The 131,599-nt window shown below is 31.9% G+C and overlaps 10 protein-coding genes across 12 annotated transcripts; 3 read left to right on the top strand and 7 right to left on the bottom strand.

Annotated features, from left to right (window-relative positions):
- The first annotated feature begins 23,964 nt into the window (after positions 1-23,964).
- On the top strand, positions 23,965-24,687 carry LOC133033273 (uncharacterized). The gene has a single exon (XM_061107972.1). It carries the CDS (start codon positions 23,965-23,967, stop codon positions 24,685-24,687), a length of 723 nt encoding a protein of 240 aa, XP_060963955.1.
- Positions 24,688-25,418: 731 nt separating this feature from the next.
- Positions 25,419-27,615, bottom strand: LOC115707131 (cytochrome c oxidase subunit 5C-2). The gene is made up of 2 exons (XM_030635024.2): positions 27,455-27,615; positions 25,419-25,810 (listed from the first exon to the last, which is right to left on the bottom strand). The coding sequence occupies exon 2, from the start codon at positions 25,798-25,800 to the stop codon at positions 25,606-25,608; it is 195 nt and encodes a 64-aa protein (XP_030490884.1). The 5' UTR covers positions 25,801-25,810; positions 27,455-27,615; the 3' UTR covers positions 25,419-25,605.
- Positions 27,616-34,608: 6,993 nt separating this feature from the next.
- Positions 34,609-36,657, top strand: LOC133033088 (uncharacterized). The gene is made up of 2 exons (XM_061107668.1): positions 34,609-35,317; positions 35,946-36,657. The coding sequence occupies exons 1-2, from the start codon at positions 34,873-34,875 to the stop codon at positions 36,485-36,487; spliced, it is 987 nt and encodes a 328-aa protein (XP_060963651.1). The 5' UTR covers positions 34,609-34,872; the 3' UTR covers positions 36,488-36,657.
- A 7,269-nt stretch (positions 36,658-43,926) lies between these two features.
- LOC115707296 (protein trichome birefringence-like 6) lies at positions 43,927-46,888 on the top strand. Its single transcript, XM_030635242.2, has 5 exons — positions 43,927-45,057; positions 45,157-45,349; positions 45,477-45,667; positions 45,985-46,143; positions 46,241-46,888. Exons 1-5 carry the CDS (start codon positions 44,198-44,200, stop codon positions 46,551-46,553), a joined length of 1,716 nt encoding a protein of 571 aa, XP_030491102.2. The 5' UTR covers positions 43,927-44,197; the 3' UTR covers positions 46,554-46,888.
- Positions 46,889-51,712: 4,824 nt separating this feature from the next.
- LOC115707433 (histone-lysine N-methyltransferase EZA1) lies at positions 51,713-57,476 on the bottom strand. Of its 2 annotated transcripts, XM_030635432.2 has the most exons (16): positions 57,319-57,476; positions 57,072-57,168; positions 56,714-56,994; positions 56,465-56,629; positions 55,858-55,942; positions 55,503-55,697; positions 55,352-55,423; positions 54,571-55,199; positions 54,294-54,447; positions 53,743-53,963; positions 53,179-53,310; positions 52,886-52,973; positions 52,751-52,798; positions 52,545-52,673; positions 52,244-52,321; positions 51,713-52,146 (listed from the first exon to the last, which is right to left on the bottom strand). In XM_030635432.2, exons 2-16 carry the CDS (start codon positions 57,135-57,137, stop codon positions 51,955-51,957), a joined length of 2,535 nt encoding a protein of 844 aa, XP_030491292.2. In that variant the 5' UTR covers positions 57,138-57,168; positions 57,319-57,476; the 3' UTR covers positions 51,713-51,954. The 2 variants fall into 2 exon arrangements, with proteins under 2 accessions (XP_030491292.2, XP_030491370.2); XM_030635510.2 differs by lacking the exons at positions 57,072-57,168; positions 57,319-57,476 and having other exon boundaries at positions 56,465-56,634; positions 56,714-56,855.
- A 16,183-nt stretch (positions 57,477-73,659) lies between these two features.
- LOC133029057 (DELLA protein RGL2-like) lies at positions 73,660-76,093 on the bottom strand. The gene has a single exon (XM_061107891.1). The coding sequence runs from the start codon at positions 75,879-75,881 to the stop codon at positions 74,007-74,009; it is 1,875 nt and encodes a 624-aa protein (XP_060963874.1). The 5' UTR covers positions 75,882-76,093; the 3' UTR covers positions 73,660-74,006.
- A 949-nt stretch (positions 76,094-77,042) lies between these two features.
- On the bottom strand, positions 77,043-78,299 carry LOC115703825 (uncharacterized). Its single transcript, XM_030631058.2, has one exon. It carries the CDS (start codon positions 78,072-78,074, stop codon positions 77,172-77,174), a length of 903 nt encoding a protein of 300 aa, XP_030486918.1. The 5' UTR covers positions 78,075-78,299; the 3' UTR covers positions 77,043-77,171.
- Positions 78,300-92,753: 14,454 nt separating this feature from the next.
- On the bottom strand, positions 92,754-95,648 carry LOC115707753 (ATP-dependent Clp protease proteolytic subunit 5, chloroplastic). The gene is made up of 9 exons (XM_030635845.2): positions 95,252-95,648; positions 94,672-94,791; positions 94,352-94,466; positions 94,167-94,259; positions 93,989-94,034; positions 93,829-93,901; positions 93,690-93,724; positions 93,514-93,602; positions 92,754-93,219 (listed from the first exon to the last, which is right to left on the bottom strand). The coding sequence occupies exons 1-9, from the start codon at positions 95,377-95,379 to the stop codon at positions 92,974-92,976; spliced, it is 945 nt and encodes a 314-aa protein (XP_030491705.1). The 5' UTR covers positions 95,380-95,648; the 3' UTR covers positions 92,754-92,973.
- Positions 95,649-99,318: 3,670 nt separating this feature from the next.
- Positions 99,319-101,606, bottom strand: LOC115715819 (uncharacterized). The gene is made up of 5 exons (XM_061107971.1): positions 101,008-101,606; positions 100,839-100,945; positions 100,108-100,789; positions 99,977-100,046; positions 99,319-99,894 (listed from the first exon to the last, which is right to left on the bottom strand). Exons 1-5 carry the CDS (start codon positions 101,604-101,606, stop codon positions 99,319-99,321), a joined length of 2,034 nt encoding a protein of 677 aa, XP_060963954.1.
- A 4,431-nt stretch (positions 101,607-106,037) lies between these two features.
- LOC115707839 (proline-rich receptor-like protein kinase PERK3) lies at positions 106,038-111,730 on the bottom strand. 2 transcript variants are annotated; one of them, XM_030635960.2, is made up of 9 exons: positions 111,496-111,730; positions 111,169-111,219; positions 110,172-110,570; positions 109,535-109,906; positions 108,363-108,581; positions 107,602-107,973; positions 107,170-107,413; positions 106,949-107,096; positions 106,038-106,801 (listed from the first exon to the last, which is right to left on the bottom strand). In XM_030635960.2, exons 2-9 carry the CDS (start codon positions 111,182-111,184, stop codon positions 106,427-106,429), a joined length of 2,145 nt encoding a protein of 714 aa, XP_030491820.1. In that variant the 5' UTR covers positions 111,185-111,219; positions 111,496-111,730; the 3' UTR covers positions 106,038-106,426. The 2 variants fall into 2 exon arrangements, with proteins under 2 accessions (XP_030491820.1, XP_060963997.1); XM_061108014.1 differs by having other exon boundaries at positions 111,169-111,730.
- Positions 111,731-131,599: the final 19,869 nt, after the last annotated feature.

Raw genomic sequence — 131,599 nt, 5'->3', positions numbered from 1 at the left:
ATATGAACCATAAGCCCAAAGATCTCAACCTATCATATATAAATTAAATCCAGACTAATGAAATAAAGACAATATCTCTTGAGGCCTATTAGGGTATCCTTATTTCTATTAGTACAATTAACGATTATCTAATCAAAAAACTTATGTTGAAGTATCCATACCTTAATCTTTTAAGCCAGCCTCAACACTCAGGAATAGAGTGGGCTATTAGATCTTATAGGATAAATCAATTTAGGCATTACAGTGTGTACTCAACTCATGAGATACTGTAATTGAGACAAGATTATTTAATCTCACACACACCTTTTATGGTGTAGGCATGTGAGACCTAGAGAAAGAGAGAGAGTAGGCGTGAGAGAGAGAGAGAGAGAGAGAGAGAGAGAGAGAGAGAGAGAGAGAGAGAGAGAGAGAGAATAGGGATGAAAAATAGTTCCTATTTTCTTTTCAACTGACACATGGTTTTCTCTTATTTTTTCAGGTTGTTGATTTTGTTATATTATTTGATATAATATAATATAGATTAAAATATTTAAATGTGACAAATTATATATTAATAGGAGATTAATATATATTATGTGTTAGAGGTTATATTATATCATATATAGTATAATAATACACATGAAATTATAACATATGAGGAGTTACAAATCTGAAAATAGATTGTAACTTAAGGATCACAATTGATAAATATGTAATTATGTGAGTTGTTACATATGGGAGTTATGGAATTAATGGGATAAGTTTCTAGCTGTTAGAAACTAGGGCTGAACATCGGGCGGGTTTACCAGGTTTCGGGTTGGCGGGTTTCGGGTTCACGGGTTTCGGGTTCAAAAAATTGAAACCGAACCCGGACCCGAATAGGGCATGGGTTGGCGGGTTGGCGGGTTGGCGGGTCACGGGTTGGCGGGTTTCTGTTGGTCGGATTTAGCGGGTTGGCGGGTTGACCCGGTCAACTCAGTGAACTCGGTCAACTCTTTAAAAAAAATTAATTTTTTATTCAAATAATTATTTTTTTATTTATTAAATTAAGCATATATAATATAACAATTTGTTCATAGTATCTATTATTGAAGAAAAAAATACATAATCAATCCAACCAACAAACAAACAACCTATTTATCAAAGATTCAAATCAAACTTCATATTCATGTTCATGAATCATGATAAAAGTGAAAACTAAAATATTTCAAAATACATCCATATCCAATATCCATAGTCATAAAAATCTAAAGTCCATATTATATATATATATATATATAAAAAGAGTAATAAAAGAAATATATATAATATATTTATAAACCGGGTTGGCGGGCGGGTTCGCGGGTTCAACCCGAAACCCGGTACCCCTAAAATCTCAACCCGCCAACCCACCCGAAGGGTACCGGGTTGAACCCAACCCGCCCGAAACTTTTTTAAAAAAAATTTTTTGCGGGTTCACTAGTTCGGGTTCGGGCGGGTTGCTCGGGTTCGGGTCAAACCCGTTCAAAATGTTCAGCCCTATTAGAAACTGTTACAATACTCAATTATATCATTTAAATGGGTATTGGGACGTTGGGAAATGATTTAACTCGGAGAGGAGTTACATTTTGAGTTCTCAGGAAATAGTTGTTTAATGGTTGTTTGTATGTTGTTTTATGGTTGTTTTCGAACATCTGGAATCAGATTTTTGAAAACGTTCATAAACATACATAAATTAATTGAGCATGTTTCCAGCTCTCTTGTCCAACGTTTTTATCCCATTAAACACAAATTAATGTGTTGGTAACAGCCATGTGATGAAAGAGTTTGATTTTCAAATGTGATTCTCAAAACACTATAAATAAAAGGTCTTGAGTTTACTTTGGGAGAAGAAGTTTCTATCAAAAGAGCACATTGCTAGAAACATTATAGGCTTGATAAATTCAGAAAGCTATTTCCATTCTTTTCTCTTCCCTAAGTGCTTGTGGTAGGGGGAAATAAGCTTTTGGACAAAGGTGTAAGACCTTGTTCAAGTTTTGTGATTCCCCTATTATACACTTGTGGTGTGTGGTGTTGAGATTGCTCTCACATCTCTTTTGTATATATAATATAATATATATTGTGATTCATGTGTAACATTATTTAATTTATATTTTTGTCCTTTGTATTATTTGTCATTGAGTTGTAACCTTGTTGGTTTGATATTTCTATTGGAGCACAACAATTTTCCAACAGTCAAAAGCTTATTTCTTCCTACCTTGCTTTAATAGAAGGTAAGAAATCAACATGTGATAATGCAATGGTAAGAATTGTGATATTTTGTGATTTACTATTTTTTAATAGTAAAATTTGTATTAACATATATTTTCCTATGTTGAGATATGGATTTTTATGTTATTATATGTGAGATATATATATGAGTTATATATGTATAAGTGTATATGCTATATTAATATAGTGATATATAATATGATATTTGAATATGTTACATGTTAATGTGTATATGTGAGATATGCATAATATATAACATGTATATGAATTATATATTATATATGTTGAGCATATGATAATATATATTTTATGATGAGAATATTTATGTATGTGATATATATATAATATATATTATGTGGAGATGATATATATTATGATGAGTATATGTTATATATATGCGAGATATGTAATATGTATAGTTGTGATGTATATTAATATTATGTGTATGTTATATGATATGATAGTAACATACATAATATATTAATTAGCATAAAATTTGAGAGTTATAATTTTATGCATGAGAGTTATATATATTATTGGTATATGATAATATATGAGTAACTAATCATATTTAGTGTATATGATAATGATGGAAAAGATGTATTCATCATTTTTGAGAATAAAGAGTTTTGGAATTAATTTTCCATAAGTGATAATTATCTCATTTTATGAGATGAGAAAGTGAACTGTGAGAGTTGCACTTATGAGATTTGTCTTGTCATAACAAGAACAAATGGATCAAAAGTGGATCCAAACTTATAAAATGAGTCATAATTGGAAGAGCAATTTTAGACTCAAATCAAAGTGAATCATGGTGGATTCAAAAATTGTGAAAAGATAACAAAATTGGAGAAGCAATTTTGAATCTTAAATAATCAAAGTAGTGAACAAAATTGATGAGAATTTTGTCAACTTTGGTATAATTTTGGGCTAATCTCAATGAGGAGATAACCTTAAAATTATGGGTAAAAACAAACACCTTATTTTTTTTTTAAAATGGTAATGAGAGTTTGATATTTTAGTTTTGTTGAGAAAACTAAAGATGTCAAATAGTATTTTTTTAAAGTGACCTTAGAAAGTCATTTCAAGAGAAAAATACATAAAAGTGATATTTTATAATATACACTTTATGGTAGAAATGTGGGGGTGAGCCACAAACTTAATCAAAATGTGATGAGACATTGTTGATTAGTTATTAATTTGATTTTGAACTCAAATTCTAAATCAATTTTGGCTATGTGCCTATGCGAAAGTTTTGACATATTTTGGTGTCAAAATTTTAGTGAAGATAATTTCAAGAAGGAAATTAAAGAGAAATTATAAAGACAAAGAGGTCTTCTATATTTTAAAATCAAGATATTATCTTGATAGTGAAATGTGAAAAAATGTGGGGGTGATATATCCAATATTTATCAAGCAATTTGGTAAAAGAATGGATGATATGTGAAATTTAGGCATGCTTGGTGCCTAAGACTTGAGTATAACTTAGACATGTGTGGTGTCTAAAGTTAGTGTATATATTTTGATATGCTTGGTATTAAAATTTGTGAGAAATTGAGAAAGTGTGAAAATTAATCTTCTATGATTAAATTTTCAAAGCTTAAGTATACTTAAGGAGAAAAGTGACCATGTAATAATGGACACTAATTTTGGCTAGCAAGATTCGCTTGGAATCGAAAAGTGTGTGGTTATAACAAATCACTTAATCTCCGTACAAGATTAAAGCATGAAATTTCAAGGGATGGGACTAAAACTCCCTAAATCGGTTCACAATTGAGGGTAACCTATCTTAATACTAGTAACTTTACTAGTGTTAGGTTCAATAGGTTAGAACAAATCAATGTGTGAACAAATGTGATAAGTACTATATGTCCCATCTTACAAATTTATGAAAGTGCTTAGTGAGTTACCAATTTGAGGGTTAGACTTTTAAAGTCTTTAATAGAATTCAGTTTGGAAAACAAGTATTTTGGTAACAAATACTGTAAGAATTCTACCTATATTGACCTAAGGGTGGTGCCGCCCTAAATGAGAAGTAAGGAGTATATTTTCTCAAAAGGTCAATGAATGGATGTTGCACATGGCCATTAACGGTGCACAAGCGAGATCTAATGAGGTCTCAAGTGAACTCTAGCAAAGATGTGTGTGTTATCACCGGTTTGTATTAAAGGAATAGTGGTTCAATGCTTCGGCAACCAAAATTTTAACAAACTTTGTGGTAACTACACTAAGGTAAAATTCAAGTCGAAAGATATTTTACTTTATGCATCTAAGCAAGATCTCTATAAAAGTGTTTGATTTATTCAATCAAAGTGGGGGGGTATATGTAATATTTGATTGATTAAATAATGTTACAATGGTGTGTCACAAATTTTAATCTAGTGGGGGAATGTTATATTATTTGATATAATATAATATAGATTAAAATATTTAAATGTGACAAATTATATATTAATAGGAGATTAATATATATTATGTGTGTAACGCTCTAAATAATTAGGCACGCTACCCAAAAATGCTTATGAAACCCTAACCCCCTAATCGGGACTACTAATTAAAACAGCGCACAATTTAAACTTTTATATTAAACATACTGAAAATAAACTTGTAATATATTTAAACTTTTCAAAATAGTTGGGATCCCAAAAATATTTATAAACTTATTACAAGATCTTTCTTACTAGCAGACCTAAGCGACAAAACAGAATACAAAAGTCAACACTGTTAGACCCATAACCCGCTTGGTCTGAAGTGGCGTGAACATGTACATTCTTTGTCTGCTCCTGAAACTCATGGCTGATCAGCTATTGCCTTACCCTTTCCTGCACAGTAGAGCACCCGTGAGCCAAGCCCAGCAAGACAATATAAATCATAACAAATATAATATGCTCATTCACATATATGTCTGTATAGCACAGACCTCATCACTATATCAACATGCCCATTTATGTCTACGTGGCGTAGACCTATGTGTTGCGCTCACACATCTAATTAAATCTACGTGACATAGACCCACGTGTTGCTCTCACACGTCTAAATACATTAAGGCCTTAGAAGTGGTTCATCTCGGTTATGTGTACCGAGTCCAACCTGATTATGCCTTGTGGGCATAATCCTTAAATTTTATTTCAATTAACATGGCATGACATTTATACATATATTCCACTAGAGTAATAACCCTAAGCTAACAAACCGTTCCTATTAGGGTAATAACCCTAATCCCGGTTACAATAACTCACATATATCAAATTCACATAAGCGCCACTGCGCATACTCTACGTGAAAACTGTTGGGTTTTATGCCCTAAATAAAACTCATTTCAATATAATCAGATTTACTTATTAATATAGATCATAAATAACATTTAATGTTGCATGGTTCACATGATTTATTTCATGATTATATGTACATAATGTATAAATTCATCTGAAACCCTTTTCACATACTTGATCCTTTTTATTGTGCTTTCAACACATTGGAAAGTAAACATGACTATGTGAATAAAGTTTCCTAGGTTTATCAGACACAGGGTTTTACTGATATGATAATCTACAAGAGAGTTTACTTGCATTTGGAGAAGTGCTATGTTCTTTCCAGAGCATTGGTTAAAGTAAAGCTCAGGTTGGATGCATGGAGTATGCATCGGAAGGGACCGATATTGAACTTTGACTTAGATTTAATTAAACTTACCGTAAAATCTATTCAAGTCAATATCGCCTAGTTGATCCTAGATCAAATGATCTTAATCCTGTTATGATTAGGCTCAATCTTGAAAGGCTATTCGTGTTCCTTGAATTGTTAGTTAAGCCTACTTTTAGGTCAGGGTGAAACGTACTTTTTGGGAACACGGTAGTGCAATTGAGTGGGAGCGCTAGCATAAACATGGAATCTATAGCTTCTATCTGGCGAATAGTAAGCAAAGGATTATCTCCTTCGAGCTTGACCAAACGAAAATAAATGGTGGAGATCTCATTTCACATAAGCTGAAATATCATTTATACGGGGTCAAGTGTTTTAAGGATAAAATACATAGTAGGGTGTTATGGTAATTATAATCCCTTTACTATGTAGATCATTCATATAGAGGATAATTGATCAAATTAGGATTATAACAATGGATAACTAATGATGTGTCTATATGGTGGAACATATAGAGCATTCTATATACTGAGAGTGCAATTCTAAGTTCTATGCGTGGATTCAACGAAGAATTAATAAGTTAGTGAATTTTAGTGCTAAATTCTTGATCTACTTATTGGAAGCTCGGTTATATAGACCTATGGTCCCCCCACTAGTTGAGATAATATTGCTTGTAAGACTCATGTAATTGGTTTTGATTAATCAATTATAATTCACAAATTAGACTATGTCTATTTGTGAAATTTTCACTAAGTAAGGGCGAAATTGTAAAGAAAGAGTTTATAGGGGCATATTTGTTAATTATGATACTTTGTATGGTTCAATTAATAAATATGATAAATGACAATATTATTTAATAATTATTTATAGTTATTAAATAGTTAGAATTGGCATTTAAATGGTTGAATTAGGAAATTGGCATTTTTGAGAAAATCAGATACAAAAGGTGTTAAAATTGCAAAATTGCAAAAAGCAAGGCCCAAGCCACTAAGTGTATGGCCGGCCACCTATTGTAGGTTTTTAAGTTGATTTTTTCATTATTTTAATGCCATATAATTCAAATCTAACCCTAGTGGAATGCTATAAATAGATAGTGAAGGCTTCAGGAAAATAACACTTTTCTTCAGACTTTCTGAATCAAAAAAAAAAAAAAAACTGAGTCTTCTCTCTCCCTATCTGGCTGACCACTCCCTCTCTTTTCTTCTTCAATATTTCGAAATTCTTAGTGATTAGAGTAGTGCCCACACACATCAAGTGATACCCCAATCATAGTGAGGAAGATCGTGAAGAAAGATCATCAGCAAAGGAGTTTCAGCATCAAAGATTCAGAGAAAGAGATCTAGGTTCAGATATTGATAATGCTCTGCTACAGAAAGGAATCAAGGGCTAGATATCTGAACGGAAGGAGTCATTATATTCCGTTGCACCCAATGTAAGGTTTCTTAAACTTTATATGTGTTTAATTTATCGTTTTAGAAAGTTCTTATTTAGGATGTTAATAAACATACTTGTGAGTAGATCTAAGATCCTGGTAAAATAATTTCCAACAACTGGTATCAGAGCCATGGTAATTGATTTGCTTGCAAGAAATTTGGACTTTAAAACGATTGTTTGTATGTTCTTTGGATGGTATCATGTTGTATTGAGTGTTATTTGATGATTGATTGATGTTTGTAAATTTTCGTGAAAAATAATTGCGAGTTTGTTTCTGGAATTATTTTTATTGGATAGTATGGGAAAAATTAAGCAAGTTAGCCTTTTACAGAACTCAATTTCGATTTTATTTGAATTAGTTATGAATTTTTGAAGATTTGAAAAAATCGTGGCTGTGCTGAAATTTTTCTGCGATCGCAAATCTGTCCGTACAGTTCACAATTTTTTTGTTTACTTCGATTTTTCATGCTTTTTCATGGAATTAACTTCCGATTTTTGGTATAGTTTTGTATTTATACTATTACTATTCCTAATTCAATTCTAATTATCTTTTTGAATTAATTTAATATTTTTTAAATTTAATTCAAGATATTAGTGTAATTTGAATTTGAATAGAATTAGTATCTATCTTCTTGCTTAAAAATCTATCTTATTTTAAAATTTGATTATATCTTATCTTATTTTAAATTTAAAAATAAGATATTTATAATCATGTAATTTTTAAATGATATAAGATATTTTGCTAATTTTTTAAATTTTGTTATTTTATTTATTTAAATTACATTTAAAATTTGAAAAAGATATTTATTTATCTTTTCTAATTTTTTATTTAATTTTTGTTTATAAAATAACATTTAAAATTTAAAAGTAGTTAGCAAATTTTTGAAATGATATTTAGGTTGGTTGAAACCTAATTTTTCAAAAATTGTAGGTTTAATTTTAAATTTAAATTTTTTAAAAATTTCGAATTTTTCAATTTTTTTTTAAATTTTTCGATTTTTTTATTATTATTTAATTAATTATTTTTGAAATTAAATATTTAATTTAAAATTAAATAAATCCTACATCCAACTATCCAACTAACCTTGTTGCAGGAGTATGTGTTTTAGCTTGTTTGTAAGTTTTCAAAACCTATTATTACTTGATTGCAAATAGCCATGGTTACTTTTTGGCAGATCTAATGATCTGATGGCTCCCTTGGTCAAGATAATAATTTGTAACAGGTATATTTACAATCTTCTTTCATCTGTGTATGACCTAGCAACATGATAGGACCCATCCAAAGTGTGCCTGTGTGAGCCTATGTGTTTAATTTGATTATAGATACATATAGGTTGTTGTTGCTAAAATAAATTATCATAGTTCTTGATAGAATTTATTTAGGCCCATTTAGTTTTTGGGCCTATTCAATTAATAACAGTTGTTCTTATTAAGGTTAAATTCCTCTCTTTTGGGCCTTGTGTGAGAGTTGGGAGCCATAGAAGTGGGTACGACATACTGAACCCAGCACCCCCTCACATGAACCACCCCAATTGTGAAGGCCCATTTGCCTGATTTGAACAACTGTACTAGGTTAATTACACTAGTTTAACCTAATAAAATTGATTAGCAACATAATTAGTTTCATTTATTTTGAAATTAATTTAAGAAAATTATAGTTTAAAGAATTCTTTATTCTAAGCTAAACTATATGTATTTTCTTGTATTTAATTAAATATAGAATTATAACCATCTAGATTCTTTCTGGAACTTAATTTAAATTTTTCATTAAATATTCTTATTTAAGTTGATATTTAGTTATCTACAACTAACCAACTTAAATCTGAATATCTTTTGAATTTCAAATTTCAAAATTAAGTTGAGGAATTTTAGGCATTGGTTATTAAGATTCTTTAGATATTTTTTAAGTTAATATCTTTTCAAATATTAACTTAAAATGGAATATTTTCAAATTAAGTGGTTACAACTTAATTTCTGATATTTAATTAAATTTGAATTTGAAAAATATTTAAGTTCTAGATTTTTTCTAATACAACTTAAATTAGATATTTTTTTCAAATTTTGTGGAAAAGATACTTAGTCAAATAAGATATTTTCTAGATAGTTATTTCTAGACTACTTATTATTTCTAATATTAAATAGGAAAATATTATACATTGTGAAATTAATTATTTATATAATTAATTTTGGTACAATTTATTTTAAGTATATTTTTCCTAGTATTAAACTAGAAATTAATAATTAAGCCTTCTCTACACTTAATTATTTATTTCTTGAATTTAATACATTTAATTAATTTGAAAATTGAATATCTAAGTTGATTTTTATCATCATACTTAAATATTTCTTTTTCATGACATTTAATTAAATAGAAAATTATTTTTAGTTGAAATTTATTTTTTCAACTAAATTTAAATAATTTTCAAAATATATTTTTTCTTTATTTTATTAATCAATTTTCGAAATTGCATTTCTTAAATGCTAGAATTTCGAATTTTCTCTTGAAAAATAGATTAAGTTGTAAATTAATTATTTATTTTAATTAATTCTTGGATCAGATTAAATCAATGATTTTTTCATTTATTGATTAATTTAAAATAAATTGAATTAAAGTATATTATTAGAAATTGAATTAATTAGTCAAAGGAAAATCTAGATAGATGATATTTTTGCTTGAAGTATTTTTCTAGTGTATTTAATTAAATAGAAAATTAATATTTAAGTTGATTTTCATCATCATACTTAAATATTTGAAATTTTTCTTATATATTTAATTAAATAGGAAAATTATATTTTTTGTTGTAAATTAATTTTATTAATTAATTTTGGGCCAACATTAAATTAGAATAATTTTTCCAGGATTAATTTTTTATTTTAACATGCATTTTCAAAAATTGTATTCTTAAATACTTTAATTTTTCGAAATGCAATATATATTTATAGAAAATTAAATTTGAGTTGTAAATTAATTTAAATTAATTTTGTAACAACTTAAATTGAATATTTTTCTAAATATTTATTGGAAATTATTACTAAGATGGAAATAATTCATGTTATTTTCATATCCATCTAAGTAAAATTTATAAATATTAAATTAAAATTTATATTTAGAATTTTTCATTCTAAATTGGAAATTTTAATTAAATAAATATATATTTAAAATAAATAGAATAGATAAAGAGAATCAAAGAAAATACAACTCACTTTAAATAATGAGCTTGATTATTATTAAGACATTCGATCTCCATTGTGGGTTTTACACCGCGTTTGTTTTAGTGAGTAATCCTCCCTAATGGAGGAACATTCATTAGCAATTTCACACCGTTTAACCTCGCATGATAAGTAGTTTGTAAGTGTTTTGTATGGTATAGATCACCCTAATGGTGGCGACCATACTTGACTTGCAAATTATGAAACAATGGTGGAAGCTCATAAGATAGAATTGCCTTGACTCTCGCCTAAACGGGACAACGCTGAATTCCAATCTTGATCGAATAAAAGGTTGCTAGAATGGTTATCATTTTAGATGAGCTGACAACTCTATTCAATGGATGATGCTTTGACTCTCGCCTAAACGGGACACTGTATCAGTTTGTTGAAAAACCTTGGAAATTATTTAGGATTGTAAGTTTTAGTATTTTCACTTGTCATTCCTACTTGCTATATGCTTATAATTTCTGAATTGTGTATGAATTTATATTGAACCATGTTATTTTCTGTTATTAAGTTGTAGTTTAATTTCGAATCTTCATTGTTGGTCTAACATGTTTGTTTTTCTAATGAGATAAATCCCTAATGGATTTTCACCATTAGACATACATAATAGTGTTAGATCTCGAAAGATAAATATTGTATATGCGACATCTAGCTGTTCATCAATCGATGACACCTTAGACTAGCATTTTTACGATATGAAACAAGAAGATTGTATAAATAAGATTAATTTGACTTTCGCTAATCGAAGCATCGTTGGATTCTTATTTATAAACGAAATTATCCTAATTCCTCTTAGCTTATTCATTGCGAATTAGCTCAATAACATATCATTGGATGAATGGTCTATAAATCATTTCATGTCATTATATTTTCTCTTAAGAAATTAAATGACGCATATGATTACAATCCCGAAATTCTATTCCCAATTGATATAAATCCTCAATCTTAGAAATCTCCTACTTGTATGGGCAAATCTTACTTAGAGTTTGTATTAGTAGTGTTGGTCCAAGATAGAATTACTCATAATATTTGGTATAAATTTAAGTCTTTGACTTTAATTTTAGATTCCAAATAGAAATTTTCTTATATTTCTAATTCCAGAATACAATACAGTTACACTTTCTCAAGTGTTTAATATCCATCTTCTATTAATGGATTAAAACTGTATGGAATTTGAGTTAGGTATTCTGTGACCAGGATCCACTTGCAGTATTCTAAAAACTCTTTGATGTAACTAAACCTATGTCATCAAAAGACTCTACCACATTTTTTTAATCTATGGCATTTGTATCTTGTTCATAGTGGATTTGACAAGATCAATCTCTGCAAAGAGTTAATATGCCTATATCCACTGAAAGTAGTTCATCTCATTCGCAGATGGATGTACATTCATGGGTGGATATGAGTCTTTCGTTGTATTCTTAAAACGATAACTCTAGATTATACCTTTTAGCAAAGAAATTTGAAATGTTTGAAAAATTTCATTAATTTCTAGCAATGGTTAAAACCATTAAGGTAAGTGGTTAAAGATCTTGCGAACTGATAGGGGTGGAGAAATAGTTAGTAGATATGCAGTTCAAAGATCATTAAATTGATTTTTGAATTATATCCAAACTTACCTCCCCAGAAATTTCGAGTTGCATGTTGATGATTAGTTACTAGTCGTTGCCTAAATCCTTATATGGTAATACAATTTCAGAATGATGTAATGGTTGTATACTTAATGTAAATCATTACTAGATTCATGGATAACCTAATCAAAAATCTTAAGAAAAGCTAGAACTGTTAACCATGGTTTGTTAGCTTTTCTAAGTGATTAGGGGTGGACCATCCCATTGTCAATAGATAAGAAAGTGTTTGTTCAAACAAATACTACTTTTCTAAGATAATGACTAAGTCTGAAAACAAGTAGCAAATAAAGGAGATATTTAATTCTTGATTCCAAAAGTGTTCTATCATCTTATTTGATATATGATGATCCCACTGCCTCTGTTGTCTTGTCACAACCGAAGAGGTCAATACCATTTAGTTTTCTTAGACATAATTCACGGTACCTCGTCGTAGTGGGAGAGTTTCTAGGAACTGACCTTCTTATGACTTGGGAGATACTAGTGATTAAAATCCATTGTGAGTTTAAACAAGTAATGGATTGTCAAGATAAGAAACTAAGAAGAAAGCCAATAGAACCATGGTTTAATCCATTCACATAAAGTAACCTAAAGTTTTCTATTACAATGACATAAAAGGAAATTTTCGTTTATAACTCCATTCAATGGACTTAACAAAACTTCATGTTCCTAGTATTATAGGTTTGAGTTTATCTAAACCTATGGCTTGTGGTATACCTGGTAATTACTTACTCTAATGCAAGCAACTTACTTTAGTAAGATGCTGAAGCATTTTCTTTCTAATGGCAATCTATAGAGGCTTCACAACTTCTTAGGTATAGATTTTATTTTTCTAAGGAAAAGTCTCAACTATTCCAGAAAAGATAAAGCCATGAAAGAATTTCTTATATCAACAGTGAGAGGTCTTAGATATACTTTTGTATGCCTTAGACCAGACACCTGCTGTTGAGTGGGAGTAATGAGTAGGTATCAGATTAATCCAGGAGAAGAACATTGCAAGACAATCAAGTAAATCCTAAGATTAAGAAGAGGAACTATATGTTTGTCTATAAGGGTGTGTTTAAAACTCTTAGACTACACCATATCAGATTTTGAAATTTGCCTATGTGCTAGTAAATATTTCTGATAAGATGGTGGTTACTCTGGGGGTGGAATAGTGATTTTGGAGAAGTGTAAAAACCTATCTGAAGTCTCTAGGTCTACCAGAAAGGGACTGAATGTTAAAGTTACAGGAAAGGTACTTATTCAGTCTAAGGAAAGTTCTACACATCTTTGGCACCATTCCAAATTGCCTTAAACTACTAATGTTAATTTCCTGATTAACCAAAAGTAGTTGCCAAAGATATAGAATCCAGTATCCCAAGAGAGTAGACATATAGAGAGGAATTTCACATTATCAATGATTTTGTGATTAAGGAAGAGTAATGGTGGAGAAAAGGTTGTGGTTAATTCAACCTTTCAGATCCTATTACGAGGAGTTTACTACTACTACACTTGATTTGTATATCAAGGTGTTGAGATTATTTGAAACACACTTTTTGTTTTATATTAGTGCAAGTGGGAGTTTGTTGGGTTTTATGCCCTAAATAAAACTCATTTCAATATAATCAGATTTACTTATTAATATAGATCAGAACTAACATTTAATGTTGCATGGTTCACATGATTTATTTCATGATTATATGTACATAATGTATAAATTCATCTGAAACCCTTTTCACATACTTGATCCTGTTTATTGTGCCGTCAACACATTGGAAAGTAAACATGACTATGTGAATAAAGTTTCCTAGATTTATCAGACACAGGGTTTTACTGATATGATAATCTACAACAGAGTCTACTTGCATTTGGAGAAGTGCTATGTTCTTTCCAGAGCATTGGTTAAAGTAAAGCTCAGGTTGGATGCATGGAGTATGCATCGGAAGGGACCGATATTGAACTTTGACTTAGATTTAATTAAACTTACCGTAAAATCTATTCAAGTCAATATCGCCTAGTTGATCCTAGATCAAATGATCTTAATCCTGTTATGATTAGGCTCAATCTTGAAAGGCTATTCGTGTTCCTTGAATTGTTAGTTAAGCCTACTTTTAGGTCAGGGTGAAACGTACTTTTTGGGAATACGGTAGTGCAATTGAGTGGGAGCGCTAGCATAAACATGGAATCTATAGCTTCTATCTGGCGAATAGTAAGCAAAGGATGATCTCCTTCGAGCTTGACCAAACGAAAATAAATGGTGGAGATCTCATTTCACATAAGCTGAAATATCATTTATACGGGGTCAAGTGTTTTAAGGATAAAATACATAGTAGGGTGTTATGGTAATTATAATCCCTTTACTATGTAGATCATTCATATAGAGGATAATTGATCAAATTAGGATTATAACAATGGATAACTAATGATGTGTCTATATGGTGGAACATATAGAGCATTCTATATACTGAGAGTGCAATTCTAAGTTCTATGCGTGGATTCAACGAAGAATTAATAAGTTAGTGAATTTTAGTGCTAAATTCTTGATCTACTTATTGGAAGCTCGGTTATATAGACCCATGGTCCCCCCACTAGTTGAGATAATATTGCTTGTAAGACTCATGTAATTGGTTTTGATTAATCAATTATAATTCACAAATTAGACTATGTCTATTTGTGAAATTTTCACTAAGTAAGGGCGAAATTGTAAAGAAAGAGTTTATAGGGGCATATTTGTTAATTATGATACTTTGTATGGTTTAATTAATAAATATGATAAATGACAATATTATTTAATAATTATTTATAGTTATTAAATAGTTAGAATTGGCATTTAAATGGTTGAATTAGGAAATTGGCATTTTTGAGAAAATCAGATACAAAAGGTGTTAAAATTGCAAAATTGCAAAAAGCAAGGCCCAAGCCACTAAGTGTATGGCCGGCCACCTATTGTAGGTTTTTAAGTTGATTTTTTCATTATTTTAATGCCATATAATTCAAATCTAACCCTAGTGGAATGCTATAAATAGATAGTGAAGGCTTCAGGAAAATAACACTTTTCTTCAGACTTTCTGAATCAAAAAAAAAAAAAAACTGAGTCTTCTCTCTCCCTATCTGGCTGACCACTCCCTCTCTTTTCTTCTTCAATATTTCGAAATTCTTAGTGATTAGAGTAGTGCCCACACACATCAAGTGATACCTCAATCATAGTGAGGAAGATCGTGAAGAAAGATCATCAGCAAAGGAGTTTCAGCATCAAAGATTCAGAGAAAGAGATCCAGGTTCAGATATTGATAATGCTCTGCTACAGAAAGGAATCAAGGGCTAGATATCTTAACGGAAGGAGTCATTATATTCCGCTGCACCCAATGTAAGGTTTCTTAAACTTTATATGTGTTTAATTTATCGTTTTAGAAAGTTCTTATTTAGGATGTTAATAAACATACTTGTGAGTAGATCTAAGATCCTGGTAAAATAATTTCCAACAAAAACTACTGTCTTACCTATTGTCCAGCAATAGAAGGCGATTCTGAATCCCCAGGTGCTCCTGATCAGGTGCCGGTAATCCTAGTCACACAAATTCGGGATAATTCATACTTAGGGTTAACCCCTGACTTTTAACTCAATAAAATTCAAACATGGCATTTACAATTCAGATAATCATACAGAGCTCGGAACGAGCTTTTCAACGATATAAAGAACTCCCAAATCGGAGTTCGGAATCAAAAGTTACAAACTTTCAAAAATCAACTCAAAACTGCCCAAAAACACGAGGGCGGGCCGCGGCATGACCAGACCATGCCGCGAAACCTGGGACAAAACCCAAGTTCCACCAACAAGGGGCGGGCCGCGGCATGCTCAGAGCATGCCGCGACATCTGGGTGCAGAACCCAGAAACCAGCAAGCAAACTTCGAATTTTCAGCAAGAAATCTCAACCTAATCACTCCAAATTCTCAACCAATTCACAAATTGACCTATAGAATTATTAACACATAATAGATACTCATTTTAACATATTACATGCATTAAAATTCCAGAATTTCAGATTGCAAAAGCCAACTCAAAATCATACATAAACATGGCACATCCAACTCTTTGAACAAGAGCATCACCTTCAACTATTTCTACAATTTTCCAGCCAACACAACATCACAATAACACATGATTCAATACTAGAAAATACCCTAGAATCAAAATACATGCTCAAGAACTTAAATCCAAAGATTAACACACTCAAGTCATCAAGATTATAACCACACTTAAGAACATGCAATCACAAGGGCAAGATACAACTTAAATCATGTTTTTTCCATAACAATTTCAGCAAGAGAAATCACCAATAATCTTTACACAAACTCAGCAAGAAATTACCTAATTCCAAGCTCAAGAATCCACAATTCCAAAGCTTCAATTCACACCCAACTTCAAGCAATTCTCAACAATCAACTTTGAAAATCAAATGGGCTTTAGGGAAAGAGAGGGTTCGGGTGAGAGATAAAACCAGAAAAGTAATTTCCTTTTCTCTCAAAATTCAATAAATTAAATATAACTCACAAATGGTCAAATGACCTTTTTGCCCTTAGGGCTATAAAACATACATATTCATTATCAAGGGCATAAATGCCATTTCACACTCAAATATTGCCAAATAAATTTCAGATTATCACATGTCAAATAAAATGCCAAATAATCAATTCAATTTACATTTCGGGCCCGAACCCGGTTCAGCCCGAAATTCCCGGGTGTGACTATACCGCGCCAACCTGTCAGAACACACCTGAAAAGACAACACAGTCATACTATATAATAATATAGTTCTATTAAGCACGTAATTAAATTAATCTCAACAATTTACCCTTCTCGGGTCGTAATTACCAAAATGCCCCTGGCTCACCAACGGGGTCTTTAACATGTTAAATTTCATATAATTTCACATATATTGAATTATATAATAATACAACTCTTCAATTAACTCATAATTATCTAATTAGGGTTTTGCTAATCCTTTTCTTAATTCCGGGCATTACAATGTGTTAGAGGTTATATTATATCATATATAGTATAATAATACACATAAAATTGTAACATATGAGGAGTTACAAATCTGAAAAATAGATTGTAACTTAAGGATCACAATTGACAAATATGTAATTATGTGAGTTGTTACATATATGAGTTATGGAATTAATGAGATAAGTTTCTAGCTGTTAAAAACTGTTACAATACTCAATTATATCATTTAAATGGGTATTGGGACGTTGAGAAATGATTTAACTCGGAGAGGAGCTACATTTTGAGTTCTCAGGAAACAGTTGTTTAATGGTTGTTTGTATGTTGTTTTATGGTTATTTTCGAACATCTGGAACCAGATTTTTGAAAACGTTCATAAACATACATAAATTAATTGAGCATGTTTCCAGCTCTCTTGTCCAACGTTTTTATCCCATTAAACACAAATTAATGTGTTGGTAACAACCATGTGATGAAAGAGTTTGATTTTCAAATGTGATTCTCAAAACACTATAAATAGAGGTCTTGAGTTTACTTTGGGAGAAGAAGTTTCTATCAAGAGAGCACATTGCTAGAAACACTATAGGCTTGATAAATCCAGAAAGTTATTTCCATTCTTTTATCTTCCCTAAGTGCTTGTGGTAGGGGGAAATAAGCTTTTGGACAAAGGTGTAAGACCTTGTTCAAGTTTTGTGATTCCCCTATTATACACTTGTGGTGTGTGGTGTTGAGATTGCTCTCACATCTCTTTTGTATATATAATATAATATATATATTGTGATTCATGTGTAACATTATTTAATCTATATTTTTGTTCTTTGCATTATTTGTCATTGAGTTGTAATCTTGTTGGTTTGATATTTCTATTGGAGCACAACAATTTTCCAACAGATTTATGCTTATATATCATATATATAGTGATATAAACAAACTCTTTTAATCCTTTATTAAAATAAAAAGAAAATATTTAATTAATAACTGAATAACAAATATTGGTTAGATCTTTTATTTTAATTATTATCTTTTTAATTAAACAATCATCCAATATTTCATTTAATTAATAATTAAAAGATAATTAGATAATTAAATTAATCATGGGTCATTATACCTCAGCCTCATCTTACACGTGTGGATTGGGCGTACATGTGTGGGTCATATTAAGGTCCAAATTTAATTTTTTCGTTTTTTTATAAATAAGATTTATTATTTATTTTACCAATAAATAATAATTGATTAATTCTCATTAATCTCTTATTTCACAAGGATTAAAATAAATATTATTTTCTCTAAAATCATATATTTCTCTCTTTAATAATATTTAAAAATAATATTATATTTAACTAATTAATATAACTTTATCTAATAAAATTAATTAATTAAATACTATTAATTATACAATTCATAGTAATCATAATTAATCAGAACAATAATTTTACAAATTACTATTTTGCCTTTAAGAATTTATTTCCCATAAAAATTAATTCTCACTCAAAATTTATTCATCTAACAAAACCTTCCCTTGTACAGTGTTGTATTGAGATGACTTGGGGACCGTGGACCTATATTTCAAAGCTTCAATAAATATACTTGATTATTATGGATCTCATCAATAGAATAATCTAGTCTATTTATTCTATTATTACTCCACTATAAATATGGAATTGCACTCTTTGATAATATAGAATTATATTTACAGAATTCTTACTTGTAGTCTATTGATATAATCAGTATAAGGAGTTCGTCCTCTAATTATTTGTTCATAATTAGAGTTGGTTAAATTACTGTTTCACTATTCTAATTATCTCTTGATTCCTTATGTACCATTAATTCAATGTGAACAATTAATCTATAACTTATTATAGATTTGGATCTAATTGTTAGCACTCCCAGAATAAATACTACAAGGGAACTAATATTTGATCCGTTCGGAAAGCTTAGATTCTACTATTGTATAACATGTTCCCATCCACTCATGGTATTAAGCTCCCAAAATAGAAGTTATAAGAATCATCTTCTCTGAGAAACTTTAACGAGTGAATCTGTAACGCCCTAATTTATTGAGACGCCGCATGTATGATTTTATAAACTAGTTTAATACTAATTGATTAATTAATTATTAGAAACCGTGATAATATTAAAAACTTAACTAAAATGAAATACAAAAAATAGACATTATAACGGCATAAAAAGCGTGTTCTGGGAATCCCTATTATAAAGAGTTTTATAGAAGAACTATATACGATGACGCCTCAAAAATATAAAACCAAAATACAAAGTAGATACAGCTCAAGATAACTCCTGGAAATCCGGTACACAGGCCGGTGATGTCAATATGTACATTACGGAGAAGATAGTCACCTCACGGACGCTCGAACTTTTCCTTGCCCTTACCTGCATCATATAACACCCGTGAGTCACAAGGACTCAGCAAGAAAAGCAATAATAATAATCATATAGTTTATAATTCGAATATTATCATTTATTCACAATGAGATTCAAACTAACACGCATTGTTCATAAGATGAAATCCAAATCAGAGATTATTCCTTGACCTCGAAGTTTCGTTTCTGTAATTGGTAGAAGTCTTAAAAATCTTTTCAAACACATTCAGAGATGTACGTACCTTAAGTATATTCTCTATTTCATTGAAAATCTCTTGGCATGAACTACTATGCCAACTTATAGTGAGTCCCCCTTTGATGATGCTAATTCATCAATATCTAAGACCCTCGTATACTTTTTCCATCATTACTACTAAGGTTTTACTCTCTAATTCATACACCACCATTGTTCCCTTGCAATTATCACATCATCATACTTGGTTAACCCCTCTAAAACTTATTTTACACTCAATTATATAGTTCGTTGTTTAATAAATAATCTACTTTGTGGTCTAACATTCACCAACCACTTGAATGCATGCCCATTAAATTGCATCCCGGTTTATAAGCTTTTTCCATTCTGGATGAGCATACCTTTTCATCATTACTTACAATCTTTTCTTGTAATTTCAATAGTCACCTCGTATACTAGATTGACCATCCAGTCAAGTATAAAAGCATTCTCCATCATTACCATATCACTATGAATAATTCAAATAATCTTCTTTGCCTTAGTGATACCACTATTCTCCCTAACGTTCTGTTATACGTTACCTTTAATTTGAACTATGTAAATGAGACATTTGTTTCTATTTATATTATTAAGCTTGGCCCCAAATTAGTTTGTTTTAATAGATATTTTCTTTTAATTTCAAGCTCCATATATAAATTACTTCATTATCATTTCTCTATACAACTTTTTTTTTTTTTAAAATATGGATAAAACTTAAAATAAAAAGTTGCATTAATCCACACAATATTCTGTTGGAATATATTTTACCGGGATCTAGATTTACTAACAAGTATGATTTAACATCCTAAACATGAACTTCTAAAACGATATAAAATAAACACATAAAAAGGTATGAGAAACCTTACATTGGTTGGAGCGGAATTAAATGACTCCTTCTGCTCAGATCTTTAACCCTTGTATCCTTTCTGTAGTAGAGTATCACCAAAATCTGAGTCCGACACTCCTTCTGTTGTTTGGATTCTTCACAGTCTTACACACTATGATTGAGGACTAACTTGCTATGTGTGGGCATGCATTCAATCACTAAGGCTCAAATTTGATAGTGAAGAAGGCTATAGGATTTCGAAATTTGAAGAAGAAAATAAGAAGAAGAAGTCTCATAAACCTAGTTGTCAGAATGAAAGAAAACTAGGTTTAAAGCCTTTGAAACATTAGTTGGATAACGAGACCATACTTTTTCTTTTATACTAATTCACATAGGGTTAAGATTGATTTATTTGGAATAAAAAAATGATAAAAATAGAGCAAAAATAGGCACTAGTGGCCGACCATGAAGTGGGCACTATACTAGTTATATTTTTGCCATTTTTCTTAACCATTTATCTATTTTTTACAAATACAACTTTTTACACTTTCAACCCTATAAATGCCAAAACTATTTATTTAATAATTAAAATAATTATCAAATAAAATTGTCATTTATAATATTTATTAATTAGACTCCATAAAATCTCTTAATTAATAAATAAACCCTTAAATCATATTTCTTCACAATCAAGCCATAACTTAGTAAAAATTCATAAAGTAGACATAGTCTAATTTTAGAATTATAATTGATTAATTAAAATCAATTAACTGAGTCTTACAAGCAGTTTGTCTCAACTAGTATGGGGACCATGGGCCTATATAACCGAGCTTCCAATAAGCAGATCTAGAACTTACCAAGTAAATTCTCTAACTTATTAATTCCTTCTTGCACCACTATAGAATTTGGAATTGCACTCTCGATTATATAGAACACTCTATATGTTCCACAATATAGATGCGCTATAAGATTATCCATTTGTTATTATCCCAATAATCAATGATCCTCTATAGATGATTTACATTGAATAGGGATTAATTTACCGTTACACCATTCAATGTATTTTATCCTTAAAAAACTTAGCTACCTATAAATGATATTTCAGTGAACTAATATAATCACTGAAATGAGTACTCAACCATTTATCTCTATTAAGCCAAACTCGAAGGAATGTTCTTAACCTATATGTCACGGGAAGAACCATTTGGTCGACTTTAACGAATAGATTCAAGAACACAAATAATGCAACTGAACTAGAACCTAACCATCTCAGGATTGAGATCATTTGATCTATGATCAACTAGGTGATATTGAATTGAATAGATATTACGGTAAGTTTATCATATCTAGTTCAAGGTCAATATCGGTCCCTTCCAATGCATACTCCATGGATCCAATCCAAGCTTACTTTAACCAATGCCCTAGAAAGGACATAGCTCTTATCCAAGGTGCATGTAAACTACATTGTAGATTATCCTATCAGTTAAACCTTGTGTACTGATAAATTATAGGAGTACATTTAATCACATAATCTTGATTACTTTTCACTGTTTGATGACACAATAAACAAGAATATCGATGTAATAAGGATTTGGACGAATTTATTAATCAAATAAACATATAAATGATCACATGAACCAAATAACATACTAAATAAGTAATAAAAATAAATCTGTTTCTTTATTGATAATTGAATAGAAAATATTACATTGAAATAGAGTTTTATTTAGGGCACAAAGCCCAACATATTCTACTATGATCGCAAAATAAAAAATTGTACAATAATTATGCCCTATGTATAAGTATATTGATTATGGCTGTTAAATATGTTTTCCCATAGTTCAGGTTATTTATCCATATATAACAAGATGTTAGATATTGATCTAGCATCATATCCTAAACGGGAAGGCATTCGTGATTCTCGTCAACTTTTAAAGACAGTAGTGAAATTAGATTGAGAAGATGTTGAGGGCAAAGAGATGAATACACTAGACCAATGGGAATTATTCTACCAAACATATTCAAAGTGGAAAGGATTTAGTGTTTGGATTGAAAAGACAAGATACAGGAAAGACCTTGTTAACATTAGACACTTTGTTTGTTCAAAATAAATTTTTTTTAGACATGCTAGATCGAAAAAAATGCCCAAAGAAAATCACATGCGTAGGCTGCAAAGCTAGAATACGTGTCAATAACCTGGTGGGAATTAATAAGTGGATATGCACCATTTTTATTGCTACTCATAATCACGAACGAGCTACCCTTGATTCAATTTCATTCCTACACTCACACCGTGAGGTCCCTATGATGTGGCTGAACACGTAATGATCATGAACAAATGCGGGGTGAAGACTACATCTATTATAACACATCTTGCCCTCCAAGTAGAAGGCTACAAAAATCTCAATTTTCAAAAGAGAGATGTATACAACAGCTTAAAAATTAAGAAATGAACAAGTTTTGTCAAGTGATGTTGAGGGCGCATTGGGGTACTTGGACTGCCTTTGGACAAAAGATCTCCAATTTTATGGAAACTACAAGATTGGTGACCAAAATCGATTAGCATTGCTTTTTAGGGCTGATGGGAACAATAGAAGAGACTACATGCTTTTGGTGATGTTATGGCTTTTGATTCAACATACATGACAAACAAATATAACAAGCCATTGACAATTCTTGTCGGTGTCAACCACCATTATGAGACTTGTGTTTTTGGCACTACAATTCTCTTGGATGAGACAGGAGATGCATTTTGTGTTAAGAAAATAGATTAGTTAATTACTGTTAATTAATTAGTTAATCCTGTATTTCTAGTTTTTGAGTTTGTTACATTGTTTTTAGTGTTTGCCTTTTTCTGTTTTGAGTTGGTCTCCCTTTTACCAACACTAGGGCCACATGTATTTCTCCTATTAGTGCTTGTAATCCCTCTTTAGAGTATATATAGAAAATGATATCTCAGCCTCCATTTGAGCTGAGAAAACCTTTACCATTTCTGTGTAAAATTCAACTTCGTATCAGAGCCAAGTAAAAGCCTGCCCATGTCGTCGCACTCTCAGACTCCTCAGGCAACCACTACGGCTGCAGCAGGTGCTGCAAGCTCACCCGTACTTATTTCTCAACAGAACTACACCCAACCGTTCAGTAGTCTGAATTAACCATTCCCCTTAAAGCTTGATAGGAAAAACTATGTCCTTAAAACAATGGTGTCCACAGTGATACGTGGTCATCGTCTCGATGGATTTGTAAATGGAACTCGTCCATGTCCACCAGAGTTTATCCCAGCTCCAATCACCACTGAAGGAGAAACAGGGTTTGGTGTAACCATTAACCCAGATTTCGAACACTAGATTGTTAGTGATCAGCTACTAATGGGCTGGTTATATAGTTCAATGACAGAGGGAATTGCTACCGAGGTTATGGGCTGTGAAACAGCTGCAGCACTGTGGAAAGCACTTGAAAATTTGTATGGAGCTCACTCAAAGTCAAGAAATAACATCATTCACAATAAATCCCCTCAACAACCAGCAACTATTTATGCTAAATCTTTAGCATATCTCAACCACTTTCAGCAAGTATCTTCAACTGACAAGGCTCCTCCAATTACTTCCTCTGTTGCAGCTCATCAGCCATGGAGATCTCCTCCTTGTGGACAGCTAAAGATGAACGTGGATGCTGCAGTAGACACAACACAAAATCGAACAGGGATTGGATCAATAGTTCGTGATTCATCTGGTTCAGTTGTGGCTACAATTTCAAAATCAATTGTTGGAAACTTAAAGTCACACGAAATGGAGGCTAAAGCCCTGTGCCATGGTCTTCAATGGGCTCAGAATTTGCAGCTTCAAATCAGTTATGTGGAAACTGACTCTGTCATGGTTGTGAATTCTATTACTGGTTTAGCCTCTAAGAATTTAGCATTTAAGGATTTAATTCATGATGTTAAAAGTCAATTATCCTATTTCCCTAATGTTTGTGTATCTCATGTTCGTCGGGATGCTAATCAAGCCGCCTATGGCTTGGCTAAGCAAGCTTTAGCGTTGGATAATGATTGTAAGTGGTGTGAAAATTTTCCTCCCACCATTCACTTTGTTGTTGTAAATATGACTCTTTGAATTTATAATACCAGATTTTTTCTCAAAAAAAAAAAATATCAAATGTTACTTTAACACTTACCTTTTTCCAAAAATCAAATTATCGCAAAAATGTAAATTTAATCACTACTACCATTTAATAGTTTAAAGATATTAAGTATATTTACTTAAAAAGAAAGAAGAGTGTTAATTAGTATTATAATTACAAAAATATAAATTTTTTCAAAAATTTTAAATAATTTACAATATTAAAAATAAACGCAAACAAAACTATAAACAAAATTTATTTTTTTAAAAAAATATTCCAATATATATTTTTAAACACAAAAACCCTCTTAAAACAAAAATAGATATAAACGTATTATATTTTAATGGGCGTTAAATATCACTTATTTGAGAAAACATGCTTCGGAAAAAAAATAAATAAACATAAAAAACGATGAATTGAAAAACACTTTTTGTTGCACTCCCAAAAATAGATGAAAAGAAGGAACAGATAATCGATCGATCAAAGAGAATTTCTTTAATATCCCTAAGAAGAAGGCAACTCAAGCTGCTCATTTGGTAGCCAATAATTCCATTTGCCTCAAAACATCAATGAATTATCCTTTCTGTTTATCAAAGTGTAAGCTTTAGATGATAATTTTTTTAAAAAAAAAAATTGTAAAGAATTCCAAAACATTCAAGTAAATCTTAATTCTAAGAACTGGTTAGCACATAATATGCAGTTCAAGCAATTCCATAAAACTATGTGGACGCAAAGCAAAGTAAATACCAATTTCTATAAGATGCAATAGTACATCAAATTATATCCACAATTGAATAGGGGAAATTTATTCTCTGAAAATTCGATATCGAAGCTCAAGAGCCAAATGCAGAAAACCCAAAATGATTGCAAACAGCCAAATAAGAAAATCATAAGAGAAAAACAGCTATTATTTACTCTTCTTGCACCACAACACCGATCTCACCCTTCTCGAGCAAGTCATAGAAAGTCCTCACTTTTCTTTGCTCATTCCAGTGATGCATTTTCCAGAGGCTACCTGCAGCCAAAGCAAGAACCGATCCAATGCATAACTCCTTGACAACACTCGGTCCTTTCAGGACAGCATGAGCAACCTTGTGTCCAGCCATTTCGGTTAATCTACAGAAGAAACAACAGACAACTTTGATTCCACTTTCTTCATTAAATACATAAAACACGAGATAGTTCAACCAGTAAACATGATTTACACAGAGTAGTACCACTACCACCTGAAACTCAACACTAAATTTGACACGACTATTTTCGTAAACATACAAGACACTTATTTTTCCTCACAATCTCACAACAGAAAGCAATATTATTATTGAATCGGAAAAATAAACTAATGATAAGCTTTGATAGAGCATCTACACCAACCAATGAAACTTTTAGTAAGAAAAACAAACACAATCAAATTGCTATGTACAATGAGAATGAGGTGTTGAGTGCCAGCCACATAGGCTACATACAAAGAACACATTTTTTTTACCTATACATACAAAGAATATTAATAGAAAAGGATTTACAAAAAGTAACAAAAAAAATTGAATAATCTTTTTGCCAATTTTACCAGAAATAGGGACTCACAAGACTCCTCTCACACTCATGTAAGTATCAACATGAAAGTATGAGCAAGAGAAAATTTCTGCCTTGTTTTTCTAGTCGTTTAATTTTATGAATATCACAAAAATCAGTAAAGATGGCCATTATCACATAAAATATTAAACTAGGTTCCCGCCTAGCCCTACAATACTTACTGTATTAATAGTTTACTTATTCTAATATTACTAAACAATAAGATGGTATTTTTAATAACATATATACATAATATGTATATCACTGAACAAAGTATAATAAACCGGTTATAACTTATGTATGTATGTATACATACATATTCTGAGATCAAAGCTACAGTTCTATCAATTGCTGTGCTATGTAGGCGCTAAGGAAAAACTCGAATATCAAATCTTGTGTGGGAACAAATTATATGTCTACGCCTGCCCAATTGAGCTACCTAACAGAATATAGACTTTAGCAAGTGAATTCCACAAACTTTGTAGAATAAATAATATAAAGTAAAAACTCCACAAACCAATCTGGGCAAGGTTTCTACCCGAAACAGGTATTTCTCAATCCGTAAGCTAAATTAAGCACACTAACTGACTTCCATTTGCCTATTTTCTTTCCTGCTTTTATAAAGAGAAAAGAAAAGGAGATTTTTTTTCAAAAACTAAAGTCCGCAAACACACACAAAAATAAATATATAAATACCCGACGAGAGAGACAGAGAACTCCTATGGAGACCATATCATAAACGCGGACGCAATAATACAATTTGGTGTCATTTAAACGTACATTCAGAGGGTTTTCGTATTATTGTTCTTCGTTTCAAATCCATTCAGGTTTCAAGGGCAACTCAAAGGTGGAAAATTCATAGAATGCACAAATTGAAACAGATGCAAGATCAAAATCATAAAAGATTATCTATTTTGATATTATAATAAAGAGATGATCTTCTTCGTTTAAGTGCAAGGGCATAGATATTCACCGGGATGAACGGAAAGCTTTTCAATTTTAAGAAAGAAATTGAGTTTTGGATTTGGATTCAATTTTCGAAAGTAAGGATTGAAATTTTAATACCAGAAAAAACAAGAAAAACAACACAGAATTTTATTTTAAAAAGAAAGTAATTTCTTGAACGAAAACTTAAATCAACAAATCCAAAATTAAAGAACGCGAGATCGAAATTAGGGTTTTTCTTACCTGAGGCGATTAGCGATGATGAGACGGAGAAAGAGACGGGCGATGACGATACGATATAACTCGACTCGATTGATTATTGAGCTTGTTAAATATCTATTTCACCGCTTGGGCTTGGGCTCGGGCTCAAGACGAAAGGGTTTCGGACTTTCGGTCTGCTAGAGAATTTAGAAAAATTATGGGAATTTTTTATAAATAAGGAATTTCTTAAAAGCATTTTGAAAAATATGGACATTTATAGAAAAAACTTAAAATCTGGAAAATAAATAGAAAACTTAAAACATAGAAAAAAAAAATACCTATAAAAAGATATTTCCATTTATAAAATTCACACCCAAAATATCCAAATTCACCAATTTCTATATCGTGCGATTCCTCTTGCGATTCTCTTACGATTTCTTCCCTTCTCCTCCGATTTCTCTTTGAAATTCTTGGTGCTTTTGTCTCTGTGCAGCTTATATGGTTGATCTCAGGTTTCTTAATATATGAAGGTCAATGGAATTCTCATGTTCGGCATAGCAGCTCAATGGAATTCTCAGGTTTCTTGCGATTCTCATCTGACTTCTTTCCTTCTCCTCTGGTGTGATTATCATTCTTCATCTTATTGTTCATGCTCCTACCGTCGCCGATGAAGAAAATCAATAAAATCTGAAGTCAAAATATACAAAGGTAACAAATTATTGAATTTGATTACATTCTTGACGTAGTTAACATATTAGTTAGGAAAAATGATAAGGAATTTTAATTTTAGGTTTTTATTTTGGTTCTCATAGTAATGTGTTGTGCTGTGATTGTAATTTTTAACAAAAAAACTCTCATATCTTGAAAAAGTCACCTGCTAGTTCAATCTTAGGATTTTTTATTGCCTCTGAATGTAACCTGGAACTTTAAATTTGAATATGGTTGTGTTTGTTGTATTATTGCTGAAATTTATAACAGAAAAATACCATGCCTTGAAAAAAGTCACCTGCCAGTTCAATCTTAGGATTTTTTATTGCCTTTGAATGTAACCTGGAACTTTAAATTTGAATATGGTTATATTTGTGTTGTGGCTGCAATTTATAGCATAAAACTACCATGCCTTGAAAAAGTCACCTGCTAGTTCAATCTTAAGATTTTTTATTGCCTCTGAATGTAACCTGGAACTTTAAATTTGAATATGGTTGTGTTTGTTGTGTTGTTGCTGCAATTTATAGCAGAAAAATACCATGCCTTGAAAAAAGTCACCTGCTAGTTCAATCTTAGGATTTTTTATTGCCTCTGAATGTAACCTGGAACTTTAAATTTGAATATGGTTGTGTTTGTTGTGTTGTGGCTGCAATTTATAGCATAAAAATACCATGCCTTGAAAAAGTCACCTGCTAGTTCAATCTTAGGATTTTTTATTGCCTCTGAATGTAACCTGGAACTTTAAATTTGAATATGGTTGTGTTTGTTGTATTGTGGCTGCAATTTATAGCAGAAAAATACCATGCCTTGAAAAAAGTCACCTGCTAGTTCAATCTTAGGATTTTTTATTGCATTTGAATGTAACCTGGAACTTTAAATTTGAATATGGTTGTGTTTGTTGTGTTGTGGCTGCAATTTATAGCAGAAAAATACCATGCCTTGAAAAAAGTCACCTGCTAGTTCAATCTTAGGATTTTTTATTGCCTTTGAATGTAACCTGAAACTTTAAATTTGAATATGGTTATGTTTGTTGTGTTGTGGCTACAATTTGAATATGGTTGTGTTTCTTATAAAGTAACTTGTTAAGTGAATTTTATTTTTTCTTTTTGCTTCAGGAAGTGACCTGATACTTGTAATTTTCTTGGAGAATGAATTTTATTAAAGCATTAATTCATTATGGAGGATAGTAGAATGAAAGTAACTGCTACTCAAATTATAAAGTGATTGGTGTACATATTCCAGATAATTGTTCATTATTTGATATTGGGAATTTATTTGATCAAAAATGAAATAAACAGTTATTGGGACAATGTTGAGATCTCATACCAAGTAGCTAAAAGTGAGCCACCAATTAAGTAACCATAATTCCAGAAGACTTGCTGACTATACTAATGAAGTTGTTTCATCATTGAAGAAACTACAAGAAACAAAAGAAAAAGGGAGGAAGATAAAACAATCATTGAAACTCACAAGTTGCAAATATTAGTAGAAGGACAATTTTTCAAAGATAAAAAATGTTCAAATCTGGACTTTACTACTTTACGCAAATAATCTACTACCATGCAAACTGAATTTTGTTTAATGTATTGAGTTATGACAGAGTTTTATGAAGAAAGTAATATGTTCATTTACAAAATAAATTATGACATCGGTATTAGTAATATACCTAGTTGAGTAACGTGTTAATTTGAAAAGTAACCTAGTTGTTGAATTTTAAAATTTGTTTTTGCTTTAGGAAGTAACGTGGTACTTTTACTTTTGATTTTGGTATAGTTTGTTGAGTTTTAATTGTATTTTTGCACAAATTACCGTGTTAATTTGAAAAAAAGTAACATAGTTGTTGAATTTTAGATTTTATTTTTGCTTCAAATTGTAACCTGGCACTTTTACCTATGCTTTTTGTATAGTTTGTTAATTTTGATTATATTTTTGCGCAAAGTAATTACATGTTAGTTTGTAAGTAACCTGAGACATGTATCACTAAATATAGTTGAGTGTGTTGAATTGTGACTTTATTTTTTTTAATGAATAACCTTGTAATTTGAAAAGTAACCTAGTAGTTAAATTTTTAGCTTCAATTTTTCTTTAAAAAGTAACATGGTATCCGTAGTGTGTGTTGTGCTATGGTTGCACAAAGTAACGTGTTAATTCGAAAAAGTAACCTGGTTGTTAAATTTTACATATTATTTTTGCTTCAGAGAGTAACTTGGTACTTTTAGTTTTAATTGTAGTAGTAATAATTAATTCAAATAAAGATCTTCATGTATAAATATTTAGAATAAATTTTCAATAATTATTTTTGAGTAAGATTAGTATCAAAAAGTTAACGTAGAATAAAATAATTTAACTAATAAATAAAATATTTATTTTTCTAATCTAAAAAACAAAAATTAACCTGAAACACAAATATATATATATTAAACTATAAATTTAATATTAATAACTAAAATAAAAACAAATTTTTCTAAAAAATAATACAAATCTCTACAAAATAAATTAACAAATAAAATATGGCTTTATTTCATAAAAACTTAAACATATGGAAATATAATTCCACACAACTAACTTAAATTAGAAAAAAGCCATAGATTAAATAAAATCATAATTTCTCCATATTTATCAAACTTGAAGAAAAAAATCCATATTCTACATAATTTCCTCAAAAATTATAGGTGAATTTTAGGGAATTGAGGGTATAGTTAATTTTGTATGACATAAATCAATAATACTATAAGGTTATGATTATTTTTTTATATATATATTTATATGAGTTTTTTTATGTCATATTTTTGTGAAAAAAATAAAAATTTTATATTTGTAAAACAACAATAAGTTTTGCCGGAAAAATCACTGGTATCGGAAAAGTCGTCGGGAAAGTCACCAACACTGGAAAAGTCGCCGGAAAAATCACTGTCACTGGAATAGTCACCATCGCTGGCAGAGTCACTAGAAAAGTCACTAAAATTAAATGTCTCAGATATAACTAAAAATATAACCGGTTCTATTATGTTATAGAACTAGTTATAATTAAATATAAATAACATAAAATAACTCAAACCAGTTATAATTAAAATAGATCAGTTTTATAATAGTATTATAATGAATAAAAATAAATAACACGAAATAACTCAAACCGGTTATAACTAAAATAGAACCGGTTATATAATATAATGAATACAAACAAGTAACACACAATTACTCAAACTGATTACAATTAAAAACAAATAAGAAATCAGTTTCTAAAATACTATAATATAAATTAAAAACAAAACTAGTTTCACAATAAAATACTTCATAACACATAATACCTCATAAAATCGGTTATAATTTTTTGTTTTTTTGTTTTTAAAAAAAAGTGGGGATCAAATGTCTCGGATATAATAAAAATAGAATCGGTTCTATAACATAATGAATAAAAATAAATAACATAAAATAACACAAACCGGTTATAATTAAAATATAATCGGTTCTGTAATATAATGAATAAAAATAAATAACACAAAATAACTTAAACCAGTTATAATTAAAATAGAACCGGTTCTATAACCGTGTTATAATGAATAAAAATCAATAACATGAAATAACTCAAAACCAGTTATAACTAAAATAGAACCAGTTATATAACATAATGAATACAAACAAGTAACACACAATAATTTAAACCAATTACAATTAAAAAATAAATGGAAAATCAGTTCCTAAAAACACTGAAACATAAATTAAAAACAAAACTAGTTCTACAATAAAAAATCTCATAACACATGATACCTCATAAAACCGATTATAATTTAAAAAAAAATGGAGATCAATTTCAAAAAATATTAAGGCATAAATATGAAAAGAACCACTTCCATAACAAAATAAATAAACACAAATAATAACACACAATAACTCAAATATAATATAAAAAAACCGTTTATATTTATCAACTAGTTAAAAATTTAAGACAAAATAAATTAGATGCGTAAAGCAACTATAAAATAAAAACTCACACTCAAAATCCAGTTAAATAAAATAGCTTAAACAAAAACATCCATTCAACATGCTCTAACCCACCAAATAATTACACCTATACCATATTTACCTCAAAAATACTCATTCATTATGTCTATATAATCCAGTTCTATTTTAGTTATAACCAATTTAAGTTATTTCGTGTTATTTATTTTTATTCATTATAACATTGTTATAAAATCGGTTCTAATTTAATTATAATTAGTTTGAGTTATTTTATTTTATTTATTTTTATTCTTTATGTTACAGAACCGGTTATATTTCAATTATAACCGGTTTGAGTTATTTTGTATAATTTATTTTCATTCATTATGTTATAGAACCGGTTCTAATTTAATTATAATTAGTTTGAGTTATTTTGTTTTATTTATTTTTATTCTTTGTGTTACAGAACCGGTTATATTTCAATTATAACCGGTTCTATTTTTGTTTATATTTGAGATGGGAAATTTGAATTTCTATGCTTACATTACCTTAAAAAAAATTTCCTAAACTTATTCTTACCAATATTTCTAATATATGACAATTTTATTATTTTCCCCAAAATACCCTCCCACAATTACATCAACTCCTCTCTTCCCATCTTTTCCCCTAAACGCAAATCGGACCCAAGGCATTGGACCCATCAGGCCCAAAGAATCGGACCCGTCGGGCCCATTGGGCCCAAGGAATCGGGCCCATCGGACCCTCCTATATCGGACCATCGGGCCCATCAGATGGTCATCTTCAACCTCCATCCATGCCCCCATCGGACCCAACCATCGGACGGGCATCGGGCCCCATCGGACCCGATCTATAAATTCCTATTTTCGACAAATCTCTTCCTAATCTTCTTAAATCTAACCTTAACTAACAGATTTCACACAAAATTGCAACCATAATATTCTATTTCATGAATTTAAGCACCAAAAATTAAAGAAAAAAATTGAAAAAAAAAATTATCTTAGACATTTTTGGTGGTCTGGGCGGTCAGCGTGGGTGATGTGGGCTGAGGGGGCGGTTGGCCGTGGGTGGTCTGCCGTGGGTCACGTAGGTCGGTCGGCTGCGTGGGTGGGTGGTCTGCGTGTGTGGGTGCGACACCGAGCGAGAGAGAAAGAGAGAAAGAGCGAAAGAGAGGCGAAAGAGAGAGAGAGAGAGAGAGAGAGAGAGAGAGAGAGAGAGAGAGAGAGAGAGAGAGAGAGAGAGAGAGAGAGAGAGAGAGAGAGAGAGAGAGAGAGAGAGAGAGAGAGAGAGAGAGAGAGAGAGAGAGAGAGAGAGAGAGAGAGAGAGAGAGAGAGAGGGCATGTTTCGAATTGGGGGGGGGGGGGGGTTATGTGGGAATTAAGTAAATGTTATTCTATTTTACCAATACCCCCTATTTTAAGTTTAGGGAAAAAATTATCCCCTAATGCATGCATAGAAATTCAAATTTCCCTTATATATACTTCTGGTGACTTTTTTAGTAATTTTTTTCCGGTGACGGTGACTTTTCCGACGACGATGACTTTACGGCGCCTGTAATTTTTCCGGCAACTTTTGTGCCGATGACTTTCCGGTGACTTTTCTGGGGTCATTGACTATCCCGACGACTTTTCCGGCACCGGTGACTATCCCCGCGACTTTTCCAATAAAATTTATTATTGTTTACAAATATAGGATTTCTATCTTTTTTACAAAAATATGGTATAAAAAAAAATCATATAAATGTTAAAAAAAAAATAAAAAAAATCCATAACCCTTTAACTTTATTTATTTATGGCATAAAAAAGTAAATTCTTATTATTTTCCTATATATAATGTAATTTCTACTATTTAAAATAATTGTTTTAGTACATCTTTATCTATTTCAACATTTACATATTTTTTAACTTATTTTTTTTCTTAGTATATTGTAATTATTTAAGATGGTGTAAATTTTTAAACTTTTTTGTTGAATATTTTATATTATATTATTGAAAATAACATCAAATGTTTTATTGTGTAACTGTTTTTCTTATGTGTAATAAAATTTATTAAGTAATATTAAATAACTACAGTAGAACTCTATTTAAGAATACTCTATTCAAGAATAACCTCTAATTTGTTATAAAAAAATAAGTCCCAATTTGGGCAGTTATAAATAAGAATAACCTCTAAATTGTAATTAGTTATACATTTTTTAAGTCCCGTATTACCAAATATACCTTTATATAAGAATAATTATATCTTAATAAAATATATACATGCATTTTGTAAATTTATTTATGTAAAATTAATAATTTTATTTTAAATTATAATATATGTATGAATATTATATTTACTCTAAAATATTTATATTATGATATAGTATTAATGATTATTTATTGTTATTATTGTTATGTTGATATTTTTTGATTTTTTAATTTTTTTTTTAGTGTAATTCTATTTAGTTATAACCTACTTGATCTCAAGTATATTCTTGTATAGAGGTTCTACTGTACTTAGAAAAATAAATTAAATTAAAGAGTATAGTATTGGTATATGTCAAAAGAAATGGAAGTATATTAGAACAATCTTTTGAAATGTGTACCATATATTTTCATTTAATATTAATTAGTAATCATAAATATTTTAGTATGGGTAGATGAAGACATTGGTGAACTAATATCAAACTTCTAAAAACGATTTTACTTTATTCAATATTTAATTAAAAAGTTTAGTGAAAATTTTTCCCTTAAAAACTACTAAACGATTTGTAATATTTATTTTTGAACGTTACATTTCTCCAAAGAAAAAGAAAAATGGCTTCCTGTTGTTATTCAATCTGCTCACTCAAGTCTCTCTTCATCTTCTTCGTCCTCTCCGCCATACCCATCGCCTACCTCGTCTCCCTTGAACACGCCACCCCAGCCACCCCCGTCTTCTTTTACCGTGGCCCAGGCTGGTTCCGCGAGTGCGCCAAGTGGGACGATCACCACCGTCGATTCCTCATCTCCTCCTTCGCCGGCGCCGTGTCCCAGCTCACTGTCCCCAACGACCACTCTCCGGAGACTGTTCTGAGCGAAGTTCCGTTGATCAAAGATGCTGACGTGGCCGGTAACGCCACCCTCGGACTCGTCATTGACCGCCCTAGGAATCGCCTCCTCGTGGTCGCCGCTGACCTCATGGGAAATCGCTACGCTGCTCTGCTCGCCTATGATTTGACTACGTTGAATCGCCTCTTTCATACCCAGCTCAGTGGTCCAAGTGGGGTTCGACTTTTTTATTTGATTTGTTTTTGCCTCTTTCTTCATTCATTTTTTGCCTCAATCTAACTTTACATGCTCAAACTGGTATGGTTAGGTCATAATTTGTTGCATTAACTGGTTTGGGGAATTGAAAATCTGAAAGCTAGGTTCAAAAGGGTACTAATGAAAGTAGTTATTTTTGGGTCTTGATTTGTTGAAAAGCTATTGTTAGTTAGTATCACAATCATAATGCAAAAGTTTGGTTCTTTAATAAATGCCATGTATATAGGAATAATCAGTTTGGGTTTTAATTTGTTGAAAAGCTAAAGATAATGACACTGTAAATGATTGCAAAAGTAGCTAGTATGGGTTTTAATTTGCTGTATAGGCATTGTAAAAGTTTAGTTCTTCAATAAATGCCCATATATAATAGCATAGTAGGGTATATGAAATTAAATTAGTTGAAATTTAATGAACCCATTTGTTGCACGGAAAATACTTAAGAGGGACCTTAAGTGTGAAACACCATAAAAAATAACATATCATTATTGGTGCGCTCCTGTATTGTTTCATTAGTCATTGTCATATCATCTCTGTTTTGTACATGGGTTTTAATGAAGCTTGTTCCTTTGATTTGATGGATGTAGATGATGAGAAATCCTTGGCGGATGATGTGGCAGTGGATGCAGAGGGGAATGCATACGTTACAGATTGTGTAGGCAATAAAATTTGGAAAGTTGGGGTGGACGGAAAGTTCATTTCCATCATAAGAAACCCTCTCTTCACTACCACACAGTGGTACAAGAACTTGGTTGGGCTGAACGGAATCGTTTACCACCAAGATGGGTTTTTGATTGCCGTTCATACCTTCAGCGGAAACTTGTTAAAGATTGACTTGACAAAAGGAGAGGAAGTGAAGTTGATCAAGGTAGCTGGAGGTCCACTCACTTTTGGAGATGGCCTTGAGCTGCTTTCTCCAACTAAGCTTGTTGTTGCCGGGCGACCTTCTGCTAGACTAGTTGAGAGCTCTGATGGATGGGAAACTGCCTCAGTCGTTGCCACCTTTTCTGGCCCAAAGCGCAGAATGGCATCGGCTGCAACTGTTAAGGACGGGAAAGTGTACCTGAACCACCTTTTTGGTCTGGGGTTCCCTAAGCCTAAGCATGCTATTATTGAAGCAGTTTTCTAAACTTAGGTGGGAGTAACAGAGGAAAACAGCAATATGTGAATTATGATGTGTTCAAATTCAGATGTAACTTTGATGGTGTATTGATTACAGAATTTTTTATATTTATGGCTATTATATCAGCTATAATAACATTGTTATTTCATTGATCAGATTATTTTCTTTTGCTGCAATGGCCTTCTCAAATTATATTTACTTGGTGCTTGAATTTAACTTGTTAATCATTGATGCAGATTTGCTTGATTTCTACAACCCTTCCACATGAAATCCTTAAGATTAGCCAGCTTGATTCATATAGTCTATCTTTCCTCTTGCTTGACTCCATAGTAATAGTTGATTCATATTCTTAGTTATATAACCAGTTGTCTTTTTTTGGGGGGGGAATTTTATAAATGATGCTTAGAATTTTACCTGATATCAAATTTTAGACTCCCAATAATTATATACCAATATATGCCTAATTTTATTTTCTTCTACCCCTTCAATTAAAAATCATAACTCTCCATCTCCCTCCCTTTTCTCTCTCTCTTTCTCTCTGTCTGCTCGAAGCCACTACTGAAAACCTTGCTCCCTTCAATCTCAGTGGCGACAAAACCTTAGAAGCCCCAAAAACCTAGACGAAACCTATGTGTCCTGAACGTAGACCTTCGTAGCACTCAAGCATCCACAAAACCCAGAGACCCCAAACATCTGTCTGTGAGAGTGGCGACGAAACCCAGAGACCCCAAATCCTTCGTTTGCGAGCTTTGCCACCACCGAAAGGTACCATTTGTTTTTCAATTTTTTTTTTTTAAGAACATTGAACAATTTTCTTTTGGACGTGGATTTGTGATTGTTTTAGTGAGATTTTAATTTTAAATTTTTTATTTTTTTTGGATTTTGTATTTGTTTGAGATCTTAGATGGTGGTGGTTATGGTGTTTCTCGACCAAATTTATCAATAGGTTATCGATATGTTTTTGATGGATCTATTTGTGTAACATAGTTTTGTCAATTTGGTGTTTATCAATAGGTTATCGACACAATATTTATGGTTTATCGATGTTTCTTGTTTGTCTCAATTATTTTATCAATTTTGTATTTATCGATGATTTCTATTTGTTTACCACTATTTTGTAAATTTAGTAGTTATCGATAGGTTCTCGATACTTTGCCAATATATTATCGATGATTTCTAATTTGTTACATTTTTTTTGTCAATTTATCGACTGTTTATCGACACAATATTTATGTCTTATTGATGGTTTCTAGTTTGTCTCAATTACTTTGTCAATTTAGTATTTATCAATAGGCTATCAATAGTTTAGCGATGATTTATGTTTCTGTAAGATTGTTCTGTCAATTTGGGAGTTATTGATAGGTTCTCGATACTTTGTCAATATAATATCAATGGTTTGTGCTTTGTATCTTTTCTTTTTTTTTTTTTATCATTTTGGTCTTTATTAATAGGTTATCGCCAGATTGTCTATGGTTTATTGATGGTTTCTAATTTGTCACAATTATATTATCATTTCGGTATCAATAGCTTGTCGATTGCTTATCAATGATTTTTTATTTTGGCTTTTTGTATTTGATAATTTGTTTAATTATCGATGGTTTATCGACGGTTTGTCGATATTTTTACGACAGTTTATGTGCTAATTGTGATTTTTTAATTTGCAAATGTCCCCAAAGCTTATAGTTCCATCCGCAGAGTATTTTATAGGTCGTGTGATATAGAGAGGCAACAATGTATTTAATTAGATAAAAACACAGTTTGATACATGTCGTTTGACTGATAGGGTGAAGGAAAGCCCTTTTGGTCAAACCGTATGTATAAATTCTATGATGGCATAAATTCTGTGTTCGATAATGCTGACCTCATCTCTATGAACACTCTTAGGGGTGTTCATAAAATAGTCGATCCAATCCAATCCAATCTGCAAAGTGCGGATATTCGCACTTGTGCGGATTGGATGTTGTTTGACATGTAAAAGTAACCGATCCAATCCAATCCACACATATTTATAAAAAAAAAAATAAAATATTATATACAATCAATATTTTAATGTGAAAAAAATAGTAATTTAAAAGTCTAATACATATAATATAATTACATTTTAAAACTTAATAGATCAAATGTATACTCCATTCTTATATATAATATTTTTTTCTACATACAATTTGTTTTTCTTCTTTTAAATTTGTTATTTTATTTATTTTAATTTGTTGTTAGAGACATGAAATAATAATAATGTGTTTTACTATTTTGCTAGTTATGTGAAAAAAATATTTTATTTTTCATAAAATTAAATAATTTTATAAAAAAAAATAACCAATGCAAAGTAAGATTGGATTGGATTTGAGCTATTGCGCGGATTGGATTGGATCCAAAATATGAAATCCGCACTTAGTGCGGATCGGATGCACTATGAGCAAAATAGTGAGGATTGGATTGGATGAACACCCCTAAACACTCTTAGTTGATGTTTTTGTTGGAATTTATTTTACCAGGACCTAGATTTACTAACAAGTATGTTTTTAACATCCTAAATATGAACTTCTAAAACAATATAAAATGAACAAGGTATGAGAAACCTTACATTGGTTGCAGCGGAATTAAATGACTCCTTCCGCTTAGATCTCTAATCCTTGTATCCTTTCTGTAGCAGAGTATAATCAAGATCTGAGCCCAATACTCCTTTAGTTGTTTGGATTCTTCACAGTCTTACACACTATGATTGAGCACTAAGGCTCGAATTTTGATGGTGAAGAACACTAAGAATTTCGAAATAGTAGAGAGAAAAGAAGAAGAAGTCTCAAAACACTAGTTGTCTGACATAATGAAAACTAGGTTTAGAAGCATTAGCATTATTAGTTGGATAATGAGACATTTCTTTTCTTTTTATACTAATTCACTCAGGGTTAGGATTGAATTATTTGGAATAAAAAAATAATAAAATAATAGCAAAAATAGGACCCTATGGCCGGCCACATGTGGGCCCACCACTAGTTAGATTCTTGTCATTTTTCTTAATCATTTATCTATTTGTCACAAATACCACTTTTGTAATTTCAATCCTATAAATGTCAAAAATATTTATTTAATAATTAAAATTAATTATCAAATAAAATTGTCATTTATATTATTTATTAATTAGACTCCATAAAGTTTCTTAATCAACAAATAAATCCTAAAATTCTAATTCTTCACAATCAAGCTATAACTTAGTAAAAATTCATAAATTAGACATAGTCTAATTTTAGAATTAAAATTGATTAATTAAATCAATTAACTGAGTCTTACAAGCAGTTTGTCTCAACTAGTATGGGTACCATGGGCCTATATAATCGAGCTTCCAATAAGCAGATCTAGAATTTACCAAGTGAATTCTCTAACTTATTAATTCCTCGTTGAACCACTATAGAATTTGGAATTGCACTCTCAGTTACATAGAACGCTCTATATGTTCCACGATATAGATACGCTATTAATTATCTATTGTTATAATCCCAATAATTAATGATCCTCTATAGATGATTTACATTGCATAGGGACAAAATTACCGTTACACCCTTTCAATGTATTTTATCCTTAAAACACTTAGCTACCTATAAATGATATTCCAGTGAACTAATATAATCACTGAAATGAGTACTCAATCATTTATCTCTGTTAAGCCAAACTCGAAGGAAATCATCATTTGACTTCTATATCTGGATAGAAGCTATAGATTCTGTATATATGATTAATGCTCCTACTCATTAAACTACCATGTCCTTAACTTATATGTCACGAGAAGAACCATTTGGTCGACTTTAACGAACAAATTTAAGAGCACAAATAATGCAACTGAACTAGAACCTAACTATCTCAGGATTGAGATCATTTGATCTAAGATCAACTAGGTGATATTGAATTGAATAGATATTACAGTAAGTTTATCATATTGATTCAAGTTCAATATCGGTCCCTTCCGATGCATACTCCATACATCCAACCCAAGCTTACTTTAACTAATGTCATGGAAAGGACATAGCACTTATCCAAGGTACAAGTAAACTACATTGTAGATTATCCTATCAGTTAAATCATGTGTACTGATAAATCATTGGAATACATTTAATCACACAATCTTGATTATTTTCCACTGTGTTGACAATACAATAAATAAGAATATAATTTTGATAAGGATTTGGATGAATTTATAAATTAAATAAACAAATAAATGATCACATGAACCAAATAACATACTAAATAAGTAATGAAAATAAATCTATTCCTTTATTGATAATTGAATAGAAAAGATTACATTAAAATAGAGTTTTATTTAGGGCACAAAACCCAACAATTCTTTCTCTAGCGGAACCAATTACTTTTTCATGTACAACGAACAAATTTCTAATTTCAAATCATAGTCCAATGGGTCATCCTCCAACTCTTCTATAAAATCTCGCACATTTTCTATAAGGTTGTATTAGTTTAGCCCATCAACGTTGAACTTCTTTCGCTTTTATAAACCCAATTAAAACCCTCAACACCCCCAAACACTATCATACAATATAACTAGAAACACAGTTCATCCTGCAATTTCATACAAAAAAAAGTTAGTTAAGCAATAACCAACAAAAATATTAAAAACACTCAAAATAAAAAAAATACATTTCATCGAGAAAATATTGATAAATTATTGATAACCATCGTGAAGTATACAAAACAACATTTTCCAAGTGAACATTGAGAAATTATCAACAAAATATCGAGAAACAATCGTGATGGAGACAAAATAACAAATTTCTAACAACTATAGACAAAGCATCGATAAACACTTGTGATGGATAAAAAATAACAATTTTCAAGATACCATATGTATCGACAACCTATTGATATAATATCGATAATAAAACGAAAAGTGTAAAAAAACAAATATTCAGACAATCCTAAAAATTATGGAGAAATCATCTCAAATCAATCGAAAAATTGTCTATTAAATTCATCTTTAACTTTAGTACGATTATCATCGATAAAACATTAACGTATTATCAACATACCATCAAAATATCATAAAAAACTCAGATCTCACCGGAAAAATCTGATCTCTCAATTCCAAAGAAAAAAAAATGACAAAGCAACACTAATGCAAACAACAACCACACAGATCTACTAGAAATAAACTACATACTTTTCTAAATATTTTTAAAAAAAATTAAAAAACATTTACCTATTATTGAAGAGAATATGGACATTTGATTTGGGGTGTGGTGGACGAGCAACGAGCTGGCCGTCGTGGTAACTCTGACATGGTTTGTCACGTTTGTTTGATAAATTTAGAAAAATTAAGGAGAGGGGTAATTTTGATATAAGGGTGTTAATATTAACATTAATTTGCATAAGATAATAAGAGGAAATTTATTTGATATTAGGGTGTCTTTTTATGCATAGTTAATGAAAATTTTCTTTTGGTTTTTGTTCTTACATGCATCGAAAAGTAACATAACAAATTCCAATAATCGTGCATATATATGTAAAACTTAATTAAAGTTAAGGGATAATTGCGACAAAAGTCCCCAAAAACTTAAGGTTAATGCAGGTTAGTCCCCAACTTCGAAAATTGGCGGTAATAGTCCCTAAGGTCGCAATATTTGTTAGTCCGTTAATCCATTTTTCTAACGGATCCGTTTTCTAATTCAAAATACCATATGTCGATAAATAATTGGTTTAAATTATAATTTTAATTCAAAATAATTTAAAATTAAAAAAAAAACTAAATAAATTATTTTAAAATCATAAATTATTATTATTATTATTTTTTTTTTTTCGTTTTTTCTTTCTTCATCTTCTTCCTTAGTCTACCCAAACTACCCAGAAAAATGAAGCACCCACAAACCCCCAACCCAAAACCCAACACCACCCCACCCTTGACAACAGTGAGACCACAATCTCGGCGAGACCACCACCCTGAGAACAAAAAGAAAATAAACAATAACAAAGACCTCTTAATCGAAAATCCCTAAACAAAATTAGTAATCAAAATTCCTTATTCAACCAATGACAATCACAACAACAAATAACTCAAAATCTAAAACCCAAAATCCAAACCCATTACAAAATAACTGGGATTTCATACGTCGGATCTGGACTTGAGGTTTCTTGTGCAATAAAGGAGAGAGCCCGATCTGGCCTTGAAGAAAAAGAAAAGAAAATGAATACCATTTAAACGAAATTTTATTTCGATTTGATCAGTACTGCTCTCAGCACTCACTTGAATCTTCTTCTGTAATGGATGTTCAAACACCCATGGAAAATTCATCATCTTCACATTGAATTTCATGTTCTTCACTTCTTCCAACTCACTGTAAATTTAATAACACATCAAATTCAAAATCCACAACATAAACTCACCTAAAAAAATCACATGCTTGGGATCGGCGTCGCAGAATCTTCCAGAGCCGATAGCGCGCTTGATTTCGACAATGGAGGGCTGCTGTGGATGTCGCCTGGGGTTTAGATTTTGGGACTTATTATTCTGTTGAGTTGGGGATTTAGAAAAGTTAGATGGTGATGGTGAGGAGCCAATGGAGTTGGAGATATTTTTGGTGATGGTAATTTTTGGTGATGGTGAGGAGCCACTGGAGAAGGGGAAAGGTTGAAGAAGAAGGTAGAGAGAGGTAAAAAAACAAAAATAGAAAAATTTAATAAGAAGAAAAAAAAAACGAAAAAAGAAAAGGAAAAGATAATAATTTATTAAACCAATTATTTATCGACACGTGACATTTTGAATTAGAAAACGGACCCGTTAGAAAAAGGGACTAACGGACTAACAAATATTGCAACCTTAGGGACTAGTACCGCCAATTTTCGAGGTTGGGGACTAACCTGCATTAACCTTAAGTTTTTGGGGACTTTTGCCGCAATTATCCCTAAAGTTAACTATATGGCTGGGAGTCTCAGTCTCAGGATATTATGATATAGAGCATTGTTATTGGGTTCTAATGGTGCCCAACACCATCCATAGGTGTCACCTTATTATTAATTAGCAATATTCCTTAAAATTTATTTTTTTAAGTTATATAGAAATTGCTATTTAATTACACTAATAGAAGTATGACACTAATATATATACTAGACACCAACAGTACTCTTTAGCAATTCTCTATATATACGTCTGGTAAGGTGTGAAAGAGATGGTATAATAGAAATGGCCAAATGGGACCTTAAATTTTAAACCAAAAAACATTAAAAACGGATATAGTTACTAATAAATTTATATTTGTAACCACTATCCGGTTATAAATACATTTTCAAATTAAAATTTGAATTATTATATTTATATATATTTTTTGATAACTGGATGTGAAAGAGGATATGACACAGAATAGAACCACACACGAACTAGTGAAGGAAGCCAAGCATTTTGGTTATCAGAATAAATAAATAAAAGGAAGCCAAGCATTCTGTGTTTGATGAATGGAGGTCAGAAAAGTAAATGCACATTTATACTTTACTATTCCACAGCGATTATTGCGACTTACAGGTATATTTGGTAAATAAATCAAACTACACGCTTTATATCACAAGTTCACATGTTCTACTCTTCTTTAAGAATTGTTCTTCATTATCTGGCATCAATCAATCATTAACATGCATACCATTTACTAGTATAATAAGATTCTCAACCAATCTCCTTGACTTTTCTTTTTCGTCTCTGTGTGTCTCTTCTTTTTTCCAAACCCAATGAAAGAAGTTTTGGGTATGGATAGGCAGAGAAGTTTCTCCTTCAAACCCAAAAGATTATTAGTTTTTTCTTTGACAATCTGTTCTTCTATTATCTTCATGGTATTATTTTCCATTTGGGTTATCCAACTCACCCCTTCAGTTTTTCAGCAGACCCATCTTCAGTTCAATGCTTCTTCTCTCTTAACTGCTCAATCTCTTACTGGTTTCAATCGAAGTTCTTCAGTAGTAAGTGGTGTTCAAGGTTCAATTTTGATTCACACCCAGTTCAGTAAACATGAAAATGATTCTGACTGGTCAGGGATTTCAGTTATTGGTGGTCTAGAGGAAGAGAATAATGAATCCGAAGTGGTGGAAGATGGTGAAGAAAATGAAGATACTTCAGTAGTAAGTGGTGTTCAAGACCCTCTTTTGATTGATACCCAGTTGAGTAAACCTGTAAATGTTTCTGGGTTTTCTGGGATTTCAGTTATTGGTGTTCTAGAGAAAGAGAGCAGCGAATCCAAAGTGGTAGAAAAAGAAGACGAAGATAAGGAATCCTTAACTGAAAACTCACCACCGCCAATAGTGCGAAGTGAAGTTTCAAGAGATGAAAATGTTACAGAAACTTCATCCAAAAAAGTTGAGATTATCGTGGAGGAGAAGAAGAGTAAAGAAACTGTATTAAGGAAGGCTTTAATTTCAAGTGCAAGAGATTGTGATGTTAGAAGAGGAAAATGGGTTTTCGATGAAAGCTATCCATTATATACAAATACTTCTTGTCCTTTCATAGATGAAGGGTTCAATTGTGAGAGTAATGGGAGACCAGATAAAGGTTACATGAAATGGAGATGGCAACCACAAGGTTGTGACATTCCAAGGTAAATTTTTGGTCAAACATTTGTGTATATGAATAGCTTAGACTTCATTTTCATTTGTTAATTTGAAGTTCTTGTATATTGTTATTTGTTTGTTCCTAGGTTCAATGCCACAAAAATGCTGGAACTAATAAGAGGGAAAAGGCTTGTTTTTGTGGGCGATTCACTTAATAGAAACCAATGGGAATCCATGCTATGCATGTTAATGGGGGCTATTAAAGATCCAACTAAGGTTTATGAGACACATAAGCGTAGAATCACCAAAGGGAAGGGAAACTATAGTTTCCGTTTTGTGGTAACTCTCAAAAATTATTATTATTATTATATAATAAAAATAATAACTCTTTCCTTGCTGTCAATTTCAGTTGTAATTAGTTGATTTGTTTACTTACTTTTTTTTTTCGTTTATGTCGTTTTCATAGGATTATAGATGTACGGTTGAGTATTACGTGACCCATTTCTTAGTTCACGAAGGTAAAGGAAGAGTGGGGCAGAAGCGTTTACAGACTTTGAGCATTGATTCGATTGATCGTAGCTCATCAAGATGGAAAGGAGCTGATATTTTAGTTTTTAACACCGCACATTGGTGGTCCCATTACAAAACTAAAGCTGGGTAAGTCTTTTATTGTTAGACTACACTTGTAGTGTTTTGCACCCACAAATCCTGAGATCCGAGTCCAGTTAGATATGTGGTGTGCTACCACAGGTTCAAGAGTTAAGATCCTCTGGGAAGTATAGGACTATCTATTTTCAAAAACTTGCACATGATAGCTCAAATAGGTTGCCATGTAGTTTGCTCCCGTAAGTTTAGAGGTTCGAATTTGATTAGGTGGTTTGCTTCCACAAATGTGTTGGGATTCAACTCTTGGGCTGAGCATCCACATAGCAATATCTCGTGTTGTATTTTAACACTTGTGAAGCTCATTTCAGGATTAACTACTATCAAGAAGGGGGTCAAGTTTATCCACGCCTAGATGTTTCTACAGCATTCAGAAAAGCTTTAACAACATGGGCATCATGGGTTGACACACACATCAACCCAAGAAAAACAAGAGTTTTCTTTCGAAGCTCAGCACCTTCCCATTTCAGGTTTTCACTTTCTTTCTGGAAAGCTCACTTCATAAATGAGAGTTTGAACCTTTTCATGTTAAATGCTGAGTATATTTTATTGTCAATTATTGAGCAGTGGAGGGCAGTGGAATTCAGGTGGGCACTGTAATAAAGCAACTAAACCACTTACTGAAATTTCGAGCACATTTGTATCTGACAAAAATGTAGTAGTAGAAGAGGTGATCAAACAGATGAAAACTCCTGTTACTGTGTTGAACATAACCGGTTTATCCCAATATAGGATAGATGGTCATCCCTCTGTTTATGGTACAAGAAGATCGAACAGTCAAGATTGCAGTCATTGGTGTCTTCCTGGGGTTCCAGATTCTTGGAATGAGATACTGTTTGCTTATTTATACCAGTCCAAACATGGGTTAACAGGATTTTAGCCATGTAATCTAGTGATATTCTTTCTTTCTTTTATTTATTTGTTTGTTCATATCTTGGTTTTGTTTAATTTGGAATGAATCCTGATGATTTCTTTGTAAAGAGCAAAAAAATCTCCCATGATGGTACAGTTAAAAATGTAGACAGATTCTGATACAAAGCAGTTGCTGCTTGTGGAGGTGGAGGTTTAAAGGGGTCTCTCAACATTGGGTAGCAATAGGTACAATTACTCATACTAGGATAAATTTTATTTACCAATAAAATGTAATATTATAATCATAACCCTACAAAAAATAATATTAAATGACTAAATGTTTGGGGTGCCATTTTATCCGGTCAACGAAACTGGCTACAGGGGTAGTAATATTCTGCTTACATCACCAAATCTGTACCACTTTTAAAAATTTAAAAATTTTATTTTACAAAACCGGTCCGATTCTCATAATTTATTCTATATAAAGTGTGTGTGACTTTTTTTTTCTAAGTTTTTTATTAAAAAATAATATTTTTTTTGGTTGAGGATAAATGGAAATTGTATAGTTATTTAATGGCTTAGAATAACGCTTTCTCTACGGATTCAGAATTTGGAGTTTCCTTCAACGCTTTCTCTGCTTCCCCTTCCATTCAACACTTATTCTGCACAAATGTGAAATAACAAGAACAAAAAAGAAATACTATATTATATTTATTTTTAATTGTACGATGAATTGCGTATATGTATTTTTTTAAATAAAAATTAAACACTATTTTCAAAATTAAAAAATTAGCCATTCAAAAAATAAATTAAGTTTATATAATTATAAATATAATAATTAAGACTCTGTTTAAGTGTGTGTTGGAAATTGGGAATGTAATTCAAGTCGAGAGGGTCATCATCAGATGAAGTTGTGTCATTGAGTTTGCCCCATTTGAGGGGTGATGATAAAGAAGATCAGAAGAAGGTGAAGGAATATGGGTTATAAGGACGAGTCCAAACAATTGTGTTTATGTGTACGTGTGTGTGGCGCGTAGGTATTTTGATTCATGTAAGATTCAAACACATATTGTGGTGGTGTGTTGGTTTTAAATCTGGGGTGGTGATGGTGGTTGACGGAGGCTATGATGATGTGGTGGTTGCGTTTATCGTCTGGTAACATTGATCTCTGCAGTTATTTTGTTTCTATTTATTTATTATTATTATTATTATTTAAATTTCATAATTTTGTTGCATATTTGTAGCAGTTATTTTTAACTATTCTCTGTAGTTTTTCAAGGAAGTTATAAATATCAATTATCAATTTTCTTTCTGGTTTTTATTTAGTGTTTTATGGTAATTAATTGGCATGTATTTCATTGCATATTTATTTGTATGGGTGACTATTCAATGGTTACATTTTTATTGTAACCATATGGTTACATTTTTCTTTAACCTGTAATAGCAGGTTACTAATAGGTAGACTTTCCTTTTTTAAATTTAATTAATTATAATTAACTATTTTCTTAAAATAATTAATTAAATAGTAGACATTCTTTTTTTAGAATTATTTAATTATAATTAACTATTTTCTTAGAATAATTAATTAAATATTTAACAAGACCTCTTTTAGCAATTAATATTTATATTTAAATCCTTACTTGAATTATTTTAATAATTAAGCCATTTAATTATAATATTTACAATAAAATTTATTTTTTTTTACAAAAATTAAACTTTTTTTGACACAAATTAAAATTCTCTTCTTATAATAAATTTTCAAATAATTAATTATTTTTAAATGATATTTAATTATTTTGTTACAATTATATGAACTAAGTATGAGGTCTCAAGCTAATCAATCGATAACAAGTGTAGCCATTTTATTCCTAAAAAATCCTTCAACTTATTTCATTTTTTACTTTTTAAATATTTAAATAAAAAAAATTAAATAATTAAGTGTAATAATTTAAAATTAAGATTACAAGTATAATAAAATTTAAATTATGAAATTATATGTGTATAATTTTAAATTATAAAAAGTTTTGCTATAAAATTTTTAAATAATTTAAATATAAAAAAATAAATTGCTAAAAGATCCTTATATAGTAATGAATTGCAAAAAATTAATTAATAATTATAATTAATTTAATTTTAAAATATATTTAATCTTAATTAAAGTTTTATAAGGAAATAAATGATTAGGTTAGCTTTCAGGTTACAAGTTATTTATTATTTATTTTTATTTAATTTCCAAATTAATCACAACCATTTAATAGTAATCCAATGGCTTAAAAAAATGTAACCATGATGGTTACAATAAAAATGTAACCATTGAAACCTCTTCCTTATTTGTATATGTCTTTATTTAGTGTAGTACTTTTCATCATAAACTCTAGTTATTTTTCTTATAAATTGGTATGGTTTCACTTTTATAAATTAGTCTATATACTATATGAATATATATCATTGTATTCTTTCTATATATGATAACTTATTTGATTCTTACAATAGTAAGTTTTCCAGAATTATGGATGACCATTTATACAATTACATATAAAATTTTAAACGGATTTAGGCATATATAGTAGAAGTTCTTTCTCTTATTTCATTATGAATCGGTATGTTTTATTTTCTCTAAGGTATCTTTTTAATAAGTCCTATAATGGTTATTCTAAATTTATGACATTTATGAGTTTTTCGAGTGTTTTAGTTATTGGTAATTAGAGTTATAAAGGTATTGAGTTATTGAAGTTAAAGAGTTATTGGAATGGAAATTTTTGAGTTTTGCGACTTCAAATGATAAGCTTGGTTCGCTAGAGAACAACATTTTTATCGAATTTTTTTTTTGGTACATTCAAACTCATTAGAAATAGTTTTTTGTGATTTATATTAGTTACTATTTTTTTTTTTTTTGTATTTCATGCAGTTGGATCATCCTATTTTCAATTGGAACATTTGGAGGGAGTAGAACAAGCATTGACTGAAAATTTAGGTGTGAAAGATGGAGATTTCTAGCATTTCAAGCATATTTTTTGGCAATATTAATGACGTTGGATAGGAATTTTCCTTCGAAATTTGTTGTTCTTGTTGATTTTTATTCTTTAGCAATTGTATCTACTTTTGCTAGGAGACATTCTTTTTTTTTTTTTCAATGATATAGGATCATTGTTAGAGAATGTAACAAGTTTATTATCCAGTTTTCCTGGAGTGTCCCTGATCTATAGACATTGGTCGGTCATTGTGAATGCACATGGATTAGCTGTGCATGCTCTTCGGATAGATTAACAACTTGTTTGGCTAGATGACTTCTTATTATTTTATTCATTGAGATGTATATAGTCCTTTAGTCTGTATGACATTATTCAGTTATCAATGATTTTGGTCATTGTTACAAAAAAAAAATGGAAATTGTCATTTATACGATTGAGATTGGAAGCTTAAAATCCCAAAAATACGATTGACTCTTCTTCCTCTTTCACAATCAGACGACATCAAATCTATGAAATGCTCATTTGATCTCCGCCATTTCTCCCTCTTCTCCTTTGACATCAATCTGAGGTAAAATAATATTTTTTATTTTGGCTGAGGTTACATTCGATTGGGTTTATTGTGATTTCAAGCTTCCGATTCCGATCTGTGAAATGCTCCTTTGATCTCTGCCACTTCGTCGCTCCACTCTTATTGGCCAATAATGGTGATCTACGGCGCAGTAACTCCTTTGATTTCAGGTAATATGTCTTTCTTATTTTTTGTTGATAAAAATCCCTGTTTATCTCCAAATATTGCGATTGGAGATGAATCCTCCTCTGAGAAAAGCCTTCCTTCCATCTCTATGAAATATTCTTCATCTTCGCTTTGTGATACACATAATAATAATCTCACCTAATAAACTATAATATATAGATACACATAATAATAATCTCACCTAATAACTATTAATATTTTTTCTTTAATTTTTAATTGTATCACTTTCAAATAACATAGCAAAAAACTAGCATAAAATTTAGTATATGTGCGAGATGCTAGTATATATAAATAGATTAATTTGTAATGAAGAAGCTACCTGCTAATAGCTAGGGTGAGACAGTGAGAGTACATTTTCGACTTTTTTTTTTTTTTTTTGAAGAATACATTTTAGACTTTCAAATTTAAACTTGTACGCCAAAAGTGTAGTTCTAATGGGATAGGAGAAAATGGCTAATCGATCATGTATGATTTATCTTTTTTTTTTTAATATTATTTTAAATTTCGTGTTTTACAAAAATTATCGATTTAAATGATAAAATAGACCATGTATTTTTTTAAAATTATACAATAGTACCTTAAGTTTAATTTTTAATAATTTTTGTTTTTAATATATCAAATTTGAAGATAATTTCTAACACTAATAGATACAGAAAACATAGCTAGTTGTGTCATAACTTTTAGATCGAGTTATTATTAAATTTTATTTTGATAAAAAATCAATTCATAATACTATTTTAAAAATACAAAATTTAATTTATGATTTAACAAAATAAAAATTTCAATCGGAAACTTTTACAAACTAAAATTTAAAATGATATCAATTTTTTTTTTTTTTCAATTAAAAGTTGAAGAAAGAAAACTTGTGAAGTTTTTTCTTTTAAGTATTGAGCAAGATAAGATTTGACCCGCCCTAGTTAGGAGACCTTAATGGGCAGGATAAGACAGGCTGCCCCATAAATAGTTTGACTCTTTAGTTATCTATAACCATTTCATATGTTTTGAAATGCATAAAACACACGTTATTTTATAAGAAAATTTACATGGTATACTAACTTTTGTCATTTTTTTACAAAAATACTGTTAGACGGAATTTTTTACTTTTTTATTGTGTTTTTTTATAAGTTTCATACTGCAGTATACTGTGTTAAGTTTCATTGATGTTCTACTGGTGTTTTTTAGTTGTTCTACTGTTGTTTTGAGTTGTTCTGCTTTATATTTTACTGGTGTTTTATAAAAACAAAGTATTTTTAAAAAAATTTCCGTGTGACAGTATTTTTGTAAAAATTCACTCAAATTCCAGTATTTTTGTAAATTTTTCTATTTTATAAGCACCATTCTATAACTTATGGTAGTTATTTGATAGCATAATTTGACCGGTCATAATATAAGCAACCTAAAATACAAGTCTCCGTTATTGTATAAGAGCACCAAACAATGATCTTTGTAGTACCTTACATTGATAAAACTACAATTTGATAAATGCTAGTAAAAATTTCTAGCTTATTGCCAAATGTAATAGTATTATTAATTTGTTGGAAGAATAGATATCTAGAAGCATATATTCATCTATAAGATATTTTTCATGTATAAAAATAAAGGTTTAGAATAACTTCACAGAATCACAAGATTTCCTTATGATAGAATAATATGAGAGTTGACTCAATAATAATTCATGGTATAACCTAATTTAAGTTTACCAATCAATGAGATTGGTGTTTCTTTGCCCTGCCTTGAGAGGCTGATGATTCCTCCCTCTTAGATCCCTCAGGTTTTCGAGCCCACACAGGAGCTTGAGCCGGTCCATAACGGTAATCGTAGAAGATCTCCTCACTAGCTTCGATATGATCTTTGGCAAAAATGCCAACCCGATGATCTCCAGCTACCAACATTACCTACATAGAGCAACATATTTTGCTCACCAAAACTCAAACTAGAAATGAAAGAGCATTGGTCAATGAGTGGAGATGGAACTCGAATGGAGATAAATACCTTAGCATAGCAGTTGGGATTTGATGAATGGTTTGCAAATTTTAACTTATCGCCTTTTCGATAAGCATCAAGGACATACTGTGACAAACAAGGTGGATAATTTCACATCTCAAATATTACAGTATCAGAATGAATTCAATGCAAACTAGGTCCATCTTACTACAAAAATATAGTACAGAACTTATTCTGAAAAACTTGTTATAGCATGTATAAACCCAAACCCACCCCCCAAAGTTTTTTTTTTTCAAGATTAAAGATTTAAGCTCCAAACAAGGTGCCGAGAACACCAGAGAATACTTGCCTGGTCATTTAGGTCAAAAAGAAAAGATGAGTTTGCACGATCATATATCTTCCCACGCTTATCAGCTTCTCGATGGGAAATAAGTTCACCGGTATATTCTCCAAGGTAGTCATTTTTGTTGACAGAGTTCTGAAATTATGTTGTAATTTTGTTAGAACAATTCTTTATGAGTTACTATGCAACAGATTTTACATACATCTCCTAACCTTTATAAAGGCCCCCCATCCAGCAACATCAGACTTTGCAAGAAGAATCTGAAAGAAAAGAGGGAAAACCATTCTTTATAGTATTTTTCTAATATTTAAGAGACAATTTTACTAAATTAAGGCTTATATTCCCACCCTTTGTTGTTGCCTCAGAAGAAGCCTCATGTTTCCGCATTGGCCATCTCCTTGTCTGGGTGGCTCCTCTAGTGTACCATCTCCACAACTGCAATCAGAAAGAGATACTTATAGGCCACCACTAAAAGAGAATCAATTTCCAAAATAGGAGGCGAAATGAGAAACAATAAAGGAGATGTCGTGCAACTCTAAGGTTGAATTGTATTGAAAACATAATTGAGCACTATTTAAAAAGACAGGAAGTACCCAGGAGAAGCAAAGTAAACACATTTGCAAAGATGCACTTCATTTACCTGACCCAACAATTTCGACAAACATCTGGATCACATTCACGTCCAGCAGCAAAGCACGGGCATTGGCGACTTCTGCATTGACTCTTTGCACAATGGCATCCTCTAAACCGATTTTTGCAGCTCTTTGAGCACCTGAGATATACAACCTAACTATATCAATTGAAATTATATCTCATTCATCTAAACTCAAAAAAGCAGATCTTGCAAATTGGTTAGTTATATATTTAAATATCAAGTATAATAGCTCAGCCTTGGAAGTCTAATTTTATTGTTTTTGCTTACTATGTCAAGGCATCACTCTAACTGAAGTGCTAAGCCACAGTGTAAATGACCTTCATAGTTTTACATTGAGGGCTTTCTCTCAACTTGAGATAAGCGGGAATCAAATGAAGATACCCAGTATGGACCCTAAGGGAACATAGCTCGTAGGCTTATGTACCACTCATTGAACAATAAATGGATTTTCCTTTGATCTTGACAAACATGAAATATCCAAGATAGCACCTAAATTCTAAATTCCCCTTTTAATTCTAAGCTACTTACATTCAAGATAATTTAACATACCCACAGTATTTTTCACAGCAAGTTCCATTTACTAGGCAGGGGCACTGCTTCCCACACATAGATTCGCAATCACATGGTGTATATTGCTTACTGGACTGGTTCTTTCCATCGGCAATTCTTTTCCAAATTGATGGGTGACCAGGAGACTTCATAGAGTATTTAAGCTTTCGGGCTTTGCCCCTTCTACGGATCAAGCGAGACTTCGCTGGCATCTCTTGGTCCTTAGAAAAGGAAAAGGAAAAATAATGATAATAATAAATTTCTATTCTCGGGTTTGCAGAGCCAATCGGCAATCTACTAGGCATATTGAGTAAGAGAGAGTAAATTAACAAACCATTATACATGAAGAACTCAAAAAAGTGAATGAAATCTATAGTATCATCTTGATTATATCTTACCCTCTCCATCATCAAAGAAATATACTCAGAACACTTACTATCTTTTTGTCAGTCAGGAAAAAGGAAGAAAACATGTCACTTATCTTTTATCCTAAAAATTAAGCATGAAGCAAGCAAAAAATAATAATAGATTAAAAAAATAATGATACTAACTGTATAATCTGTCTCAGTGTTCCCATTTTCATCCATAAATAAACTTGGTCCAGCAAAAGATCTGCGCGGCATTGATACTCCACCCTCGCGCATGTAACTAGAGACCTCTAAGCAGGTCTTGAAGCCAGAAAGTAAGTTCCTGGCTATGAGGCAACTGAAAAACATGACATATAAATTATGTGGGGTCCAAATAAGAATTATTTAGCAGATTTCAGGTTCTAATGATGGCGTAAATAGTAAAATTGTCATGCAGAATGTATAGAACCTAAACACAGACCTATTTCTTCCAAATATCTCCAATCCTTTCATATATAGATCTTTCTCCATTTGTTTCCACTCAGTGCTACTAGATATTTCTAACACTTTTCCTTCTTTGGAGGAAAATGGTTTCAACTTCAGTGATTTCTCTACAGCTTCTGATTCATCAATGGAAAAATTTCCAGAATTCTTGTCAATCATCTGATGTTCACTTTTGGTATGTAAAACAACATCAAGATGTCTACTTTTGGTGCTAAGCTCGGAACCCTGAACTGGAATATCTTCTGTAGTTCCACTTTTGACATTGAAAACATTTAGTCTTTTCTGTTTTTTATTTGATGCGTCGAGATCATCAGAAACCCTGGCTTGTTCTAGTCCTGTGTCTATTTGCTTTATGACCTTGCGCTTCCCCGTGCTCTCGTAGCATATTGCCATCGTCGTAGTTATATCCACATTTGGAGCTTCAGCAGCTTCTGAAATGCAAATAGCATTTGAATTAGCAGGGACAATTTCTTGAGAAACGGATATATCATCACTTGTAATGTTTGTAATAATGTTGGCAGTAGTAATGGGTTCTTCAGAGATAGAAGACGGTAATATGACATTATTAGACTTTGGACCCCCTGGCAAGCTTTTAACAATATTTAACTGCAAAAAATAATGACATAATTAGAGTTTAAATTCTATGGGAATATGACACAAGAAGAATTTGAACATAGATTGTATAATACAAATCCAATAGATACAATTCTCACATTAAAACATGGAAAAGACCAAGTGTTAAAAGAAAGAAGTCTCACCTTAAGATAACACTGATCGCTGCAAGGCTTCCTATCATCTTCATGTTCAGACCAATACATCTGCTTTTCATTCTGTCAAAGCAAACTCCGAATCAAATATAACAACAAATGAGAAACTATAGGTAACCTACACACCGAAAACAAATCTTACAGGTAAAACAACTGTGTGGGAACAGCCATGAAGACGGCAGTCAAATACCATGCAACGCCGACAGAAAAGGTTATCAAAAGAATCTAAAGCATCTGTAAGACTCTTGTTCAGCAACATGCCCTTTCCAGGTTCAAATACCTTGCCATTATTAGGGTCGAGTTCCTCGCTCTTTCCTATGATTGTGTTATATCTTTCCTTCACATATCAAATTCGAATACATCCATGACCAGATCAGAAAACAGCAATGCTAACTACATTTAGTTTTGTTGTTTGGTCTGAGAATTACAACACATAATGTGCAGAACTCAAGTTTCCTCCAAAAGACATTAAGTCATAATAAAATAAACCAGACTACCTGAGCTTCCAGAGTACTGACTCCAATAAAATTGCTCACTGTTTTCAGCACTTCCTCACCTAGCCCATGCTCGCCAAAGATTGTGCTGTCAATTCAAAAGTAAAAAACAAAGTATAAGTAGAGTTTTTCTGTTTGGTAAGATCATTTCATAAAGATGAAATACGATGATATCACACTACTCGTACAAACCTCTTAGTTGGGTATGGTAATCCGCAACACTTTTAGGAACACTTTAATATTTGAAAGTAAGATTGGATTTAAAGGATTGGATTATTTTTTTCAACAAATTTTGTCAGGGGGGTTGAAGAAAAATTGAAAATTAATCCAACACCCTAGCTATTCCACCTAGAATTGAATAACTTTATCTCATGAAAAGCTTGAGATAATTTTATCCTCTCCAATTTCCTATCTTCATGTAAGGAAAAAAAAAATACTATTTTCTCATAGGCAGATATGATCAACTCTCATTCGGATTTTTTCTTATATTTCACGATCCAATTACATACAAGAGTCTCCTGCTTTTCAAGACATGACTTCAAGACTGCAGCTCAGTATAATTTAAGCCAAAAACTGTACATTATTGTCTAACATATCATGTTAAACTTACCACAGGATTCGGTCTTCTCCTTTAGAAAATTCTCGTTTAGCTTCCTCGGGTTCTAGAATTTCTTCCTCGCTATCACTGCATATCAAAGCCTCACTCCCATGTTCTTCATCATAGTAAATTCTCCTCCTTCCAAGCACTGATTGATCATCAGCCATTCTCTGATTTCTGTACTGTGTATGGCACATCTCAGATAACAATACAAAATCTATAATATATTAATGCATATAGAAAAACGAAATGTGCTCATACTTTTGCAAGAATATCCAAGTGGTATAAGGTGGTAGCCTCTCAACATAAGGAAGCTTAATACTCGATTGGGGTACAAAATCATGATAGCTAACATGATCTTTATCACCAAAACCTTGAGCACATCCACTGAACTTGCAAAGAGGATTCTCTATTCTCCAACAAAGCGTTTTCCCACCTCCATTCCCCTCCTCTAAATTTGAATTACCTTTGGTAGTTTTTGCTAATGACAATGTCTCCAATAAATTAGTTTCTAGACTCCTCCCATTATTTTCAACCTTTTCCTGATAAAAAAAACTCATCAAAAGTGAGTGATTTTCAATCAAAACACCACAAAAAAAGAATAATTATAAATACATACTCTTATTTCAACAAGCCTCTCTGCCAGAATTTGCTTCTTCAGCTGATTCATCTTATGATGAGCCATGGCCTCAAGACCATCACTTGGCTATTACCCCCTGTAATAAAATACAAAAACAAAGGAATAATCAGAATCAGACAGGCTATATGGTAATCGGATATGATCCAATCCGAAATCGAAACTCGATTGATTGAATTATTGGTTTTCAAAAATATAATTGAGAAATAAAATTTTAGAATCAACATACCGATTGTGATGAGAAAGGAATGATCATAAACCAGAGAAACAGTAAAATTGAAGAGAAAAGGGTTAGAGAAGAGAAAGGCTGACTCAGCGCTTTGGAGTGGAGTCGCTTGGTTTGGACACCATGGCTGGCTTCGACGCTTATCGAGTGAGGAAAAAAACAAAAGCCTCAACAATAATAATAAAACGGACGTCGTTTTAGATTGCCACGTGTCAGGATTTACTGACGTGGCACCATGCTGACTGACTTTAATTTTTTTTTTTTAAAAAAAAAATTAAGAGTATTCATAAAATATTTAATCTAATTTAATTATAGATATTTTTACTTATACGAATTAGATTAAACTAAAAAATTTAAAATTTATAAAAATATTGATTGATAGGTAAAAAAAATTATACATATTTGTATATATATTTTTTAAAAAAATTATATACACAATTAATTTTTTTAGAGTGCCTTTTTATAGGTTAATTAACAAAACTATTAGTTAATTGACTACAGTATTTGAATCTCGTTCATCGAATCGTTTTCAAGTAATTTGCTGAAAAAATCGTATCTATGTTGAGAACAAATTTTAGACTTGAAATTTTAGAAATGCGATATGAGTGTGAGACATGACTTGATGGATCTCTGAAATAGTTTCAAAACACAAGTTGAATCGTGTAAATCAGATCAATATTGAGGGAGTTATGATCATTTTACTGAAGGTTGTTCAACACCCTATGGCCAAGTTGACACCCAGTGCCCAAACTTTAATTTTTTAATGCCTAAGTGATATGTTGACACCACTTAGTCAGATTCTGCATCCTGGTGAAGTTGTTCATGTTAGGCTTTGTGCCCTAAATTAAACTCTATTTCAATATAATCTTTTCTATTCAATTATCAATAAAGAAACAGATTGAATTACATTACTTATTTAATGTGTTATTTGGTTCATGTGATCATTTATTTACTTATTTAATTAATAAATTAATCAAAATCATTATCACATTGATATTCGTGTTTATTGTGTTGTCAACACAGTGGAAAGTAAACAAGATTCTGTGATTAAATGTATTCCTAGATTTATCAGTATACAAGGTTTAACTGATATGATCTTCTACAACATAGTTTACTTGCACCTTGGATAAGTGTTATGTCCTTTCTAGGGCATTGGTTAAAGTAAGCTTGGGTTGGATGTATGGAGTATGCATCGGAAGGGACCGATATTGAACTTGAATTAGATATGATAAATTTACCGTAATATCTATTCAATTCAATATCACCTAGTTGATCCTAGATCAATTGATCTCAATTCTGAGATGGTTAGGTTCGATCTCAAGAGTGTTATTTGTGTTCTTTGATTTGTTAGTTATGTCTACCTTTTAGTCCCGGTGATACATACATTTTGGGAACACGATAGTACAATTGAGTGGGAGCGCTAATCATAGATATGGAATCTATAACTTCTATCCAGACATAGAAGTGAAACGATGATTTCTTTCGAGCTTAGCTAAATAGAAATAAATGATAGAGCGCTCATTTTAGTGATTATGTTAGTTCACTAAAATATCATTTATAGGTGGCTAAGTGTTTTAAGGATAAAATACATTGAAAGGGTGTAACGGTAGTTTTGCCCCTATGCAATGTAAATCATCTATAGAGGATCATTGATTATTGGGATTATAACAATGGATAATTAATAGCGTATCTATATTGTGGAATATATAGAGTGTTCTATGTAACTGAGAGTGCAATTCTAAGTTTTATAGTGGTTCAACGAGGAATTAATAAGTTGGAGAATTTACTTGGTAAATTCTAGATCTGCTTATTGGAAGCTCGATTATGTAGGCCCATGGTCCCCATACTAGTTGAGACAAACTACTTGTAAGACTCAGTTAATTGATTTTAGTTAATAAATTTTAATTCTAAAATTAGACTATGTCTAGTTTATGAATTTTCACTATGTTATGGCTTGATTGTGAATTAATGGTATTTTAGAGTTAATTTACTAATTAAGAGACTTTGTGGAGTCTAATTAATAAATATTATAAATGACAATTTTATTTGATAATTATTTTAATTATTAAATAAATAGTTTTGGCATTTATAGGGTTGAAATTGCAAAAAAGTGGTAATTGTGAAAATAGATAAAAAAAATAGTTGAGAAAATTGGCAAAAACCAAACTAATGTGGGACCCAATATGTGGTCGGCCTTAGTGTCAATTTTACTCTATTTTTATCAATTTTTTATTCCAAGTAATTCAACCCTAACCCTAGTGGAAATTAGTATAAAAGGAAGGCTATGGTCTCATTATCCAACTAATGCCTCCAAAGCTAAAAACCTAGTTTTCTCTCTAGGTTTATGAGACATCTTCCTTCTTCTTTCTCTATTTCGAAAACACCATAGCTATTCTTCACAAACCAAAATTCAACCATTAGTGATTGAGTGCATGCCCACACATCACAAGTGAGTCCTCAATCATAGTATGTAAGATTGTGAAGAATCCAAACAACAAGAAGGAGAATCGGGCTCAGATCTTGGTGATACTCTGCTACAGAAAGGATACAAGAGTTAGAGATCTGGGCATTGGGTGTTTCACAGGTGCCTTCCTGAGACTTGTTTTGATACTTCTACGACATTCGAGATTGCGAACGAGGTCTCCTACCCCATTTTTGACTATTTTAAGAAGAATGTCAAGAGCAAAAGCAAAAATATGCAAACTAGGTTGCATGTCAACATGGGTGCAGGGCCCAGTGCCATGTCAAACTGGGTGTTGGGGCCTTGTTCTGGCTCCCTGGAAATCTCATTTACTCCCCGAGATCACTTGCATCTTCGTTATTTCTAATGACAGAAAAAAAGGTCAAAACACTTTTTCAAGAACATGACTAGAAATAGCCCAAGTTGACAAAACTAGGTCTAGTGCCAAGTGTCAACCTAGGCACTGAGTCTAGTTTTTGGCCACCAGCTAACTCTGTTGGATTCTAAAAAAATACATGTATCTTAATCTTTGACAAAAACAGAGAATATGCCAAGAAGACTTCTCAGAAAAACTCCTTGGAAATGATCCAGGTTGACAAAGTGTCAACTTGGGCGCTGGGCCTAGTACCAGGTCAACTTAGGCGCTGAGCCCAGCACTAGGTCAACCTGGGCGTTGGGTCCCAGTTTTGACCTCCAGAATACTCCGTTTGTTTCATAAAAGCACTAAAATCTTAATAGTTGATGAAAACGGGGAATATGCCCGAGTGAAGAGGTTAATAGGGAGAACCTCGTGATTGATCTGGACAATGAGAAGACCTTGGAAGAGGTTTTAATCCTGAAGAGGAATGCTAATGATCGATCTGGGAAGAAGAATAAGCTTGAAGGTTTCACTTCCAAGGAGATGAAAGAAATGGCTCGCGAAGAATCATCTGGGAGTGCTTTTCTAGGTTGAAGAAGAGACCAATCTTCTCCAATTTTTCAAATCTTCTTTTTTGCCTAACTGTTTTTAGTTGATCATGACGTTTGGCTCAACGCAATGTGGATGTTGTTGCTGAGACTGTTGGGTTTTATGCCCTAAATAAAACTCCATTTCAATGTAGTCCATTTTATTCAACATCAATAAAGAAAGAGAAGTATTTTTCATTCATTTGTGTATGTTTTGGTTCATCTTATCAATTGCTTGTCTATTTGATTTATAAATTCATCTGAAACCCTTTTCACATACTTGATCCTGTTTATTGTGTTGTCAACACATTGGAAAGTAAACATGACTATGTGAATAAAGTTTCCTAGGTTTATCAGACACAGGGTTTTACTGGTATGATAATCTACAACAGAGTTTACTTGCATTTGGAGAAATGCTATGTTCTTTCCAGAGCATTGGTTAAAGTAAAGTTCAGGTTGGATGCATGGAGTATGCATCGGAAGGGACCGATATTGAACTAATTTGACTTATATTTATTAAACTTACCGTAAAATCTATTCAAGTCAATATCGCCTAGTTGATCCTAGATCAAATGATCTCAATCCTGTTATGATTAGGCTCAATCTCAAGAGGTTATTCGTGTTCTTTGATTTGTTAGTTAAGCCTACTTTTGGGTCAGGGTGATACGTACATTTTGGGAACACGGTAGTGCAATTGAGTGGGAGTGCTAACATAAACATGGAATCTATAGCTTTTATCTGGCGAATAGTAAGTAAAGGATGATCTCCTTCGAGCTTGACCAAACGAAAATAAATGGTGGAGTACTCATTTCACATAAGCTGAAATATCATTTATACGGGGTTAAGTATTTTAAGGATAAAATACATTGTAGGGTGTAATGGTAATCTAATCCCTTACAATGTAGATCATTCATATAGATGATCATTGATCAAATTAGGATTATAACAATGGATAACTAATGATGTGTCTATATGGTGGAACATATAGAGCATTCTATATACTGAGAGTGCAATTCTAAGTTCTATGCGTGGATTCAACGAAGAATTAATAAGTCAGTGAATTTAGGTAATAAATTCTTGATCTGCTTATTGGAAGCTCAGTTATATAGACCCATGGTCCCCCCACTAGTTGAGATAATATTGCTTGTAAGACTCATATAATTGGTTTTGATTAATCAATTATAATTCTCAAATTAGACTATGTCTATTTGTGAATTTTTCACTAAGTAAGGGCGAAATTGTAAAGAAAGAGTTTTTAGGGCATATTTGTTAATTATGATACTTTGTATGGTTCAATTAATAAATATGATAAATGAGAATATTATTTAATAATTATTTATAGTTATTAAATAGTTAGAATTGGCATTTAAATGGTTGAATTTGAAAAATTGGCGTTTTTGAGAAAATGAGATGCATAAATGATAAAACTGCAAAATTACAAAAAGTGAGGCCCAAATCCACATTGCGTAGGCCAGCCACTTTTATAGGTTTTTTCATCTGATATTTTTTTTATTTTAATGCCAAATAATTCAAACCTAACCCTAGTGGAATGCTATAAATAGATAGTGAAGGCTTGAGGAAATTTACACTTAACTTTCACACTGTTACTTTTGATTTCCTTCAGAGAAAAACCTGAGCCTTCTCTCTCCAACCTAGCCGCCACCCATACTCTCTTCTTCTTCCTTGAAATTTCAAAACCACTTAGTGATTAGAGTAGTGCCCACACACAGCAAGTGATACCTCAATCATAGTGAGGAAGATCGTGAAGAAAGACATTCAACAAGAAGGAGTTTCAACACTAAAGAAGGAGAGAAAGAGATCCAGGTTCAGATCTTGATAATACTCTGCGACAGAAAGGATACAAGGGTTAGATATCTGAATGGAAGGAGATATAATATTCCGCTGCACCCAATGTAAGGTTTCTCACACTTTATATGTGTTTATTTCATAATCGTTTTAGAAGATCATATTTAGGGTGTTAATCAACATACTTGTGAGTAGATCTAAGATCCTGGTAAAATAATTTCCAACAACTGGCCTCAGAGCCATGGTAATTGATTTTCTTGCAAGAAATTTGGACTTAAAACGATTTGTTTGATGTTTTGGATAATATCATGTTGTTTTGAGTGTTGTTTGATGATTGATTGATGTTTGTGAATTTTCGTGAAAAATAATTGAATATCTGTTTCTGAAATTATTTTTATTGGATAGTATGGAAAAAATTAAGCAATTTACTTTTTTACAGAACTCAATTTCGATTTAATTTGAATTAGTTATGATTTTTTGAAATTTTGAAAAATATCAGGGGTCGTGCATCTACCCACGCGAGCGCACGAGGGCTTGTCTCTCGGACAACACGCGCACGGACAAGTTTCTTGTCTGAAACCGAGCCTCGCGCATGCGGAGAGGCTGCATGCAGCCTCCTGCGCCGAGGATTCTCAGTCATGCACTATGATGCGCGCGCGCGGACCAGCTCGCAATTTTTTCGTTTTTCTTCGATTTTTATGCTATTTCATGGAATTAACTTCCGATTTTTTGTGTAGTTTTGTATTTTGATTTTTACTTTTCAATTTTTAAATCTAATATCAGAAATAAATTAATTTGAACTTTTTAAATTTAATTTTAGATATTAGTGTAATTTGAATTTGAAAACAAGTAAATATCTATCTTTTTGCTTGATTTTATATCTTATTTTTAAATTTGATTATTTTATCTTATTTTTTAAATTCAAGGGTCAGATATTAATTATTTTTTAAAATTAAATTTTTTAAAATTATTTGACCTTATTTAAATTTAAAATAAGATTATTATAATCATGTAATTTTAAATAGAAGTAAGATATTTTGCTAATTTTTCAAATTTTTGTTATTTTATTTATTTAAATTATAAAATCTGAAAAATATTTTTTTTTATTTTATATTTAATTTATAAAATAATTTTTTTTTAAAAAAATAATTTAAAAGGTAGTTAGCAATTATTTTTGAAATGATATTTAGGTTAGTTGAAACTTAATTTTTCAAAAGTTGTAGGTTTAATTTTAAATTTTTTTTTTATTTTTTTTAAAACCGAAATACTTTTTTTATTATTTAAATTTTTTCGGAAAATAATTATTTAAAATTAAATAAATCCTACATCCAACTATCCAGTTCGTCTTGTTGCAGGAGTATGTGTTTTAGCTTGTATGTAAGTTTTATAAAACCTATTATTGCTTGATTGCAAATAACCATGGTTAACTTGTTGACAGATCCAATGATCTGATTTTAACCCATGGTTCAATTGGTCAAGTAAATAATTTGTAACAGGTAAATTTTACAATCTTCTTTCATCTGTGTATGACCTAGCCACATGATAGGATCCATCCAAATGTGTGCCTGTGTGAGCCTATATGTTTAATTTTGTTATAGATGCATATAGGTTGTTGTTGCTAAATAAAAGAGATAATTACGGCAGAAGACGAAAATTTGGAAAAAACATCATAAGTAACGCTGATAATTTTTATTGTAGAATATACCCTTAATTTTATAATATTTTTTGACAAGTATATACATGCTTATTGTTTTCTTTTTCTCTCTCTTTTTATATGTACGCTAGTTTTTTTTTTCTTTTTTAAACATATATATGTATCTCCTCTCTATTTTTTTTTATAGACTCATGTATTTCCAAGCTACATATATATATATATATATTTTTTTTTTTTTCATTTTATAATAATAGTCTGATTCTTTTTTAAAAGATGAGATACTTATCAAATATTTTCTCTATTATTTTTTTAATAAAATCTTTTCTAATAACACAAGTCATTGTTTGGTCTCAAAAGTTATACCATTACAAGATACTCTTCAATTAAATTATTTGAATATGTGGAAAGCATATATTTCTTTACCGTTACTAGAAAAGATAATCGAAATTAAAAGTAACATTTTAATTTCTTTTGGTTTAATTGACAAACAAAAACAATCAAAATTTATGTTTAAACAAAATAAAATATAACTAACTAATTTCATTGGTTATTAAAAAAAATATTTTGTTATTTAATATTTAAAAGTTACTAAATTGTATGCTACATAATTTTACTTTATAAAGCAATGTTGATCAATTTCTGTAATATATTTCAGTTACATCTTTTGATATGTGGGAAACATATATTTTTTAAGACCAATATTTTTTAGTAACATTTTAGTTACTAAATTGTATTCTCTTTTTTATAGAACAATTTTGGTAGATTTTTAAAATAACTTATAAGGAAAACATAAGAAAAATAAAATTCAAGTTACACCGCTATTTGTTTGAGCTCAAGAGTGACACCATTTTGATCTATTTTTTCAAGATAATTCTTTTGATATGTGGAACCATAGATTTTTTCACCGAATAAAATTTTCAGAATTAACCTTATAGTCTTTTTTATATTTTTTTAATGAAAAAAAAGCAACCAATAACTTAAATAAAATTCAATATGTCAACTAATTTCATATTACTAAAACTAATTTGTAATTTTATACATAAAAGTTACTGTATGGTATACATTCTTTATAAATTTATTTTATAGAATTATTTCAATAACATCATACAATAATTATATAAATATTAAAAAATATATATTTATTTTACTAATATAAATTATTTAGTACCTTATTAGATTTTAAATATATTTAAAGGTAACGTAAAAGTTACTATAAAAATAAACAAGTAAAAAAGTAACATAAGTGTATTTTGATCAACAATTTATAACTATTTATTATTATAATTATAATTAACTAGCTAGAATAAGAAACAAATATATATGAGATAATATTATCTCACAAACTATTTAATATCTTAGTATCTTATTTTCTTTAATAACATCTCATAATTTTTAAATATAATTTTTTTTATTAACAACATTTAATAAACTAAAATGTTGCCTTTTATTTTAAATATATATTTTCCATATATTAAAATGGTTACATTAAAAAATAGGTTGGAATGATTATATTTTTAAGGCCACTAAACTAACGGTGTAGTTTGAAAAAATAATAAGGATAAATATTAAAAAAGAAAAAAAAATAAATTGTTATTAAAAAAAGAAAAGAAAAGAAAAAGAAAAAGAAAAAAAAAAGTGGACAGAAACAAAAAAATAGCAAAAGTGGCTCACAACACAATACAAGAAATATGAGTAATTGAGTATATTATTTATATTTCGGTAGAACTAACACTCTTTTAAACTAATTAAATTAATTTTGTTATTTTCATAAATAATTATGTAATCAAGTATACATATGAAAAATCCCCTAAATAAAATATCATAGTTTTTGATAGATTTTATTTAGGCCCATTTAATTTTTGGGCCTATTCAATTAATAACAGTTGTTCATTTTAAGGTTAAATTCCTCTCTTTTGGGCCTTGTGTGAGAGTTGGGAGCCATAGTAGTGGGTACGACATACTAAACCCAGCCCTCCCTCACATGAACTACCCCAATTGTGAAGGCCCATTTGCCTGATTTGAATAACTATACTAGGTTAATTAAATTAGTTTAACCTAATAAAATTGATTAGCAACATAATTAATTTCATTTTTTTTTTAAATTAATTTAAGAAAACCATAGTTTAAAGAATTTTATTCTAAGCTAAACTATATGTATTTTCTTTTATTTAATTAAATATAGAATTATAACCAACTAGATTCTATCTGAAGCTTAATTTAAATTTTTCATTAAATATTCCTATTTAAGTTGAAAATTAGTTATCTCTAACTAATCAACTTAAATCTGAATATCTTTTGAATTACAAATTTCAAAATTAAGTTGAGGAATTTTAGGAATTGGTTATTAAGATTCTTTAGATATTTTTTAAGTTGATATTTTTTTTTAAATATTAACTTAAAATGGAATATTTTCAAATTAAGTGGTTACAACTTAATTTTATATTTAATTAAAATTTGAAAGATATTTAAGTTGATTTTTTAGATTCTTCTAAACAACTTAAACAAAAATATTTTTTCAAATTTATTCTATTTCGAATTTATTTTTTTGAATTTTAATAATAATTGAAATTTAATTGAAGTTTGATATTTTTTAAAATTTTTTTAAAACCAACTTTAATTTGTAATTTTTCATTATTATAATACGGAATAAATAATTAAATAAAATACATATTTTAAAATAATGAGCTTTAATCAAGAGACATTCGATCTCCATTGTTCGTTTTACATGGCGTTTGTTTTAGTGAGTAATCCTCCCTAATGGAGGAACGTTCATTAGCAAGTTCGCACCGTTTAATCTCGAAAGATAAGTAGCTTTGTAAGTGTTTTGTATGGTATGGATCACCCTAATGGTGGCGACCATATTTGACTTACAAAATATGAAACAATGGTGGAAGCTCATAAGATAGAATTGCCTTGACTCTCGCCTAAATGGGACAACACTGAATTCCAATCTTGATCGAATAAAAGGTTGCTAGAATGATTATCATTTTAGATGAGTTGACAACTCTATTCAATGGATGATGCTTTGACTCTCGCCTAAACGGGACACTCTGTATCAGTTTGTTGAAAACCTTGGAAAATAAACTATGTTAGATTTAGTATTTTTATAACATATGTCATTATTTGTTATTTTCTGAACATGTGTATGAAATTATGAACCAAAAACCTTACTTCTGTTTTATTGATGTGTTATAGTGCCAATATGAATAACCCTCACCCAGATGTCCTCCTAGTTAATATCTTAGCAAAAGAACTCTATAGTGTGAAAATGCATCCTGGTAGTTGCATAAACTCGCACCTGTTGATGATGAATCTGAAGTTCCAAAAGGCAAATCTACTAGGAAGTGATTTATCGAGAGAACAATGGGTCAAATTCATTCTTAATAGTCTTCCTCCGGAGTATAATGAATTTGTTGTTTCTTACATGATCAACAATTTCAACTCCTTCGACATGGACAAGCTCGAAGAAGAATTACGAGCCCATGAACGAAATCTGATTGCAATGGGTCCTCCTAGGTTTGCAAATCTTAATCAGAGGAAAAGGATTAAGGATGAAGGCCCTAGCAAAGCTGCTTCTTCAAATACAATTATCAGACATAATCTTCTATGTTCGAATTGTAATGAAAAAGGACATCAAGAAGAACGATGTCCCCAGCTTCTAAACAATTCAAACGAAGGTAATGCTTTTGTCTTTGAATCATGTGTTTTAGAGAACGACAAATCCGCTTGGATTGTTGATTCTGGGTCTACTAACCATGTATGTTCTTCACTGCAGCTGCTTGAAACTTGGGAAAATCTGCTTCCAGAAGAGTTAAAGCTTAAAAATGGTAATGGCGAGTTAGTGTCGGTCAAAGCTAGAAGAAAAGCCCGCATCAAGTTTCAACAAAGATTTTTAATTTTAGAAAATATTTTATTTATTCTAAACTTTGGTAGAAACTTGATTAGTGTCTCATGTTTGCAAACACAATCTTATATATTGAATTTTTCGAGTTCTTATTGTTCAATTTCTCGTAATGGATTTCAAATATGTGTTGCTTCCATGGAACAAGGGCTTTATGTTTTAAGACCAAATACACAAATCTCACTAAACAGTGAACTTTTCAATGTAGCTAAACCTAGAAACCTCAAAAGAAAAGAGATTGATAATGATGATCAAACTTATCTATGGCATTTACGTTTAGGTCATATAGGCTTTGATATACTCAATAGGCTAACCAAAGACGGTCCATTGAAAAATGTCGTCTTAGGTGAATTGCCAGTATGCGAGTCCAGCCTGGAAGGAAAAATGACTAAACGTTCTTTCTCTGCAAAGGGAGAGCGTGCCAAACAACCCCTAGGGTTAGTGCATTTTGATGTCTGCGGACCTTTGAATGTAAAAGCCCGAGGTGGTTATGAGTATTTTGTCACTTTCATTGACGATTACTCTAGATATAGTTTTCTTTACCTAATGCAAAAGAAATCTGAAACGTTTGAAAAGTTTCAAGAATTTCATGCTTTGGCTCAAAACCAATTAGGTAAAACATTAAAGATCTTGCGAACTGATAGGGGTGGAGAATATATGGATATGCAGTTCAAAGATCATTTAATTGAACTTGGAATTGAATCCCAATACACTGCCCCAGGCACTCCACAACAAAATGGAGTTGCAGAAAGAAGAAATCGCACTCTTTTGGAAATGGTTAGGTCTATGCTGAGTTATTCAACTCTGTCTACGTCCTTCTGGGGATATGCTATACAGATGGCTAATGACATTTTAAATGTTGTTCCATCTAAAGCAGTCCCTAAGACACCCGTCGAACTTTAGAATGGTCGTACACCTAGTTTACGCCACTACAAAATTTGGGGGTGCCCTGCTCATGTCTTGAGAAAGAAAGAAGACAAACTTGAATCACGAACTGAAGTGTGCATGTTTGTCGGAAATTCTAAAGAGACTAGGGGTGGACTGTTTTATAGTCACAAGGATAACAAAGTGTTTGTTTCTACAAATGCTACTTTTCTTGAAGAAAACTATATTAAAGACAACAAACCGAAAAGTAAAGTTGTTTTAGAGGAAATGCTTTCAGATATAACTCCTTCCAATGTTCCGTCCTCTTCCACTCAAGAAGAGGACAATCCCACTCCTCGCAGAACCTACTGAGAAAACTACTACCAAAGTTCCTGTTCAGAAGATCACCGCTCCTCGTCGTAGTGGGAGGGTTTCAACAAAACCAGCTCGTTATGGCTTGGATGGTGAAATCAATATGGTCGTTGGTGACGGTATTGAAGACGACCCATTAACCTATAAACAGGCAATGGCTAGTCCGCAACGGAAACGATGGTCAGCCGGCATGGATTCAGAAATGGATTCCATGAAAAAGAACAAAGTCTGGGAATATGTAGACGCACCTGATGACTATCATCCAATCGGATGTAAGTGGGTTTACAAGAAGAAAAGAGGAGCTGGAGGCGAAGTCGAAACTTTTAAAGCTAGACTTGTAGCCAAGGGTTATACCCAAAGAGAAGGTGTGGACTATGAGGAAACTTTTAGTCCTGTTGCCATGCTCAAATCTATCCGAATTCTTCTCTCCATAGCTGCTGCTTTCGATTATGAAATCTGGCAAATGGATGTCAAGACTGCCTTCCTTAATGGGGTACTTGAAGAAACCATCTATATGGAGCAACCAGAAGGCTATGTTCTTCCAGGGCAGGAAAAGAAAGTTTGCAAATTAAATAGGTCTATCTATGGACTTAAGCAAGCTTCTCGCTCATGGAATAAAAGGTTTGATGAAATCATCAAGACCTACGACTTTCTTCAGAATGAAGATGAACCTTGTGTTTACCAACTCAAGGAAGACCAAGTAGTAGTATTCCTGGTCCTTTATGTTGACGACATTTTGATTATTGGAAACAATATCAAGAAAATGACTCACATCAAGGAATGGCTTAACACTCAATTCGATATGAAAGATTTGGGTGAAGCAGCCTATGTTCTTGGTATTCAGATTATCAGAAACCGGAAGAACAAATCTCTTGCTCTCTCTCAAACAACCTACATTGACAAAGTCTTAGAGAGATTCTCCATGAACAACACCAATGGGGCAAATATGCCTTCTAGATATGGTATCCGTCTATCTAAGGAACAGTCTCCTACTGATCCTCAAGAGATAGAGGACATGGCGAAAATTCCTTATGCTTCTGTAGTTGGAAGTCTAATGTATGCAATGTTATGCACTAGACCTGACATCTGCTATGCAGTTGGAATCGTGAGCAGGTATCAGTCTAATCCAGGACAGGAACATTGGAATGCAGTTAAGTATATTCTGAAATACTTAAAGAGTACAAGGAATCTTGTGTTAGTCTACAAGGGTGGTGCTTTAAATCCCATAGGCTATACTGATTCAGATTTCCAGGCATGTCTTGAAGACAGGAAATCTACATCTGGGATGGTGTTTACTCTTGGGGGTGGAGCAGTGGTTTGGAGAAGTGCAAAACAAACCGCGATATCGGACTCGACGATGGAAGTCGAATACATAGCTGCAGCAGAAGCAGCTTAAGAGCTTGTCTGGCTAAGAAAGTTCTTCACCAGTATCGGTGTCGTGCCTGGAATGGAAAAGCCTCTGGTCCTACTTTGTGATAATAATGGAGCAATAGCCAATAGTAAGGAACCTCGAAGCCACAAGAGAAGCAAACACATAGAAAGGAAGTATCACATCATCAGAGAATATGTGGCAAGAGGGGATGTACTAGTTGAGAAAGTGGACACAGAAGACAACTTAGCTGATCCATTCACCAAAGTCTTGGCCGTGACTGCATTTGAAAAGCACCGTCAGAATTTAGGATTAATTGATATGTACTGATTAGTTTTATATTAGTGCAAGTGGGAGTTTGTTGGGTTTTATGCCCTAAATAAAACTCCATTTCAATGTAATCCATTTTATTCAACATCAATAAAGAAACAGAAGTATTTTTCATTCATTTGTGTATGTTTTGGTTCATCTTATCAATTGCTTGTCTATTTGATTTATAAATTCATCTGAAACCCTTTTCACATACTTGATCCTGTTTATTGTGTTGTCAACACATTGGAAAGTAAACATGACTATGTGAATAAAGTTTCCTAGGTTTATCAGACACAGGGTTTTACTGGTATGATAATCTACAACAGAGTTTACTTGCATTTGGAGAAATGCTATGTTCTTTCCAGAGCATTGGTTAAAGTAAAGCTCAGGTTGGATGCATGGAGTATGCATCGGAAGGGACCGATATTGAACTTTGACTTAGATTTATTAAACTTACCGTAAAATCTATTCAAGTCAATATCGCCTAGTTGATCCTAGATCAAATGATCTTAATCCTGTTATGATTAGGCTTAATCTCAAGAGGTTATTCGTGTTCTTTGATTTGTTAGTTAAGCCTACTTTTGAGTCAGGATGATACGTACATTTTGGGAACACGGTAGTGCAATTGAGTGGGAGCGCTAACATAAACATGGAATCTATAGCTTCTATCTGGCGAATAGTAAGTAAAGGATGATCTCCTTCGAGCTTGACCAAACGAAAATAAATGGTGGAGTACTCATTTCACATAAGCTGAAATATCATTTATACGGGGTTAAGTGTTTTAAGGATAAAATACATTGTAGGGTGTAACGGTAATCTAATCCCTTTACAGTGTAGATCATTCATATAGAGGATCATTGATCAAATTAGGATTATAACAATGGATAACTAATGATGTGTCTATATGGTGGAACATATAGAGCATTCTATATACTGAGAGTGCAATTCTAAGTTCTATGCGTGGATTCAACGAAGAATTAATAAGTCAGTGAATTTAGGTAATAAATTCTTAATCTGCTTATTGGAAGCTCAGTTATATAGACCCATGGTCCCCCCCACTAGTGAGATAATATTGCTTGTAAGACTCATATAATTGGTTTTGATTAATCAATTATAATTCTCAAATTAGACTATGTCTATTTGTGAATTTTTCACTAAGTAAGGGCAAAATTGTAAAGAAAGAGTTTTTAGGGCATATTTGTTAATTATGATACTTTGTATGGTTCAATTAATAAATATGATAAATGACAATATTATTTAATAACTATTTATAGTTATTAAATAGTTAGAATTGGCATTTAAATGGTTGAATTTGAAAAATTGGCGTTTTTGAGAAAATGAGATGCAGAAATGATAAAACTGCAAAATTGTAAAAAGTGAGGCCCAAATCCACATTGCCTAGGTCGGCCACTTTTATAGGTTATTTCATCTGATATTTTCATTATTTTAATGCCAAATAATTCAAACCTAACCCTAGTGGAATGCTATAAATAGATAGTGAAGGCTTCAGAAAATTTACACTTAACTTTCGCACTGTTACTTCTGATTTCCTTTAGAGAAAAACTTGAGTCTTCTCTCTCTAACCTAGCCGCCACCCATACTCTCTTCTTCTTCCTTGAAATTTCGAAACCACTTAGTGATTACAGTAGTGCCCACACACAGCAAGTGATACCTTAATCATAGTGAGAAAGATCGTGAAGAAAGACATTCAACAAGAAGGAGTTTCAGCACTAAAGAAGGTGAGAAAGAGATCCAGGTTCAGATCTTGATAATACTCTGCGACAGAAAGGATACAAGGGTGAGAGATCTGAACGGAAGGAGACATAATATTCCGCTGCACCCAATGTAAGGTTTCTCATACTTTATATGTGTTTATTTCATAATCGTTTTAGAAGTTCATATTTTGGGTGTTAATCAACATACTTGTGAGTAGATCTAAGATCCTAATAAAATAATTTCCAACAGAAACTATGTTGCAGCTAGAAACTATCTGGATTGAGTGTGGCACATCTATCCGATAAAAGGAAAGTCGGCCGCTCTTGAAGAGAGAGATGACGCAAAAGATGCTCTTGACAAAGGTGTTGAGAAAAAATTAAGGTCTCTATTTTGTGTTACGATTTTTTGACTTCTAATCTTCTTTTACTATAACATTTGAATGTATTTTTTTTTATTTCTTTCTTTTTTAGATAAAAAAATAATATGATTATTTTTTTTTCTTCTAATAGATTTATTAAATAAGGCTTATAAATTAAATTTATTAAAATAATTGATTTTTTTTTAATTATTTTACTTTAGATTTAGTATCTAAAAAAAATGAAAATAAAAAACACACATTTTTTTTTTAGTTTTTTTTCAGCAATTTTTTTCCCTAATTTTATTGATTTAGTTGTTACTAAACAAAATATAACCCCGAATTTGTTTCCTAATATATATGTAAATTGGCCTCGCTGTTGCTGAGGCGTTGTCAATGAAAGAGGCTTTGAGTTGGGTTAAAGCATGCTGGGAAGAAGGCAGTGCTGTTGAGGATTTTCGTCCTACAGCGGTGATTATGGAGTCGGATTGTCTCTTGTTGGTTAATGCTATCAATAGCAAGAGCCAAATTCTTTCTCCTCTTGGTCTTATTATTTCGGATTGTATTAATCTTATACGGTCATTTACTACTTTTCATATTTCACTCCAGTTTGTTAAACGATCTGAGAACCAAGCGGCTAACTGGTTAGCTCATTCTTCTGGTTCATGTCTTGATCGTATTTCCAGTAGAGGGTCTGTCCCTTCTCGTTTGGAAGCTATTTTGATAGTTGATTTGCTTTAATAAAAGTTACAATCTTTATTTCAAAAAATATATGTAAAAACAAGTGTAATTTACGATATGTAACTACAACCGGAATAAACCTATTCTTAAAAAAAAAAAAAAAGATATTTCAAATTCCAAGTATCTTCCAATATTTAAATAAACAATTAACAAAGAGAAAAAAGTTGAGAGACAGAAGAGTTTACGTAATAATCATTAGAGAAATTTCCAAACTGAAAGGGAATTAATTGGAGTACCTTTCCACCCAACAATCAAACCCTTTCCATTCCTTTCCATAGTCAAAGAACTTCCATAACCAAACTTCTTAGCCACCAAGCTAGCTTGGTACAAAGAAGAGTCACTCAACTTACTCTCCACCATCCTAAACCTCTCAAAGAAAGCTCTCCAAACTCCAATCCTCACACTTCTAATAACTCTCTCACCATTTTCCTTACTCACAATATTATCAATCCCCATTCCCAAGACCTCTTCCATTGTCGTTTTAAGCTCTTCTTCCTCTTTAAAACAAGTCTCGAAACAGTCAAAGAAAGCCCCATAGAAGAACAAAGCTTCTATGAATCGGTTCGCAAACGACGGTGCGTTTAGATTAACTTCTGTTTCTATGACAACCATTACAGATGGCTTTAGTGTTTTAATAACTCTCATCAATTTCTCCAAACTCAGTGGCTTATACAACATCATTCTTAGTAATAACGAGGTGAACACAGCTAAAACCTCGTCTTCCTCAGTTTCGATCATACCTTCATTGATGTCATCCAGTTCTGTTAAGATCAAGATTTTAAACGAAAAGGGTACGTTCAGAGACTCAGCTAGATTCGTCAACCGGTTCTGGGTTTCCTCAATTTTGACCTGATTCTCCGGTGTACCAATGGCTGTGATCTTAAGAAGCTGAAATAATGGACGGTCTTGATTATTAATATTATTATTATCATTTCGCTCTGCTAAAGCTTTCATTAAAAGTGTCCATTGAACCCCACTTCTAATCTCGAGATCGATCACATGAAGCTTATCATCAAACTCATCCAAACTCTCGATTATAGCTTGAACAGCTGGGAAATGAAGTACCTGAGGAAAAGGGAGTCGTTGAAAGCAGGTAACGCTTAAAATGCTTGTACCCAAACCACGACTTAATTGATCTTTGTCATTATTAGTAGTATTAGTTGTACTGGTCATTGATCTTCTTCTTCCTCTTCTTTTTCTAGTAATAAAACCAGTTTCTGAATCGATTTTCTGTTGAAGAGCTTCAATGAAAGAGAGGACAACTCGCTCGACTGAGTTGGGTTTATTATTAGGTGATGAGGAATAATAATAAGAGGGAGTGAGTTGAGGACTTTGGAGGAGTCTGGTGGCTTGGTCAAACTGTTGGTCGTTGACTTTTTCAGCTACGGATAAGAGAAGGTGGACTAGTTGTACATCTTTGGTTTCGCCATGGGATAAACCGGAGATAGCATAACAGCTTCCAAAAGGGGGCATCAAAACGGTGTCGTTTGTTCCCTGGACACTCGAGAATCGTATGTAGCATGATCCGGCAATTCTCATGATTTCTTCAGTTGATAGCTTCGAACGACGTGTCGTATAATGATGACTATTCATTATTTGGGTGTTGCTTTCTGTTATCGTCGTGTTCTTGTTATGACTACTCAGCTTGTTATGTCCACTAGTTTCGCATTGGCTAAGAAACTCTAAAGAAGCAAAGGGAGGAGGAGGAGGAGGATCATCGAAATTCATTGAAATCGCATCGAAATCATCCAAAATTGAGTAGTCGGACTTGGGTAATTCTTGTCTTTGTTGATCTTGAGCAAAAATTTTTGGTACTAGTACTTCTTTATTACCAGCCATATTCATCATCATCATCATGTTATCTTGTTGATCATAGAACAAGCCAAATCGATCATCATCATCTTTATTGTTCACCATTCCTCCAAATGAATGGTCTTTATTTTTTGGATTGAAGATCACTTCTAATTCATCTGTAATAGTAGGGCCGCAATGATTATTGTTCTGGATTTCTTCGAAGTTGAATGGTGGAACAAAGAAGAAAGAATTATTCTTATCATCATCATTAGCCATAATATATATCTGTATTGTATCTTATTATTATAGCTATAGCACAATGTTGTACTTATAATGAGTTTTATTATTTGCACAAATATCATGAGTTGCTTAGCAGGACAGCATTGGTTAATTTTAAGATTTGATAATTATGTTTCGATACCATCAATAATAAAGAACTGTTTTAATCCGCAGGCTTTGTTTATTTTATTTATACAAAGCAATATTTGATTAAACCAAACAAGACTTCGTGAGTGTTATTTATTTATTTTAAAAGGGTTTTATTTTTTGAAACTATATATGCATTGGATTATATAGTTTCATCCCAATACAAGGCAGACAAATGTCAGTAAGAGCACTTATTATAATTATCAAATTTTGCACGCCCAAAAAGTATTACTGTATTAGAATAGATTATGAAAGTTTGTTATTGTCAAATAATATGTAATAAAGATATAAACATGATGTCATTGATTTGGATGTGTGTTTTTTCTTTATACCTATAGTAGATTTGGATTTTTTTGAAGAGACAAATTCAAAAGGACAAACATTAGTATAGGGCACAAATGAGAACCAAAAACATACTTGCTTGGCTAGCTAGCTTTTTCTTTTTCATAAAATTAAAATTAAAAAATTATTAGTTAATTAGCTAGCTAGTCATTGTACCGTGTGGATGATCAGATTGGTGACTTAAGATATATATTATTCTGCAATAACTTGGAAATTAATAAACCTAATCAAAATCTCCATATAACAACAAATGCATAATAAGTTATGATAATAAAATATAAAATATATATCTCCTAACATATTAGATGATCTAATTAAAAAGATGTACCCAGGCCTATCTACGGTTGTAACATCTCCAATGTATGCATCATACATGTTATAATATAAGTAATTAGATGGTAATTATATATATGCAATACAATATTAATCAAATTAACTAACATTTCTTCTAACTTCGAACATCTTAATTAATTATATTAAAAAAAATGTAATAATACTATTAATAGCTGTCATAGTGATATACAAGATCTTAATTAATTAATATTATAAATATAATAATAATTAACGTCACAACAACTAACCTAGCAGTAAGGAAATATCATAATATAATTCAGCTATATATAGATAAGAGACCCATTATATATTAATTAAAATAATTAAAACCAAGAATAATAATATTCTTTTCTTCTTCTTCTTTATTTCTTTTTCCAAGAAATTTTTTTATACATCTTAAAGAAGCAGTAAAAGAAAGAAAGAAAAAATACACAGTAACATACAATTTTTTACTCAGTAATATGATCAGACTTTTTCTTCAACAACAATATTTAAAGTAGCAATATTACTATTAGTATTGGAGTCAATTATTTCAGATGAGATTCTACCTACTCTCCTACAAAACAAAGACATTCCAACCCACATAAGACTCTTAATGACTTTCACCATACCAATAGTGACAGTCAAGTAATACAACCACCAGCCAGCAAAGTCAGCCAAACCAACCTCCATTAACATCTCACCTTTAGCCTCAGCCACAACCACCAACGACTCAACCTCGTCCCTCAGCCGCCAATACCACAACCCACCGAAACTCCCAGCTATGGCTCCTCTCTCGAACCACTTTTCGTTCCTCGAAACGACACCGAAAATGGTGTCGTCCACCACAGGCTTAACCACAAGCCTCGACCAATGAAGCATCGTTTCGTGCAAGCCGAGAAAGAAAATGACTCGACTCACCAAAGTCCTGTCCGTACCGAAGCTCGAAAAATCTGTTCCCAATGAAACGGTTCCTTCGATCCCTAAACCCACGCACACTTGTAATGTGATTAGGAAGATCCAGGCGGCGCTGAGGCGGAGTCTACGGCTGAGGAGAGCGGTGGTCAACGGTAGTGACTCGCTGAGGAGTGTGAGCTTGCCTACTGTTAGGGTGTGGACGAGTGTAGCTATGCTTATGGTGGAGACTATGAGATAGAGGATTGAAGGGCTTGTGTGGAGGAATATGGAGAAGAAAGGTGGAGACGGTTGTAGCTGGTTGAGGAGGAAACGGGCGCAGGCGATCCTAGCCAAGAGGAGAAAAGATAATGGAAGTAAGAGGCTTAGTAATGTTGTTGTGGTTATTCGAAATGGGACTCTTACTAAGGCTGATTTTATCAAAATCTTGTTGTGATGAACAACTAGTGTATGATCATGATCATGGTCACTCATTTTAGAACAAAGAATATTATTTATAAATGTACCTCTAATCTATGTGTTTTTTTTTTGTTTGGATGAGAAGGTGGAAAAGTTTATGATGTATATATATGTGAGGGTTTTATATTTGTAGCAACGACTTGTATATGATCATTATTATTTATTTGTTTGTGAACATATTTATTGTTAGAGTGGTTGACACGTCTATATATGTATGGCGTTCTTTTAAGTTTGAATTATTTATTGTTTGGCATAAATTATTAAGACATGTAAATTATTATTTTTTTTTAAGTGAAAGTATACATATGAAGCATTGCGCGCTATATAAACAAAGATTTTAGCCTATCAATTCTTGTTCTATGATTTTCTTTTTCTATGTACATATATATATATATTGTTCCCATATATATATAGTTATTGTTATAGTTTGTTTGTAGCGTTTGAATTTTGTCTCGATTGTTTATATTCTTTTTTCTCAAATGACATTTACATGTTTAGGTATAATTATACAATGTGGATCTTATATTTTTAAGTATTTGTTTGTTAGATATGTGTATATAAAATGTAATGTAACAATGAAGTATAAGGTGGGAGTTGGTTTCTTTGACTTTACGTCTCTATCCATTCTGACGTGGCAAGTTGCAGCCATATGATTGCGTAGTGGAATATTACTCCCTTTTGTTTATTATATATAATCATTTAAAATATAGTTTTTAGAAACAATAAATATTATTATCGATATATAAACGAAATATGTTAGTTTGTTTTTTAAGTAAACAATTTCAATAAAAATGAAAAAAGAAATAAAAAAGAAGAAGCATTTAGTAATGGAGGGCTTGTATAGTACCACTACCTATCCATGACGCGCGTTGTCTAAAAATAATAGTTGATTAATTAATAATAAGAAATATGGATCCAATTTATAATTTCTTTTAATTACTTTTTAAAAAATATATATTTTTCAAGTAATAATTAGTATAACTATATATATGTGTGATTAAATTTATATAAACACATACAATTTTTTTGCAGCGATCAATTGAGAGATAGATGACAATCCTAAAGTTGAAAATTAAGGATCCAAATCCTCTAGTGCACCCACTTTTTTCCTGATTATTTCTTTAAGACTATTTTATGTGTTTTATGAGTGATTATACATATGGGTTTTAATATTAGTTGTTTAACTTTATTAATTACAAAACACATATATGTATTAGGTAAAATTAAATTAACACGTTATACATAATTGTGATGTTTCATGATAGGCTGTTGATTCTTGATATGAAGGTCAACGATCGTACCTTATACATTAACACAAACGTATACATATATATATGTAACTTATATATCATGAATATCAATATCTTTTGTAGCTATACATTATAAAATTAGCAACTTTATATAAGAGAATCACAAAAACACTCCTTGACAAACCTCAAGAAAAACTAATATTAAATTATTCAGGACCCCAAATAATGAGTATAATGACAGTACACCATATAATATGAAACATATAGTAGGAAATGGCTCAATGCCTTTACATAATATACATATATATATATATGGAGGAGGTTCTAATGGTTACATTTTTATTGTAACCACATGGTTACATTTTTTTTTAGCCATTGGATCACTATTAAATGGTTGTGATTAATTTGGAAATTAAATAAAAAAAATTAAAAATAACCTGTAACCTGATATTAACCTGTTAATTTATTTCCTTTTAAAACTTTAATTAAGATTATTTATATTTTAAAATTAAATTAAGTATAATTATTAATTAATTTTTTGTAATTTATTATTAAATAAGGATCTTTTAGCAAATTTTTTTTTTACACTTAATTAATTATTTTAATTTATATAACAAAACTCTTAATAATTTAAAATTATGCACATATAATTTCATAATTAAAATTTTATTATACTTATAATATTAATTTAAAATGATTACACTTCCTTATACTTCTTGTATTTGAATGTATCTTAATAATATCCTCTCTTGTATTGTCAATATTGTACTTCATCTGGGTTCTGACTATATTTGTTATCTTATTCTTGTTTAGATTTGTTTCATCATCAACTATGTGTGCTTGAAAAGTATGTTTTTTTTATCGATCCACCTTGAGTACAGTTTATGATTGCAAGATAATGTGCCATAGGAATGGAAGTCAATTTTAAATGTTATTGCTGCTGCTAGCACTTTCTTTCTAGAACTAGTTTCCATTAATGAGTGCCTTTCAATGTAATTTTAATTAAAGATTCGGGCTCAAGGCTGAATGGTATTTCATTATGTACAAGGCGGCAAAAAGGTTAAAATTCCAATATTCCTTGTCCCAACTACCCAAAAGGTTTGTCTCCCAAATGCAATGCTAAAATAATTGGTTGCTTAAAGTTGTCCATAAGAGGAGAAAAAATTGTCTAACACATCCTAATCAATAGGTGTGGATGGACTTATATAGTCTTCTAAATTTTTATCAATATCTGCAAAAAGTTTAAAAAATTACTCCAAACAGCTACATCAGGATCAATCCATATATGGCTAACATCTTCAGTGTCATGCTCAATTCCATAGTTACTTATGTCAGAGACATCCTCTTCACATTTCTTTTTCACAAAACTCATGAAATTAAAAAAATTATCTTCATCTTCGGACAAATTTGCTATAGGTTCTATGTTTCGTTGTCAATCATTTTCAATGTAAGTGTGGTAGAGAGTGAATGAAAGAAGATAATTGCGAGTAAGACTTTAGTTAATTAGAATTTATAATTAAAAAAATAAAAATCAAGACTTTAAAGATTAATTAGGTTTTAATTAAGTGTCAATATAATATCATGTTTTTTAATTTATAAGGACACATCCTGCAAAATAAAAAAAAAAAAAAAAGAAGCAGGGTGTGTTCTTATAAAAAAAAAATTCATTATAAGGATACAATTTTAATTTATATAAAAATAATTTTAATTTTTGTAAAAAAAAATTGTAAATATTATAATTAAATAGTTTAATTGTTAAAATAATTAAGTTAAGGGATTTATATATAAATAAAAAAAATTATTTATAAATTTTAATTGCTAATTAAGATCTTCTTAAATATTTATTTAATTACTTAAAATATAATAAATTATAATTAATTAAATCTAAAAATGGAAATTTTACTTATTGGTAACCTTCTATTATAGGTAAAAAAAAATGTAACCATATGGTTACAATAAAAATGTAACCATTGAATAGTCACCCATATATATATATATATATTTGAGATATATATATATTTGAGACATATTGAAAATTTAAAGAAAGTAACGTAAAATAGCATCAAAAAGGTGTAAAAGGAAATCATGTGTTATAATTAATATGCAATAATCAACAAATATATGACCCACAGGCTGCACCATTCAAACCCCCGATCGCCAGTGATCTCAACCCCCCAAGCGGTGCCTCCCCATTTGCGCTACCGTAAGTGAGAGATCGCAAGTCAAAGTTTGGAAGTTCAAACTTTGAATGCACTTTTCGATCACTTTTGGTGTCCGTTTGATGATCTGTCTTAACAACTAGAATCAGACGTTGAGGAGAACAATCTCATCATTTCGCCCGACTCGATAGTTTTTTTGGTGATATTTTTGTAGCTCTGCCCCTTTCCAACGACTTTTTAGTGATACCGTGTACTTTTTTTGACAAATAGTTGGCATGAGCATGATCTACTCGTATGTACTACCTTTATTTTCAGTGACTTTTTCGGTACGTACACCAATTTCTACTGCCACTGATAGTTAGTATGCACCGCTTAGGTGAGGTTTTGAACTCTAAACTTTAATATAGTCATTTTATATATTGTTGGACTTGATTTTGAATGTAGAATGCAATAATGATGATTATTTAGCCATTTGATGGTATAGGTGAAAGTGATATATATGATTGGACTAAACATTTGGAGCTTGGGACTTGAGAGCTTAGGATCATCGTTTTGGACAAAGTTTAACAACTTGAGAGAGGTAATAACTCAACTTGATTATTGGACTTGATTTTATTATGATGATTAACATTTGACATATTCCAATTTTAGTGATTTATGAATGTTTGAAAAATTGAAAAATTAATCTGCATGTTTTTTGGACTGTTCTGGAGGCACTGAGTGTTAAATATATTTTTGCACAATTATCTATGTAGGTTATAATTCTTGGGTTTTATCAAATTACAGCTCGTATAGTGCCAAATTTTCTAAAATAAACGGAATATGTACTTTTACTGTTCTTAGCGCCAGTATTGGTTTCGCTGATGAGAGCCATATTTATCATATCTTGTGTATCATAGGAAGATCAGGTGTGCATTCACCTGGTGTAAGACCAATAATCTGTACATGAAGTAAACTGAATTTGAGCCCCAGTATTTTGGTGGTTCGCGACTACCCAGTTTAGGATGTCGTTTTCTATAAAAACCCTTTCATTTCTTCATGAGGGGGATCAAAAAGAGAAATATATAGTCGAAGCTCTTCAAAGATATCCTCTATGCTTTCTTCTTCTTCTTCGAAAGAAACCTATAGAAATAGAGTTAGGATTTTATATTGTAAACACCACTTGTAATATATTTCAAAACCCTATAAGGCCAATATACTGACTCGTGGACCATGGATAATTAATGCTCGAACCACTTAAAATCATTTGTCTTAGTTACTTAACATTTATTTAATTTCTAAAGCTTTCAGCTAATTAGTTTCTGAAAATCTCAGTAAACATTTATCATTAATGAGTTTCCTAACCTCTTGATGCTTCCAAGTTGAGTTTATCCCTCGAACATTGCAGCACAAGACCTTATCCATTAGGTCTGCGAGGAATTCCTCCTCCCTCATCTGTTTCCATCATTTCACACAAAATCTAACCCACTTGTAACTTAGTAAAGTTTCGACATTCAAAGCTTAGTACTTGTTCCTTAATTGGACTGTGGGAATACTCTTAACTTCTGTTTTTTCCTCCTTGGTACCTTTCCTCTGCCAGATGCCATTTTTCTATTTTATAGCCCCTAGAGGTTGCACATTCACTTCATTAACTGGTAAATTATCAATAGGATGACCCTTCTCATTAAGAGTCTCATTAGATTTCTCAAGGGTAGCCTTCTTTTTCGAAGCCACTATGGAAATCTATTTCAGTTTCTGTTTTAGGCCTTTTTTACATAGATGTTGTGAGTGACCAAATCTCTTGCATCCCTTTCAATTAATGGGCTTCCATTCATAATAGATGTTAAGATAAACATCCTCTCCGACTTCATTCTCAAAGACAATTTATTCAGGCATGTCTTGATTGAGAGAGACTTCTATCATAACATGTGCATAAACTAATCTATCTCAATTTCTAGTAGCACTACTACAAAATTGGGCTTTAGAGGCGGTTTTTAAGGGGTTTTGGCGTCGGTTTTGGCGAAATTCGCTACCGACGTTGTTCCAGGTGACGCTATAGGGTTTAAAATAACCGACGCCATAGGGTCTTGGTATTTAGCTTTACAATTTCGTCTTTTAGCATAATTTATATATATATTATTTTATTATTAATATAATTAAATTAAGTATAAATTATATACAATAACCATAAATAAAAATTAAATTAAAAAGTTAAATAAATACACATTTACATTAATCTAAATGTTTGTATATTAACTATCTTTTTATTAATATTTTATATTTGACATTATGTGTTTGTATTTTTGTAGTATATTAGTATATTTTTTATATTTTTTTTAAGTTATATTTTGTATAATAATTAGTATATTTTTAATAAATAATGTGTAATATTTTTTAATTTTTATGTAATTTCATATTTTTATATATTTAAAATTTTCAAGACCAATAAAATAAAACAATAATTTATGGACCAAAATAAATAGAAAAAATTAGAGAAAGGGCTAAACTTTGCATGACTTTTTTTTTGAAAACTTTGAATATTAATAACTTTTGATCCGATTATCCATTTGAGACGATTACTTTTTTTTACTTGGGTATTTTTTCGCGTTCTACGCATCCCAAACAGCCTATGGCGGTTTGGCCAACTATTTTGTCCAAAAAACGATCTTTTGTATACTAAAATCATGTTATGCACCTCTTTCACCTAACTTTTTGTGTTTTATTTTGCTATTTTACTTAAATAAACTAATAAAATTCTAATATTAAGTATTAGAATCAATGTTAAATAAAATTCTTTTATATCTCTTCTAATATTTAAATAAAATCATTGTAGTTAATTTATATAAAGATTGTGTTTTGGTATATTGGTAAAGACTTATCAATTTATCTTTTTGGTCACAAGTTCAAATCTCATTAGACCATTTTTTGTATATCTTTTTTTTTTAGCCTACTATATCTATCATATGTATTACATCAATATTATTCTAAAATTACTCTAAGTATTTAAGAATTATCTAAATATATATATAAAAAAAAAACATTCTTATAAAAGTAAGTTAAAGAAAGCATACCTTATACTAAAAATTATGTACTTGACTTCCGATAAAGTGACTTCCGATAAAATCCTAACAACCAAGTTTAATAGAAAAAAAATCAAATATTATCCTAATTCTACTGAAATGTAAAGCCCGCTTAGTTAATTTGGAAATTAGCAGCTGTTTATGTTTAATTATGAAATTATTTATAGCTATTTAAATAATTTATTACTGTTATTTACGGAATTCAGAAATGCATGATTATGTCATCAGTAGCTTTTATATTTCGCATTTCCGGTGTCCGGTATTTTGGAACTCGGCGTTTGGCTCAGTAGAAATCACAACTTAGTATGTTAGTATTTTGGGGACGGGTTTTAGACATTGGGAATGTCGGGAATGGCCGGGAATTTAGAATGTCCCAAAAATACCCCTTTAGTATGATTTTCATGATTTTATGGTGGAGGGGCAAAATGGTCTTTTTGCCCCATTAGTGTTTTGTCTTCTAGTGAGTTTATTAATTGAAAATTAAATGTTTAATTATTTATTAATTGGCTGAAATGAATGTTATATGTGTATTTGATTTCATTTCTTTATTTTACAAAAAATATCAAAGTTAGAAAAAATAGAAAACTCTCTCTTTTTCCTCTCTCTTTTCGGCTGGGTGCTTGGGGTTCAAGGGCTGGGATTTTCTTTGATTTTCAAGCTAGATTCAACCTAATTTGGGAGCTCTTGATTGTGGTAAGTGATTTCTAACTTCTCTTTGTGTTTTCTTGTGTTTTAAGAAAGTATATTGTTGATGCATGCATGTTTTTGTGGCTGTTGTTATGGCTGTGTTTAGTTGGTTTTTTCTGAAGTTCAAAGCATGATTATTTGATGTTAATTGAGTTGTTTGAAGCATGATTAGCTAGGTTGTTCAAGCTTTGAGTTTTCTATGTAAAAATGTGGTTTTTGGAAGGAAAATGTTGTGAATATGTTCTGTGATGTTGCTGTTGTTTCTATTAGTTTGCAGAGGTGTTTTTATGCTTAGTTAAGTAGAATTAAGCTAGTGGAATGCATGTTTAGGTGGTTTTGCTCAAGCTTGAGTTTGGAACTCAAAGCTTGAGCTCCAATGGCAAATTTTGTATCTGTGGTTTCTGGGTAGGTTTGATGCCTTGGATATGTTATTTGGGACATATAGAACAGGTCTGGAAAGTTTGGGACCAATTGGGGTTGAATTGGTCGAGTTATGAATTTTTTTATGGTTGCTGCCTGCGAGGAACCTAATTCGGTTGTGCATCCGGAATTCGGATGGGGTCCCGACTTTCCCCGAACCGGAATTCCGGTTGGGCAACGAGTCTGGGTTGGGGGATTTTTCAGAACCCTAGTTTTCCTCGTTTTTAGGTTTTTAGGGGTATTGCCATGCTTTTTATCGATAGGGAAACTTTTAGTTCCAAGTTTTAGTCCCCGGGAAGTGATTTAGCGTGTCACTTATAGCGTTGTGATTTTTATGGTTTAGGAGCCAGTAATCCACCGTTCGGCCTTCGGGTCAAAGCCACCAAGACACCCGAAATCGGAATCCGTAAGATTAGTATAACAGTATGCATATGTAGATTACATGTTTAGCGAGCATGTAGGAAGCCTCGCTAGATTACATTAGTTATGTATTTAGGCTTCGAACCATCCAACCCCGTCACGTCGGTAGACATGTGCCGGAGTATGACCAAGCGGAGTATGACCGGTTCGACCGATCAGCCGACATTTGGTTGGTGGTTCAGGGCTATTGACCGATCCCGTCGGTACAGGCTGGAGTATGATCAGCAGCCGGAGTATGACCGGTTCGACCGATCAGGAGGATACTTGTCAATAGTACCGTCCCCTGAACGTTCAAAACTCAGTACCATGTTGGACATGGCAGTAGTAGCTCAGTACCATGTTGGACATGGCAGTAGCGGGACTCAGTATCGTGTTGGACACGGCAGTTAGTTATGTATGATATTATTATGCTTTTCTTACTGAGTCTGTCGACTCATAGTTTATGTTCATGTGTAGGTAAAGGCAAGGCTGTAGCTGATGGACCGTGAGCGAGCTTATGAGGTTGTACATGTCGGGGCGGTTAGGCCTAGAGCGTACGATCCTCGGGACAGCAAGGCTGAGATTTTTGTAACTGTCGTTAGACGACTTTTATTTTGATGTAATAGTTAAACAGTGAAACTTTTGTAAATATTTTTATAAATCGGGATCCCGAGACTTTTGTAAAATGGTTTATAAGTTTAATGAAAAAGCAAAATTTTAATTAATCACGTTTTTCCATAAACCTCGTTGATTAGCAACGAGCTGCACAGTACGTTTAAAAATCACGTAATACGCCTAAGATAGTTAGGGTGTTACATGAAATTTCGGCAGCATAACGGTTATAATTGAACATTTCCAAAAAATTCAAACCTATTAATAACAACAAAACACAATTCAAAACAATATAAAATAATCACAACAACATTTAGCAATATAAAAGTTTACCACCCATCCGACTGCAGTATATGTATTCACAGAACCTACTTCACTACGGATGAATATTTAAGATATTCAAACTCTACTAAGCATTCATAATTATTATAATAAAAGTTAGTAAATGTATACCTCGAGCTACCTTGAAACCGATCAACACACCAAATAAGTCGGATCCTTGCAAATTGACCTCACAACCTACAACGTAAAGAAATACTACAAAATTACCAATTTTTTTATTTAGCTACTTACTACTTATATAAATTATGAGTAACTAGTTAGTAATAAAAATACATGAATATGAATGAAAATTAGTAACTTGCTAAATAGTTGTAACTAACTATTTACTAGTTACTAAAAAAAATAAAAACACATGAATAAAATTGAAAATAGAAAAAAAAAATTAATACAAAATATAGTTAATTTCTAAATTTTTGTTTCTAAACTAATTTTATAGAAATTACTTTCTAAACTTTTATTTTAATACTCTCCTATCTCATTCTCATCACAATATTTAATTAACAAAACTATTAGTTTAAACTTTAAAATACTCAATATATACATATACAATATATAAAATACTCTCCTATATCACATTTCTCATTCACAATATATATACACACAATACATATTCAATACAACACAAAATACATACATATATACTCTCCTATATCACATTTTTCATTCACAATATATATACACACAATACATTTCTCATTCACAATATATATACACACAATACATATTCAATACAACATAATACATATTTGATAATATAGAAAAACCCTAAAAAATTTATAAAATAAAAAATAAAGCAATGTACATTACTAAAATTAGTAGAAATCAGATTTATACCTTAATAGACGTTGAGATACAATGTTTTCTCCTCTAAAAATGGTGGCCGGAGGTATAACCACCACAACCACTACCTCTACCTTCGGTTTACCCTAAAAAATGAGGAAAAATGTGATCTTTTCAGGTATATAGTTTTAAGTATGAAAAATAGAAGATTTAGAAACAAAAATGAGCTAAAATGGTGAAAAAATAGTGAAATTGGGGTGATTTTTCGTGGTGGTTGGCGGAGAGGGTTTGGGGTTTCTCTGATTTGGGGATTTCTGGGCTGGCTGGTCGAATGAGGAAGACGAAGTGATGAGCTAGGGTTATAAACCCTTTTGGCGTCGGTTATTTGGAAATAACCGACGCCATAGGGGGGCACACCCTATGGCGTCGATTATTTCCAAATAACCGACGCCAAAAGTAGCGTCAAATTCCCTTCTAAAAATTTTCAACCCTATGGCATCGGTTATTAATTATTATGCTGAAAAAAGCAACTCTAAAGGCTTGTTTTGTAGTAGTGTAGCTTGATAGTTTTTTAGGATACACCCAATTTGAGGAAGAATTTTCTTCATGGTCTCTAAATCCCAATACTTAATATCAAGGTTAGAAATTTGAATCCACATAGGAAGTTTGCTCAAGTTTTCTTTATGGAATTTATCTTGGGCATTCTACGGTTTCATGATTAATAGTTTTCTATCAAAGAAAACATATTCACCTACCAAGACCTTAATCCTATCTTCCAAAGTATAGAATCTGACAAAGAAAATTCCATGAGCAATTGAGGAAACTATGTCAATTCCTTTATCTTTCCAAACTCTATGGAAAATACCTTCCATGACATGCAAAGGAGGGTTAGCCACTAGCACATAACAGGCCAAGGAGGAATTCCAATAGGAAATTTCCTCTGCAATATCCCCAATTCCAATTTTAAGTCTACCAGACTTCCCATTTTCTAATTAAAGGCACATTACTCACAGATTGTTCAACACACAGAACAGGGAAATGAGCAAGGCCTGGAGAATTACCTGACTTTCTCATCTTTTTTGAAGCTTGAGTAGCCCTAATCTAGGAGGAGATGGTTCGTTTTGCACTAGTAATCTCAGTAGGGGCCAGGGTTGCCAACAGTGAGTTTTCCATAGAAAGTGGAGATTGACCTCCACTGGAATGAGCTTGCGATGTTCCAGGAGGTCCTTGTATTGGAGACTTATAATCGAAACCCAAGGAGAAAGGTTCTGACCATGAGCTTCTAATATCGGGAATTCCCGAAATCTTAGATTCGAAAATAGGAGGTTTTAAAAAAGAACCTACAATCTATTTTGAAGCCACTGAGACCTCTTGATATGGATTGAGGTCAGTGAGATTAGTCTTCGAAGTTCCACCAAAATCATCGTCATTTTCAAATTCCAATAGCTCAAGAGCTTGAATTAATCCCTAATAGTTCCGCCATGGATTTAGTCTTGAGAATAGGGTGCTTGGAAATTGGACTCTCTATCTTGCTTTTTTGAGTGATTGCATTCCAACTTTCCAAGATTGAGTTTTCCCTGCCATAGCCACAACTTATGTTGAGAGGAAAATCCTAGTAGAGCAATCCAAAAAAAATAATAATAAAGAAATATTTGTTCACTCTAATTTGCAACCTATATTCAAACAAGATGCTCTAGCTAGATAATTAATAATAATTCTAAAAAAATCAATTACCATTACACAAATAAATTTCCCATTCAAAATGTTAATGAAATATATGATAAATATACATTTTTATTAGGCACTATACACATTTACATGCAAGTGCTTAAGATAAAGAAAACATCTACGTCAAGCCGAGCCCGTACGTTATAAATTATGCAACATTGGAAGGTTTTTACAATGTATACATATAAAAAATAATAAAGGTTAAAACTTTAAATACCCAGCTTAAACTTTGTCTTCATTATCTAAAAAAAATAAAGGTTCATCATCGGATGGTGATGTGATTCCAACTCCATTATTATTTATTACTCTAAAGAAATAATAAAAAATAGACATGGAAACCCACACCAGTCCCTTGATGACCTTCACAACACCAATCATCACCGTCATGTAATACAACCACCACCCAACAAAGTCAGCCATTTCCAAATTCATATTAACATTATCAAACAATATTAATTCCCATTTAAACTCAGCCACAAACACCAAAGCCTCAACCTCTTCTCTCAACCCTAAATAACACCACAAACACCAAAACCCAATACTCATCAAAACTCTCTTCACCATCTCCTCCTCCTTCTTTCTTCTCCAAACGACACCAAAACTTGTGTCGTTTATCACCGGCTCCACTACTAGACTTGACCAACGAATCATAGTCTCATGCAAACCAAGAAAAAATATTGCTTTACTATACAAAGTCCTGTCCGTACGGACACTTGAGAATTTATTACCTTCTACTACTAATGATAATAAGTCGTTATTCCCTAACCCTAAACCAATGGAAACTTGCATGGTTAGAAGTAAAATCCATGCTACGTAGTTCCCTAGAGTAGTAGTAGTGGTGGTGAGACTAGTAGTAGTGAGTTTATTATTGGTTAGGGTGTGGAGGAGTGTAACAAGGCTTAAGGTGGAGACTATGAGATAGAGGATAGCTAGGTTTGTGGTGTGGAGATACGAGTGATTGGGATATTGAGATGATGAAGAAGAAGAGAGTGGTATAATTGGTATTAGAGCTACTTGGCTTAGGAGAAGAAAACGAGAGAAAACAATCTTTGCAAGGTGGAGAAAAGCTAGAGGGAGTAAAAGGGCTAGTAGGGTTAGTGTAATTATGCGAAATGAGACTCTCACAATCGTTGATTTGATTATGATTAACAATATCTTCTCATCGTGGTGATCATTAGCCTTCTCTTCCAAGTTTTGATCATCCATTTTTCTCTTATGTACTAAAACTAAATTTTATAATATACAGTTATATAAAGAGTTGTAATAGCTTTTCAATTGTGGATGAGAAAAATGGACATTATATATACATATATATAATATAATATATTATATGATATAGCTAGAGTGGTTGCCATGTCTATGAAAGTCATGATTAGGAATCAAATTAAGTTATATATATATATGGAAATAATTATATGCATAGTTTTCTTTCTTGGTTTGTTGTTATGATTATGCATTATACGTTTTGTATCAATATGCATTATATATAATAGCATATAATACATTAATTAGTTGATGATTTTGAAGTCTAAACTAATAAAAGTTGCAGCCAACGTGGCATTTTTATCGATTCCAACGTGGCGAGTTGCAGCCAGATAATTGTGTAGTGAAATATTATTTGTTTGACTTATATTACAAAATTAATAATTTGAATCTATCTATCTATATATAAATATATATATATATAAAAAGAGAGAAATGATAAAGGGTATCAGTGGTGTTTAGCATCCTCCTATATGTTAATATCGCTATTAGTCTAACTAAGTATTGAGTCTCATATAGTTTAATATTAGCTTTTAAGGAATATCGCTAACCAATAACCCGACATGTCGATAAAGTGTTAAGCACTACTGGTACATAATAGCAATGCTCATAAAGAAATAAGACGGTGACATGTTCCAAATATTTTTATCTATTTTCTTCTTAATTCTTTTATTAAGTTTATAAATATTATTTAATTAATTTTCCCTATTTTGAATTTTTTATTAAATTTATAATATTATTTTATTAATTAATTAAAAATAAGAAATTAAATTAAAAAAACTATACACATGTAATTAAAAATAATCCTAATGTAACTATTAATTTTTTTTATTATTTTTATAAATATCTATTATAATTAAATATATATACTTAAACCTAATTATTCATAACCTTAAACCTAATTATTTTTGTAAGTCTCTCTCTCTCTTTTCTTTCCCTTTGTGTTCCTTTATATGATTAGTATTTATTAATTCAGGTTTTGATTACACATATATATAACTCTCTAATTCTTCCATATCAACCATTCACTGCTTAATTGAAATTAGAATAAATACCATTTTGGATTCTGTGTTTTGCAAAAGTTACCAATTGGACCCTCTGTTTTGTTAAATGACAAAATGGACCTTATATTTTTCAAAATAGTAAAATTTGGACCCTGAGCTCAATTTTTTAAAAAAATTATTTTTTTAATGTAATCAACTTTAAAACAATTTCTAACACGAACAGATATAGAAAATGTAACCAGTTTTGTCATAATATCTCTAGATCAGATTATTATTAAGTTTTATTTTGACAAAAAATCAATTCAAGGTCCCATTTGTACAATTTTAGAAAATACATAATCTATTTTGTCATTTAACAAAACAGAAGGTCTAATTAGTAACTTTTGCAAAACACAGGATCCAAAATAGTATTTACCATTTCAGTTGGAAAAATCTAACATATAATTTGATCAAATCTGGATAGTTATGAGCTGAACCTTTCATATAGTTAGAATCATTGATAAATCTTAATTTGTAATTATTACTACTTTGCCTATGATATTAAATGTCATTGATGTATATGCATTCAAGTAATTTTATTGTTTAAAATGTTTGCTATTGTTTTATTACCTTATTGGCAATTGAGCCAATTGTCAAATTTGAAAAAGTTGTGATTAATAGACGCAAAATTTGAATGTTGCATGATAAATTCTTTGATTTTAATTTTGTAATGATAGGCATATATTATTATCATGTATCTTATGAAGTTAATGCTTGAATTTGTATCCTTGAAGCAAAAATTGATATAGACATATATTAGTTTCATAACTTGGACAATAGTCTAATATTAATTGAAATTCTTGATTAATAAACTGTTAACTTTCTATGGCTATATTGACACTTTTATCAATTAGTTATAGAAAGGAAAGAATCCTATCTCTCAATAATTTTTTTCCTTCCATTTCTCTTTCACAAATTTATCTCCAGCAGTTCACATGAGAAAAAACTCAAATAAGTCAATTGCAAATAATCTATTTCTCAATATGTATCTCAGAGGGACGAAATGTCAAAACTTAAAGATTTCCTACTACTCTGTCTCAAGTCTTAACAAAAATACTAAATTGCTCGACATTAAAATGAGATGGGAAAACTATAGGAATCCTTTCATCGAACTCTACAACAGTTATTCATAATCATATGCTTTTTGGGAGAAGTTTACAGGCCATATCACCTTAGCTGTCTGATGTAGTTTCTGCGGCAGATTTACCAGCTTCACCGTCAGCTGCTGCAACGGGCAAAGGCTGGAGAGCTTTGAGAGGATTCAAAATCACACCATCTATAAGTCCATATTCTTTGGCTTCTTTTGCACTCATGAAGAAATCGCGATCGGTGTCCTGGTTAATCCTGTCTAGACTTTGACCGGTGTGATAAGAGAGGTAGCCATTTAAATTTGCCTTGTGATGCAACATTTCATTTGCCTAAACAAATAACTCATGTGTTAGGGACTGACTGACCAATCATAAACTAGTTATGGAAGAAAAAAAAAATAGATACAACTCCATTTCTGCAGTTACCCTGTTTAAATAAATATTGAAGTAGAACTTGTAAGAACACAGAGAAAAATAAAAGTTCAATTCTAATCTGTAACTTTATATGTGATAGGCCACTATTTGGACATAAGCACTCTATCAAAAGACCACTTTTAAGCATGTTAACCAACAAGGAGTTAAAGGTATGATGACAAGTTGAAGTCGAGAGAAAATATTACTTACTTGAATATCTATATCGGTTTGCCCACCTTGAGCTCCACCAAGCGGCTGATGGATCATAATCCTTGAGTTTGGTAAGCTGAATCTTTTCCCTTAATTTATATAGCAAACAAAAGAATTGCTTTAGAAAACATGAAATGAAAAACTATAAACAGAACCTGTCATCGAAACTGTTTTACCTTTAGTGCCAGCGCTTAGCAAGAACGCTCCCATACTGTACACAGAAAAGTGGAGATACAAAATTAGCACACAGAGTAATTTGTCTTTAATTAAAAGTCACCAAAAGGCGACTAATTTTGTATTGAATCAATCAAGTACCTAGCAGCTAGTCCAACACATACAGTGGAGACATCAGGCCGGATATGCTTCATTGTGTCAAATATGGCCATTCCTACAAATATAGAGCATTAAATAAATTAAGTGGCAATACATTTCATAAGAGAGAATAATGCAAACCAGCTTCGGATGTATATATTACCAGCTGTAACCGATCCACCAGGTGAATTTATGTACATGACAATATCCTGAGTACAATTTAGTGTCAGAAAGCATAATATGGATTAATCATAAAATCTTTAAAATTTTAGTAGCCATGAGAAAATATTAAAAATTAAGCTGATTGATAATAATAAAAAAAAAAGCATCCATCGCCGGACCTTGCTAGGATCAATAGCATCGAGATAAAGAAGTTGAGCAACAATTATGTTGGCCATGTCATCATCAACAGCACCACCACATCGAATTATTCTCTGAAAACCATACCCAGAAGGAAGAAACTGATTGAGACTAACAAGCCAAAGCCAAGGTAATCAGTTAAAACATCAAATACCTACTCCCTTACATGCTGAAATAGCTGACTAATGACACTCTGAAAGCGCTCTTGCACCATTGGTGGTGGCCCCTGTCCCTGTGCATATGTGGGGAAGTACGGTGATGATGGGGTTTGCACATCCTCCCTACAAAATCCAGCCACAAGTACATAAATAGAAGAGGGGAATTGTTATGAAAACATAATCAGCAACGGGCCTAGCAAATCCTTCCTAAAAAGTCCAGCCACCAATTTTAAAACTATAATAGGTAATAATCAATAAACGATAGAAAAATGTAAGAAATAAAAAACAGGCATTATTAAGAGAACATAATCAACTACATAAAACCAACCTTATGGACCAAATTCCCTCGCGCGAGTTCTTCTCTGGCACCCAATACTCACTAGAGTAAACGGCCTTGATGCGTGAATTTTGAGCATTATTCACATTACCAACTAGCTTTCTTGATTTCCTACAATAAAATACTAAATGGCTCAGCCGAAAAACTAAATAATACTTCGTTTATTCTTCTGTGGTCTTTACTGATTGATTTTGAAGAGTATACGTACATGTCAAAAAGATTTAAGAATACTCTGCCTAATTCAATACTTTGGTCAACATTTTTCTATTTCTTTGTTATAAAACCAAATCAAAAAAGACCCATTCTCATCTCTTCCCTCCCATAATTATACACAAGCACACAGATATATAAATATATATATGTACACGCATCTTAAACGATTCTAAACAAGGGGAAAATATTTATAATTAAGCAATCTTCATAGATATATATATATATATATATATATATATCATAACATGAGCATGCACCACATCCAAAATCGTAACTCCATAGATTTAGCGAACAGAAACAACAACAACAACAACAACAAAATAATCAAAAATAAATGAAGAGGGAGAAGAGTGAGTACCTAGAACGCAAGGGTTCGAAAGCGAGAGAGAGCTTGGGAGGGTCGGAGTAAGAAGTAGGGTTTGGAGCCAAAGCAAGGGAGTTGAATCGGAGTGAGGAAGTAGAGGTGGAGACCAAAGTGTGAGCCATTTAATTTTTTCAAAAGAAAAAATTAATATAATTTTTTTATAATTGAATATGTGGAAGCGAGTTGAGGATTTTCTTATCCAGTGAAACGAAGGCAGTGGTTGACGGCGCAGAAAGAGACGATAGATAACGGAGAGAAGGAAAGCGAGCGAAGCAAGCAAGCAAGCAGGACCTCTCCAGCTACTCTCCCCCAATTCTAATCGGATTGTATCTTCTTCAGTTCAGACACATTATCGGAAAATGCCCCTTTATTTTGAGTTACATTTTACCCCTTATTGATAAGCCCAATTATTCGGCCCATTTATATGGCCCACTAGTAAACATTCTCTTCAAAGAAAAGAAAATTACTTTTTTATTCATAATAAATTAAACACTTCTTCATGTTTATCAATAATAATAATCAATATATATATATATATAAAGTAATGCACAGTAAGAGTTTAGGTGGCTTTTTACTTTTTTTTCATCCTATTTTTCTTATTATGTGACACATTCTCTTATTTTCTTTGAAAAATAAACTACACTACAAGGTAAAAAGTCCCACATTGTTTAGAGATATTTTAATTGTTATCCATGTAAGTTATAAATAATACTTTTATTTATTTATTTTCTTTTGTCTTAGAAATATTATTATCTTCTTGGGTGATTGATTAATGTTTTACCCAATAAGTTATATATATATTTCTATAAGTAGTTATTTATTTTTTTAATAATTAATTTTTTTACTAATTTTTAAATTTTTAATTTTATATATTATGAAATTAATTTAGTTTAAAAATTTATTTTAATATTCTAGACTTTTATATTGTTATTTGTTCGAGTTAAAAATATTTTTTTACAACTACATATATTCTCTTAAATTTTAATTTGTTCAAAAATTAAAAAAGTGACACACTTATATGACTATATACACAATTATTATTTTATCATTTTTCAAATTTTTATATTTTGTAAGTTTAGTTTAAATTATTTAAATAGTTAAAATTATTAGAGATAAAAATTGACATTTTTTTACTTAAGAAATAATTTTTGTAGTATACATTATAAATTAAAAATAAAAATATGAACTTTAAAATAGTTTAAAAGTGATGATGTGGCATCTCATATTTTTTTTATAGTATTTTTACTATTTTGTGAGAGCTTCAAGCTTTGTCTAATAAAAAAAAAATCTACTAACTTTGTAAAAAAGTCCCACATTGTTTAGAAAGTATTGTAGTTTTCTATATCCAATCTATAAATAAGTTTTTCTTTTTCGCTTTCATTAGTCTAATCATTATTATTTGCTATAGTATAAAAAATATTATAGCAAATAAATATTTTTTTAGTATGTTATTTTTTTTTTGACTAATTAATAAAATTAGTCTTATCCAATTAGCTTTATGTTTTTAGTTTCGTTTTAATATTATATAATTTATTATTTATATATTTTTTTATTCATATAATATTTTTTTTGAGTGTAGTGTAATGGTATTTTACAATCATTTAATAGCTTAATAGCTTCAAGGTCCTAAGTTCGAACCCATGACCTCTCCCTTTTTCCCATCCCTCCCTCACCACTTTTTATTCATATAATATACTCTTTGGTAATTTTATTTTAGTGTCACATAATTTAAAAGTAAATATTTAATTCAAATGGTGTCTTTAGTTTTTAAACAATTTTTTTTTTTAAAAAAAAATCAAACGAAAAATATAACACAATAAATATAATTTTGCGAATAATTCATGGTTATGTCAAATACTAAAAAATCAATCAATCATCAATAGCTATATATTAATATAAAGGAAATCACACAATGATATAGGTGGCTTTCAATAATTTTTTCTTCATATTTTTTTTAATTTTTTGAGAGTACCATGTTAATGTACTAAGAAAATATGATTATTTAACTAAGTTTACTTTTTGTAATAATCCCACATTGTTTAGAAAGTATAGTGGGACATTACATATACACTATAAATAAATTTTTTCTCATAGCATTTTAATTTGTCCCAAAATATGTATTTCTTCCATGACTAATTGATTAAATTAGTCTTATTCAATTAATCAATTATAATTTTTTTTTAATTTGTCTCAAAATATGTATTTTTCTCCTTGACTAATTGATTAAATTAGTTTATTCATTTAATTAGTTATAATTTTTTTTGAAAAAATTATCTATTCGATATTCTATTACAATAATATACATTTTATATTTTATATAAAAATAAAATATATTTTCATCTTATTTTTTTGAAAAAATTATCTATTCGATATTCTATAATTTTTTCTTCATATTTTTCTAATTTTTTTTATAGTACCGTGTTAATGTACTAAGAAAACATGATTATTCACTTTACTTTTTGTAATAATCCCACATTATTTAGAAAGTATAGTTGGACATTACATATACACTATAAATAAATCTTTTCTCATGCCATTTTAATTTATCCCAAAATATGTATTTGAACTTGAAACACTTCTTCTTTTCCAGTGTAAGTGTAATATCACTAACCTATGTCTATGACCATTGTTAAATGATTATTAGTGAAAACAATTACAATTAAGATAGATTAGAAATCAGGTAACAATTGTTAATGAGGGTTAGGAAAAAAATTTTAAGATTAGAGTAAAAATATTTGATTACAATCAGATTCAGTGTATCATTATATTTTATTTTGTAAATATGGAGAACTATGGCTTCTTAGTAACTTTTTTTTTCCTCTGTGATTAAAATCTCGGATTAAAAATACATAATTATTATACTTCTCAATTATAAATAAAGTATTCTTACATTTATTTTGATTTGTCTAAATATACATGGCTGATTTATCATTTGATATTTCCCAATTAATTATAATTTTTTTTTTATTATTTTGAGTTTTCAAATTAGCTCTATATATTTATCATATATATTTATATACTCATTCAATTAAAAAATACTTAATATATGAATTTCTAAATACAAAAAAAAAAATCATAAATTAAATTTGATTGTTCAATGATTATAATGATTGTACGAGACACGATATAATTATAACAATCACACGATTGCACAACCAACTTCATACGATATTTATCATTTTAATTATTACAAAATAGTAAGACAAATAAATATTTCCATATAGAAGCAATTAGTCATATGAATCGTGACCTCCCTTTTCATCATTACAATTTATGGTATATATTTCACCTCTACATAATTTATTAAAATTAATTCTCTTATTAAACATTTCATATGGATTAGTTTTATCATTAACATTTTTATATAAATTACTATTTTTTTAAGTTTTTAAAAACAAATAATATTGTGACGCATCTTTTTAAAGTTGTCTTCTTATAAAACAAAATGTAAAAACTTTCATAAATAGTATAGTTATATTGTTTCTTTCTATTAAAGAAAAAAATAAGTCTAAATAGTTTTTTTAAAAAAGAACTACATCATTAGTCACAAACCCAATTTATTAAATTGTTAAATAGTTTTCTTTTTCATTTATTCTTTTATAATAACACATGCAATTTCTTTGTTATTTCTACTATTTTTAATATTAATCACAAAGTATCATCTTTATATATTTTAAAAATGATATGTTTCTAATTTCAATACTATTACTTACACATATAAAAATATTATATTTTAAATCATATCACTCAACAAGTATAATATATTTATATAATAAAAAATTGTAAAAGTTGAACAACACCGCGCGAAGCGCGGCTTAGTTCCCTAGTAATAATAATAATAATAATAATAAACACTTCATGGATAACAATCAGAGTTTTAAAGAATACATCTGGCAAAAAAAATAAATAAATAAATAAAGCCACTATTATAGATCATTTGAAATGTTCTAAACCTTTGCAAAAAAAAAAAATCTTAAATAACAGAAATTCTCCCATTTCAAAAAAAGAAAAAAAAACTGATATATTTTTTTTTTTTTAGGAAATAAACTTGTTATCATAAATTAAAAGGTATAGTCATTTATAATAACAGAGTTTATAGGCGGAGGTATACAATCTGACCAATAACAAGCCTCATCCACCCCTAAAGCAAACTTAGCCAACCCGTCCGCAGCCATATTTGTTGAACGTTTGACATGAGAAACATTTACATTAAGAAAAAAAGATAAAAGACTAGTGATATCAGCAATTAAATCTTGAAAAGAAGAAATAGCTGATGAATATTTGCATAAAGCATTTGAAACTCGAAGGGCATCCGTCTCAACAAGGCTGACCAGCAATTGAAGTTGAATGGCCCAGTTTAAGCAGTGAAACATAGCAATTGCCTCCATTTCATGAGATGCATAACAACCAAGAATCGGCTTTGAAATGGCTGCTACAACCTCACCATTTGAACTTCGAATTAAAGCACCAATACCAGTAATTTTTCGTGTGCTATCTACTGCCGCATCGACATTCATCTTCAGCATTCCAAGTGGAGGAGGAGTCCACGGCATCAATGGTGCAGCAGGAGAAATTTGTGGCAAAGAAGCAGTAGTAGCTGCAGCGAGCGAGTTGGGATCTGGTGCAGAAGAAGAGCACTTCAGTTGGGCAGCAGTGTAGTTATGCCAATAGTTTTTTGCAAAAAAAAAGCAAGGTCTTTTGCTGGTTTGGCTTTGTGACCATGAACCACACGGTTCCGTTCAGTCCAGATTGCCCAAAGTGCACCAAATAATCACCTTTGTGCATAAGCCTAGCAGTATTCCAGTCATGAGTAATATCAAGATGTCGCCAAACAGATCGAGCATACTTACAACTGAATAGTGCATGCCCAGCAGTTTCCCAAGCTTGTTGACAGATGGAACAAGGAACAAGTTGAATCTGTGATAATCTTGCGCTTTACAAGGGCTGTTGCAACAGGGAGAGCATCATTAAAGGCCCGCCAAATGAAAATCTTAATCTTTTGTGGCAAGGACAGTGACCATAAGAAGTTCCACCATGAAGCAAACGTTGAAGAACATGAGCTGTCATCGGTTTCTGCTAGGGAAGCAGCTAGGTGATAGCCTGTTTGGACCGAATATATTCCAGAGGAGCAGGGGTTCCAAGCAAGGGTATCTTCATAACGGAAAAAGCTCAGTGGAATAGTTAAGATACGATCTACATCTGGAGAGGAAAACCATTGATTTAGGAGTGCTAAATCCCATTGCCTTTCATCTGCAATTAAGTTTGAGACAGTCGTATCAGGTGGTCCGGAGAAGTGGTATGGCCGAAAGGTGGAATGTCTTGGAATCCACGGGTCATCAGCACAATTTATCCTACATCCTTCTCCAATTTTCCAACGTAAACCAGCAACAAAAAGGCTTCTACCCCAATGGATGCCTTGCCAAGTAAAAGAGGGGGAGTGACCAATGTTAGCTTGAAGGAAATTGTTATTTGGGTAGTATCTACTCTTCAGCACCTTTGCAAGTAAGGAGTCTGGTTGTTTCTCCAAGCTTGCTTTGCAAGCATTGCTTGATTAAATGCATGAAAGAACGAAACCCCATACCGCCACTGTCTTTCCTTTTACACAGAAGCTTCCAAGAGCGCCAATGAATCTTGTTGCCATTCTCATTCAAGCCCCACCAAAAATTTGCCATCATAGACTCAAGTTGGCTGCAAAAGTAAACCGGTAGACGAAAGCAACTCATTGCATATGTAGGAATGGATTGGACTACCGCTTTAAGAAGCACTTGCGACCACCAGCTAAAAAAAAATTCTCACTCCAAGTATGCATTAGTCGCCATATTTTCTCCTTAATATCACTAAACATCCTCTTTTTATCCCTCCCAAAGTAGGAAGGCAAACCAAGGTATCTTTCGTGGCATTCACAGATTGGCATGTTCAGAGGTCGATGGAAAAAAACTTGAGCCGCCAGTGTTGTATTGGGTGAGAAAGACATAACTGATTTGTCTAAATTGAGAACTTGACCCGAAGCTTTGTGATAGAAATCCAATGATCTTTTAATGGCAAGGCAAGAGGACTCATTTGCTTGACAGAAAAGAAGGCTATCATCTGCGAAAAACAAATGAGAGATGGATGGAGCATGTCTTGTTAACTTAAACCCATTAAGATGACCAACTTCTTCTTCATGTTGGAGTAATCTGGACAAGGCCTCAGAACAGATTAGAAACAAGTATGGCGATAGTGGACAACCTTGACGGAGTCCTCTTGATGGAAGGAGTGATCTCGTGACCTCACCATTTAAGATAAAGGAGAAGCTATTAGTACGCAAGCAGCTCATAATCAGCCTTATCCAATCACTAGCAAACCCCATCTTACCCATGACCCTCTCAATGAAACTCTATTCAACCCGATCAAATGCTTTACTCATGTCTAGTTTCAACGAAGCAACACCTTTTCGACCCGATGTTTTGTTCTTAATAGCATTGACCAACTCAAAGGCTACTAGAACATTGTCCGTAATAAAACGATTAGGCAAGAAAGCACTTTGTGATTCTAAAATGACATAAGGAAGGACATGTTTAAAGCGGTTAACAAGCACCTTGGTGACAAGCTTGGAGATAACATTACAAAGGCTGATGGGACGAAAGTCTTGCAATCGTTGTGGTTTCTTGATCTTGGGAATTAGTGTAATAAGTGTTTTGTTAAGACTTGTAGGATCTGCTCTGTAACTAAGTGACCAACCACACCCCAATTATGTTGATAAAATAGTGGAGACATTCCATCGATACCCGGGCTCTTATCGGCTGCCATTGAGTGCAAAGCAGCCTCGACTTCAGTAGCTTCAAAGAGTTTTAGAAGGGTGGCATTCATCTCAGCTGTAACTGTTGAAGGGATGGTGTTTAAAGTGGTAACAAGGGCAACTTCATCCAATGTAGAAGCAGTAAAAATTTCAACAAAGTAGTCGTGGATGGCAGCTGCAAGTTCAGATTTAGAAGAGACCCGATTACCATTCTCATCAAGCAAAAATTTAATTGTGTTATTTGACTTTCTTGCTGAGGCTTTAGCGTGGAAGAACTTAGTGTTCCGGTCTCCTGCATGTAACCAATCAACGCGAGAGCGCTGCTGCCAATAAATCTCCTCTTGCTCCAATAATTCATCTAACAAAGCCTCTGAATTTTTCAAAGAATTCATAGTTGCTGGTGTTCGATGGGGACTGTTATTGAGAGTTTCCACTTGCAATTGTGCATCAGTTATTCTCTTCTTCATGTTACCATATTTATCAAAATGCCACTTCTGTAGATTAACGGCACATTCATCCAAATTACCAAGGACAACAGAGATCGGGTCAGAAGTTGATGATGATTTCCAACTAGCAACAATGATATCTTTACATTGGTCATCCGAGAGCCAAAGTTTTTCAAAGCGAAACCTACTACGTCGCTTGTCGTGCTGTACCCGAGAATTAATAGGAGCAAAAGAAGCGGAGATAGCCCTGTGATCTGAACTAAAGTAATCGAGATGAAGGACCCCTGGAGCTTGAAAGTGATTCTCCCAGTGATGGTTCACAAAACACCAGTCCAAACGCTCTTTAATAGTGCTCACACCAGAACGATTCTTAATCCATGTAAAAGGGTCCCCTTCAAACACCGTCTCATGTAACTTACAATGATCAAGAGTCTTACGAAAAGCTTCCATATGCCTTTCACTTCTGAGACAGCCACCCGATTTATTCTCATTAGAGAGAATCTCATTGAATTCACCAATGACTAACCAATAAAGAGATGGAGAAACATCAGCAAGTCGTTGCAAAAGCATCCAAGAATCAGGTTTATTTTGGGCATCCGGAGCACCATAGAAAGCTGTGAGATGGAAGCTAGCCTCATTATCAGCCTTGACATAGCAATCGAAAAAAGTTTTTCCAAAGTTCACCAATGTAACATCAATATTCTGGTACCACAGCTGTAGCAGCCCACCACTAAGGCCAGATCGTGGTGATTCCAATCCATTAGCGAAATTTAAAGTTTGACGAAAGCGAGAAACAGAATTCTGTGGGAGTTTTGTTTCCATAAGAAACAAAATATGGGGCGATTGTTGTTTGGCAAGCAATCGTAAATGCCTGAATGCAGACGGGTTCCCCAAACCCCGCGCATTCCAACTCAAGATTTTCATAATGAATCGCGGGATTGCAAAGCAATCTCTGCAGAATCATCAATGAAGCCATCCGAATCCATATCATCATAGGAAACATTTTGACTTGAGTTTTCACCCACAAGAAAGGAGGAAGCATTTTGGTTACGACATCTTTTAAGAAATTGCCTCATAGAGAGAGTGTCATTTTGTCTCTTGGTCACGGGTGTAGATGGGTAATTTTCTTTATTGGAAGCAGTTGTAACAATAGAAGAGGTGGATACTGACGGTGGAGTTGCAATGTGAACAGCAGAGGAGGAGGCAGATTTAAATGGTGATGGTGTTAAAGTTGGTGGATAAGTGGCAATGGGAAGGAAAGGCCTAGAAGCAGATCCAATATCAGGAGTAAATATTCCAGGCAAATTGGTGACAGAGAGGCTGTAGTCGGTTTGCATATCAGAGTGTGTTGGTGATGTTGGTGGAGGAATAAATGGTGAAGAAGTAACAGTGTGTTGGTGATGTTGCATAGCAGGTGCAGGTCGATGTTGGGAAGTGATTGGGATTGGTGGGGGCTTGTTAGAATGTAGGATAGTGGAAGGTGGATGCAGTGTGGAGTTTAGTGTAGACAGAGGGATAGTTGAATGAGAGTAGTTGGTAGTAGGGTGACTAAGTGGTGTTTGGGAAATGATTGGGGCAGAGAGCGATTCTGCAGCAGTCAGATATGGGGGCTGAGGGGGGCCAATGGTGTGCAAACGGGGGATTGTAGATGTGAGAGTGGTACGGGCAAGACGGGTTAATAATGGCCAGGCATTTCCCTTTGAAAAATCGGTGCGATACTTATCATAACCCGTGGAAGGAAGTTTCGATCCCTTCATCCAAGGACCATAAGGAAGATCATCGTCATTGCCATTATCCATACGCTCCATGAATTTAATACACTTCTCAAAAGGATGTCCGAGAATGCCACACTCAAAACAAAATTCTGGCAAGCGCTCATATCGAAAGTCTATCCAAAACTCATCTTGCACCTTAGGAAGGCTTATCATTCTGCCACGAGGAAGAGGCTTGTTGATCATAAGTTTCACCCGAATTCGAAGAAAAGGTCCCCAACCTTCATCGAGAGAGTCCTCATGGACATCTACATATTCACCAATTAAATTTCCTAAAGCTTTGGCAAGGGCCTTGGACTTACTTAAAAAGGGTAGGCGATATACTTGCACCCAGAATGGCGTTGACAACAAATCAGTGATTGCGACATTTTGCAGAGCACTTGGAGTGTGCATCACTATGAGATGATTTTGAAAGTGTCAAGTTCTTTATTCATAACCCGAAACTTATCCCCTGCACAACCAAAAGAAACCTTGAACATATCTTCACCATAGGCAGAAATCACAACAGGGAACCGGCCTTTCCAATGTCCAGACATTTGATCAATGAAAGATGGGTTATGGACATATGAATCAGTGAGAACCCGAGCAATGAACATGTGACTAGAGTGAGAAGTATGAGACGCAGCAGCCTCTTCAGGGAGGGTGAAAACTGATCCTTCCTCTTTAGGTAAAGATAAAGTATTGTGAATTGCATTCATGAGTGGATCCATTGTACAAAGATACAGGGACAACAACTGGGGAGTGAGTTGTAAGATGAGAAGGAAATCAATGAACATGAACCCAGGAGGCAGTTAGATTGATCAGGGAACGAGGGAGGGAAAAAAAGAATTTGAAAAATAGGTAGTTAAAAACCAAAAAGGTAGTTAAAATGTATAACTGCTACAGACCTCAAAATGGGCACAATTTACATTTAGAAATTGTCTCTTACAACTATTCGATATTAATTAAAAAGACACTACAAAACAAATATCTCTCTTATATGTGGTTATTTAATAAAAAAAAATGTTAGTTTAATAGTTTTTTCTCCTAAAATTGATAGTTTGAATTTAACATCGTTAAATCAATCAATTAATTATTGAAAAAATAATTTTAAATATTTAAATTTAATTTAAAAATATCAATTAAATAATTATTTTTTATATAAATCTTAATTTAAATTTTAATTAGACCTTAATTTAATTAACTAATTATACTTTATAACAAATTTATTAATTATATTATTTAAAATATCTAAACTTATTTACTTATTTTATTATTTAATAAAATTAATTAGATATAATTTTTATAAATAAATTTAAAATTAAATTAAATTTTATATATGTAAAAAAATATAATTAAATTATATTAAATTTTATTTTATTATTATTTAAATTAATAATTAAATAATAACAACTCCAATATAAACATTTTACTAATACTGTTATATTAAAAAGAAAGCATTTAAAAATATATATACATATTAAAACGACTAAGAAAAAAAAACGCATTACTACAGGAGAGCTATAATATGTTGAAGCATCCAAAATGTATTTGCCTTTGCAAAAAAAGAGAGATTATAATAAAGGTAAATTTCACTAAAGAAAAAGAAATAAAAAAAATACTAATCAAATTAATTGAGACTACCAAACGGTGCAAGAAAAGGCAAGCAAGTAGGTAGTTTCAGTTACTTTCCCTTGATGACTTTGGATTGAAATCCATCAGAACAGGAGAGCTGTAAACACTTCTATCGAATCTGCCCAGATAATAACTTCCATCAGTGTGTTAGTGTTATAGTCATGTTTCAATGAATGAACTTTCGGTGCAGGTGTGATTTGATATAGAAAGATATTTTGGCAAAGAGAACAAAAACAAAAAACTTCAAGTAGCCAATATCGTAAAACAACCTTACATGGAATATATATACAAAATTCACCAACCATTTGCCTAATGCTGGGGGAAACAATAAAATGGACACAAGAGATTATCCTTCCTTCCCTCAACCAATGACACACAACTACAAAAATACACCCTTTTCCCAAATGATTGTGCTCCAATTCAGGTCCTTGTTTCGAAGGGGGAGAACTCCAGCCTTGCTGTCTGCAAGTCTCGAGCCACATAAAATAGAACGAGTTCCAACCCTTGATGAGTGAAAGTCTGACTCGTTAAACAGAACGAAGAATGAGACGTATATTATTCATCGTCCTTCATGAAGATCTTCGGAGAAAACTGCTGTTCGAGAGATATTGTCATTGTCGAAGGCGCTAAGACCAGAGAAGGGACCAGAAGAGAATATTGAAGATGTCCCATCGGACTCGAATGTAGTTGATGACTGTCTTAAGTTTGGTCGCACATTGGAGGAGGCCATGGAATCCTGGTATTCAGTGACCCGTTGAACCATCTTGAGTGACTGTACAACTTCGCCCATAGTGGGACGCTGGTTTGCCTCAGGAGCGACACATGCAGCTGCAATTGTGCACACCCTAATAAAATCTTCCTTGGGGTACTTACCTCCAAGTTTTGGATCAGCAAGCTCATCCAGCCGATCCTTATCTCTAAGAATGGGTCTGGCCTGGAAGGATTATAACACATTTGTTAATTGTTAAGTGAAAGAGAACATTTCATGACATACAAATTAGTTAACACAAAATTGAAAGCAGTCTATTCTTTGGACAGTCAAAAACAAGAAATGAGGAAGTGATTTATGAGTTGTACTAACCCAACTGACGAGGTTTTCCTGGCCAGCCGGTTGAGACATATCCACAGGCTTCCTGCCGGTGAGTAATTCAAGCAAGACCACCCCATAACTGTAAACATCACTCTTGACTAGTAGATGTCCAGTCATGGCATATTCAGGAGCAACATACCTGTAGGTTAATTATAATTCATGTCAACACCAGATAGAGTTGTAAAAATAAAAAAGTTAGAGATGAGGCGAACCCGAATGTGCCCATAACACGAGTAGACAAGTAATTTGTTCTTCCTTCAGGTGCCTGTTTCGCAAGACCAAAATCAGCAACTTTGGCATGAAAGTTGTTCTCAAGTAAAATGTTAGACGCTTTAAAGTCTCTGTGAATAACACAGGGTTGTGAGTCTTCATGCAGGTATGCAAGTCCTCTGGCGGCATCAAGTGCTATTTTCATTCTGGTATCCCAATCAAGAGGACAATTTACTCCCATGGGACCTGAGGACAACAGAGAATCATTGGCACTAATACCAATCAAAAGAAATAATTATAATGCAAAAAGAAAAGGATTGCATGTATGATATACTCAACTGAAAACTTTCTAACTAAAGAAAATCTAGTAAAAAAATATATTTATCTAAAGCAGGGTTTTTTTTAGAAAAGGTTATCGGGGAAAAGAATTGTACCGTGGAGCCAGGCTTCTAGGCTACCATTTGGAACAAGCTCATAGCAAAGTAAGTTCTGCGAGGAATCACGATTGCTATAGTAACCTACAAGTTTCACAAGATTACGGTGGTGCAACCTGCTAAGCATTTCCACCTCAACTAAAAATTCCTTATCCCCTTGTTGGCCTCCATTAGTGAGCTTCTTGATTGCAACAGCCGTACCATCACTTAAGACACCCTTAAAAACTTTTCCGAACCCACCCTCTCCAAGTATGCTTGCAGATTCAAAGTTGTTTGTTGCTTCTTTAAGTTCTTCATATGCCAGAAATCGTGTGCTACTTGGATGGGGTAGAGATCCAACAACAGGAACTGGATTAACGGTCCTCTGTTTTTCTGGAATAAAAGATTCATCAAGTAAATTAAAAGATCATTACAGGTGCAGTACAAACTCAAATTAGATTTGGAACATGGTGTACTTCAAAAAAAAATGTTTTAATGCTACATGCATCTTTGTGGTAAAGTAGATTTTAGTATGAGAAATTCAACAAATGCAGTACTCCAAAATATGAATTCACTTGATTCTGATAAAGTACTAACTAACTCTTTTTCTTTTCCAATTTAGTCAAGTACATGTAAAGTTGTCGAAGGGGAAGGGGATAACAGAAATATATATATATATACCATCAAACTATTAAACTACAAAAGAAAATGAATATCTGCGAACCCATAATTTAGGATTTAACAAAATGAAGATGGACAAAAATTATTTTCCATAACAGTACCTGTATCCAGTTCCACAGGAGGCGCTTTTGTTTTATCTTGACTGAACATGCATAAACAAACAATAAACAAAGAGATGATGGCAACAATCAGCACACCAGCACCAATACCAAGAATAAGAATCAAATTTGGATGCCTCCCTTCGTTTGAAGTATTGGGAGATACAGAAGCAGGAGCACGATGAGGTGGGGGTTTTACAGGTGCTGTAGCAATGTGAGGAGCTGTGTAACAAACACAAAAGCCATATCAATGTTCATAAAATCGATTGGTTTGGACAACTGCTGGCTGCAAGGAGAAGTAAATTAAAATGCAGCATAACTACACCAGAGTTGTTTTTGATGGTTTAAAAGTAATATATTTATAAACCATGATGGCATGAAAATAAAGCTCAATCATACCAGCAAGATGCAGTTCTACTTATGAGATATCATATAGCTTATGCTATAGGCTATAGAAAATTAAAAAAAAAAATTAGGGTTATTGGTTTGGATGCTAAGATTTAATAATAATAATAATAATAATAATAATAATAATAATAATAATAATAATAATATAAAAGCATCTCAAATGTGGCTAGATAGCTTCTTGGTAGTTGGTATATAAAAAAAACACTCAACAGATTATACTGCATTATTAATAAGATTGACATCATGTATATCCTTAAACAAAATGATACATGCAGCCTTTAATCAGCGCTAATATGTATGGTCCCATCTCATGAAAAACTTACACAGTACTAATTTCTTACGAGAAACTTTTTGTGCTCCAAGTTTTGAAAACTATGCTTATCATAATGTTTCACTAGGATTTGAGGACTGAATAAGAAAATGCCCCTATGTTTTCAATCACTTCCGATCATTTCGTATGATTTTCCACCATGCTCAAATATTTAAATAAACTAGCATGTTTTGGTCTAGATAGCATTTTTCTTTCTATAGAAACAGTAAAGTCGGCATAGCTTATGTAGTTGTTCTTTACTAAAGCTATGGGATAGATAAAAGGTACTCTCAATGTCAAGTTTAATCAACAGTAAAATTCCAGCCTAAAATAAACTTCAAAACATTAAAAAATTCTTCACCTTTTGAATGTACATCAATCTCTTAATTAAATAACTCTAATAAGCATATCAAATTCTTCAAAGCTTTTTTATTGGCATGTCCAAGTTATTACATACCTTGAGAAGGAGGTGGAGCCTGAAACCAGGTAATGTTGAGAAGTTTGTAATCACCCACTAACTTAGGGTTCAAATGAACTCTATGCATGGCAAGAGAAGAGTTTATAGCAGATGCTTCGGTAAAAGAAAAACTGATTCCCGTGCTTGGAGTAATATCCATTGAAATATTTAATCTTGACAAGCTAAGTACGTAAAAGTTTATCAACTCAATTTGAGAAACTTTCAAACCAAGTTCCAAAGCCAAACTGTCTAAGAATAGAGTCCAATTAGGATTTTGTGAGACATTGAGAAGGAGAAGGTCAATTTTTATAGGATAAACACAGTGGCATTCTTTACTCCCCCGTAGCATCACCATATCTGGTTTGCAGCAATCTGAACAAACAGAAATGTAAACATGCATAAATATAATCATAGCAAGGATTTAGATGAAAAGAAAGACACCAGAGTTGATGAGTTTAAAATATGACAACGCAGGTATGTGATGGAAATTCAATTTAAAGAAATTGCAAAAAAGGGCAAAATGAATGTGAAGCATTATGATAAATGTGTCATATACGACAGAAGAAAAAAAAAATATTAACATCTAAATATTGAATAAAATTAAAATTTAAAAGCAACTATACATGTTCTAACTTACTGGAGACAGAAGGAGACAGTGGTGGCTGAGCTAAACCAGAAGGCAACACACCAACGTCAGATTGTGTTGGAGCAATGTTTTTGAAGCCGACGAAGGAAGGTGCCAACTCTTTCCTCTTCATCAAAGGTTTTGAGAAATGTGAAGTCAAAGGAGGATGAGATGGTGATAAATGAATAGGTGAACCAAGCTGCAAGAAATGCTTTCGCCATGGCCCATTAGACTCTGGTATATTGGCTGGAAGGGGAAGATTAGGCATAGCAGGTGCCACCTCAGGGGTACCAACCGGAGATCCCGAACTTGTTATCAGTAGATTATCGGGTGCATAAGCTTCGGTGATTGACATCAAGAACCAAAAAAGGAGCAGTTTCCTTCTCAACCATTGGGACTCTTTCAACATCCCTAAATTATGCATCCCAAATCATTCAAAATGAAGCTACTAACAGTAACATTTCTCGCAATTTCTCTATCTAGTAATGTAAGTATAAATTTCTGAAAGAAATGAAAGCTCTAGCGATCTCAAATCTCCAAGGAAACTAATATAGAAAGTTAATTTCCATTTTGTTCCTTTCCCTACTGCACTATATCATCAAAAAGGAAACTACTGCTAGAAAACCATTCTATAAATAGTAAAGATGAAATCAATCCACTATAAATTTAATAACCCTAGCTCAAGCAAGTCCAAATTCTAGTCAAATTATCAATTAAAGCTCTAATTTGTCCTAAATTTTTGGTCAAGTCAAAATATTTGCGAACAAAACGGTAATAGAACCAACTTCCATGATACATAAATATATTAACCCCTAGTCAAATTCCTCTTCCATTTCGTTGTACTCGGTTCCTTTGTAACAACAAACCGTGGGTTATCTCACAATATCATTTTCTTTCCATTTCCTCACATTTTATCGAAATTGAAACGGAACTGAACATTAAAATCAACACCTAACGAATATAGCAAGTATTCCAAAAGCAAACCAAGAATGACCAGAATCGAAAGTACCTGCGAACGAAGGCATCACCGACGCCGTCAACTAGCTCGGAAGCTACAGATCTGCAAAAATAAATCGAAAGGACGTCGAGATCACGCTGCTGCGAGCTAACATAAAGGGAGTCGGAATCAAAACAGTAAAGAAGAAGAATAAGAGTGCGTTGAAGGCAAGGAGTTGAGAAGGAGAGAATAAAGTTTGAAAGTGTGAGAATTAGAGTGAGAATCGAATCGGAGAAACAAAGCCGAGATGGAGCCAGCGACCACCACCGCCATGAACGTGGGAGCCATTTTTGATGTGAAACGAGGGAGAAAGCAAAGGAAAACAGTATTTATACTAACCGAGTTGAGGTTCTGTTGATGAGATTAAGCGAGTATTGTTAAAATCGAGTGAGACTGAAACAATGAGAATGAGAAGGAATAATGGGGAAATTAACAGACTACTCCAATTCAATTTCATCTTCTTCTTCTTATTATTCTTAAATCTGACACTTGAAACACTTTTTCTTTATCTGTTTTTTATGCAGGGAGTAAATGAAACGATCTTCCTCTGTGTAATAAATTTAATTTAATTTGTATTATAATATAACTTTGAGAAAGTAGATTTTTTTTTAAAAAAAAGAAAGTAGATTTTTTTTTAATATTTCAGATTCTACCCAATAGTTTTATTCTATTTTTTTTTAATATTTTACTAAAATTTTATTTTTTTTATTTTACCTCCCACACTATACATTAATTTTTTTATATTTTTCTCTATGTCATTTTAACTATGCAATATAAGTCGTGGTCGTTATAATAATTGATTTAAAATAAAATAATTCAATTATAATTATTTAAGTTTAAAATATTTTTATATTGTTAGTGTAAAAAAGTATATCTTATATAGTTATTATTAATTATTAATATTTTATGAAGGAATGTTACGATAAAATATAGGGAATGAAACAAAGATTGATTACCGCTCCTGTGTTAACCTTACCGGTAAATGATGAAAAGTTTGTGATTTATTGTGATGCATCCAAACATGGGTTAGGTTGTGTTCTTATGCAGTCAGGGAAAGTGATTGCTTATGCATCCAGGCAATTGAAAAAGTATGAACAGCAGTATCTCACCCATGATATTGAACTGGCAGCAATTGTTTTCGCATTGAAAGTTTGGCGTCACTATCTGTTGGTGAGAAATGCGAGATTTATATTGATCACAAAAGGCTCAAGTACTTTTTCACTCAGAAGGACTTAAATATGAGGCAACGACGATGGTTAGAACTGGTCAAAGATTATGACTACGAGATTCTCTACCACCCTGCAAGGCAAATGTGGTAGCAGATGCTCTAAGTCAAAATAAATGAAATTAATTATGTTGCTAATCAATTTTTATTAGGTTAAACTAGCTTAATTAACCTAGTACAGTTATTCAAATCAGGCAATTGGGCCTTCACAATTGGGGTGGTTCATGTGAGGGGGTGCTGGGTTCAGTATGTCGTACCCACTACTATGGCTCCCAACTCTCACACAAGGCCCAAAAGAGAGGAATTTAACCTTAATAAGAACAACTGTTATTAATTGAATAGGCCCAAAAACTAAATGGACCTAAATAAATTCTATCAAGAACTATGATAATTTATTTTAGCAACAACAACCTATATGCATCTATAATAAAATTAAACACATAGGCCCACACAGGCACACTTTGGATGGGTCCTATCATGTTGCTAGGTCATACACAGATGAAAGAAGATTGTAAATATACATGTTACAAATTATTAACTTGACCAAGGGAGCCATCAGATCATTAGATCTGGCAAAAAGTAACCATGGCTATTTGCAATCAAGTAATAATAGGTTTTGAAAACTTACACACAAGCTAAAACACATACTCCTGCAACAAGGTTAGCTGGATAGTTGGATGTAGGATTTATTTAATTTTAAATTAAATTATTAATTTCGAAATAATTAATAAAATAAAAAATAATTTTCGAAAATTTTTAAAAAAAAATTTTGAATAATTCGAAAATTTAAAAAAAAAATTAAATTTAAAATTAAACCTACAATTTTGAAAAATTAGGTTTCAACCAACCTAAATATCATTTCAAAAATTTGCTAACTACTTTTAAATTTTAAATATTATTTTATAAATAAAAATTAAATAAAAAATTAGAAAAGATAAATAAATATCTTTTTCAAATTTTAAATGTAATTTAAATAAATAAAATAACAAAATTTAAAAAATTAGCAAAATATCTTATATCATTTAAAAATTACATGATTATAAATATCTTATTTTTAAATTTAAAATAAGATAAGATATAATCAAATTTTAAAATAAGATAGATTTTTAAGCAAGAAGATAGATACTAATTCTATTCAAATTCAAATTACACTAATATCTTGAATTAAATTTAAAAAATATTAAATTAATTCAAAATGATAATTAGAATTGAATTAGGAATAGTAATAGTATAAATACAAAACTATACCAAAAATCGGAAGTTAATTCCATGAAAAAGCATGAAAAATCGAAGAAAAACGAAAAAATTGTGAACTGTACGGACAGATTTGCGATCGCAGGAAAATTTCAGCACAGCCCCGATTTTTTTCAAATCTTCAAAAATTCATAACTAATTCAAATAAAATCGAAATTGAGTTCTGTAAAAGGCTAACTTGCTTAATTTTTCCCATACTATCCAATAAAAATAATTCCAGAAACAAAATCGCAATTATTTTTCACAAAAATTTACAAACATCAACCAATCATCAAATAACACTCAATACAACATGATACCATCCAAAGAACATACAAACAATCGTTTTAAAGTCCAAATTTCTTGCAAGTAAATCAATTACCATGGCTCTGAGGCCAGTTGTTGGAATTTATTTTACCAGGATCTTAGATCTACTCACAAGTATGTTTATTAACATCCTAAATATGAACTTTCTAAAACGATAAATTAAACACATATAAAGTTTAAGAAACCTTACATTGGGTGCAGCGGAATAATATGACTCCTTCCGTTCAGATATCTAGCCCTTGATTCCTTTACGTAGCGAGCATTATCAATATCTGAACCTGGATCTCTTTCTCTGAATCCTTGATGCTGAATCTCCTTTGCTGATGATCTTTCTTCACGATCTTCCTCACTATGATTGAGGTATCACTTGATGTGTGTGGGCACTACTCTCACACTAAGATTTCGAAATTCAAGAGGGAAGAGAAAGAAGAAGTGGCAGCTAAAGATAGGGAGAGAGAAAGGCTCAGGTTTTTCTCTGAAGGAAAAATAGAAAATTTAAGTGTGAAATTTTAGTGTAAATTTCCTGAAGCCTTCACTATCTATTTATAGCATTCCACAAGGGTTAGGTTTGAATTATTTGGCATTAAAATAATGAAAATATCAGTTTAAATTGCCTACAAAAGTGGCTGGCCCTATACTAGTGGATTTGGGCCTCACTTTTTGCAATTTTGCAGTTTTACCTTTTCTGCATCTGATTTTCTTAAAAACGCCAATTTTCTAATTCAACCATTTAAATGCCAATTCTAACTATTTAATAACTATAAATAATTATTAAATAATATTGTCATTTATCATATTTATTAATTGAACCATACAAAGTATCATAATTAACAAATATGCCCCTAAAACTCTTTCTTTACAATTTCGCCCTTACTTAGTGAAAAATTCACAAATAGACATAGTCTAATTTGAGAATTATAATTTATTAATCAAAACCAATTACATGAGTCTTACAAGCAATATTATCTCAACTAGTGGGGGGGCCATGGGTCTATATAACCGAGCTTCCAATAAGTAGATCAAGAATTTATTACTAAAATTCACTAACTTATTAATTCTTCGTTGAATCCACGCATAGAACTTAGAATTGCACTCTCAGTATATAGAATGCTCTATATGTTCCACCATATAGACACATCATTAGTTATCCATTGTTATAATCCTAATGTGATCAATGATCCTCTATATGAATGATCTACACAGTAAAGGGATTAAATTACCGTAACACCCTACTATGTATTTTATCCTTAAAACACTTGACCCCGTATAAATGATATTTCAGCTTATGTGAAATGAGATCTCCACCATTTATTTTCGTTTGGTCAAGCTCGAAGGAAATCATCCTTTTCTTACTATTCGCCAGATAGAAGCTATAGATTCCATGTTTATGCTAGCGCTCCCACTCAATTGCACTACCGTGTTCCCAAAATGTACGTATCACCCTGACCTAAAAGTAGGCTTAACTAACAAATCAAAGAACACGAATAGCCTTTCAAGATTGAGCCTAATCATAACAGGATTAAGATTATTTGATCTAGGATCAACTAGGCGATATTGACTTGAATAGATATTACGGTAAGTTTAATAAATCTAAGTCAAAGTTCAATATCGGTCCCTTCCGATGCATACTCCATGCATCCAACCTGAGCTTTACTTTAACCAATGCTCTGGAAAGAACATAGCACTTCTCCAAATGCAAGTAAACTCTGTTGTAGATTATCATATCAGTAAAACCCTATGTCTGATAAATCTAGGAAACTTTATTCACATAGTCATGTTTACTTTCCAATGTGTTGACGGCACAATAAACAGGATCAAGTATGTGAAAAGGGTTTCAGATGAATTTATACATTATGTACATATAATCATGAAATAAATCATGTGAACCATGCAACATTAAATGTTATTTCTGATCTATATTAATAAGTAAATCTGATTATATTGAAATGAGTTTTATTTAGGGCATAAAACCCAACACGTTCACCCATTCACTGGGATGAAGCCGGTGAACGCAGGTATCTTGGACCTAAAGCTATCCAAAGAACGAGTGAGTCTATTGAAAATATTGAAGCTCGTATGCTTGCTTCACAGAGTAAACAGAAAAGCTACGCTGATCCAAAGCGTAGAGATGTTGAATTCCAGATTAGGGATTTTGTCTTCCTTCGGGTATCCCTAATAAAGGAAATTTGAAGGTTCGAGAAGAAGGGAAAGTTGAGTCCCAGGTTTATTGGTCTGTTCGAGATTCTTGAGAAAGTAGGTCAGGTAGCTTATCAGTTGGCTCTACCTTCTGCTTTATCTGGGGTTCATAACGTGTTTCATGTCTTGATGATTGAGAAATATGTATCTAATACAACTCATATCTTAAGTTATGAAGACATCGAGCTTCAAACCGACTTATCATATGAAGAACAACCAGTACAAATTTTAGACAGGAAGGAAAAGGTGTTGCATAACAAGACTATTCTGCTAGTTAAAGTGATGTGGCAGAACAACAAGGTTGAAGAAGCGACTTGGGAGCTAGAGTCGCAGATGCAGGAGCAGTATCCCGAGCTTTTTAGGTAAATTTCGAGGACAAAATTTCTATAAGGGGGGATAGTTTAATATCCCGAAAAATAGAATGATATGTAATTAGACAAATTTATTAAGTATGTAATTATTTTAGTAATGAAGTAAGATTATGATCTTACTTAGGGTAATTAGTGAGGATTTATTAAATAGTTATATAAAGCGTAATTTATTAATTACGAAGATTATATTGAGATATGTGGGTATCGAGGATACTATTTTTTAAATAAAAATATTTTTCGGGCCCAGCGACTGTGGAAGCTTGATGATGTGGTCAGAAATATCACAAAATTAATGGATGAATTATTTTGAAGGTATTCCAGACTAGTTTAGAATTTTAGAATGTCGGTAGGATAGATTAGTAAAATTATCATAATGCCCCTAGGTTATAATTTAAGACTAGGTTTCTTTGAGAGGTAGATTAGTCATTTTATATTTTGAAATTTTGACTTATTTACTTTGTGGGCTGATTTTTTATTTTAAAAAAGAAAGAAATAAAAGGAAAATTCTTACTACATAACTTAAGAACCAAGTAACCACACCAAAAACAACCTACTCCCTCTCTTTCTCTCTCGTGCAAGCCTTGAAGCCAGCCAATTTTGGGAGAAACCTTACTGTAATTCAGCGCTCTCTCTTGCTGAATCACTCTTTAGAGCAGCATAAAAGTTTGAGGTAAGTTCTTGTTGTGTTTTCCCCTGATTTCTTATGGTTTTAAGTTAGTTTTGGTTAGAGTTTTGAAATTTCAAGGGGTTGTAAACTATATTAATGATGGAATATGATTTTAGGGTAGTTTTTGAGGTTGTTTAAACTTGTAATAGTTAGATGTAGGGGCTGGTTTGGATTGAATAAGTTAGATGAGGCTAAAGTAGAGTTTTTCTTCACTTGAGTATGTGAATTTGATTAAATGATTGAGTTGTTGTGTTTTGAAGCTTGAGATATGTTGTTTTATAGCTATTATACTGTTCTAAAAAGTTTGGTTAGGTTTGGAGGAGTTTTGGGTCGAAATTGGAGAAGAGAACCCTTAAGTTCTTGGTCTGCCAGAACCGTTCGACCGGTGGTTCTGGTGCACCAGAACTAGTCGACCAGTTGCCCTGCAGGGGAAATTTCTAGGTTTTCTTCCAGATCTGTTTTGGCTCCAGGTGTTGCGTGGTACCTGTTTTAGGTTGCTTATGGGTTGTTTGACCTATTTTAGAGTTGTTTGGAGTTAGGTTATGTTTGGTTTTGAACTAGGGTTTTATTCCAGAATTTCAATTTAAGGTATTCATGAGTTTTGGTTGTCGTGACATAGGACCGAGATCACCCAGCTTTCTTTCCACTCAAGTCGACCCATATGCTTGAGTTCTGAATTGAGGTAAGAAAAGTGGTAAGCACCATATGTGGCTAAATGTTAACGGTTGAATGGTTATAGCCTTGATTATTATCATAATTCTGATTAAATATTTGTTGAGCCTCGGTTATGACCTAGGGTTAGAAACGGTTATTACAGTTACAAGTAATTACTCTTGAAACCGCAGATAGTTTTTTTACTTATCGTTTACTTCATCGGGCAACAATAGTGACATATTCAGCTCGTGGTTCACGAGTGGTAAAGGGGTACTTTATAAAGTACCAGGATTATATTTATAATATTGTGTAAATGTGTATGCAAGTTAATTTAAGATTGAATTGCTGAATATGACTGGTTATTATTTTATTCACTTTTCTTGCTGAGTCTCTGTGACTCACGGGTGCTTTATGGTGCAGGTAAAGGGCAAGCAAAGGTTGAGTAGCCATTAGTTCGAGGTCGTAGCAGCAATGTACATATCAGTCGCAGTGGCACGACCCAGTAAACAGGATGCTCTATTTTAAATGTATTTTGGGAATACAAAGTTTATGTTGTAAAGCACTATCAAACCAGTTTGTAAATATTTTTGAAAACAGGGGGACCTCGTAGTTAATATTGCTTATCTTTTATTATAAAGAAGGTTTATATGTCTATTTTTAATTATCGAAATTTAATTACCCATACTTTTGGTATATTTATATAGTATATAAAGTAGGGGTGTTCGTGGTGCGGGTGGTGCGGTTTTTGACTATTTTTTCAAACCAACCCGCACATGCGGTTTTTCAAATTTCTCAAACCGCACCCGCACCGCGAAATTAAAAACCCGCAAAAACCGCACCGCAAAAAATAGTGCGGTGCGTGTTGGAAATTATTTTACCAGGATCTTAGATCTACTCACAAGTATGTTGATTAACACCCTAAATATGAACTTTCTAAAACGATGAAATAAACACATATAAAGTTTAGGAAACCTTACATTGGGTGCAGCGGAATAATATGACTCCTTCCGTTCAGATATCTAGCCCTTGATTCCTTTCTGTAGCAAAGCATTATTAATATCTGAACCTGTATCTCTTTCTTTGATTCTTTAGTGCTGAAACTCCTTCTTGCTGAAAGTCTTTCTTCACGATCTTCCTCACTATGGTTGAGGTATCACTTGCTGTGTGTGGGCACTACTCTAACACTAAGGATTTCAAAATCTCAATGAGGAAGAGAAAGATAGAGTGGTCGGCCAAAGATAGGGAGAGAGAAGGCTCAGGTTTTTCTCTGAAGTAAAAATAGAAAATTAAGTGTTAATTTCCTGAAGCCTTCACTATCTATTTATAGCATTCCACAAGGGTTAGGTTTGAATTATTTGGCATTAAAATAATGAAAATATCACAGGAAAATTCCTATAAAAGTGGCCGGCCATACAAAGTGGATTTGGGCCTCACTTTTTACAATTTTGCAGTTTTATCTTTTCTGCATCTGATTTTCTCAAAAACGCCAATTTTCTAATTCAACCATTTAAATGGCTATTCTAACTATTTAATAACTATAAATAATTATTAAATAATATTGTCATTTATCATATTTATTAATTGAACCATACAAAGTATCATAATTAACAAATATGCCCCTAAAACTCTTTCTTTACAATTTCGCCCTTACTTAGTGAAAAATTCACAAATAGACATAGTCTAATTTGAGAATTATAATTGATTAATCAAAACCAATTATATGAGTCTTACAAGCAATATTATCTCAACTAGTGCGGGGACCATGGGTCTATACAACCGAGCTTCCAATAAGTAGATCAAGAATTTATTACTAAAATTCACTAACTTATTAATTATTCGTTGAATCCACGCATAGAACTTAGAATTGCACTCTCAGTATATAGAATGCTCTATATGTTCCGCCATATAGACACATCATTAGTTATCCATTGTTATAATCCTAATTTGATCAATGATCCTCTATATGAATGATCTACACTGTAAAGGGATTAGATTACCGTTACACCATACAATGTATTTTATCCTTAAAATACTTAACCCCGTATAAATGATATTTCAGCTTATGTGAAATGAAATCTCCACCATTTATTTTCGTTTGGTCAAGCTCGAAGGAGATGATCATCCTTTACTTACTATTCGCCAGATAGAAGCTATAGATTCCATGTTTATGTTAGCGCTCCCACTCAATTGCACTACCGTGTTCCCAAAATGTACGTATCACCCTGACCTAAAAGTAGGCTTAACTAACAAATCAAAGAACACGAATAGCCTCTCGAGATTGAGCCTAATCATAACAGGATTAAGATCATTTGATCTAGGATCAACTAGGCGATATTGACTTGAATAGATATTACGGTAAGTTTAATAAATCTAAGTCAAAGTTCAATATCGGTCCCTTCCGATGCATACTCCATGCATCCAACCTGAGCTTTACTTTAACCAATGCTCTGGAAAGAACATAACACTTCTCCAAATGCAAGTAAACTCTGTTGTAGATTATCATATCAGCAAAACCTTGTGTCTGATAAATCTAGGAAACTTTATTCACATAGTCATGTTTACTAGGGGTGTTCGCGGTGCGGGTGGTGCGGTTTTTAACCATTTTTTTAAACCAACCCGCACATGCAGGTTTTCCAATTGTCCAAACCGCACCCGCACCGCGATACTAAAAAACCGCAAAAACCGCACCGCAAAAAATGATGCGGTGTGGTACGGTTTTTGCGGTTTATGCGGTTTGAACTATCACAATTTTTTTTTGAAATAATTATAAAATAATTAAACTATCATTAATATAATTATTCCAAAAAACTTAAGAAAATACAACAAACTTGAGACTAATAAAAGTTATAACAACAACTGTAATATCCCGATAAGCCTAATGGTAAATAATTAGAGTTTATATTGTACTATGAGTTAATCAGGTAATTAGTGGGATTATGATCTTACTAATCTATTTCAGTATAAAATTTAAATTTTGCTATAAGTAAGTAAATAATCGTAATTTGTTAATTACGGAGATTTATATAGCATGTGTGAATGTAATATGAGCTATATGTGGAATAAAAATATTTTCAGGTTGGGCGACCCTGGAGACTTAATAAGTGGATACATAAGCGTAATTTGTTAATTACGGGGATTTATTTGGAATACGTGGATATAATACGAGTTATTTGTGAAATAAAAATATTTTCAAGTTTGGCGACCCTGGAGATCCGATTGGAGGCCAAAAATGTCACAACAGTTTTAGTTAGAAATATTGATGAGATTATTGGGATAAGTTGATTTTAGAAATATCGGGGTATTTTAGAGTACTCGAAGTTGGCTAAATACCTTAGAAATAGAAATTTCTTAATGGCTAAGAAATTATAAAATAACTATTAATAATAAATTTTTTATTAATATTATTATATTATTATTATTAATATATTATTATATTATTATTATTATTATATTATTATTTATATATATATATAAGTTAACGTAAGTTAACTTTTATATATATATATATATTAAGTTATCAGTGAAACAGAACAGTTCGACGAACGAAACCCTCGTTTTCCCTCCTTCGATAAAACCTTCTCCCCTTATATCTATTTTCTTCAATTTTCAATCCAAAACTTAGCGATCTAAGCTCTGGTAGTAGCAGGATAGCAAATCTTTGAAGAGGGAAAGCTTAAGGTATGGTTTAATTTCGTTTTAAGTTTAAAAACAATTGGTTTCGTATAGGGGTTTTGTGAATTAGAATAGTTATGAAGGTTTTGACCTTATAGAATTGTTCTCGGGTAGTCATGGGACTAGTTTCGATATTTTCTTGTTGAATTAGAAGTGATTTTTGAGTTAGAAATCGAGTTTGGAACTTTTTAAAGCTTAGTCCGAACGTTAATGGCGTTTTTCATTTAAGGGGTCGATTTTTATTTCTGTTACGTAAGGATGGTAGTATTTATGGCATACATGCACCCTGTGAAGTTTGGAGTGATTTGGATAAGTTTTGGTAGTGTTTCGGTGAGTGCGAAAATTGAAATTTTCGTATTTCACAGTTTATAGAAATTCCTAAGAGATCAGAAATCGTATTTTTGTCATAACTTTTGACTCAGGTGTCCGTTTTGGACATTCTATATACCGTTTCGAAGATTGCGACGAGCTCTACAACATGGTGTATGTTTTAGAGCCAAAATATAAGTTTTATTTTAGTGTATTTATACTGCGGGGTTCGGTAGAAAACCCTCGATTGTCTTATGTGAATATAAGCAGTGTTTTGGGATAAACACTTATTGGTTTATCGTTGTTGTGACATAGGGCTGAGATCATCGGGGATAGTTCTCCACTTGGGTTGGCTGAAATATATGAATCTGGATTAAAGGTAAGAAAAGTATATTGTACTGCATAGTACACTGTATGTAATACAATTAGTATTGTTATGAATTGATCCATATTGAGATATAGTTAATATTGTTATATATAGAAAAGTATATTGTACTGCATAGTACTTTGTATCTAATACCGTTAGTATTGTTATGAATTGATCAATATTGAGATATAGTTAATATTGTTATATATAAAAAAGTATATTGTACTGCATAGTACGCTGTATGTAATACCGTTAGTATTGTTATGAATTGATCAATATTGAGATATAGTTAATATTGTTATATATTGAAAAGTATATTGTACTGCATAGTACATTGTATGTAATACAATTAGTATTGTTATGAATTGATTAATATTGAGATATAGTTAATATTGTTATATATTGAAAAGATTGATTGGTTGAGTATTGATAATGTGATAATTTATGCATGTGATATGTTGGCTCACCTGATTAGGTGATGCAATTTTCCTGGTAACGTACTGGGCGTAAGTACGGGCGTTAGTGATATATGATGAGTACCGAGTGTAGGTACGGGCTCACCTGATTAGGTGATGCAATTTTCCTGGCGACGTACTGGGCGTAAGTACAGGCGTCAGTGACATGATAAGTACCGGGCGTAGGTACGAGCTCGTCTAATTAGACGATGCGATATATTGGTGCCAGATTGTGGCACGGGCTCACCTGATTAGGTGATGCAATTGTATGATATATGGGTGCAGGTTTTTGGGCATAGGCTCACCTGATTAGGTGATGCAGTTATGCGACATATGGGTGCCAGGCTATGGCATGGGCTTGCCTGATTAGGCGATACAATACAAGATCATCAGATTAAAGCATCGACTTGCCTAATTAGGCAACATGATGTCATGAAGATGGTTGCTTTATGAGGTAACATATATATTATTTATATGATTAAATGAATATGAATTCCATTATTGGTATAATGGTTTTGTATTACCAAATATTTGTATACTAATGTTTATTCGTGGCAGATGCCAGTAGTGATTTGGATTTCATCTTATGAACAAAGTGTGATGGTTTGATTCTTATTGTGTATAAATGACAATATTCGAATAATAAGCTATATGATTGTTATTATTACTTTTCTTGCTGAGTCATTGTGACTCACGGGTGCTATGTGGTGCAGGTAAAGGCAAAGAAAAGCTAGATCAACCATGAGGTGGCAGTCTTCTCCAGCAATGTACATATTGACCTCGGCAGAGCTGCGTGCCGAGTTGCCAGGAGTTGTTTTAGACTGGCTGTATCTGCTGTGTATTTTGATTTTATGTTTAAATGGTTGTCGTATATATTTCTTTAGCAAAACTTTTTACAATAGGGATTCCCGGAACACACTTTTTATGCCGTTATAATGTCCATTTTTAGTGTTTTATTTTAGTCAAGTTTTTAATATTATCACGGTTTTTAATAATTAATTATTCTATTAGTATTAAACTAGTTTATAAAATCACACACGTGGCGTCCCTATAGATTAGGGCGTTACAACAACAATAAGTCAATAATCTTTTTTTCAATAACACACTTAAATTAAAATAACAAACTTGAAACTAATTAAGTTCCAACAACAATATAAATGTACAACTAACATACTTACATCAATAGATTAAAAATAAAACAAACACAAACTTCCAACTCCAAATTTTAATACACATGTATGGACTTGGGTTTGTTGCTAAGAAGAGAGGATTTGTGAAGAGTTATGGATTTTGCCCTAAGATTTATAGGCTTGGGTTGGGCTCATATGTATGGGCTTAATAAAATAAATATAAAAATTGAAATTTTAAAAGATGCGGTGCGGTGCGTTTTGAATCGCGGTTTAATAATTCAAAACCGCAAACCGCACCGCACCGCGCGGTTTGGGAAAAATTCAAACCGCAACCGCACTGCGAAGAATTTCAAACCGCATTTTTTTTTGCGGTGCGGGCGGTTTGAGCGGTTTGATGTACACCCCTAATGTTTACTTTCCAATGTGTTAACAGCACAATAAACAGGAAAGTATGTGAAAAAGGTTTCAGATGAATTCATACATTATGTACATATAATCATGAAATAAATCATGTGAACCATGCAACATTAAATGTTATTTCTGATCTATATTAATAAGTAAATCTGATTATATTGAAATGAGTTTTATTTAGGGCATAAAACCCAACAGTGCGGTGCGATTTTTGTGGTTTATGCGATTTGGACTATCACTAAATAATTAAACTATTACAAATACAACAAACTTTGAGCAAAACTTGTCAAAATACCATAAAGCTTAAAAATAAATATTAAAAAAAAAATATTAAGTGTCAACAATACAATAATTAGTAGACTTTAAGTTTTTTTTTTTTGAAAGAATAGTAGACTTTAAGTTGAATATTTACATATTGGACCTAAATAAATATAAAAATTGGTATTTTTATAATATGCGGTGCGGTGCAGTTTGAACCACATATTAACAATTCAAAACCGCAAACCGCACCGCACCGCACCGCGCGGTTTAGGAAAAATCAAACCGCGACCGCACCGCAAAGAATTTCAAACCGCATTTTTTTTGCGGTGTGGTGCGGTGCGGGCGGTTCGAGCGGTTTGGGCGGTTTAATGAATACCCCTAATATAAAGTATGAATTTTATAAAAGCACACACGTGACGTCCCTATTAGACAGGGTGTTACAGAGAGACAGTGTTTTAATTAGTTGCAATCATTTTCTTTAGTTTCTCTTCTATTTGGAAAAAAAAAAAAGAAGATAAAGAAGAAGAAAAATAGAAGAAAAAATAAATAATAAGAGTTATTGGTTTGGGTTACAAAAAAATAAATCTCTCTTCTGTATTGTATTAAGTGGGGATTGAGATAGTTGAGCCTAAATGACATTTTCATTTACCTTTATCTAAGCCTAACATTATAACATTTTAAAGTCCTTTTGATTTCAAAACATTTGTTGTTGACATTAGTAGAGAATGTTAAATAATGCAAGCATATTGAAAAAATGGTTTGTAGAATTATTTAGTATGAGTTGAGCATATATGGTGGATTCTAAATATTGGGGTCATTTGTGAGTTATATTATCTATTTCTCTAATTGAACTTTAAGGTTGAACTTTGAGGCAGTTGAGCGAAAAATCTGGTTAAAAATCGCAATTGAGATTTTAAAGGAAAGACAATGTATTATAGATAGCAATGATGACTTACTTATGCGTTTGATGTTATTTTTCTTTTTCGTTTGTTTAACTTGGTCTTTACTGGAGGGCCAGTAAATGATAAATTTTGGAGAATTTGTTAGGTTTATTTTTATGTATTTTTAGAGTCTATTTTAGTGTGTGTTTTAATATTTTTATCACTTTATTGTTCGAATTTATGTTTGGTTTTGTTTTTGTTTATTTTTCAGGAGAAATATTGGGAGATCTCCATTTTTACTTATTTTAGTGTTCTTCAAGCCTTTTTGAGAAAAGAAAATGGTTAATTATAAGGAAGAAGGAAACTCCAATAATGCTTAGTTAAATTCCTTATTGCCTCAAATTAGTCAAAGTTTGTATTCAGCTCTAAAATTCATGGTCTATAGTCAAGAGTGGGCACTTTTCATGACCTTTTTACAGCCTACCAAACAAGCTCTTAATATTTTTTTCAAGTGGAATTAATAGTTTATTTATTAATAATAAAAATATATAATAATTTCATGAATAAACTATGATATATTTCTTAGTTTAACTTCATAATTAAAAATTATTTTTCGTTTTTAAAAATAAAAAATAACTTTTAAAAACTAATAAGGGGCATTTATATTTTTTGTATGGCATTTTATTTTTTACATTTTCTCTCACTGATGAGTGCACATTCATACACTCATTCTTAGTCAATTATTACATGGATTAGTATTTATTTTTGTATAAATTTGATGTGTTTTCTCCAAGTGTGTAGGTTTGTGCTTAAAAGATAATTTTGTGATGGACTGAGATTTTTCGAGTTAATTTTTGACAATGTTTTCATCATTTTCTCGAAGAGCTTATGAAATCCAAAATGATAGAGCTCGTTCCTATCTTTTTAAAATATGTTAAATCATCTCATTTGGAGTCTGAACGCGAAAGTTATGCATGATTTACTGAGCAAGGTCGAAGCAGTAAAAAAGCGACGAAAAATGGCATGTGGCGCTATAGCGCCGATTCTAGAAAATATGATTTTTGCACTGAAATGAAGCCTTGAGGAAATCCGGATGGCGCTATAGCGCCGTACGTGTATTTTTAAATTTAAATTCTAATTCTAAATGGATTCTTTCTATCTTTTTGGGACTATATAAAGAATGATGTAATTCGACTTTTGGGACGACTGGGGAGAAAAAAACAAGCAACTTTGAGATTATAAAACACATTGAAGACATGGAGAGAAGAGATTTCAAACAATCATCATCAACTATCATCATTAGAGTCATTTTCTTCTTCTTCTTCTTTATTCTTTTGTTTAATTATTTAATTATGAACATGCTTATTGTGGTTATTATGTTTGTGATTATGAACTAAAAACTTTTTCTAAAGTGTTGATGAAACTATCTTAAAGTATGAATTAAGTTTTAGATTATTCTCATATTTGTTCTTGCTATTTGCTTGTCCAATTTTGTGTTAATTATCATCTTGTTAATGTTTTATCACCATTAATTAGTATAGAGATTTTAGGTTTTACATTTGAGAGAGGTAATCTAAAATTAGACTTAGAATTGCATGACATAAGAAAAGTGTGAGATTGAGAGATTCCACTAATTTTATAAGTTTCATTTATAGAGAATCATATTGTTTTATTATTGCTTAATTGATTAACATTGAATAGAGATATCTTGTTAGTTAATTAAGCTAATTCTATCACCACTCGAGAGAGGTTACTAAATTACATTAAGATTCTTGAAACTACAAATTATAGAATAAACGATGCAACGATACCGCGCCTCGCGCGGTTATTTAATTTTTTTTCTTTACTTTATATATATTGATTTTTTATTTATGTTGTAAAAAATAAAATTTCTGTTTAATATATTTAAATAAAAAAATTAGTCAATTAATATGTTAATATTCTAAAAAAAATATAATTTTAGTATGTTAAAATATCAAGTCACATTATTTTATTAAATTATTATTATTATATTGATATCTATATATTTACGAGTATAATTATTTGTTAAAATATGTGAAAGATTTATTTTTTTTAAAAAAAAGATGAAATTACTTTAAACGAAAATAACCACAAAATAAATAATTTAAAATTGATAAATTTTAGACTCGGCGCATCATCTTTGTAGTTTATATTATATATATATAAGGAGCATTAATTAAAAAATAATAACACAAAATCTAATAAGTAAAATAAATTAAAGAGAATGACTAATTTAGAAATGAATATATTATCAAATATACAAAATCTCTCTTCTTTCATGGAAGCATATATATATATATATACACATATTTATAGTATGAGATAGTTATTAAGTAAATATGTTATAATAATAATAATAATAATAATAATAATAATAATAATAATAGTGAAAGTTATAAAAATAAAAAGTCACTATTGATAATGGACGATTAATTAATAAAATACTAAACACAAATATTTCTTTCATTAGCAAATAATAGTATAAAAATAGAAAAAATTAAATAAATTCAGAATAATAAGAAAATAGAGAACATAAAGTACAATTCATAAAAAATGTTATACGACCTATTTTGTGCTTTCTCTTATATTTATATATTTATAGATAAATAGATATATAAGATTATTATTATTATTATTATTATTATTATTATTATTATTATTATTAAAAAAAAGAATATAAAGTACTCTTGTGTATTTTTTTATATAAATAAATTTTATAGATATAAAATATTAATTATTATAACTTACTTTTGAAATAAAATAAATTTAAAGGAGAAATAGTTTTGAAAATGAATAATGTTTTTAATATGTTGTACTATTAGTTTTAAATGTTTTAAATTACATTAAATGGCAAATGGATAATAAATGATTAAGATAGTTTAAGAAATTAAAAAATAATAAAAAATGAGAATAGATTTAAAAAGGAAATTGATATTAAATATTTGACAAAGATTGAAAAATATAAAATATGTATTGCATTAATTTAAAGACTAAATTTATCAATCATACATCGTAAATAAATTATATTAATCACTTGCATATAAAATATATAATACTAATTTTAAAATGGACAATAATATAATTTATAAATTTAACATTCTCAATAGTCTCATATTTACACTAAGCATTAATTTGATTGTACATTGAACATTAATTTGATTCTTCTTTTTTTTTTTTTTTGCGAGAAAGGGAGCCCGCTAAAAAGAAAGGAAATCCACTAGATTGCAGGGGTCATCGCCTATCCAAACAGCTACTTCATCTGAACCTGAAGCCCAATGCGCCAATTTATCAGCCAGCGAGTTTGCATGGCGATTGATGTGGAAAATCTGAGCTGCAGGGAAAAGAGACAAAGTTTCCTTGATTTGCCGAATGAGATCTCCAAACACCGAGATATCGTCCTTGTGGTGAAAAATGGCGTCAGTTACTGCTTTACAGTCCGCTTCTACTTCTTGAACCAAAAAATGCTCGTCAATACACCAGCGAAGCAGAGAGAGGAGAGCCTTAGCTTCTAAAGTGGCGACAGAACCGCCTCCATAATAGGGTTGGGCAAAGGCTGCAACTACCAAACCTTCACTATTCCGGATTACTCCACCGAAACCCACTTTTCCACCATTCTTGGGAACAGCTGCATCTACGTTGAGCTTGAGAGTGCCGGGCGCTGGGGGAATCCAGGAAGCAGGGACAGTGGCCAAACTGGGTCAGCCTAGGGGAGGTTTGGCTGACGAGGTCGAGTTATAATCTGCCAAAAAACTTTGAGCCAGACTGACAATTGCATGAGTTTGATCGGATGGTTGACCTTTGAGAGCTTTATTCCTGTTAAACCAATTAAACCAAGCGATACACAGAAAGAGATCTACATCGTTCTTAGGAAAAGACGTATAAATTTGGTGAGCTAAATCATGAAACAAAATTTTAGAAGAGCAGGAAAAAATGTAGGGTTGAAATTGCGTACCTTTCCAGACTCTTCGGACACTCTGACAGTAGAACAGCGCATGAGACACCGATTCTTCATGGTTTCCACAACGGCTACAACCCGGGGATTGGATGATTTTCCTAAAGGCTAGATTTTTTGCAGTGGGGAGGGTTTGGTTTGTGGCTCGGAAAGCAAAGTGTTTCACCTTGGGAGGAATCGAAAGATGCCAAAGGTTTTTCCACCAAGGCGAGGGAGAGGAGGAGGAGGGAATGTCAAGTGGGCTAGTAGAGGAAAAACTGAGGTGATAGCCTGATTTGACTGTGTAAATCCCAGAAATTGAAGGTTCCCAGATCAGATCATCCTGGGTTGGGGTAAGGGGGAGAGGAATAGAAAGGATAATTTGGGCCACATGGGGGGGATAACAACGCTGAATCTCAGCAGTATCCCAGGATAAAGAGGGGGTAATGAGAGAGGCAACTCTGTCAGGGACAGGGGATAATGGGGAAATTTGTCGACAACCCGGAATCCAATAATCTGTGGTGGTGCAAGTGTTCTGCCCATTGCCAATTTTTGAGATGAGGCCTTTGCGGAGCAGCTCTTTTCCCCAGCAAATGCTACGCCAAACGAAAGACGGAGAATGCCCCGTGGAGCTACTAAGGAAGGAAGACTGAGGGTAGTATCGGGCAGATAAAATTCTGGACACAGTAGAGTTTGGTTGCTTTAAGATGCGCCAGGCTTGTTTAGCAAGCATAGCCTGGTTGAAATGGACCAGGGAACGAAAACCAAGCCCGCCATCTTTCTTAGAACGACAGAGCTTGTTCCAGCTTTGCCAGTGGGTTTTGGGACGGTTGTTTTCATTAGTTCCCCACCAAAAATTTGCCATGGTTGATTCGAGGGAGCGGCAAGTGGCGACCGGAATGCAGAAGCAAGCCATGCTATAAGTGGGAATGGCTTGAATGACCGATTTTAAGAGAATCTCTTTTCATCCTTTAGAAAATACTTTGTTCCGCCAATTATGAAGGTGGCCCCAAACTTTGTCATGAAGCTAATGAAACAGTTGCTTTTTCGTTCGACCTATGTGCTGAGGGAGCCCCAGATATTTTTCGAAAGATGGACGAACGGGAATCCTCATGAAATCAGAAATCAAGGTTTGGTCCCTCAGCTCTACATTAGGCGAGAAGTACAGAGAGGATTTCTGGAAGTTAACTTTTTGCCCAGTGGCCCTTTCGTACACGTCCAGAACCTCTTTGATGACGTTACAAGAGCTAATGGAAGCTTGACAGAATAGAAAACTGTCATCCGCAAAAAGTAGGTGGGAGATGGCTGGGGCCCGCCTTGCTACTTTAATACCAGGAAGGGACTTATTTCGCTCTTTCTGACGCAGGAGAGAAGAGAATCCTTCTGCACAGAGAAGGAAAAGGTAGGGCGAGAGAGGGTCACCCTGGCGGATTCCTCTAGAAGGGGAAACACGGCCAGTAACTTTACCGTTTAAGTTGAATTGGAAGGTAGTCGTGGAGATACAAGAGAGCACCAGATTAGTGAATCTGAGAGGAAATTGGAATTTACGAAGAATAGCATCGATGAAGGACCACTCCACCCTGTCAAAAGCTTTTTCCATATTGAGCTTGACCGCCATCCAACCTTTTTTACCCCTAGTTTTTAGCTTGATGGAATGCGCAACTTCCTGGGCAATAATGATGTTGTCCGAAATAAGTCTACCTGGAAGAAAAGCGCTTTGATTGGGGGAAATCAAAGTGTTCAGAACAAGTTTAAGCCGATTTGCAAGAGTCTTGGAGATAACTTTGTAGATGATATTGCAGAGACTGATCGGCCTGAAATCAGACAGGGAAGAAGGTCGTTTGACCTTGGGGATAAGGGTGATGAGAGTGGTATTTAGAGGGGTGATGTCCCCATTCCCATTAAGAAAGTTGGTTGCTGCTTTGAGAACATCATGCCTGACAGATGTCCAGTTGGATTTGTAGAAATTAGAATTGAAACCATCAGGACCAGGGGCTTTATCTGAAGGAAGTTGGAAAAAAACTTTTTCAATTTCGTCCAAGGAAAACTCCTCAGCAAGGAAAGATTTGTCCATCTCTGAGAGAGAGATTGTAATGCCTTGTAGGGCCTTATTGATATCCTCCTCCGAGGGGTTCGTGGACGAGAAGAGCTGGTTAAAGTGGGATTCCATTTCACGGGTGATGCCCTCATCGTCAGAGACAATACCTCCATTGGCTAGGTGGAGCTTATTGATTTTGTTTATTTTCTTTCTGTGAGAGGCATGTCGATGAAAGAATTTGGTGTTCTTATCACCCTGGGCTAACCACTAGGTCCTCGCTCTCTGTTTCCAATA

This window comes from Cannabis sativa, unplaced genomic scaffold, assembly GCF_029168945.1.
Source record: "Cannabis sativa cultivar Pink pepper isolate KNU-18-1 unplaced genomic scaffold, ASM2916894v1 Contig3, whole genome shotgun sequence".
In the NCBI taxonomy this organism is placed as follows: domain Eukaryota; kingdom Viridiplantae; phylum Streptophyta; class Magnoliopsida; order Rosales; family Cannabaceae; genus Cannabis; species Cannabis sativa.
Note: the sequence above shows the minus strand (reverse complement) of the source record. Positions and strands in the feature narration are given on the sequence as shown.

Coding starts and splice junctions, on each gene's coding strand:
- LOC133033273 (XM_061107972.1), top strand. CDS start 23,965: ATGACAGAGGGAATTGCTACCGAGGTTATGGGCTGTGAAACAGCTGCA.
- LOC115707131 (XM_030635024.2), bottom strand. CDS start 25,800: ATGGCTGGACACAAGGTTGCTCATGCTGTCCTGAAAGGACCGAGTGTT.
- LOC133033088 (XM_061107668.1), top strand. CDS start 34,873: ATGGCTTCCTGTTGTTATTCAATCTGCTCACTCAAGTCTCTCTTCATC. Junction 35,318..35,945: donor TACCCAGCTCAGTGGTCCAA/GTGGGGTTCGAC, acceptor TGATGGATGTAG/ATGATGAGAAATCCTTGGCG.
- LOC115707296 (XM_030635242.2), top strand. CDS start 44,198: ATGAAAGAAGTTTTGGGTATGGATAGGCAGAGAAGTTTCTCCTTCAAA. Junction 45,058..45,156: donor CAAGGTTGTGACATTCCAAG/GTAAATTTTTGG, acceptor GTTTGTTCCTAG/GTTCAATGCCACAAAAATGC. Junction 45,350..45,476: donor ACTATAGTTTCCGTTTTGTG/GTAACTCTCAAA, acceptor TCGTTTTCATAG/GATTATAGATGTACGGTTGA.
- LOC115707433 (XM_030635432.2), bottom strand. CDS start 57,137: ATGGCTCATCATAAGATGAATCAGCTGAAGAAGCAAATTCTGGCAGAG. Junction 55,200..55,351: donor GCGATCAGTGTTATCTTAAG/GTGAGACTTCTT, acceptor TATTTTTTGCAG/TTAAATATTGTTAAAAGCTT. Junction 54,448..54,570: donor GAGATATTTGGAAGAAATAG/GTCTGTGTTTAG, acceptor CATGTTTTTCAG/TTGCCTCATAGCCAGGAACT.
- LOC133029057 (XM_061107891.1), bottom strand. CDS start 75,881: ATGGCTAATGATGATGATAAGAATAATTCTTTCTTCTTTGTTCCACCA.
- LOC115703825 (XM_030631058.2), bottom strand. CDS start 78,074: ATGAGTGACCATGATCATGATCATACACTAGTTGTTCATCACAACAAG.
- LOC115707753 (XM_030635845.2), bottom strand. CDS start 95,379: ATGGCTCACACTTTGGTCTCCACCTCTACTTCCTCACTCCGATTCAAC. Junction 94,467..94,671: donor GAGGGAATTTGGTCCATAAG/GTTGGTTTTATG, acceptor TGGATTTTGTAG/GGAGGATGTGCAAACCCCAT. Junction 94,035..94,166: donor ATGCTATTGATCCTAGCAAG/GTCCGGCGATGG, acceptor AATTGTACTCAG/GATATTGTCATGTACATAAA.
- LOC115715819 (XM_061107971.1), bottom strand. CDS start 101,606: ATGGGGTTTGCTAGTGATTGGATAAGGCTGATTATGAGCTGCTTGCGT. Junction 100,790..100,838: donor TAAAAGGAAAGACAGTGGCG/GTATGGGGTTTC, acceptor ATGCTTGCAAAG/CAAGCTTGGAGAAACAACCA. Junction 100,047..100,107: donor TGGGCATGCACTATTCAGTT/GTAAGTATGCTC, acceptor GAATACTGCTAG/GCTTATGCACAAAGGTGATT.
- LOC115707839 (XM_061108014.1), bottom strand. Junction 108,582..109,534: donor GGCTCCACCTCCTTCTCAAG/GTATGTAATAAC, acceptor TTTGTTACACAG/CTCCTCACATTGCTACAGCA. Junction 107,097..107,169: donor CGTGTTATGGGCACATTCGG/GTTCGCCTCATC, acceptor ATTAACCTACAG/GTATGTTGCTCCTGAATATG.